Consider the following 121896-nt stretch of genomic DNA (forward strand, 5'->3'; position numbering starts at 1 on the left):
GTGGTTAGCAATTGTCTCCTTCCCTACCAGCCCAGGCGAGCTACATGGATCCTTGCTCCCCAAGGCTTCACCACTCTCCAACTCACATCCCCACTAGTACATCTGCAACAGCCCTTCCTTCTGGCAAACACTTGATAATGCTACAAGGTATCTTCCAGGAAGCCTTCCATGACATCTCCCCAACCTCATACCACTGCATGCCCGAAAACCAACAAGAGCCGTTCTTTCTTTCGTTTGCTTAACAAATGATTGTTGAGTCCTACGACGTGCCAGATGCTGTCAGAACAAGATGGGTACAGTCTCTGCCTTCCTGGAGTTTAGTCTGTTGTGGATTAGAGAGATAATACAATATAAATAAATAAGACGGTCACACTTGAAAATGCTTTAAAGGAAATCAACAAGAAACTGAGAGCAAATGATGACGATGAAAGCTGATAAGTTACCATAGATGGGGTGATGAAAGAAGGCCTCTCTGAGGACAGATATTCAGCAGAAGCTCAGATATGAGCAGCCAGTGGTACACAGTTCAAAGGGGACGATGTGTGCAGAGAGATCCCGAGTGAGAGGACAGAGAGGTTCATGCATTTGGAGCGCGGTCAGGCTCAGATCACTCTGGGCCAGCAGCCATGGGAAGGAGCTGGGTGGCAATCCACACTCATGATCCTTCAATCATTGGGTATTTTACCTTATTCTGGCAGGCATTCTGTTACACTGTTCCCACTGATTTACTTCCCTACCTTCCAAGCAGAGTATGAGCCTTTCAAGGGCAAGGCTGTGTTTTGCTATGACTGCATCTTTGGCGCTAGCCCATACAGAGCATTGTGGATGGATGGGATGGACATTGACCCCTGACCACCTGAGTAGATTTCATACCTGTCTGTTCTCCCCCTTTTCCTCCCTTTCCCAAGGTAAGAAAGAAGCTCTGGCTGGACGAGGGAGTGGCAGAGCCAAGTGGCCAGAGTAACTGACCTAGCCTTTGTCCTGAGATAACCCTGGCACCTGAGACACAAAATCCCCCGGGCTGGAACTGGTGGAGGCTGTGAGCGCTTCTCCAGCTGCTGGCAGCCCCAAGGGTTCTCAGCAAGACCGAGCACCTTTTTGTTTTGAATACATGGCAGAAACTCGTGAGGAATTCCTGCTCATTGTTGAAGAATTGTTTACATATAAAAAATCCGGTAAACATAATTCAGGTAATATATGCTCATGGCATGATTTGATCTGTGGCAAGAAGCACTGATCCTAGGTGAGATTTTGTATTTCATTTTAACACACAATTCTAGGCCGGGCCTGCCTTCAGAGAGCTTACAGTCTGGTTAGAAGTAAAGACTTGTAAACAAGTAAATTCTAGAAAGTATTTCTGTTGCTAGGACATCAGCTCTGTTTACAGATGAGGTGATCAACTGTAGCTGGGGGAAAAGGGAGAACAGGGGACACTGGAAAGGTTTCCATTTGGGAAAGGATGAGTACGGGTTGACCAGACAGATGAGAAAATGTCTTTCGGGTGGAGGCAGCAGAGTAAGCAAGGGGGTGGGGGGAGGGGGCAGGTCAGAAAGGGAATATGGCACGAATTGTTTGTGTATTTGGCAAGGCTCAGTGTCCAATACTGGGGAGAAGTGGGGGGGTGGGGCAGGCTACGGAGATTTGAGGGCTGGGCTGTGGAGCTTAGACTTGATCCTGTGAGTATGCGGAGCCCATGAAGAGCTTTATGTGGGACAGAGAGCAGAGAATAGAGGTCACAGTGGCCAGCCCCCCCAAAGACAGCGGGAGGTGGGGGGCAGGAGCTCAGTCGAGGCACAAGTGAGAGCTGCTGCTGGGTGGAAGCTGGGGGCTGGAAAACAGGGACGATTCTGTGGAGGAGCTGAAGCCCTTAGAAAGCTGCTCTGGGGGTGGAGAAGGGCTTTCACTCTGGGGGTTTCCTTCAGGGTGGATGATGGCAGCAGCCTAGAAGCGAGTAGATTTGGCGGGAAATTCATCCCCTTTTGGAGAGTTAGAGTTTGACATAGTCAATACCAGATGTGTAGCTGGGCAACTGGGTGCCCACCCTGAGCTTGTCAGCTCAGTGACTCCATCTGAGCCCTTCCTGGATCACACTGCTTTCCACGAAACAAGAAGTCCGTGGGACCACCAGGACGAGCCTGCCTACATGCAGGGTCATCTCCTTCTCGACCTTGACCTGGGTGACTAAAACCTGGGACTCCCCTGCCCAAATGGCCCCCATCTGTGGCCTCTTCCCAGACCCGACCATCCACGGGTGGCTGATGGGCACACTTTGGTACCAGGCAGTGGCCCAGTGGTCACTGTTTGGGGCAGTGCAGAGGCCGAGTTTGGTTGGGGCTTCCTTGCCCATGTGCATGCGGTAAGGCTTCTTGGGGTCTGGGACAGGGGAGGGGTTTAGGGGGAAAAAAAAAAGATTCGCCATTTGTCTCTCCCACAGATATTAGGGACAGACCTAGAGGTAACCTGTAGGGTTACTTTCTTGGTGTTCTGAAATCACTCTTATACACTAGTTATAACATCTGCCAGCCTTCCCTACGCCCCCGCTAGTTGGTCTGACTCCTTTCCACACCCCTCATCATCTTGGTCACCTCTTCTGAATTGACCCTGTCTTGTGTAACTAGACATTCAGCTCGCTGCTGCATAAACTCTACAATCAGGGAATTCAGAATTCAGAATCAATTACACAGAACAGCATAAAGTACCCCCTCCCCAGACACTGACGGATGTAGAGGTGACTCAGGAATTAGGTTAGTGGTGGGACAGAGAGTGGCAACCCGGGAAAGGGTTTGGAGCTGTAGGGCCATAATCTGGGGGGAGGAGGGGGGAGAAAGAATGAGCAAAGAACAGAGAGGAAGAGGCGCTGAGGGCACGCATCTCAAAGAGACAAAGCCACACCTACACCTACGTGTCCTACAGGTGCACAAAACACAAAGGGAAGGGAGGGTCCACTTCCCTTTCAAGCCCAAGGTGCTGACCCTCCACAGTCTTCCTTGTGTCTCTTTCCTGAACAAGGCGGGGAGGGGGGGTCCTCCTCTCCCTTCCCCTCTGCCCTGATTCTACAGGCCGCCTTCTCCCCCGGGGGGTGGGGGGACCAGCAACCATCCTGATTATCTTCTCTGCCTGGCCAGCTCTTCAGCTCCTCACCTTTTCATAATCTCATCTGAAAACATCCTTTTTCATTTGTCTCTTCACTTTTCCCTCCTCCACAAATGTCTTTCCCTCCTCCCTCTCTCTCTCTCTCTCTCTTGCTCGCTCGCTCGCTCACCTGGCTGTTGTTGCTTTATAGAGCATTGGGGGGAAGATGACCTGAGAAAACATGCCCATAAAGTAAACCACTCTGTCTGGGTCTCTGCCTTGTCTAGACCTAAGGCAGCTGTGCGCGGTCACAGGCCCCACTGTTCACCTGAGCGCGGCCCAGCGACCCCACGGTGCCGGTGCTGGCTTAAGAGCTACTCCGTTTCTGTCAGGAGTGTCTTGTGCATGGTTGACCTTGGATCACTGGGACCACTCAGCCCGCAGCCCTGGTGGGTTACTCAAATGGAGTTTCCTGGTGGGAGTGGGGGGCACTTCTCCAGCCCTGGGGGGTGCGGGGGGGTGTTGAGGTAGCAATAATTCTAGGAGCCTGACATCGGTGTCCCCAGGGTGTTTCATAAGCCCCGACATCTCCTCAGCACGGCTTTAGGGGGAGCGAAGGCTCCTCTGGCTTCCCCACCCCATTGTTGTCCCTGGAAGGGATCATTCTCCCCACTTGGAGTCTCTTCCCAGACAAAGGAGGGGGAAGTGACTGCGTGAATCAAGAAAGGTCAAGTCTGGCCTGAAAGAAAAGGGACATGGTAGGCCCCATTTCGCAAGAGCCCTTTGGGGTTCTTTGAATTAGCTTGTTTTGTGTTGTGCTAGGTGGGGAGAGCCCAGGATCACTCTGTCAACAGCTCTATCTATAGCGGGAGCCCAGGCAGGCCCGGCCCTCCCCCCAGCCTCTCCACTTGCCGGGTGCTCGCTGACCCTGCGGCTCAGCTGTGGGGATCAATCATCTCCTTCCAGAACTCATCCTTCAGCAGCTGCGTGGCCTTGGCTATTTTTACCACCCCAGGAAGCCAGTGGCCAAGGACGTGCTGGGCCACCTTGGCGGGAGGTGTTGCTGTAGAAGGCTGGTGGGTTGTCAGGGCAGCTGAGCCTCTACCTCAAGGTTAAATCCAAAGTGCCTGACCTGGAACAGGAGAGCACTTGCTCTTCTTCCACTCTGCAACAGTGAAAGCACCCAGAGGCTTAGGCTGGGGAAGCAGGTGGCCAGAGGAGGGACAGAGCCCAGGGACACCATGGTATAGACTGGAGGGTGGGGGGCAGGGAGGAAAGGAGGCAGACAAGAGTGTGCCTGCACCTGGGGTTCTCTTAGCCAAACAGGGAGATCAGAAATCAGAAGGTCTCAGGCAGCTGGTCTCAATCACCTGCAGCTTTGCAGCCAGCCCTGAGACACCCACCCGACTGCCTTCCCATCATCAGCCAACACTTCCAGGGCGCTCTCTCTATGCTTGGACCTGGGGATCCAGGGTCTGCCCTGGAGTTGTCCAGAAACTAGAGAGGCCAAATCAAACCAAACATCACCAAAACCATGAGGGCCCCTTACTCCCCAGTCTGCCCATCACCCCCAGTTCCTTTGCCCAGCCTGAGTGTATAACTAGCTTCCTGCTCGGGTCCCAAAGGGGGAGCCTGTGTAGTGTAAGAGCAGGTGACGCAAAGCATTTCGTGTTTGTAAAGGTTCATCTGATACCCTAAACCAGCTCCTTCAGCACAATCCTCTGAAGTCAGTCAGTATTTTTAGTCTGTTTAAAAATAGTCTGAACAGCCAGAGTCTCAGCTGCTGGTGCACATGTGTGCTCTGCACACAAAGTAGGAAAGGCAGAACTCACTAATGTCCTGACAGAGCAAAGGGTGGCCACCTTGGATTCCTGGGATGTCTTCCATCTCCGAAGAGGCAAGGAGGGGATCTGGGAAGAGAAGCTCTGAGGCTCTGTGTGGGTGCCCTTCTGAGGCCTTTAGGAAGAGAGAAATCAGAGCTCATGAGATGCTTTACTGAAGGGATGAGATCGGGGGAGAGCTGAGGCTCTGATCCCTTTCAGGCTCCAAAGACAGAGACAGAAACAAGTGAGCTGGGACCAGAGCCCCAGCACCTCCTGAATGGAGAAGCAGGCTGGTTCTCCAAACCTACTCTGGTCTGTTGTGGATCAGCTGGGAGGATGGCTGAGGGCAGCCTGTCCAAGGTGGAATAAGAGATACCCTAGGGAATGTTACATCTCTTAGAGCAGGGGGCAGGACGTGAGGACCTGTGTGGATTACACAAGTCCATGGGCATCCATGGGCCAAGAACGCCCTCAGCGCCCTGGGTTCTCTGTGGCTTAATAGACCAGATACTCTCTTGCCCTTGAAATAGTCTTTCCCACAGTCAATGCCAAATTAGCAAATCATTTAAAGAATAAAGTCACTTGACACTCTCATTTACAGCTGTGTGCAAACTGACATAAGCTTTCTGGAGAACAATGCAGCAATTAGTATTGGACCTTAAAAATATTCACACCCCTTAAACTAATCATTTCTGCTTTATAAACATACTAATACTTTATATACATACTAATGCTTTGGGAAAGTGCTAAAAATGTAACACTTGATTTAAAATGGCAGAATGAAGACTATAGAGAGTATGATATCACCTTTTATTATTATTATTATTAAAACAGTAGCTATAAGATTAGAAATGTCCTGGGGCACCTGGGTGGTTCAGTGGGTTAAAGCCTCTGCCTTCAGCTCTGGTCATGATCCCAGGGTCGTGGGATCAAGCCCCACATCGGGATCTCTGCTCGGTGGGGAGCTTGCTTCTCCCTCTCTCTCTCTGCCTGTCTCTCTGCCTACTTGTGATCTATGAAAGTCAAATAAATAAATAAAATCTTTAAAAAAAAAAAAAAAGATTAGGAATGTCTTTGTTTAAGGAGATTCCTTCATAAGGCATGTGTTCTACAAGGGAGACCTTAAGGGTTGGGTACTAATCACCAAAGCCCCCCAGAGTTCTTCTGCTACTTTGCACAGTAGCAGAAGAGATCTGGGGGGGCTATCGTGTTGACCATGGAGAGAAAGAGGCATGGAACTAGAGGAGGAGCAAGGAGCTGGGGGGCATGATTCTAAGACTTCTCAGAGTAAAGTAGCCAGAGATAGTCCACATTAGGGGAGCTGCTTATGAGGCAGAAAGATGTACTCTGTCGCATTTAAAGGTGACTTTGTGGCTCCCATCAACACCTCGAGTCTGTACCCACCTGAAATTTTCAGGAAAGCCCATCTCATTAGTAAATGCCTCATGTAAGTGGATGTTGGGGGAAGAAATCCAGAGAAAGACCTAATATCCATCTAGGTTCATAAACTGCAGAACAACACAATTAAAATGACTATAGAAATAGACGCTTATGGGCAGAGTTAATTAAGAGGACCTAAGACTCCCTGAGATTTCCAGAAACACTGGGAAGGACTTTGGACTTCCACAGTATATGCCACAGGGTTGGACCTCTCCAGGAGTACAAGACACTGGGGATTCTTGCCAATATCCCATATGCCTGTATACACACACACACATACACACGCACACACACACAGGCACACACACAGCACTGAAAGAAGCAATACCAGGATTTCAACAATGGTTACTTTGGCAGTGGGTCTATGACAATATTTACTTTCCTCTTTATACAGCTTAGAAATCTCCAATTCAAATAATAAACAGACTTTGCATAATTTTTCAAAAACAACAAATAAAAATAAAATAAATAAATAAATACAAATAAAAAGCACAGCCATTCCATTTGGCATCTGGAGTGTTTGTGTTTTCCTGTGAGTGGATGAGAAGCCTGGTGGGCCCAGATCCCATCCTCTGTGCTGACTCTGCATGTCAGCTGGGGGAGCACGAGGGGCCAGGGGGCCTGCCCACACATGGACAACTGAAGACCACATTGAAATCCTGAAGCTGGAGGTCTGGGACACTCTGGTCTCTTCTGCAGCCTAGAGGGTTCTCAGCTCACATCGCTGGATCTGTGAAAGGGAACCTATTTGCCAGCAAACTGAGGCGGAATTGCAGTTGGAAGGATATATAATCAACCACTGTCTCCTGGTTTCTCTGCCTTCCTTTGACTTCCGTTTTTGTGTCTTCCAAAACCTTGCAAGTAAAATACCATCCTACACCGATTTTCACCTTCAAATATCTTTCCTCTCTTTATGATAGATCAGAACCCTACACTGCTAGATTTGTTCTCTTCTCTCTCTCATTGAGGAGAAATTCTGCACATAGTCAATAGAGATGAAAAGGCAACCTACCCCCTTCACAGAACTAAAGCAAATAATACTAAAATTTGTATGGAGCCAAAATAAATAAATAAATAAATAGAAACCCGGAACACTCAAATCGATCTTGAGAAAGAACAAAGCTGGTATCACAGTCCCCGATTTCAAGATACACTACAAAGCTACACTATCAAAATAGTATGGTACTAGCACGAAAATACACATACAGATAAATGGATAGAATAGAGAGACAGAAATAAGCCCATGGGTATGGGTTCAATCGACAACAAAGGAGGCAGGCATCTACAAGTGTGAAAAAAAAAAATGGTCTCTTCAATAAGTGGTGTTGGAAAAACTGGAAAGTTATGTGCAAAAGAATGAAACTGGACCAGTTTCTTATATCATACCCAAAAGTAAACTCAAAATAGATTAAGGACCTAAATATGAGATCTGAAGTCATAGAGCTCCGGGAAGAAAGCAGGCAGTAATTTGACATCAGTCTTAGCAACATTTTTCTAGATAATGTCTCCTCAGGCAAGGGAAACCAAAGCAAAGACAAACTACTGGGACCACCAAAACAAAAGGCTTTTGTACAGCAAAGGAAACCATCAACAAAATAGAAAGGCAACCCACTGAATGAGGGAAGATATTTGGAAATGTTGTATTTGATAAATGATTACATCCAAAATACATAAATTACTTACCCAACTCAACACCCCAAAACCCAAACAATCAATCCAATTAAAAAATGGGCAGAGAACACAGACATTATTCTGAAGAAGACACAGGAGATGGCAAACAGACACATAAAAGATTCTCAGCATCTCTTTACAAGAGGGAAATGCAAATCCAAACCACAATGAGGTTTCTGACCTTACAACTGTCAGAATGGCTAGAATTTAAAAAGACAGGAAATATCAAGTGTTGGTGAGGATGTGGAAAGGAATCCTGGTACGCCCTTAGAGGGAATATAAACTGGTGCAGCCACTGTGGAAAATGAATGGAGGCTCCTCAAAATGTTAAAAATAGAAGTATGGACAAAACAAACTGAGGGTTGCTGGGGGGTTGGGAGTTAGGGCTGAGAGGCTGTGTGTGGACTCTGGGGAGGGTATGTGCTATGGTGAGAGCTGTGAAGTGTGTGATCCTGATGATTCACAGGCTCCCATATACCCCTGGGGCAAATAATACATTATATGTTAATAAAACATAAATAAAATAAGAGAGAGAATAGAAGTATTGTATGATCCAATAATTCTACCACTTGGTATTTACCCAAAGAAAAGGAAAACACTAATTTGAAAAGATATGTGCACCCCCGTGTTTATTGTAGTGTTATTTATAATAGCCAAGATATGGAAGCAACCCAAGGGTCCACTGATAGATGAATGGATAAAGGTGATGTGTATGTGTGTGTGTGTGTATGGAATATTACTCAATGATAAAAAAAGAATGAGATCATGGGGTGCCTGGGTGGCTCAGCTGGTTAAGCATCTGCCTTCAGCTCAGTCTTGATCCCAGGGTCCTGGGATTGAGTCCCACATCAGGCGCCATGCTCAGCAGGGAGTCTGTTTCTTCCCCTTGGCTGCCATTCCCCCTGCTTGTGCGTGTGCACACGCTGACAAATAAATAAAATCTTAAAAAAAAAAAAAAAAGAGTGTGAAAGCTTGCCATTTGCAACACGGATGGACCTGTAGGGTATTATACTAAGTGAAAATAAGACAGGGAATGACAAATACCATATGATTATATACGGAATCTAAAAACGAAACAAAAAAAATGCATAAACAACTAAAAAGTAGAATCAGACCCACAAATACAGAGAACAAACTGATGGTTACCAGAGGGGAAGGGATGTGGGGGGTGGGCAAAATGAGTGATGGGGAGTGGGAGACACAGATTTGCAAGTTATGGAATGAGTAAGTCACAGGGATGAAAGGTACAACACAAGGAATAAAGTCATTAGATTGTCATTGTGTTGAACAGTCACGGAGGGCAGCTACACTTGTGGAATTACTATGCTGCATGCCTGAAACTAATGTACCATTGTGTGTCAACTCTACTTACATTAAAAAAAAAAAAAAAGACAACCAACCCATATGCCCATTGCACCTTTGGGTGGACAAAGCAAGTATTTCTGTCTTAGATATAAAATATACTATCACACTTGAAACTTTTCTACCATTGCCTTTGTGGAGATCTGAAAATGCTTCACTGCCCAACCATTAATTCTCAAACCATTTTGAGGGAAAAGGAAGGAAACTAGGAAAAATCACTCCCAATGTCCTTTTTCTGGACCGTGCCCTCAAACGTTTTTGACTGTGGCCAACTTAGGCTTGGCAGACGTCCCCACAGCCTATGTCCCTCTGCCTGTTCCCTCCTTCCAGAAGAAAATAAACAAAACCCTGTAGAAAAAAACCCCAGAGGAACAAGAATTTTTTTATTCGCTTTATGAAAACATTATAAGCACATACCCATGATTTTATACTAAACTTCTATTATATATAATACCTATTTCTCATGTGTATATATTTTATACAAACTTAAATCTTTTTATATTGCATTATATTTTAAAACATGAAACGATGTTTTCTTCAAAAGCTTAGTAATGCTTAATGATTCTTAGTAGGCTTCAAATAAATAAACTTCATTTAGGTGCAGGCTAGGCACAGGTATCTCTCCCTGAGTGGGGAAAAAAAAAAAAAATGACCTGTAGGTTGACGTTCAGGGCTGGTTTTATTTGTACTGTAGAAGTATAACTATCAGAAAAATTGGAAGAGGGGCACCTGGGGGGCTCAGTGGGTTAAGCCGCTGCCTTCTGCTCAGGTCATGATCTCAGGGTCCTGGGATCAAGTCCCGCATCGGGCTCTCTGCTCAGCAGGGAGCCTGCTTCCCTCACTCTCTCTCCCTGCCTGACTCTCTGTCTACTGTGATCTCTCTCTGTCAAATAAATAAATAAAATCTTTTTTAAAAAAATTGGAAGATACAAAATTAAATAAAAGCAATGAGCCTTGATGCAACTCAACACACAAGGACACGAATCCTCTCAGTACAAGATCAGCTGATCGTCCCTCCCTGGCATTCCGTCCCCCAAACAGCCCAGTCAGGCTATGCTTAGCTCCCAGCCCTCTCACACATCTCCAGGCTGCTCTGCCCCACACAATGCTGTCCACCCAGGTCCTGCCCCACATTCTCCAGAGGCCTGTCCTGGCTTTTCAGGATGTGCCCTGGCAAGAGAACATAGTCTTTCCTGAGTTAGGTATCATTCTGGACTTTGACGTCTTCCAGTGTAGCTCAGTCTCTCTCTCTCTCTCTCTCTCTCTGTGTGAAATGAAAAGACTGGGTGATTCTCTCCCCACTTTTTATATTCTAAAAGGAGTAGGCATTGTCCTCATGCCCTGGAAATCTCTGCGAACTTGGTCTGGTCCTGCCCGCACGCAAATGGAAATGCCTAGATGGAACGAAGGCCGACGGAAAGGGTTTGGCCAGGCCCCAAAGAAAATAAAATGATTCGGCCCTAAAGAGGCAGACAGTCCTGATTCCGGGCACACGAGGTAAACGCGAATGGAAATCCAACTGTTGTAGGGAGTGATTGCTCAGATGGAGCAAATGTGCTGTGAAATCAGCCCTTGGAAAATCATCTGGAGTTCATCTTCGTGAAATCCAAAAACAATAACGGACTCCCCAGCCGCCCCAGAGGGAGCCTCAGGAGCTCCCCTCGTCAGAAGCCCGGAAAGCCACGGCAGGAGCCAGGCCCAGGGTCTCTGACTCTGCCCTTGTTTATTTACAAACCTGCTTTCCTTTCCCACCTCGGGTCATCCCTCGGCTTGGCCCCCTGGGGAGCCCAGGGCATCCATCATGACCCTCACCGGGCAGGCGCTGAGACACACATGAATAAGAGACCTTTAACTCAGCGGCTGCCTCCCCAACCCCAGGGAAAAGAGATCTTTCTCACGGCAGGAGGCAGGCAGACCAGGGACTTCGCTCTGGGCCAACACAACAGAAGTCAGAGGAAAGGTGAATCCCAAGGCAGTTCCTGAGGTTCCCTAGAAAAGAGAATGCCCCTTTGGGTTGGGCTATGCCTGTTGCAGTGCACATTCAATAAAGTCCGAAAAGCTCTGACCACTGGGGTATTTTACTCCCGAAAAGGGGCCTGAGCTCATCCGCATTCCCAGAGGCACCAGGAATCAGCCCAGAGGAAGTCCACATCCCCACCAGCCAGGAGAGCCAGGAGGTGTCCCAGTGCAAGGACGGCGACTGTTCCCACACAGAAGGTTGGAGCTCTGAGGAATTCAAGGATTCGTTGTCTTGCAATAGCCTGGTTTTGACTACCGCCAAAGATTCAGTGAAATGGGTGAATTTCCGGAAGACTGATGGCTCCTGTCCCCAAACCTCACATCTGCCCTTGACACCCTCCCAGAGCCTGGAGCCAGCCCGCTCTGGGTCTGTGATCTCACTTGGAAAATTCAGATGCTCGGGCTGAAGCAAAGAAGTTGGAGGGAGTCATGGGAAGGACTGGGAGAATGTTTGTAAGCTGCTTAGCAGATGAAAGTGACAACGTGTCAAATTTTCCAAGCTGGTTTCCAAAGCATTCTGTTAATGGGTCTTCCAGAAGCCCATCTCGTAACGACCCGAAAGAGGCTTGGGTCCCAACTTTTTCTGCCACAACATAAGAGATGATGACATTCATACAGGCAACACACTCCCATGGCCCTTCCCATGTGCCCAGTTCCCAGCATGTTAGCCCCCTCCACCCTTCCTCTCCCACACACGACAGCACAGCAGGATGAAAGTGAGTATAAGAGCCTTGCAACGGAGGTCATCTAGAAACCACTCCAGTAACAAAAAATAAATTAGTGAACAAATTATTCACTTACTTTACTAGAAGGGACAAATGACTCTTATCTAAGTGTAGTCTCGTTGGGATGATGGTTGAAAAGGAGAGCTGGAGGGGTGCCTGCGTGACTCAGTGGGTTAAGCGTCCAACTTTTGATTTTGGCTCAGGTCATGATCTCAGGGTCATGAGATCCAGCCCCGAGGTGTGGGGGGCGGGGGGGGGGTCGTCCATGCTCAGGAGGGAGTCTGCTTGACATTCTCTCTCTCCTTCTTCTGACCCTCCCCTCACTTGTGCATTTTTCAGTAAATAAATAAATAAATCTTAAAAACAAAACAAAGTAAAACAAACAAACAAACAAAAAAAACAGAGAGAGAGCAAGAGAGAGAGCTGGAGAGGTATGGAACTCCCAGTGGGTGCTCGAGTCCTGGGCAACAGGCCTGGCTGCCTTAATTTCAGGGTCTAGTGTTGGGGACTGGCCATTGTTCCAGGCTAGGGTCCCCAGCCTTTCAGAAGTGGTGGCCCCAGGGCTGGCGTCACCCACTATGCAAATACTGTAGCATTTTGCACTCCCATTATTGCAGACTTACGACTTCCGTGTCTGGCAGGGGTTAGGGTAACTCAAGTGTAATCACATTGTCAAGATGATCATACTTATCATCTTGTGACCCCAAAAAAGAGGCTAAGCTCCCGGGCCATTGAGGAGACATGAAGCTGAGGAAGGTGGGCTGGCAGGGAGGCCTTAGGAGAAAATGGGTGGGGGGGGATATCTGTGGCAATTCCCAAGCTATGGGACGGAGGATTCTCTCTGCATTTAGAATCTGCTTTCTTTGGGCCACATCTTGGGCCCCCGACAAGCTAATAACTTGTTTCTTTTCCCTTCCTGCCTCTAAGAAAACATGTATTTCAGAATTTCAAATCAAACCAGCAGCTTGCCACCCCGGACAGTACTAAGCGCTGCTCCTCAAGCAGCAGCCAGAGCTCCTCGGAGGAACTAGCCCTTGGGAGGCCCTGCTGGCCTACGGGCCGGTCAGAGTTCTTTCAAGCTAATTGGGTATTTAGATGTGCTTGAAACCAAAATAGAGATTCCACAGAAAGTCTGTGTGTCCCTCTCTTTCAAACGTCCCTCAGGTCCTCCAAGTCATGGCATCTGTGCACCAAATAAACAACTGGGAGCTACAGGCTTCAGCAAGGACCATGAAGTGGCTCGTCCCTTCTCATGCTCGTTGTCCGCTGTCCCTCTGGTTTGACAAGAGATTCTGAGTTGACCATAGCGAGCCAAAGGTTCAGCTTGTCTAATCTGCAGCATCTGGTGCCTGGTCTTCACGTACTGACCTTGGTCAGAAACATCCCTGTTTTGATTGTCATCTCCTTCTCCTTCATTCCACGACACTCAAGCGTCATGCACAGCACGGACCCAGGCACACCTACACAGAGCAGCTCTTCTTCGGGTAGAGACAGACAAACAAACGCAGACACGCCCGGTGAGCTCCAGGACAGTCAGGATTTTCATCTGTTTGTCTCTCCAGACCTTAGAAAAAACACCTGGCACAAAGTAAGTGCTCAATAAATGAGTATGTGAATAACCACAGAAAAGGCGCTTGAGCCCTGAGTGGTATGGCCAGAATGCCCATGTGTGGAGACAGAGCAGTGCCCAAGGCCTGGCCTGCGAGGTGGGGCAGCAGAGAGAACCGGCCCATAATGTCCTGTTCATGCACACCTGACCGACACGTCGGGCATGGAGTCATTTGCTGGAGCTGCTCTAGCACGTGGTGGAGACTGGGTGGTCTAAGCAGCAGAAATTGTGTCTTTCACAGTTCTAGAGACCAGAAGTCACTAGGGTGCTTCCTTTTGAGGGCTGGAACGGAAGATCTGTCCTAGGGCCCTCTCCTTGATGTGCAGACGGGCAGCTGCTCCTAGGTCTCCCTCCCTCCACACGTGTCTGGGTCCCAGTTTCTCCTTACAAGGACACCGGTGATGCCCCCCACTGGACAACGACGTTACTATAACTTGATGGCCTTCGTGAAGATCCTGTCTCCAAATAAGGTCACACTCTGAGGTACTGAGGGTTAGGACTTCAACATACGAATTTTGGAGTGGACACAATTCAACCCCTAGTTAAGTGTTTCATAAACGTTAGCTGTTAACAAACTCATCAACAAGGAAAAAGTAGAAAACAAAACCATTAATAATAAAGTCAAATGTTGGGTGCCTGGATGACTTGGTTGGGCCACTGCCTTTGGCTCAGGTCATGATCCTGGAGTCCCAAGATCGAGTCCCACATTTGGGCTCCCGGCTCCATGGGGCGTCTGCTTCTCCCTCTGAACTTCTCCCCTCTCATACTCTCTCTCTCTCAAATTAATAAATAAAATCTTTTTTTAAAAATCAAATGTTTGTTTAATTAGCTCAAAATCTTCCAATAGCTCCATATGCAACCCAAGAGACAGAGGCCAAGTCCCTCAGCCCTACAGTCAAGGACTCCCACAAACGGCCTTCACTCCCTGTGTCAACGGCCCGTCCCTCGCGTCGCTGCCTGTCTCCCCGGAAAATTCTTCTTCTCTTCCCCACATAGGCAGCTTCAGCCGCTGCTCAGAAGCCCAGCTATAGGCTCTGCTCCTTCCGGTCTATTTCCTAGGACGGTTCACTGGTCCGCCTCCCAGCACGTGCAAGGGAACTCTGAAGAATAAAGGGACTAATTTCAGGGGAAGGGGGAGGCTGAAGGAAATGAAAAAGGGACCCAGGGACCCAGCGGCACCAGGAAGCCACACCATCCTGTGCTCTCCAGGAGCTGTGGCTTGAAAAACCCCAGCCAAACCAGCATCATTGGTAACAAGACAGGAAAGAAGCAGCAGGGAAACACTGCAGGCCCCCCTCCTTTCCGCCTGCCCTCGGGTCTCCTGCCTGTGGCTCCACCGGCAAAGCCCACCTAGAAGATGGGGGCAAGGGGCTGGTCGATGTGGTCTACAACGGTCTCTCCCAGGGCACCCAGTGGGAAAAAGAGAGTCTGTATGTGTGAGTCCCAGGCAGACAGAATAATCAGTACACACCCTGCCTCCATCTCTCTTGCCCTTCTTGGATCCCACAGGGCATTTTTGCATCTGGACCATTTCTGTGACCTAGAGCCAAACCGAGCCCCCCTGGTTGGGGACCTCACTTTCCCAGTGTGTGGCTGTGGCTATGGCTGGAGGATAAGCCCCAAAGCAGAGAGCGTGTCCAAGGCTTCCTCTGCGCCCACCCCCTGTGCTGCTGAATACAAAGCTGGGCTTGTAGTACGTGCTTAGTAAATCAGAGCCGCACACGAGCTGGGTTGTAGAGATGAAGTGTGGGTGGGATCCACACAAACACATATTGAAAAATCACCGGCTCTGGAAGAACAATTGTCAGGCCCATTTCCTGCTGCAGACGGAGCCAGGAGACGCTCGGGGCTTGGCAACCTGACAGCTGAGGAGCAGCCAGGGAACGGAGCAGGAGACAGAGAAAATGAGCCCTGTGGGTCTGGCCTGGCCCCATCAAAAGCAGACTCGGGGCAAAGTCTCTCTTCCCAGATTCAGGGGCCAAGGTGGGGTGGGTGCTGGCTCTGTTTGCTCAGGTCTGCTGCGAGCCAGAGTTGGGGGTGGTTAGGGAGGAGGCAGCAGCATTTTGGAAGCCGATGGCTCAGCCTCAGGCCAGGCAGAGCTTGAAGGCACAGAGACGGTCACCTAAGGGGAGAGCACACACGTGTCTATTATGGCACCTGCCATACCCCAGACCCTCCTCTGGTAGAAACTGTCTGCCCTTGACCGAGGCTGGGCTGGAGCGAGAGGTAGGCACCGAATGGACCCACAGCAAGCACCTGCCTTGATGACAACCTGTCTATAGGCTAGTCATTGACATATCCGACGGACACTTGGTCCTCACTCAAAATCCTCTCTACCCCGAAGACCTGAAGGGTAGAGGACCTGAAGGGGAATGTTCATTTCATTTCCCTTTCCAAGGAATGCACATGAGACTGAGTTCTAGCCAATGTAATTTATAGGAAAGTCTGATAGGAGACTTCTAGGAAAAAGAAAGTGACAAAGACAATCTCCCCTATTCCCTGCACGCCATGTCTCGATGTGACGTTGCCGCCATCTTCTTACTGCCAGAAGTTAAACCAACACCAAAACTTCTAGCATAGGCGTGGCAAGAACTTCAGTCTCTGAGGAGATAACTGAGCCCCTAAAACAGCCGGTCTCCACGTTCACAATCCCAGTACTCCAGTTGTAGGAGGTGGTAAATGCCATTATTTAGGTCTGCTTCCCTGGGGTTTCTGTTACTTACAGCCAAGAACACCCTATTTGATATGACCTGAAAGACAATAAGCTAAGTTGGATAGACAGTCCCCCTCCAGGACGTGAACAGGATAGGTAGCCCACCAGTGGTTCAGGAGAGAACTTCAACTGGCACGCAAACTTTTTTTTTTTTTTTAAAGACTTTATTTATTCATCAGAGAAAGAGAGAGAGGGAGAGAGAGCGAGCATGGGCAGACAGAATGGCAGGCAGAGGCAGAGGGAGAAGCAGGCTCCCTGCAGAGCAAGGAGCCCGATATGGGACTTGATCCCAGGACGCTGGGATCATGACCTGAGCCAAAGGCAGCTGCTTAACCTACTGAGCCACCCAGGCATCCCGGCACGCAAACTTTTAATAGTTACATATTTATCATCTACTCATTTAAACCTATAAGGAGAATATCAAACCTGTGACACCATGGTTCTTTTAAAAATAAAGTTTCTTAGGGCCCCAGGGTGGCTCAGTTGGTTAAGTTTCCAACTCTTGATTTTGGCTCAGGTCATGAGATTGAACCCTTGGGGGGAGGCAGTGCTGGGCAGGGAGCCTGCTTAAGATCTTCTCTCCCCCTCTGCCCCCATCCCTCCCCACCCTCCACTCTCCCCCCTCACACACACACATTCGCTGTTTCTAAAAAAAATAAAGAATAAAATAAATTTGCTTGTACAAAGAAGAGCATAAAACATAAATGGTACAAAGTGAAATATGATACATGGAATGTGAGTCTGAAATGTCAGTAAATTAGATCAGAGGCTACTGAGGAATTAGCCAGTAAAGAGAGAGAGGGGGGCGCAGGAACACTGAGAGGGGGAGACATTCAGCTCCACAACGACCAGCTAAGGACCCTCACGTGCCGTGCCTGGGTGGAGGCTGGGGACGCCGTAGAGAACAAGGCTGTTCCCGGCCCTGCTGCCTGCAGTCCAGCGTGGAGGCAAACATGGACCAGGTAACCTGACAACACGCCATCCAGTTCCCGTACCAGGAAATTCCGTAAGAGACAAAGCGGTGTTGGGAGTGTGTAGAACAGAAACACCTGACTTCACCTGGAGGGAACAGAAAGGCCAGAAAGAGCGAGATGTAGAAAGGAAAAACTCCCCGGAATGGCCGCTCTCATCGGCCCACCTCAGCTCAAGGCGGAGAGCATCCTTAAAATAAACCTTTGCTTAGGAGGCTGTTAGGGGCTAAACTGCATCCCCTCAAATATTCAGGCACTGACCTCCTAAACCCCAGTACTCCAGAATGTGACTGCATTTGCAGAGAAGATGTTTAAGACGTATTATATTAAAATGAGGTCATCCGCACAGGTCCTAGTCCAGTATGACTGGTGTCCTAATGAGGAGGAGAAATTTGGATCCAGAAACACATGAAGAGAGAAGATAGTGTGAAGATAGCCCCCAACAAGCCAGGGAGAGGGGCCTGGGACACATCCTTCCCTCACAGAGCTCAGAAGGAAGCACCCTGCCGACACCTTGATTTTGGACTTTCAGACTCCCAAGCTGTGAGACAATGATTTTCTGTTCCTTGAGCCCCCCTCGTCTGTGGTACTTGGTTTCATCTGCCCTCGAAAACAAACACAGAGGCCTAAGTGGGTTTTTGTCCTTCACAGTTAAAACAGCCCAAAGGACCCTGAGAGCACATAGACCTGAGTTTGGCCAGGGAGAACTTCACAGGGCAGTCCCCTCCGGGTCTGGTAGGCCTCAGGGTCTTCCTCTGTCTCCTCTCTCCCCCAAACGGGAAGTCTGGAGCAGACACCCGTCTTCCCTCCTGGACAGGGAGGGAGCTGGTAAGGAGAACCCCCACTCCTGCCAGGTTATGGGCTCCCCGGCCATAACCTTGGATCACTTCTAACAGTCCTGCAGGGACAACGGGGTTTACTGCCAGGAAGAGAAACCCCAGGAAGCCAGCCTTACTGCTTCTCGGGGTAGTGGGGTGGCGTGAGATTCTCCAGCCATGACTCATGCAAGGTTTCATGGGGAAGGGAATTTAAGAGAGTCATAACGACCATACTGAAAAGCAGTTAAGCCCATTTTCATGGCAGCATTACACGGAATTAAAAACGGGACGATTTGATCCTATTTTGCGACCACAGCTGCCGTGAACTATGCACAAGCAAACTGGACGGGGTGAGCTTCTTGCTGGGACTCAGGCTGGGCACACAGGCTTGTGGGAGGGGGCGTTTGAGCTTCAGCCGAAAACACCCCCACCCCTCCATTCCCTTCCTATTCCTCAGACTCCTCGAAATCACATGGCCATCTACCCCTTGTGGGGGGACACCAGGATAGCCAGCCTGTGCCAGAGGGAGAAAGGTCGAGGCCTCGGCAGACCAGACTTCAGAGACTCACTCCTGTCCTTGTGCGAAGAACCTCCACTCCACCCCCAACCCAGGGCTGCTTGGAAGGTGAAGAATTTGTAGCCATGCCTGCCTAGAGCCAACCAGCTTTTCCTGTCCCAGGGTTTCCTGAGCAACACCTCCCACAGCAGTGAGACTTGGGCAGACAGCACTGAGGAAATCCTGGAGAAGTGAGGGGCTCAGCAGGAAGGAAAATGGGCTCTTTCACAGAGGACAGGAGATTGGCAGGTGCTAAGTGGGGGGAGGTGTGGGGTTTAGCCAGAGTTGTGCCACACACCGAGACTCAGAAGCAGCTCTGGGAGCTGAGCAGTCAGTATGTTCCTACTAGCGGGCTGGCCTCAGTGCTTCCATCTGTCTGACCGCATTTATTGAGTGTCGAGTGTTTACAAAGTGCAATTCTAACAGCAGAGGAAAACTTTAATATTAACTAGGAGATTACACTTGGATGTCCCGGTCTTTGAACTTGGTCTGGTTGAGCAGAGGCATCCTACTCATTCTTTTAATGGAGTAAGCAAGGGGCAGGAATGAGCATGGAAATGAGAAGTATTCATCGGACTACTTCCACTGTCCCTGAGCCCATCCAAGCCTTCTTTATTTTGTACTAACCTGGCTTCCAAAGTCAACCAACGAGCATTTGCTTCGTGACCTGCTGGGGTCCATAAGAGGATTTTTTTCAACCTAACACACTCATCTGTGAGCAACCACTAACAACACAGGCATTGTGAGGAAGGGCCCCGGACTTTTGAGGGCAAGGAGAAGCTGCTCACCCACTTCCTCACATCATCCTTGAAGGTCACCTTCTTGCCCACGTGATGGCAGCAGGAAATGTTCTTAGAAGCAAGAGCAATGAAAGAGACCATATTCTCCCAGCAACCCCCAACCGCACCACTGTCCCAGATAGGGAAGGAAATGCCAAAGCAGCTTCCCCTCAACACATCCTAAAAAGTTATTTCTAGTAACTGCCAGAACTATGTGTCTGGCACTGTACAGTTATTCTGATTTCCACAATTCTGCATGGCCAGTGGTATCTCCCCATTTTATAGACATGAAAGTACAATGAGCAGACCAAATTATGGCCCAAGGCACACAGCAGGATTTAATGCAGAAACAAAGGCCTGCCTCGAAATTGCTCAGTGTTTCCATAATCAGTGATTACAACCAATTCAAGAATAATAAATTTGGAGTGTGTCTGAAAGGGAGTCAGCAGCTATAAATAAACATGCATGGATATTTCTCTTGAGCAAGCTCCAGTAAATTTTAAGGAGTCACAGTTCTACCTGGAATCTGTTTTCCAGCAGCAGGTGGATCTTTCCCTGGGCATCACAATGCAAGAAGAGTGAGGCCATCAGTACTGTTTCCCTGGGTCCTGCTGTGCAGCGACAATTTATTCTAGAAACCACACTGCAGAGCAGGACCAAAAATAGAAATGCAGGTTTTGCATATTTCATTCCTTAATGCTAGCACTTTGACCTTGTCCATAGTGGACCGGAATGGCTGCTGTGATTAATCCAACTTTATTGACACTTGATGTGTCCCTAGTTGGCCTGAAATGCCAGGTGCCTCAAAGGTGACAGTTACCTTCCGAGCAGCATCTACGTCAGAGTCTAATATTTTAAGCACATTTACCTCTCTTGATGCAGTGAAGGTTTCTAAGCTTCAGTGGGCACGGAGAACGAATGTGTTCTCCAAGGCCCAGGTCATGATCGAGCATGGGTTTTAACAACGTTTTGAAATGGGGAGGATGACTAAGGAGATTTGATATGGCCTTCGTTAACAACAGGTCAATTTAGGCCAATTCCTGAACCTGATGGTCTGGGTAGTCAATTCTAGCAACCAAGGCTGGATTCTCATAACAGACACAAACCAGAGGCTGAGAAAGCCCAGCTACGAAGGCACAGGCAGATCTGATGGTGGAAACGGAAGGCACATCAGCAAAGCAAACTGAGAGGCTCTCCGTCTGATCCCACTTGGCTCCTGCAGATGTCTGACTTTCCACTTTTCAGCATTCACCCCCTCTAGTGAGTACAGTGCTTCCCAAATGACCATGACAGTCAGTGGCAAAATAAAGGTAGTTGATTTTTTATAAACCAATTATGCTCCAAGGAAAAGACTACCCTTTCCACTATTGGATGTTGTTAAAGAAGACTTTCTTTTAGGCAGGACTGATGATGCTAGGTAGGAATTTGTTTTCTTTTTTTAATGTTCTCACTTAGCAAAATAAGAAGTTAGCCCTTTGCCAGGGGTTGCCAAAATGTTTCCAGATTTCACTGGTCTGGGGAACCTCTGCATTAGAACATCATCAGAAAGCTTGCCGTGAGAATGCAGATAGTAGGCAAGTCCAGACATGTCCCGTGACAAGGAGCTTGCCAGGTTCCTTTCCCTCCAGAAGGTCGAAGCCTGACTTCCTGAATTCAGTGGGCACAGGGAGGGCGGGCCCTGGGGCCAGGGAACCAGAGGTCATGCTGAGAGGGGAGTTGGGCAAACATTTTGTATTTACTTTGTGATTCTGCCAAGGCTCTTCCTAGGTGCCTCTCCGCGAAAAAAGACGAAAGTGAATTCCCCAAAGAAAAGAAAAGGGCAACGGGGCAGATTACAGTCTGGAAGGCAACTGTTCTCATGGATCATTTACCAGCCTTCAGTGTTCTCTATCTCTCCAAAGCCCTAAATACAAGGAAATTGCCTCAAAATGAAGCAAGAGCAAGCATAGTTAGTACTCGCTGTTCTCCCGACCAGGAAAGTTCTCCCTCAACCTCTTCCAGCTTCCAAGGCCCAAATCAAACTTCTTCCAAAGACGGGTCCCAACTTCCTGAGGTGGCCCCAAACCCCACCTCTCCTGGGCCCCCAGCACTCTCCATTCATACTTCTAGGACAGCCTGGCTCATTCTTACATAGGTCATTTCCTTCTGATTCGGGAAACAAAGTTAGAATGTTGGAACTTTAATAATAACCTAGGCAAGGCCCACCACATGCCTGGCCCTCCTCTCAGCAGCGGTGTCAACACATCCATCCTCTCAATAACCCAGCGGCTCAGCAAACCCGGCATTACCCTACTTTCATAGCTAGAACCAGACCCCAGGATCTTCCTGCCTCTGCTGCCTGACCCAGTGTCGGTCACAGTCAGTGCCTACTGAGAGAAGCGTGAGCTACGAGACAGTTAGATTTGCTATTTGGGGTGTTGCCAAACCAAGGAATATAGGGCTAGTCTAGATAATGTTTAAGAGTTTTCTCCAGGGCACCTGGGTGGCTCAGTGGGTTAAGCCGCTGCCTTCGGCTCAGGTCATGATCTCAGGGTCCTGGGATCGAGTCCCGCATCGGGCTCTCTGCTCAGCAGGGAGCCTGCTTCCTCCTCTCTCTCTCCCTCTGCCTGCCTCTCTTCCTACTTGTGATTTCTCTCTGTCAAATAAATAAATAAAATCTTAAAAAAAAAAAAAAAGAGTTTTCTCCAGCTGTTCAGTTGTGGGAACTTTAATTAACTTGCACACTCCATAATCATATTATTTGTGTAAATATATCAGTACACTCGTAATTTACCAGTTTATTGATCACTGACTGATAGCTAAGGGTGGGTACACAGTTCTCTCACCACCTTGAATCTTGTGAAGTTGTAGGAGTGTGTACAGAATTAGTTATGTGCGTATGAGTCCCAAAAGGATTAGCAAATTAATACATTATGCCTGTGTCAACACTTCTATTTTTAAACTAAACTATTTACTTACTTAACTAACTTTTGGCTTTACGGACAGCTGTTAGTACAGCAAACTGGTGTTTAATGAAGCAAGAAAAATAATAAACCATATTGATGTTATTTCCCAAATAAGTGCTTTTTAAAAACATCTCTTTGCTGGGAAGGCAAAAATGGAGCTGGAGAAGATCCAAAGAAATGCAATAATATGGTCAAGAAAATGGAATAATTTCTATGCAGACAAAAAAATAAAAAGAGGGGGGTCCTTTTTCCTGGAAAGATGAGGGATGAAAGAAAATGTGATAAAAAGCTCTAAAATTGGGGCGCCTGGGTGGCTCAGTGGGTTAAGCCGCTGCCTTCGGCTCAGGTCATGATCGCAGGGTCCTGGGATCGAGTCCCGCATCGGGCTCTCTGCTCGGCGGGGAGCCTGCTTCCCTCTCTCTCTCTGCCTGCCTCTATGCCTACTTGTGATCTCTGTCAAATAAATAAATAAAATCTTTAAAAAAAAATAAAAGCTCTAAAATTGTGAAAGTTACACAAAGAAGATAAACATGAAGAGTTGCTTCCAAATCCCAAAATAACAGCATCACTTTTTTCTTTCTACCTTGGAGATCAACGTAAATACAAGCACCTACCAAGAAATAATACTGTTTACATATTGAGAAAGAAGATAAAAGGTAGTACTAACTTTTTACACAGTGACAACTAGTAAAAGCTAATTGGCTTAGAGGTGGATGGATTAAGGCGACTTGTAAATTATGAAGAGAAAACAGTATGTGGGAGGAGGGGAGGTATTTTCTATGTTGATGAGGCAGACACTGTTGCCAGTAACTGCCCTCTATCTGTCCTTCCTCAAACCAAATATTATGCTGGATGGACCATGAATCAATGTACCAATATTGGTACCAATGTACCAATCAATGTACCAATATTACACTTCCACATTTCCTATTATGTTTCTGTATCAGATGATGAATTTGACTTTTGCTAGAATATATATAAAAGTTGTCCCCCGCTGACCAGTTTCATTGCATTACTATTCCATAAAAACAATCATCTTCTAATGAAAGGGTCTTAATTTAGTGACAAATGATAGTCCTTCTGAACAGAATTACCAGCAGGACATTAATTCATGCAAAGGCCTTTTAGCTGATCTTAGGAACATTAGCCTAAGTTTTGTCTTGGGCCACAACACCTGTCCACCCTTCTCTCCCATGACCCCAGATCACTGAGCTGCCATGTGTTCCCGATGCAAGAGTCCTGTAAATAAATGACCCCTCTGCTCATAAACTCACCTTGGGCTGGGGACAATGAATCCTGGCACCAAAGCCATGAAGGTGCCCACAGGGACACATTCTAACATACACAAGAGGACAATGAAAAGGACTGGAACCCCTTCTTGGGTTCTGGCTCAAAGTGCTGCTGCCTTTCCTCTGGTTTCTCCCGACAGCCTTCTCTTAGCAGATAATCACATCTCACCCTTTAGAACATGTACTTGATATTAACGTTACACCCTCGCCTAGCAGGGCGGCCAGCTTTCCCGTGGTGGCTGGGTGAGGGTGGCCTTGGTCCACAGAGCAGGGACTGTGCCAGCGCCTTCAGGTCCAAATAAAATCTTGGAGATCTTTGCCTTCAGTGGTAATTATTCTGGCAAAGATCCTTTATACATTGCTCTAAATGTTAGCCCTCCAAAGCAGAAAATGACTCTGTGGAAAGTCTTTTGTGTTAAAAAAAAAAAAAAAAAGCAGCAGCAGCTTTAGTAAAGGCATAGCAGCTTTGGAGATAGAAAATGTATATTTTTACAGGCCATAGTGAAACCCACTTGCATAGCTAAGAGCTATTGCACATACCCATTCGCCTTCTTCAGTGACCTTCCAGGATTCAAGCTCTCAAACCAAATACAGTCTTATGTGTTCCCAAATTAGTTTTTCTCAGGGCTAAAGAGAAATTCCCCTAAAGCCCCACTTTTCCAGAATGCAGCACCCTCCTCTGTGCCCAAGAAAAAAATACACTCAAAACTCCATTTCTCGATATTAGGGCATATTATGGATATGAAATCTTGGTTCAAATCCCCATGGTCATATAAAACATGTCACAGAATTGCGTTTGGGGGCATGGAAGAGTGTTACAAAATAACTATTTCCCCATCAGAGCACACTGGGAAATGTTTGCTGACACCTTCACTTGAACCCAGCAGGTTCCCTCGGAAGAGTTTGGCAAAGAACAGGCCCGTCCTTAATGAGGTGCTGGAATTGGTTAAAAATTTAAGATGAATTTACAAAAATGGTACATCCTAAAAATCAGACCTCGGGCCCGCACAGGGGCGTCTTTGCGGGCTGCGTGGCTTCAGCTTTCAGTCTGTGAAATGTCCTGAGTCAACCAAGGATCATCGCCTTGTGTTGGCCACTCCTTCTGTTTCTAAAGCAGTCTGTGGAAAACATCAAGAATTTTTTTTCTTTCTTAAAATTTTTGCCTTTATTCCCCCTCCTGGAAAATTCTTCCTGAAACTGATGGTGATTTGTTTCAGAGGATTCCAAGAGATTCCTATTTGCAAGGGCCTTGGGAGCACAAGTCAATAGGTGTGATCATTGCTGGTTCCTCTTGGAGAACGGTTTCCTCTACACATCGTCTACATACTCTGGGCTGCCCGGTAATGCCCTATTGCTCCAGAACACTCAACTGCCCTGTCTCTGGCTTTCCTCTATGGCCAGATTGAAGAGAGAGGACCACAACGGTGGCCGAGGGGGCTTTCCTCCCCATTGCCCTTCTCCATCAGGTTAGGCATTCTGATTTTCAACCACTCAGGGGCTCTCAGTTCCAGATGTGGTCATTTTCCTTCCAGCTCCCATGTCCTTCACAGAATCTCCTTCCCTTCTCTACACACACATTCACACACTCACTCAAATCACACAAAACTCTGTCTAGTTCCGTGGTCTTAATTTATTAAGTGGAGTGATGGTTGCAAATTAGTTATTATACTCGTCCTTCCAAAGCAGACTGCATGCATTTTAATCCCTTAAGATTCTGGGAGTCTTTCTTTTACTTCTAATGGTAGAATTTCAAGGCACCAGAGCAAAGGGGCAAAGTTTTGAGGCAGGCTGGCCTTTGAGCATTCTTCCAAGCACAACACCTACTTTGGCTGCTATGTTCAGATCATGGGGATGGGAGTTTCAACACATTATGGGACGTAAATTAGTCTACATATTTTAACACCTTTTCAATCAGAAAAGGTTTTTTTTTTTCTTGGAGAGTTTGGGAGATGACAAACTTGATAAAATGATTCTAACATGCATTTAAGAGAATAAATATATGAGAATAGCCAAGAAAAGATTTTTTGAAAGGAAGAGAAAGGAGAAGATACATGCTTGATTAGATATGAAAACATGAGTTCCACTTCTGTCCAGTGTGCCAAAAGCTGAAAATAGTGCCTCTCCCATCTTCACAAGCACAGAAAGTCAGATAAACTACAAAATCATAGATTTTCCTAAACCCATCAGAGAGCTAAGCTCATATAGAATCAAAACACATGAAATCTATAGAAAGACAGCCCCTCCAAGGAGAAATGGGACACAAGCAAGGGCCTTCTTGTGGTTGAGTATATGAAGAAAAGAGACCAGGAACCATACAAGCAGAAGAAGATGAAAGAGAAGAAGAAGAGGGAAAGGGGGGGGGGGGAGAAAAGAAGAAGAATTCAGCTACAAATTGTAATAAATTGTTAAAGGCTAAAAGTGGGCTAGCCTGAAAGTATAGCACCCCTGGGAGTCGGAAATACAAGTGGAATTTACACCCACTTGCAGGCTTTCATCAGAGGCCTCCACCCACTGCTTGAGAAGACTGAAAGGAGGGCAAGAGACCAAAGCAGCTCCCCTCCGTGGTGCAGGTTTGTGGGAGTGTGAAGCAGTGTTGCTGAGGGAAAGGCACAGATTTATACCCAGACTCTTCGCCTTAAGCCACAGGGGAAAGGCAGTGAACTCTGTTGCACTTGGGCATAGATGAAGACCCATTGTAGTTGGGAGAAGGGTAAGAGACAAAAAAATCCTCTATTTTTGGGAAAGGGAAAGGAAAGAGTCCTGGACTCAAGATTCTATAAGAAGTCTCTCACCAACAGGAAAGGGACAGGACACACTCTCCTGCATAAGACAAAAGGCATAGCTCAACTGCCATGGGGAAAAGGGCAGAATTTCTGAGTAAGCCCCACTCCTGAGACCCAGATACACAAGGCCAGTCTGGAACTGCACCGGGATGAAACCCACCCACACATCCCAGCACCCAGTAACAAGTAACGGCAGTCTACCCCACAGGCTGGGTGCAAGAGCATGGAGAAAGAACTCTCTGAGGCAGAGATACAAAGGTTGAAAACTGCAGCTGAAGAACAAACATCGAGAAAAATACCTCTGATATTCCAGCCATGATCAAAAACATAAGGTAATGCTGAAGGAATTTGAATCTGGTCATGCACTGAATATTAACATAACAACAACAAAAATCCAAAAAGCAAACAAACAAACAAAAAAAAAAAAAAACCCAGAACCAAACCCAAGCCCAGCTCAAATCCTGCTATATTCATTCAATCTAACAGAACAAGGTAAATGTCTATTTCCAGGCACAAATTTTATTTACTTTAACTTTCTGGACTACATACAATGTTGCATCAATAAAAAATTAGGAGAAACATAAAAAGGGGGGGGACAACCCACTGTCAAGAGACAAAGTAATCAATGCAACCAGACTGAGACAATCCAGATAGAATTATCAAATAGGGAATTTAAAATAACCAATATATCAATATGTTAGAAGCCTAGTGGAAATGAACACATCAAAATTTTTATCAGAGAAATGAAAACCATAAGAAAGAATCAAGTAGAAGTATCAAAAGTAAAAAAACATAGCAAAGATGAGGAATGCCTTTGACGGGCTCAAAAATAAATTAGACACAGCTGAAGATAGAAACAGTAAACTTGAAGGAAGGTCAATAGAAATAACCAAACTGAAACACAAAAAGGAAAAAAAAAAAAGCCCAGAGAATCCAAGAGCCATGAAACAATACCAAATACTCTAATCGGAATTCTAAAGGCGGGGGAGGGTTGGCAGGGAAGGGAGAGAGAAAAAAAAAAAGAAAGAGAGAAAGAAAAAATGAGACAGAAATATTTGAAAAGATAGTGGTCAAAATTTTCCAAAACTAATGAAAGACATCATGTCGAGAACCCTAGGCAACATAAATACAAATGAATAAAAAAGGCCAACACACCAAGATACATTATTTTCAGAGTTCTGGGTTTGGATTATACATATATATGTTTGAAAATAAAGAAACCTAAAGAAAGATCCAGATGGTTTCGCTGGAAAATTCTATCAAAACTTTAGAAATCACCACCTATTATATGCAACATATTCCAGAAAATAGAAGAGAGCATGACACATCTCATTTTATGAGGCCAGCATTATCCTGACATCAAACCAAAGGTAGTTTAAAAAACTATTAATATCCCATATGAATATTGGTGCAGAAATCCTTTAAAAAACAAGAGCTATATAAAAAGAATACAGGGAATAAAGACCAAATAAATGATAAATGTCTAAAATTGCTCAGGTCAATATTAAAAAAGTGGAAATTTGGGTGGAAAAATAAAGAATAATACATCAGAAAAGAATGGAGTTTATCCTGAGAAAGCAAAACTAATTCAATATTTAAAAATTGTCTTCCACCATATAAACAGCATTTTTAAACACATATGCATTGCTACTTTTTCCTCTTGTCATTTGTCTTTTCAGAACAATTAAAAAATTCGTAATGTATTTTACCTTCAATCATTCAATTCTCAGTGCTCTTCGTGTCTTTGTTCTGGCACCTGTTCCTGCTTGAAGAACTTCAACATTTCTTGCAGACTACATCCCAAGGCAATGAAGTCTTAGTTTTCATTTTCTGAATTTCTTGCCCCTTGGTTAGGGTGGAGGGTTTTGGTTTTTCTGTATTCTTCCCTCAGTTTTATCAGGGCTTTAAGGAAAATGAGATTTTGTCCTATCTCCTGCAGATTAAGGCTTTTGTTCCAGAAGGGGTGAGGAGGGTTGGGGAGGGCTGGTTTCAGGTCCCTCCACAGTGGGTATTTTTCCCCTCCCCGGACTGCCCCACGGAGGGATTCTTTCCCGGGACTTTGGCCAGTCTTTTCTGTGAGTGTCTGATGGGCTTCACGGAGAAAAGCCTGCAAAACAGATGCAAACTCCCCTGTATGTGTGGTCCCAGGGGCTCACACTCCCGCACCAGCCCCCACTCATTCTCTGCTAACTCGCTCCCTACTCCAGGTGACTTCTGTTGGCCACATCAGCCCCCGGGGAGGCAAGGGCTCATGGCCTGCGCTTTTCCACCCGCCCCCACTGACCCTTAGATTTCAACCTAGTTGCTTGCCCTGTAACCTCAGCTCTTGGAGGGGCCCCTTGGAGCTTGTCGGAGTTTGTTTACTTTAATAAGAGTGGAGGTGAGGGTCCTTCTATACGTCTATATCTTGAGCGTTTTATATTCTTCATACCTGGCTAGCCCACACGGCCATTTCATTCCTCAATATGCTTTTCATACTCACAGGAATACCTGTTCCAATCGCACGAGCACGGACGTGCTCCCACCGGCCTGCAGGGAGCCCCCTTCCAGGAGCCAGCCTACCCTGTGGAGAGCCAGAGGTCCAGCTGGGGAGGAAGCCGGGGTCCTCAGTCCCGCACTGGGAAAGGTCAGTAGAGAACACAGCTTGCAGAGCGCGCAGTCAGGATGCAAGTGACCTTCTGGGGCCCTTGGATTTCCAGACTCTGTCTCAGTCTCCCGTGCCTGTTTGTGCCCCCACAGTTGTCCTCTAGGAGCCTGGGCCTGGAGAGCGCCCTCTGCAGCTGGGGGCGTGGAGACTGTTTCAGTTTCGGCAGGTGACGATAATGTGGTTGAGAAGCCACGTTTACTGGCAATAGAAAACGGGATCCAGGAGACACCATGTGTTCCCACTCCACACTGTGTACATTTTTCGGGATCTGAGCTGCTCTGGCTTCCAGCTGGTTCATTTGCCTTCACTCTCTAACAAACAGGAGGGACAGGACAGAGAGAGGCCCGTTGTTGTTTGGATGGGGTCTGTATCAGTGTTGAAAAGGAAGAGTAGATTTCTCTCTTTCCTTTTAGTGAAGAGCAAATAGGGGCAGCTGAGCAGCCAGCAGAGCTCCTCTCCTTTACCACACTCAGGGCTGTGCTTCAAAGTAAAAACCACCATGCTCTTGCTTTCGAAGAGGTCAATGCTCCGTGCATATTTATCAAAGAAATTGCTTACAGAGAGGCTCTAGAAGAGCCCTCTGCTTTTTTGTAGGGTTTGAGACTCAGTGGATTCATACTTGCCTTCCACATTCATCTCAAAATACCCCCCTAAGGAGGTAGACTTCGTGATCTACGCCTCACAGATAGGAAAATCGAAGCTCATAGGAGTAAGGACCACAGTCACTGGGCTCCTAAGGAGGAGACATGTCTTGGAGTAGCCCTAGAGCACTTGATTGCATTCATGCAATGGAGGGAGTTGACATGGGAGCTGCTTTCTGCAACCTACGTCCTCGCCTTTGTCCCTAAGCCCTCTTGTTGGAGTCTAAGCTTGTCTCTCAGTCAGGAAGAAAGAAAACAGGTGATATGTTCAAAAGGAAAGTGTAGTAAAGAAACTTTACACAAGGTAATAAGCAGGATTTAAGGAAATCACTGAAGGACAGTGAAGTATGTTCCTGGCCAATGTATGAGTTTGCTAGGGCAGCTGTAACAAAATAACACAGACTTGTGGCTTCAACGATAGAAATGTATTTGCTCATAATTCTGGAGGCTAGAAATCCAAGATCAAGGCGTTGGCGGGTTTGGTTTCCTCTGAGGCTTCTCTTCTTGACTTGCAGATGGGCGGGTGCCTGCTTGCTGTGTTCTCACATGGTCATTCCTCTGTAAATGAGCATCCCTGGTATCTCTTGGTCTAAGTTCCTTATTCTTGTAAGGATGCCAGTCAGATTGGATAAGGGCCCATTCAAGGTCCCATTTTAACTTAATCACCTTTTCAAACGCCCTATCTCCCAAGTCCAGTTACAGTCTGAAGTATTGGGGGTTAGGGCTTCAATATATGAATTTGGAAGAGGACACTATTTAGCCCATAACAGCTAGTAACAATGAGGGAGAGGTAGTTATTACTACCTTATGACTGAAGGGGCAAAGAAGAAGTCCCCAGCAAGGATGGCTATATGGAGAGGGCCACCTGACAGGAGTTGTGCCTTCAGTAGAGAGGTGCAGCCAACATGGCCTAGCAGAGAGGGGGTGTGGAGGGGTAATTACCCTGACATCACTTTCCTTTCCTCTGGGTGTCTTTCTTTGGCTGAACCCAATGGAAAGCCAGAGGCAAACAAACCCACTGACACAGTCCACAGGGGTCTGCCTCCTTGACTGAGAGCAGCATGCGAAAAGTTGAGGGGCAAGTATGAGATACTCAGCATGGCTTACAAAGTGCACACTAAGGTTTGCTTTGAAGTGATGGTGATTTACAAGAGGGGCATTCAATTGCCTGGTTTTTCAATTATTCCTAGGTGTGTTCAATGGTGAGAGAATACTGGGGAAATAACTATGTCTGTAGGGTCATTCTGAGAAGACATTTCCTAAAAAAACAGTCTTCAGAGATGTCTTCTCTAGGGCTGGGGGCAAGAGCATCATTCATGTTACTTAAGTAGACAGTAGAGAAGGGTCAGGGATGACCTGGGTTTCTACCCTCTCGTCAGAGCCCTTCCAGTCGGAGTCCAGGTGTGTTCATGACTGCTTGTAATCATGCCTCTAGGCCTTTACTTGTGCTACTCCCGCTGCCTGTAGTGCCCTCACACTCCTTTTTACTGGCTAACTCTCACTTACTCTTCAAGAGGGTCATCCACTCCCAGAACGCTTTCTTGGACTCTCCCGCCCACAGTAGGTGCCCCTCAGCATGCTGCCATCATAGCCAATGTTATCCCCATTGTAATGCTTGTTTGCTTGACTAAAACAGACCCATGGCAACAGGCCTTGGCCCAAAATGAAAATCAAGACAGTCAGCAGGACTGTGGGACATACTCTGACTTTCCTGTAAGGTAGGGAGACTCTTACTGAAGATGTAATAGGCAGACCAGTTTTCTTGTTTTAGCTATGTGCCAGGGGACAGTTGCAAGTGATAGTGGTGGTCGCCCAAAGATCTCAACATTTTAATACCTTGAGGACACATGTTAATAGGTAGGACACAGCACAGATGGGGGTGAAGGGGGTTAACTGTCCATCCATCCGAGCATACCCTCAAGGGCCACTGTGCTTGGAGGTCAGCGGGTTCAGAAAAGCACCAGCAGCGGTCCCTGTGCTGTCATTACTGCCAGCCAGGCAACAGAGACGGCGCATGTGCACGTGGGGCCTGACCCAGCTCTACTGCGTGCTCCCTGAGGGGTCTCCCTGAGGCCCAGCTGGTCTCACCCATGCAGAGCTAAGTGGCACAGGCAACATAGCACGGCTCCACGGGTCTGTCACCTGCTTCAGTGCTTCAGAACTGGCCTTTGGAATCAGTCCTCCATCCTGACTCTGACCAGTTCTGACAATGGACACAGTATTTAATCTCTGTGAAGCGATTTCCTCGTCTGTACGACGGAAGCAATAGTGTCTTTGGCATGTGGTTGCTGTGAGAGTAAAACGAACAAGTAGCACACATTAAATACTCAGCAATAGTTAGTTGCCTTATTTTACTGACAGAAGTACTTAGGGGTTCAGGAGAAAGATCGCCATGGGCTGGGTGGTCAGGAAAGGCTTGGCCAAACATGAGAAACTTGAATTGGGCCTGGGAAGGTGGGTTTGGAATGTCTGTGGATGGTGAACAAAAGGGTGGGTCAAGCAATGACCCCAAAACACTGGCCAAAGTAATCCTATGGCCTCTGGGCTCAGACCCTTGTCCAACTTACTTTGGTTTTTATTCCTCAGTCAAGCCTCCCACCTCAGGCAACCGCCCCCTCACAGCTCCTGCTTCCAGGTCTGGCTAATTCCCCTTGTGCTCAAAACCTCCATGATTTGCTACATGCCATGTGGCCCTCTAATTCCATCCCAAGGCTCTAGAGGTGCAGATCTGCAAACCAGCGTGATTAGCCACCACTGCTGGCTTCCCGTTCAGCATATAAATCTACTGCCTGGGATTACCTCATGCCAGAAAACCGAAATCCAAGTCAGATGGTTAAAGCATTAATAGCAGTGAGTGTTGTAAAGACTCAACAATGCGAACCTTCCCAAAATGAACCATCCTGACCTCCCTTGCGCTGACAATGCGTGTGTGACATCATGTGTAAATGAGCCTTAAATTTGAACCAGGTGCAGAGAGCTGTCTGGCGTCTCCCGGCTGCTGTATTAACCACTAACATGCACAGGGGGATTCTGAGGCAGTAAAATGAAGCGAAACTGATGGCAGTGACCAGTGCTGGGGCGCAGCAGCTGTGGCAGTGAATATTCAAATCACGCCCACCCTGTTGGCCCCCAGGCCCTGTAAAGCTTATTTCCGGAGGGCTGGGGAGCCCCGGGAATTTGGCTGGCTTCTCTCAGTGACAAAGCTCCACCATGCAAATCAACCCATTCTGACTTGATTCTCAGGCTTGATTCTGGGCTGTTTGGATTTGCATCCGTGAGGCAGGACTCTGAAGCTCTGTCTAAAGCAGTAGTTGGTGGTGGTCAAAGTTGGTCATGCAGGGACAGGCAGCCTAGGAGAAATTTTTGGAGGGCACAAGTTCCAAAGAAGAGAGCCACAGCTCCAAACCCTCAGGTGCTATGGCTTTCTCTGGCCTGGGACCTGGAGATGAAAGTGTGCCTTTGTCTGTGCGGCATTATGGACTCCCCTGAGCTGGGCCTCTCCTCACAGCAGGTTACATGACAAACAGGCTCTAGAGATCACGAAACAAAATTTGCAGGGCTGGAATGAGGCGTGTATGTGACCTACCAATGCTAGTCATAGGTCCCAGAGAGTGGATGAAGCAGGTAAAAGTGAGTTAGGAGGAAATGAAGCCTGGATACAATTAAGAGGGTTTTTGTTTTTTGTTTTGTTTTAATGTTGTTTATGGTGCCCGATCCCAGGTTATTAAGGGCATGACCATGTTAGCAGCCTGCATTCCTATCATCACTAGAAACTGGAGGCCTGTAGAAACTGAGACACTGAGGATAGAAGGAAGGCTTATGAAATAATTGCTGTCTTCGTGGATACTGTTCTAGAGGCTTTATGCATGCTGGTAAAAAGAATGTGGAGCCCAAGATGGGTGAAAGCCCACACCCCACATATCCTATAGGTCTTCAGCTCTAAAGAAACCCTGTGTTATTGAGGGCAAGCTCTTAAACCACCAACACTCATCAAGTGCACTGCACTGTACTATGAAGTTTGGGGTGGGGAGGCAGGATGGGAGGCAGGTCCCAGACACAGGATATAAAGGGTCTGCTAGACAGAGTATATTTTCTAAAGCCTGTTATAGTGTGGTTAGATATAAATATACAATAATTTGCATATTTCATGATGTAAGGAAATTAGATGTAGTACCAAGATGTTAAAGATGGGTTTCCTGGAAACAAATATGGAGCAAATAATTTCATATTAGAGTCTTAGAAGTCCCTTCAGAAGAGGCAAGTATTGAGTTAGGTTTTGAGGAGGAGGAGGAACTTTGGGGAGGAAAGAGAACATAGCATGTATGGCTTTGTGCAGAATTGTGGAGGCAGAACCATGGCGAGTCCCTTGAGATGCCAAGGGTTATCATAGGATCTGAAGGCATGGGGATTTCCCACAACTCCAGGAACAGTTCCTCATGCCCCCTAAAGCTGAGACTTTAGAACAAATTAAGTGTGGGTTTTTAGATGACCAGCCCTTGAAAGCAGAGCGTGCTTTTTCTCATACAGCTTTTGGAAGATAAGGATGGTGATAGGCAACGCAGAGAAGCAATTAAGATCACTTTTGGAACATGCCTTATTCAAAAGCCTTCAACTAAGATTCTACCTTTTGTTTGATTTAAAGCCCAAACTCAGGGGTGCCTGGGTGGCTCACTTGGTTAAATGTCCAACTCCAACTCTTAATTTTAGTTCAGATCATAATCTAGGGTCATGATATTGAGCCCTACATTGCACCTTGTGTTCTGCATGGAGTCTACTTAACATTCTCTCTCTCCCTCTCCCCCTTCCCTACGGCTCACATGGGTGCATGCTCTCACTCTAAAAAAAAAAAAAAAAAGGGCCAAATTCAGCCTGGCTTCCAGAATTCTCTACAATCAGGATCCTACACCTCGGCTTTCTTTCTCAAACTGTTCATTACATCTTTACTCCTGACAAAATTTTTATTGGTCACTTCTAAAATATACCTTTCATTTTTTTATGCATTTCTTTTTTTTTCCAAGGGGAAATGCATTCCTCCCATTATCATCTCTACTTCGGTTGTCCTACAATTTTACTCAGCTGTTACTTCCTTGGCAAATCTTTCCCATTCATCCAGGCCATAAGCCTCCATTCCTATGAACTTGTCCAGCAGAGGTTTTAATGTTCCTATTACTCACCAAGCTATGTCATTCTTTCAACAAGTGTACACTGATGTCCAGGGCGCACATGGCATGCACTAAGGCCAAACCCCGTCCTTTTGGGTATTATGATCCTAGTTGTACACAGCTTGCCTCTGTTGGACTGTGAGCTCCAGGAGTGATTGGATTGAGCAACTAAAGGTTAACCACTGTGTGTACTGAGCAATGCCACGCACCTCTATGACAAAATCATCCCCTGGCACATGAGGTTGGAAATGGGAGTCTAAGAATTTTCTCTCATCAGAAAATTAAATTAAAATTAAAGTTCAAAACTGCTACAGTATGGCTCTCTGACTTACTGAAAGCAAGTTTCTTTTTGTTTTACTAGAGAAGTGGAAACATTGTGAAATGTTTAAGTAACTGAGTCTGGGAGTGATTAGATATCTTTTGGGGGATTTGATTGAAAAGAAAAAAAATCTGGGAAAACCATTTTTACTTTCACATTAAAATGCATGAATGCAACTCTATTTATTTAGTCTGGTTAGCTAATAAGTTGAGAACTATTCTGGATGAGTGAAAGCAAAGAATTTATTTGAATGCAAATGAATGACAAATCTTTAGACAAAGACATGGGGAGTATCCAAGTATTTGCTTCCCTGTGAAATGTAAATATTATCATGGTATAATCATTACTGATTGACTTGCTAGAACACGTAAACCTATGAAGCTTTATAGTAGAAATGCTACTTTTCCTAAATGCTGAAACGTTGGCCAATTTTTTTGAAATTTGTAAACCATTAATTATTTAGATATTTTTCCCTTCCAAAGTTTAGGATCAGCAATAACTTGGGGGAAAACCCAACTAAAAAGGGGCGGAGGATATGTCGCAAGTTTTTAACAAATACAGGCCTATTGCATTTAAAGGACTGTATTATATTTTTATGCTGTAGTATGACCTTTCTTTTTTATATTAAAGGATAATGATGATAAGATGGCAAGCTTTTTCTTAATACCCTCCATCAATTTGCAAAATAAAAAGCTGGCAATCTTAGGACTGTCCCCAAAATCTATTTTGAAGGTCTAAGGATCCAAAAGAAATCCAAAGTCTGGAAAACAATGAATCAGAATCTTGATGGTCTGAGATATAAATATAGATATAGATATAAAACAAATTTTATTTGTAGAGAGTCATAGAACACAAAATTGGATTTCTAACACTGTTTTTCAAGGGGTCTAAGTTTTTGCAAAGTCTGATTGACAAATACTGGAAAAATATTCCTGCTCTACCAAAAGCCCACATGCCTTTCCTTTGCAGAGAATTTTCCTCTGAAATACTTAACAAAAAAGAAATAATAATGTTGTGGCAATAGACCATGACTCAAAGGACAAAGTGTGGGCCCAGTGCTGTCTGGCTGGCATGGGAGAGCCGACTTAGACTCAGGTGCAATATTTCAATGAATAAAGGAGATTCTATACAGTTGGTGTTAACTATGTATCAACTATGAGCAGATACACTTAGCCATTAGCTGGATATACTTAACCATTAGCAGGACAGTTAAGCACACAAAAACTTGTTTACATTCTGGGTGGGCGACCTTGGGCAAGTCATTTAACTTCCTAACTTCCATAAACTTTAATTTCTAATCTTTTAAAGGGGGGAAATAGCTGTACTTACTTCAGATGACATGTGGTCACGTGCTTGGCCTGATGCCTAGTCCATCCACACATGGGCTGGCTCATGTTTGGGATATTATTTTATGAGACTGATGACCTCCCATTCACTTAAAATATCAAACTTCCTCGGATATAAACAGAAAACTAAGAGAATGAGGGAACTACAAAAATAGTCTTCACTCTTTCCTCATGGGGGTCCCTTTCCCTAGAGACCCTCTCCTTTCGATTCCTACTTTTACCACCCAACTAGAAGTAGAATCAACGGGTTCTGATCCCAAATACAAAACACCTTAGGTTGATAAAAGGCATGTTCTGGGAGACCAGTCTCTGAGCTACCATGTTTGGTTCTGGAACCCATGGAACCCTTCTAAGGGGAAGAGTTAGAAGCACATAGCTGCCCCAACCCTCGAGATCTACTTCTTTGAAGTTTGGTCTTTTGTCTTATAAAAGAGAGGCATTTCCCTACAAGGACAACTGAAGACTAATCACGAGTGATTTTAAGTCAATGAAATGACATTTGGCTGCTCCTGAGATGGCACCCGAAGTGGCCTCGCTTTGAGAGCCAAGCCTAGTTGGTTTAATCACATCTTCACAGGGGGGTGGCCTCATAGCCCTTCTGACATCCCCAGTACTCTGGGAAGAAGCAGCGGCTTACGTTTTTTTCTGGGCGTCACTGGCTTTGAGGTCCACTTTTCTGAGGGTTCTGATCTGGCTAGCACAGATGGTATTATTCTTGTTCTGCCCCATGTGGCTCCAGGGAAGGGTTCTGCACGCACAAGCTGGCTCACACAAGGCATTTCTGTGTATTGCTTTTATTGGTTTCAGGAGACAGAGGCAGGCAAATTAAAGCTGAATATTAGACATTTCTGTTCGTTAAACGCCCTTCAGCCACTTTCACTCACAGGCTCCAGACTCCCACCGCTGGCTCAGCACCCGCGGCCTCTTTCTCTCGACTTTTCCTCAACCCCTAAATCCATGCTCTTTTTATAAAGAGTGCTGTAGCTATTTCTTCAACTTCCTCTTCTGCCAACTCATTCTCATAAGGTCTCAACCTTTTCTTTTTTTTTTTTTAAAGATCTTATTTATTTATTTGACATACAGAGATCACAAGTAGGCAGAGAGACAGAGAGAGAGGAGGAAGCAGGCTCCCTGCTAAGCAGAGAGCCCGATGTGGGGCTCGATCCCAGGACCCTGGGATCATGACTGAGCCAAAGGCAGAGGCTTTAACCCACTGAGCCACCCAGGCACCCCAGTCTCAACCTTTTTTTAAAAAATTTGAGGTAAAATTCACATAACATAAAACTAACCGTTTTACGGGCACCTGGGTGGCTCAGTGGGTTAAGCTGCTACCTTAGGCTCAGGTCATGATCTCGGGGTCCCGGGATCAAGTCCCGCATCCGGCTCTCTGTTCGTCAGGGAGCCTGCTTCCTCCTCTCTCTCTCTCTGCCTGCCTCTCTGCCTACTTGTGATCTCTCTCTGTCAAATAAATAAATAAAATCTTTAAAAAAAAAAAAAAAAAAAACTAACCGTTTTACAATTCATAGGCATTTAGTAGAGGTTGCGTCCCCAATGACTTATCAAGACAGTTTCCTAAATAAAGACATGAAAGATATTTCCTAGTGCTAAGAGGAAAAAAATTTTTTTAAATTTTTAAGTGATCTCTATACCCAATGTGGGGCTTGAACCTACAACCCTGAGATCAAGAGTCGCACTCCACTGACTGAGCCATCCTGGTGCCCCCTGAGGAGAAATTTAGAATGCCAGTTGCTTCCCCTCCCTTAAACCTTGATCTTCCATGGATAGAAGTCTTTTGGCATTTGAGGAAAAGATGCATGAAACAGCTGCTTATCCTTTTGGAGAAAGAGATATAATTTGTGGGGGGAACACGGTTGTGAAACATTTAAAATAGATTTGTTCACAGAGGGTAGTATTTATAAAACTAATTTTCAGCTTTATTTACTACTCAATGGAATATCAGCAACTTACTTGCAAATCATTCATCAAACATATATACATTTATATATTTTTATATATTACATATAAACTTGACATTTGTTCATAGTTGTTTTGGTACCTACATATATATATTTATATATGTAGCAAAACAACTATGAACAAATGTTAAATTTCAGTAGTGGGTATATGGACATATTATTCCAAATCAGATGTATATTTGAAGTTGTTTATAATATAAAGTTGGAAAAACTCATGGAGAATAGATTTTTATTTAGATAATTTGTACTAAATGGTATAAAAATGTGTTATCCATGTTTTTAGGATATGAAATTTTAGGCTATGAAGGGTACTGGGCTCAAGTCTGGTGTCAGCCACAGTCCTCACACTGATCATTGAAACTAAACAAACCTTAGAACAGATCCAAAGATTGGCTGAGCTGAGCAAAGATTATACGGAATCTGGAAGAGCGACAGCAATGGCCAGCCTCTCTCCTCAGAATATCAGTCACACCACCTCCTCTCCCAGGAACAGTTCACATGTAAAGGGCACAACTTTCACATGGTGGTCATTAGAGCCATAAGAAAACTCCCTAAACACACAATGAAATAAGATTTTTAACAAATATTTACTGAGCACCAATTGAGTGAACTTACGGTATTAGGTGTTGTGTACAAGCTAATATTTGCAGGATGTGGCTTCTGTTTTGGGGTTAATCACAGGGAGGGAGAGAAGGTGCTTAAATGTGAAAAGCTAAGTAACACCACAAAATGTAAAGAGTAATTATTACATTGTTGGTGAAAATGTAAGTTAGTAAAACCTTTACTGGAGGACAATTTAGTAATAGGTATACAAATTAGAAATATGTATACCCTTTGACTCAGAATTCCAGTTAAATGGGCAGGAACAAAATACTATGCCACTGTAAATAGAGTTAGGCTGCTTGCCTTCTTATTTTATTTTTTTAAAGTAGGCTCCATATTCAGTATGGAGACCAGCATGGGGCTGTAACACACAACCCTGAGATCAAGACCTGAGCTAAGATCAAGTCCAATGCTTAACTGATTGAGCCATTCAGGTGCCCCTAGGTGGCCTGAAATGTGTTGATACAGAATAATCTCCAAAACAAAAAGTGAAAGGAAAAATACACAAGTGGGATTACATCAAGCTTAAAAGCTTCTGTGCCAGAAAAGAAACAATCAAGAGACTAAAAAGTCAACTGACAAATGGGAGAAAATATTTGCAAACCATATATCTTATCTGATAAGGAGTTAATATCCAAAATATCTAAGAATTCCTACAACTTAATAACAACAACAAAAATAACCCCAAATAACTCTAATTAAAAATGGGCAAAAGACTTGAATACACATTTCTCCAAAGGCATACAAATGGCCACTGGGCATATGAAAAGATGTTCAATGTCCCTGTTAAGGAAATGCAAATCGACACCATAATGAGGTATCACCTCACATCTGTTAGGATGGTCACTATAAAAAAAATCAGAAAATAACAAATGCTAGTGAGAATGTGGAGAAACTGGGACCTTGTACAGTGTTGGTGGGAATGTAAAATGGTGCAGCCACGGTGGAAAACCATATGGAGGCTCCTCAAAAAATTAAAAACAGAATTTACCATATGATCCAAAAATTTGTATTTATCCAAAATAACTGAATGAGGTATTCATACTACCATGTATATTACAGCATTATCCACAAGAGCTAAGAGGTGGAAACAGTCTAAATGGCCACAGCCAGATAAATGGACAAAGAAATTGTGGTATATCTGTACAATGGAGTATTATATAGCCTTAAAAAGGAAAACCTACCATATGCTACAACATGGATGAAACTTGAAGACTTTATGCTAAGTGAAACAGCCAGTTACAAAAGGACAAATACTGCATGATTCCACTAAAGCAGTGAAACAGCCAGTTACAAAAGGACAAATACTGCATGATTCCACTAAAGCAGAAATACTCATATACACAGAAAGTAAAATGATGGTTGCCAGGGCTGGGAGGAGGGGAAAATGAGTTTTTGTTCAATGGACATAGAGTTTCAGTCCTGCAAGATAAAAAAAGTTCTATAGATCTACTGTATGCATAATAATGTGATTATAATTAACAACAGTATTGTACATTTAAAGGTTTATTAAGAGGACAGATTTCCTGCTTTTTTTTTTTTTTTTACAACTGAAATTATGTATCTATACATATCTTTAAATATCTCTAAGTAAAAAGAAGTCAAGATGCAGAGGACTGCAAGTTTGCCAATGTTGTGTGTGTGTGTGTGTGTGTGTGTGTTATATAAACAGATAGTTAGCTCAGCTTAGAATATATTTTGCAAAGATACAGAAAGCTGTAAGAGCAGTTGCTTTCAAGGAGGAAAACTGGATGCTTGGGGCAGATACTGAAGGAGGGAATTTTGTAACTTTTGAATTTGTACCAATTACATTTAAATTTTATCAATAAAAAAATATAACACAAAGCAATTTATAAAAAAATAAGAAATATATTATAAGGTAATAATGACACACACCAAAAGACTTATCTAAAAAATAAGAGATAAGGTGAAATGGAGAATGAAGTATTTACAAGATGGAATTTGAGCCAGGCCCTGAGAAATGGGAAGTGCTTGGGTAGGCAGAGGAGAGGAGTAAGGACAGGCCAGGTGTGTAAGTAGAAGTCAGTGTGGGGAAGGAAGAAGAAGAGGAGAGGGCAGGGTAATGAAAGGCAAATCAAGTGTTGGTGAGATGGTTTCAGTGTATCACAGAATGTAGGTAAGAGAGAAAAGAATGAAATACAATTTAGTAGATGACACAGGGGAAGGTGGGATTAATGTGGCAGGCAGTGGGGAGCCACAGTAGGCTCTTGATGAAAGCTGAATTCCAAGGAGATCAATGAACACAACAGACAAAATGAACTAAAGGACAGCTGTTAGAAGACTGATGCAGCCATCCAGTGAGTGCCCATTACAATCGTCTGGGAAGATTTAAAAATATGTATTGGGGCCCGAGTTTCAGGCAGAGATTCTGATTTCATTGGTTTGAGGTGGAACCTGAATGTTCTCATTTTTTAACGCTTCCCAAGTGATTCTAAAGAGCAGCACAGGCTGAGAACAGCTGTAATAATCAGGCAGAAAGGGATGAAGGCAAAGGTGCCAGGACTGGCAGAAGACTGGGAGGTTGGGGATAGGATAAAAACAAATATAGGAGACATTTCCAAGGAAGAACTGATGTGCAACAGACTGGAGGTAATGAATGAAAAGAGATATATGGTCCATTGGATTTATGCAATCACTCGACAAATACTTACTAAGTCACTCTCAAATACCAGGTACCATTCTAAGCTCTAAGGATATAGTGACGAGAAAGACAAGTCCCAGTTCTTAACAAACCTGTAGTCCAGTGGGCCCCGACAACAGGCGAGCCTGCCACAATGGGCTGTGCTAGAAAGCACGACTGTGCGCTGGGGGCTACTCGTCTAAGCCAAATGGTCAGGGAAGACCTTGCTGGGCCAGTGACACTGGGCTGATGCTTGAATGAGGAGGAGCTGGGCCTGCAATTCTCACTGAAGAGAAAGTTCTAACTCGGAAAAACAGTAAGCCTGTGGGAACAAGCTGGGTGTGTTCAAGGCAAAGAGCAGCTAGAGAAGAGTCAAAGATATGAGACAGGTCAGAGAGAGAAGGCGTAGACCAAGCAGAGCCTTGTGGGCCATGACACAGATTCCATTCTCCATGAGATGGAGGCCCTTGGAGGAAATTAAGCAGAGAAATGACATGACCTGGTTTACATTTTTAAACAACTACTTTGGCCGCAGTGTGAAAACGAACTACAGGTGGTGGAAATGGAAGCAAGAAAACAAGTTGGAAGAACAGATTAGAACATGTTGAGCTTAGTAACTGTGCAGCACCTAGGCAGAAATATCTCAGGACAACTACTGCCTTGGGAGTCACTTCCAGAAGGACTGAAGAAATGCAGATTAGATGACAATACAGGAATACAGGACGATAACTTTACCCAAAGAAGAGATTAATAACATGGAAGAAACATCTCTAGTGGGGGGCTGCAGGCTCTACAGCTGGTCTTGTCTCACTGAGCATCTTTGTGAATGGGATGAAGAAACGTCAGGATCATGAAGGATGTCAAAAAGCAGGATTTGGGGCACCTGGGTGGTTCAGTGGGTTAAAGGCTCTGCGTTTGGCTCAGGTCATGATCCCAGGGTCCTGGGATCGAGCCGCACATCGGGCTCTCTGCTCAGCAGGAAGCCTGCTTCCTCCTCTCTCTCTGTCTCTCTGCCTACTTGTGATCTCTGTATGTCAAATAAATAAATAAAATCTTTAAAAAAAATTTAAAAACCAGGGAATGATGATGCACTAGAATAAAAACTCCAAAAAGATCTCAACTGCTTGAAGGATGAGCTTAAGTTTAGACAAATTTAACATATATGGATAGATAACAGGTGTGTATGAGTAAGTATATGTATATAAATGTGTGTATATATATGTGTATATATACACACACACATATATATGATATATTCCTTCATACTTAAAAAAATTAAAATCAAGTACAAGACCTAGAAATCTGGCAGTTCACTTAAAAGAGAGCTGGAGCTTTTACTGACCACATAGTTTACGAGGCTGAAGCGTCCTAACATTGTGAAAAAGCTGAGGTAAAATCAGACTACGGTGACATTATTGACATTATTACAAAACTATAAAAATTATTTTTCTGGGGAAGAATACATCAGTCATGAAAATAAACTGCATTGATCAGATATTTCTAGAATATTATTTTCTCATCGGACTACTGAAGCAGAGAAGGGAGAAGAGATATGTGATTTTAGGAACAAATAAAACCACCTATATTCAAGTCAATGCTTAATTCAAGCATACTGAAGTTTTCCCCAAACATCATGTCAACTAACTTGAAGAAACAAGGTGCATTTCCCCTGGCTGAGAGAAAACTTAGTCTTCAAACATGAAGGCCTTTAGAGAATTCACAAAATTCAGAAGACTTGTCCAAAATTGGACAAAAAGAGATAGAGCTGGGATTTGGACACAGGTAAATATGACGCCAGAATCATTAAAAAAAAAAAAAAAAAAAAAAAAGAGTCTACCTGTAGGTAAATATATGAAAATATGGATTTTTTTTTTCCTTTGAGTTAAGCAGTCTCATTCATCAAGTCCATCTGAAAAAGGTTCAATGAGAAAATTCCAAGTTTTATCTGAGGTTTTTTCAGGTAAGAAATTCAGGTGTCCTATTTAACCTCACAACTTTAGGACTAGGTACAACTCTAGTGCATACTATGTGCTCAATAAACACTTGTTCAGTAAATTAGCCAGTCCCTTTGCTTGTGTTGTGCATCAGTCCACTAACTGATAAAAGATAAAACACATATACATTTAAACAAATGAGAAACAATTTTCTGCAAGTCTTTTTTCCCTTATACCATTCCATATAACCATGTCTTTTAATCATCTTTTTTTGCCCCCCTGACAACTCAATTTCCCTCTCCACCCCTTTCCTTTGTCCCACAGGCGAACAAACCTTTCACTTCCACCTGTCCATCTGGCCATCAGCCAAGATGAGTCTTCCTGCTTCTCAAAATTGTTCACCTTGATTGACAGCTTCACAAGCTAGGACAGTGGATCATGAGGACCGTAAAAACACAGATCAGACTGTTCACGAAGAGTGAGAAACAGAAACAATTCTGACTGCAACAAGGAAACCACATCTATAATATCTGTACTTATCCTTCACCAAAATTTTGTTTTCCTATTTTCCCCCCTCTTCATTGTGAGACGACTATAGGAGGATAATGGTAGAAAAATGAATAAATGGTGTGTTTAATTAAAAAAATTTTTCTCAGTACTGTAAAAGATTCTGAGAAGTTCTAAGACCAAAAATTATGACACCCAAAATCTAGGCAGAGTTATTGGCAGGAAACAAGGTCTTTTTTTCATTAGGGCTAATTCTAATATAGCCACGGAGTACTGTCAACATGCCAAGAAGAAAATCAGGTTAAAATCAATTGTTTTGAGTTCTTTTGTTTCTCGCATCTACTCCTCATCTCTCCATACGGTACTGGCAATGTCAGCACTAGAAACTAGAAACTCCACACCCCGCTACCCACAGATTATCTAGTAACCTGATCCTGCAAATACAAAGGACAGGAATGGAGAAGAGAAAAATCCATTTATCTTCAAAAGAGATCTTTCAAATTCATTAACATCTCATGTAATGCTTACCATTTCATTTGTGCTCACAGAACCTTATTCTTAGGCTCCAAAAATGAATCATTTCAGGGTCAAATGCCTATAGCACTTCCAGGAAATGGGGGGAATACACATTTCAAATACAAAATAGTACCAGTGCAAAGGTCATGCGGAAAAGGAATGAATCTTTCCCAACTGATCTCTGTTCACTTCAGAGATCACCCCCCAAACTGTTCTTAAAGGTGGATGCCGTATATGTAGGCAAATACAGAACATGAGATTTTACAAAAGTGAAAAAGTTTCTAGAAGCACATGAAGGCCAATGATTAGCTCGTAATCCATTCAAAGGCATGTGTAAAGGTTATCTGAAAATGGATGGTAAGCTTCTGCTTTTCCACTGGTGAATTTACCAGGATACTAAACTTGTATTTGAAAGGTGTCATGGTAGAAGAAACAGGAGCAAATAAAGCCGGAGAGTTTGGGCTGATCTGGTAACTTGCTACCCGCCAAATGCCTATTAGAAATTGCCACAGGGAGGAATCTATGGTAGTTTCTAGACTGCAGCTCTATACCTAGATTGTGCGGCATTTCAATTCTGCTTCTAGATGGAAAGGAAACACACACACACACACACACAATTTCCAGACCTTGGGTGTTTAAAGGGCCCTTCACACAGTAAATCAACTTACTCCTGTCTTGTTTTCTCCGCAGCCAGACTGAAATAATACAGCACCAGCAGAGGTGTGAATTACCCCCATTCATCTTAATGGAGTGTTAACTTCAAAGGCTTGTTTTAACCATTTAAATGCTAAGCTCATGAGTAAACATTCTGTTAAAAAAAGGTACAATTTAAACATTCACCCTCAACATATGAAAGTAATTTATATTCTCAGCACTTCGTCTTTTAATTTAGCAAACAAGCCTCCAAGTGTTAGCAAAGTATGTATTTTGTGCTTTACTTAGTTTTATTTTAAATAGTTCTTACCTAATAAATTATGAACATTAAGCCCATAATGCAAGGGCCTATATTTCCCAGGAAAAATGCAGCGGAGTACTTAAACAAGGTTTTTTGGTAATCCTGGTGAAGGGGGCACTGCTCTTACCTGCCATCTTATTAGTTTCCTCCAAACTCTTGGGGAGCTGTGACTCCAAATAGGCAACTAGATAAGGCAGAATATTAAAGTGAAATAATAATAATAAAAAAACTCTTCCACAAACAATTTCTCTTGATATTAACTAATTTTTACGCAGGGTGTTCAATAGGTTACTTGTCCCTTTGCCAAACCTCTCATGATCCTACCCCATGAGCAGGTGACAAATGTATTAACTGATGCCCAGCTGTCATCACACTTAACATTTGCCCCAGGGGGCATCCTTGCATCTGTTGCAGATTTAGGGTTATTTTGGTATTACTGGAATTAGATTTATGTAAGCAGCTGAACACCTATTTGTATTGGGATCTATAATTTCATAAAGAAAAAGAGGGTACAAGAATTAGCTTATCAGATTGATGGGCTCTGGCTGACCTGAAGCCACATGGTAAGCCACGCCTGGCTAAGCCCCTGGGACCAGGCTAAGTGTCCAGTTTCAGGAAGATATTAGTAAAAGAGTACAGTGGGGGCAGAACTGTGGGGAAACACTACAAAGAGTGCACGTGGGGCCAGTTCCCCTGTGGATGAAGGCTAGAGCAAGATTCTAAACATATTAGCTCTGCAAGATGGAAGATGAAGAAATTCCACATCGCTGATTGAAAGCAAATTTGTTTTACTGGTCCAGATGAGGCTCTCTTAAAAGAGCCTGTCTTGGTCTGCACCTAATTTATACAAGGTCATTTAATCTTCTCAACACAACCCTGTATAATTGGTATTAACTCTATTTAATACGTATGTGAAAGTGGAGGCTTAGAGAGGTTAAGTACTTTGCCTAAACTCACTGAGATTTGAATCTAAGTCTTTGTAACCCCCCAAACCTGGACTTTTCCCATTATATTACGCTGATCCCAAGTTGCCAAAGAATTATCTTAACTCAAAAGAGAAGGTCAGTTGTCAATTTTTCAGCCCATTTCCTCAGTGGGAAGCAAGGGGGCACCTGCAAAAGTGGGTATTTCCATACATGCAAATTGTACTTTGCATGCAATTCCTTACTTTACATGTATGTACACAGGGGTAGAATTACATTTTTACTGATACACCCTGGCTTTGGTAGGCTGCTAACAAGGTGCCCTTTACATAGAACACTCACGGGGAGGAGAGATCTAGCTTCTGGTTTCCAACCAGAAAAAAAAGGCCACATCAATGGGAAACAATGATTTATAACCTCCACAGAAAATATGATATAAATCATCACTATCTGTCTCTGTTTGCCAAGTAGAAAGTCACATGTTTTCGTGACAAATGAGAAAGCTCAGAGAAGTTCCAAATCCACAGCCAATCATCACAGCTCTATCTCACAATGAACAAGAGGAAAATCACAAAAGTTTCTTAGAGAAGATTTGGAGGCAGGGCAAAATACCAAATGAAATAATTTCACTGTTTTGTTATTAGTGATTAATGCTGACAACATTACGCACAGCTAACATTCAATTTTGTATATAAGCTCAATATGCTGATTTCTTAAAAAACAAACAAGCAAATGAAAGACTGACCCAGTATATTTAATAACATTAAAAACTTCTGCTCTGCCATAAACACTGTTGAGAGAATGGAAAAGACAACCCGCAGACTGGGAGAGAGTCTTTGCAAAACACATTATCTGCTAAAGGACTGGTATCTGAAATACACAAAGAATGCATAAAACTCAATAATGAGAAAACAATCCAATTTAAAAAATGGATGAAAGAACTGAACCTCACCAAAGAAAATATACAGATGGCAAATAAGCATATGAAAAGACTCCCAACATCATATGTCATTAGGGAAATGCAAATTGAAACAACAATGAGATACAACTATACAGCCATTAGAATGGCAAAATTCCAAACCACTGACAACACCAAATGCGGGCGAGGATATGGAACAGGAACTTTCATTCATTGCTGTCAGGAATGTAATATATTACAGGCAGTTTGGAAGGCAGTTTGGCAGTTTCTTATAAGACTAAACATATTCTTACCATTTGATGCAGCATTGTGCTCTTTGGTACTGACCCAAATGAGCTGAAATTTACATTCACGCAAAAACCTGCACACACATATTGATAGCAGCTTTATTCAGAACTTTGAAAGCAACCAAGAGGTCCTTCAACAGGTGAATGAGAAAACAAACTGGCACATCTATAAAATGGAGTATTTTCCAATGATAAAAAGAAACGAGTTATATGAAAATGCATGGAGGAAACTTAACTGCATTTTGTTAAGAGAAAGAAGCCAGCCTGAAAGGTTAGATAATAAATAATTCCAACTATATGACACTCTAGAAAAGGCTCACAGCGAAAGGCTCATAGTTTCTATGAAGTCACTCAAGAGATCAGTGATTGCTGATACCTGCATCAATAGTGAACTCTAAGGTAAGCTATGTACTTTAGTTAATAATACTGCATCAATATTGGCTCCTCAAGTGTAACAAATGTATCAGAGAAAGGCAAGATGTCAATAATAGAGGAAACTATGGGTGTACTGGTGGCGAGGGGATATAGAAGAACTCTGTACATTCTGTTCAATAGTTCTGCAAACATTCAATCTACCCTAAAAAACAAAATCTATTAATTAAAAAAAAAACCCAAAGATTGACTTAGTATACTGAAGAACATTTTGTATTTCTTATTTTAATTAAAACTGTTATAAAGCAACTTTCCCCTACATATTCCCACTTTGTTCTGCTTTTCTGATAATAATGTTTACAAAAATGTTTACCCATATAAAAAGGATTTATCCAAGGGGTCTCCAGAATTATTCCTTTTTTGCATACAGAGGTAAATTATTCTTCATAAGAAGAGGAAAATATTTCTTTCATTTATTAATCCAATTAAAAATGATTAGTGCTAAACTAAAATTCCCAACCAAAATTCCAAAGATGAGCAAAACAAAAGCCTGTGGAAATAAAAAGATAAAGAACAATTAAGAGTATTTTAAACCTCTACCTTCTCCAATAAAGTATATTACAGTTCAAAATATATTAACTTCCTTAATGTAAATAAAGTAGTTATAAAATGATGAATTATTTCTCAAAATAGAATTCTTAAAAAAAAATAAATAAAAGCTAACCTACCCCAAGCTTTTTCCTTGAGAGAAAATCCTCTCTGCTAAGTTTAAGATAAAATAGTCCTGGGAATACAAAAATCAGACATGTTGATGTACTGGAACCTTTGAACAGGAGGAAAAAATAAAATAAGTTATTGCCAGATTCAGATGTGAGGCTGGATGACAATGTTATCCAGTCTGTTCCATGGGATTTTTTGAAATAGAAAACTTACCAACTATACCAAATACATTCTTAATGTCAGGAACATATAATGCAAGCAAAACAATGATAATATTGAGTGCTAGAGTGATCAAAGAATGGCGAATCCATGAGAATGGAAAGTTGGAGAACAATATCATCATTAAAGCTTTACGTGCCTGTATAACAGAAAAAGAAACAGATTTAAGCAAAGAAAAAGTGTCAGAGCCAAAATACTTGCTTAGGGAAACACCGGTATAGTACAGTAATCGTGACATTCTTGTTCCCTGCACCACTTAGATTTTAAAAATATAACATAAACTATTATTATAAAGTATTTATGACACATGAACTAAGAAATATAACTGTGTGCGCTTCATAAAAAATATTTTAATTCTTGAAGAAATGTTCATATTCAATTTCTCTAAGTTGCATACTTTTCAAAATGACCAACAACAACATTATGTGATGAAATCTCAGAGAATCATTTTCATTAAATTCACACAGAGAAGAACAAAAGGTTAAAATAGAAAAAGAAATCATGCTATGGGAAAGAAACACCATTTATTACTTTATTTTATATTATCTGTTTTATAGCATATAAATATAAAAACTAGTTCATACTCCCCATTGCCAAAGTGGTCAGCCGACAGTCTCGCATCACACCAATGTTCATTTGCCACCCCAACCCCCACTGAGGCACGCCTGGCAGAGCAGTCCATACAGGTAGTGGGCCAAAGATCTCGAGGGCCCAGTTATTAGGGAGCTCAGTGTTTAGGGGTTCGAGACATTCATGCAGCACCATTCATACCCATTCATACCTAAAGCCTCTGTTTCCATTTTCTCAGAAATTCTTAAGATTCTTACATATGGCAACTAAATGCAGAAGGAAGATCTGTTCTGCCCCTTCATTATAATTCTCAAGTAAATAAAATATTTTGACTAAGATTAAATTAAAATGTCTATGTGAAAACAAATCTGCAATAAACCAGAAGGAGCTTATTTTTGCTGACTTGACTTTTGCCTCTTCATGCACATTCTTTTGAAAACAGAATACAGAATTAAAGAGGGGGGAAAACCTGAAACTTTAGAAGAACCATAGTCTCTAAATTGGAAACAATGCTGTGGGAGAGCGTAAATCTAAACTAAATCTCAAAAAGCACAAATCAGCTTAGTGGTTCACTGTTACTTCTGTGCTTTCATGGGGCCATATGCAAGTATGAGGTCTTTGATCAATTACTTGACAAATGAATAAGATACACAAGAGCTAGATGTGATTCAAACACTCTAGTCTGCAAAGAATTAGTGTTGCCATATTAGAGAGCTGCTACATTAAGCAACAAGCCCTTTAAGGATACTTACAGGGAAGTGGATTAGAGGGACTGTCAAAAGCACAGCAAATAGTATGCATAACTTCACAGTCATGACAACAACATCATGGGGCAAGTATGTGCTATAACCTTGCAGTAATTCTGACGCCACTTTGTCTGTAAAATAAAAAAATAATAAAGACCACATTATAAACCACTAAGATGTCAATTTCAGCAAAATTATTTTTCTTGCACAAACAGATCTTAACAAATGTTGGATTCCCAGTACCAAATCCATCTCTGGCCTTTCTCCTATCCTATCTGAAACACAGAGACATAAGTTAAATATCTTCTTGAAAATTACAATCTTATCTTTCAGTTAAACTAGAAACCAGCATAGGTAGGACCTCTAAAATTATGACGATGAACATATTTTTATATAAATATCTCTTTAGAACTCTTCCGTTATCTGAAGGTTCTGAACATTTAAGTTTGTCTTGTAAGGTGCTTTCACATGTATTACTGAAAGTGTATGATGTGTTCCCTTCCGATAACAATAAGACAGATAGCTAGGCTAAGAAATATTCACTGACTGTCCAAGATCACACCACACAAAGGGGAAGAGCTCTCAGAGCTAGACGCCCCACTTTTTTTTTTTTTTTTTTGGCACAAAAGTCAATACGTTTTCCTCAATACCGCAATGTTTTCTAGAATCTACATTTCTGTGCATGCTGCTGCTCCACCAACATTTCATCTGTAGATTCCTCTTCCCTAAGAAAATGTAGTTGTAGGGGCACCTGGGTGGCTCAGTGGGTTAAAGCCTCTGCTTTCAGCTCAGGTCGTGATCCCAGGGTCCTGGGATCAAGCCCAGCATCTGGCTCTCTGCTCAGCAGGGAGCCTGCTTCCACCTCTCTCTCTCTCTCTCTCTCTCTGCCTACTTGTGATCTCTGCCTGTCAAGTACATAAATAAAATCTTAACAAAAAAAAGAAAAGAAAACATAGTTGTAGGGAAACGGCTTACTCGGAGAGCCAGTGTGGTAATCAGGGAGAGAGTGTGTACACGCTGACCGTGCTTTGCTCTGTGCTGTTCCTCCAGTTTCACAATGTGTTCTGCACCCCCAGGTAGACAAGGGGCATGAAGAGTGAGCACTCTCAAGACCACTCCATATCCTACCTTGCAGGGAAAGATCAGTTTGTACTTAAAATGGAATGGTGCTTTTAAAATTTGAGAGTAATAGATATCAGAAAAGATGCTCTGGAGGAAATAAAAAACAAGGATCTAAAATATAACATCACAATAAGATGGACACACCCATAGAATAGAAAATGGATAAACACAGATGTACACATAAGCGGCAGTAGGCATTCTAAACAAAGAGCTACGGTGATTCTGAATCGGGAAAGGTAACAGTGACTTGGGGATGAGCAAGGAGGCAATCCCGGGAGGCTTGGGGAGAATCTTCATGATTTAGAGAATGGCAGGAAGGCAGAGGGCCCTGAATTCTGGGACTACACAAATTAATGTTCAAATTCCTCTACTTGCTATCACCTTAACTTCTCTGAGTATCTTGGTACTCAGTACATCTGTAAAATGGGGAAAATAATATTTTGACCTGTGGATTACTGAGAGCAGTAAATGAGATAATGTATGTGTGGGGACAGAGATTTTGTCTCAGAGCAAGAAGAGCACAGGCAGAAGCCCTAATGTAGCAAAGAGAATACGTAGCTGAGAAAATGAGTACCCAATGCTACTACAAAGGCTGAAGTAGGACGTGCTGTAGAGCAGACAGTAGTGGGTGATAATGTCCAGAAAAGGCATTTAAGACCCAGAAGCAGAGCTCTTCATAGGTAAACCCTATGAAGTGGGCCACAGAGACGCAATGACTTATAAAGACTGGTGTATTATGATCTGAACTAAGCATGAAGAAAAAGATACCCAAAACAGAAATAACAGTTAGGAGGATACTGTCATAATCACTGGGAGGTAAGGAGAAACTGAACTAGACCAGTGATAAAGAAAATGGGAGAGAAATGAATTGTCTAACATATCAATGAACTCATGATGTGAGACTAGTGGACTAAGAGATTAAGAAAAGCCAAGAAAGCTGGGTTCTTGTTTCCAAATCTGAGATATCTGTGAGCCTTTGAAAAAACACGGTAAACTTTTATTTCCACTTTCTGAATCATGAAAATGAGCTATTAACACAGATTGCTTAACAATTTTGTAGACTTTTAAAACGGTCTGATTATGATGTAACATTTGGGCATTGGCTTGGTTCCCCAGAGGAACACTTCTTCTCCCTCAACTTATAATACCTTAACATCCATAAAGAGCCAGTATTATTAATCTAGATACGTATAGGCCCCTGTAGTCTGACAAAATTGAGATATTAACCAAGCATGGGATAAAAGGATCCTAAGCAGCTTCAGAAGCCTGAAGAACTAGATTTATTATAAATTCAAACTATCTGTTACATATCCACTTTCTACTTTCCCAGGTCTGAGACAGTCAATTCTGTGTTCTTAGCTGAGCCTTAACATATGTAAGGGATAGAGTACAACACACTTCCCTGAATTCAGATAAATCCCTATAAATCTCAGTAAGGATCTGACGGTGATCTCTTCAAGTTATGTATGCCATTAAGTCAGGAGGCTGTCCTGTGTAAGACACATTGTCAAACCATATGAAGTTCATAAAGATTACCAGAGAGTAGCAGAAAGATCACTGGATTCGTATTCAGGAGACATGCTACTAAGTGTGTGACTGACAGGTCACTTCACTTCTTTGGGCTTCAGCTGCTCATTTACGAAATGAGTTGGAAGGCCTCAACTTATGACTACTAGCCCTTTTGATAATTGTTCAATCAACATTTTTTTTCCATAAGACTGATGGCTACTGTTATCTCGATAGAAATATACCATAAAAGATGCTCCTCAAATATAATTAACCCCCCACAAGCTAATGTAAACAGCAAAATCAGTATCTGAATCCTATAAATCTTTTTTTGAAGATTTTATTTATTTATTTATTTATTTGAGAGAGAGAGAGAGAGAGAGCAAGCATGCAAGAGAGCACAAGCAGGGGGAGCAGCAGAGGGAGAGGGAGAAGCAGGCTCTCTGCTCAGCAGCCTGCTGACCAGGGAGCCTGATGTGGAACTCATTCCCAGGATTCTGAGATCATGACCTGAGCTGAAAGCAGATGTTTAACTGACTGAGCCACCCAGGCACCCTAGCTGAATCTTTGTGTGTCTCTGGAGGAGAATTACTTTTATATCATTCTTTTTAATCTATCACCTACTTATGTGTTCACGTAACAACAGGTGGGCAGGTATACAGACAGGCAGGTAGGTATGTAGGTAGGCAGGTAGGTAGGCAGATAAAGATACACAGATATGCCTGTAGCTTAAGTGAGCCAGGTTCTTCAAAAGCTCACTAACTAAAACTTGTTATGAAATGAAGGAATGATGAAGGGATGAAGGAAATCTAGGTTCTACAGTGTAATTCCCTATGAGGCAACATGGTAATAAAAGCACTGACTCTGGAGAAAGGTCAGAACTGGATTCAAATTGCAGCTCGTTATTCATTAGCTGCAGGTATCTGGCCAGCCGAACCACTCACCCTATGTGAACCTCTAAGGGTTCAATTAAGCAATGTATACAATATCCTGGGCACTCATGGAATAAATTTTAGCTCAATAGATGTATTAGTGGCTATCCTTTCTCTACTTTCCCTTCAGTCTAAGCTTTCTTACAATTTAGTACAGCAACTCATGGTCATTCACATAACTATTCCTCAGGAATCCTGGAGAATGGCAGGCCATTTGTGGTTTCTTCCAGAAAGCTATTTATCCATGAGGAGGAGGAGGTCTATTTTTTGGATTTTTTTCTCAATGTCAAAGATCTCTAAATAGAAAAGTATTTGTGCCAGGTGACAGTTTTACCTTAGAAAAATATACAGCTATTCTGTTATATTAAGTTTCTGCTAAGCCCCAACAAGGAACCTGTTACAGTATCCTACTGACATAGAAAAGTACTACTGAGCTCAAGTCTGTGCAAAAGTTTAAAAATCCAACAACCAAAACTAGAGCTTATGTAGTTCAAGAATCCTGTTTCATTAGCAATGATCAAAAAAGCTTAACCATCTGCCTTAAATTTCTTTGTAGTTTATCCAGCAGGGTACCATAGTCATGCTGAAAATAAAGCTTTTCCTGATGGTGTACACAGAGCTTTATTATACTCCTCTTATCTACATGAGTATAAAAAGCAAGAGCAGATTTAAATTAATGAATAGCCTTTATTACCGTTAAAATAGCACAGATAATAAGAAAGGGACTACACAGCAATTACAATTTTCTCATATGCTGAGAACTCCAAGACCATATTTAAACATAGTACTGTAGACTTACCATATTTAACTTAAATTCCATTAAAGATAGTGAGAAGTAAAGGTCTGAAAAACTCAACACCTGAAGTTATAAAATAACTACAATACTAATGATAATAATAGTAGTAACCACCAGTAGTAGCTCTTCTTTGTGGAAGGCTGCTATGTGCCAGATACTATATCAGGCATGTTTAACTCATTTCCTCCTCAATACAACTCTACATAATTATCCCTGTCACAGATTAGGAGATGAAGAGATTACAAGGTGACCTTCCTGTTCAAGGTCACATTAGCTATTTAGGGCAGACTAGTTTTCCGTACCACATTTGTTGGATTTCAAAATCATACTCTTTCCAATGGGATTAGGAAAGGTAGCTGGTTTAGTAAAGGTAGCTGTGGAAGTAAACATTGTCCAAAAACTTGTCAGACTTGGAAAAACTCTGGGAGAGAAGGAAAGTGCCATTAGAAGTAATCATGGCTGTTTAACACCTGCAGCACAGGCACAAGGGTATCAACCATGAAATTAATCAGTCATAACAGCTAAATATCACCAGAGCTTTAACAGCCATTTACTCGGAGAGTTGTTATAAAAGCACTCAGAAGCTGAAAAATGTAATAAAAATTGACAAACTGTGTGCAATCTATTATAAGGGCTTTGTTTGCAAATTAAATATGTTTGCAAATTAAAGAGCCTACAACATTTTCCTTGTTCTAGACTTCTAAGTTTTACTTTTTCTTAAGGTTCTTCTTGGACAGGGAAAAAAACACATACCAAGCAGGCAATTTTCCAAAAATAAATAAAAATTTACTTTTATTGTAAGAATTTAAAAAAATCCTTTACAGAATTTATGGGAAAAGATCATGGTGCATCATGGAATGCACATTGTCAAATTGTGTGAAGCAAGTCTGAAGGCATACGACCATAACCTAAGCGTATAACCATAACCAAGTGTAAACCCTTTCCTTTCTTAACTTGTTCTTCTGAAATTAAGATGATTGATTCTCCCTACCTCCCAAACTGAACTGCAGTGTAACATATTGAATTCTCAAATTAAAAAATAAAATCATTATTGCACATTTTTTTCTTGTGGAAAGACAACAATATCCCTAAGCTTACTTAGGTGTTTAAGAAAATTTTCATATGACATTATTAATCATTTTTTTTAAAGATTTTATTTATTTATTTGACAGAGAGAGACACAGCGAGAGAGGTAACACAAGCAGGGAGCGGCAGAGAGAGAGGGAGAAGTAGGCTTCCTGCCGAGCATGCAGCCCGATGCGGGGCTTGATCCCAGGATCCTGGGATTGTGACCTGAGCTGAAAGCAGACACTTAATGAATGAGTCATCCAGGCGCCCCTGAAGTTATTAATCTTGAACTTGATCCACATGTATTAAAAGGAAGAAAATCAGTTTTTTTAAAGCCCATAAAGCTACTACAGTACTGCACTGAATTTTAGCAGCCTAAACAAATTAACTTATTAATGAAAGGCAGAAACAAAGTCTATATTCAGGTGTGACATCAACTATAGAATGATTTCTTTTGTCATTGGTAATTAAATAAAATACTTACCATAAAAAGTGAGGTACCCAAAGAGTGCAGATACAAAATAAATGAGAAAACTTAAAACAATTGCTGTATGGGTTACATTTTGCATTCTTTTCTTTGAAGGGCTAAAAGACAAAAATGGCAAAAGTAGAAACTATGATCTGAATTATATCTAAAGAAACAAATATCTCCCAAGCTAGTTGTCAAGAGGATTCCTTAATTGCTCAAGACCTACTTTATTAATAACTATATATCAGAATTTCTGATTTGAAATTACTGCGCAAAGATTATGCTTCCAGGAAACATTCTCAAGTTGGATGGAAATAACTCTCAATTGTTTTTATTTTTTTTGTGTCTGTAGATATTTATTTTTTTTTCCAACTTCAGGTTATCTTTATTAATAATATTAATAGGGATCACATTAAATTTATATATTAACTCGGAGAGAATTTGCATATTTAGCATATTGAGTTGTTCTTTTTTTACTTTTTTTTTTTTAATTATGTTCAATAAGCCAGCATATCATTTGTTTTGTTTTAAACTAACACTTAGGGGCACCTGGCTGGCTCGGTTTGTAGGGCATGTTTCAGAGTTGTGAGTTCAAGCCCCACACTGGGTGCAGAATTTACTTAAAGACAAAATCTTCAAAACAAATAAATAAACTAACACTTAGAATCCAGTGATAGGAAAGAATGATTCATAAAGGAGAATGTCATTTGATCTGAAAGACTAAGTAAAAAGAAGTTCTTAATATACTTAAAATATTTCAGGATCCTATGGTACCTTTGAAGTTCACAGTATATTGGCAATATGGAGGTATGGCAGAGAAATGAAAAAGCCATGGTAGGTATGGCATAAACACTCTGGAAAAGAATTTAAAAAGATGAAATTATTAAATGCTGTTCTAGTGAAGCCACTACTTCAATTGATAATAAACTCAGGTCCAAAAAAAAAAAAAAATCAATTTGGTCAAATTTATTTCAGCTTGCACAAATCATCTCTTTATAAAATAAGGTGTTTTGTTTTGTTTTTAAAGAGAGAGACACAAGTATGGTCACCAACAAATGTTTTGCTTGATTGTTTAGACCTCCTGTCCTAGCCACAGTATTTCTTGGCTGGCTTCTATAGCATGTTCATGGTACCACCAACCGAATCTAAGGGAATACCGAAAATACTAATTACATCTTAGCATTTTTAACTAGGATCTGTTTCAATGGGAATGATTATGATATATTCTAGACTGACAAATTCTTAAAGATCCACTGAAATGCACAAACATAAGTGTTTTCTTAATTAAAATACTTAAGAGCCAGAGGAAGTTATAAAGCAAACAAAAATTATCATCTAAGTGAAAATACTGTCTTTATATAATGAATGGTGATGATTTACTTTCTCTTTTTTACCATAAAAAGATTTCCCTCTAACAACTTTAGGCTCTTTGACAAAAACTCCAGATGAGTGAAGACCTGTCTTAAAATATAATGCCTCCTAAAATATCTGAAGGGAGCTGCAAAGGAAAGCTATAGCATTTCCTGAGGCTGGATTAGGGGAATGAGAATTTAATTCACAATTTCTTTTAAATATATTGCTCAATGTCCTGGCTTGTCAATTACTCTACAGAGATCTTTAAGGCAGATAGCCTTTACCATGTAAAGGACGTAGTAATCTCCCTTATGGAACCAGAGAGACATTTCTTATTGAAAAACTGAGGATAAAAAAGGAAAATTCTTCATGGAGGACTTAGCACACTAACATGCTACACTAATTGAGTTGTGCCAGAGTGGAGGGGATTCTAGTATCTGGGACTTAGATTTCAACAGAAGCAAAAAATGTAGAAGTTTCAGAAGAAACTGGTGGCAACGGGAAGACTTTGGGCTCTTCTGGAATAGTAAAGTAGACATCCATCCATATCACAGCTCCTGTCTCCTCTGCCAGTGCTCAGGGGCTCTTAAAGACACTTCCAGGATCCTGGTTCCCAGAGATGGCAAGGAGACTTGGTCTTCTAGTCTCTACTCCAAGCATCATAAATTTCAACTTTGGAATGTCAGCCAGAAGATACATTGGCAACACTCACTTGCTGATCCAATGATGAGGCTGTTTAGCTACAGACTGAGGTTCTACTCACTGGGGAGGAGTTTTTGATATAATTGGCTATTTAGCTTTACAAGTCCAGAGGGCAACAGGAAGTCTGTATCCACAGAGGACCTTATTGGCCAGACCAGACATTTGGTAAATCTGTTCTTTTAGGCAGTGGCCCATTTAAAACAAGCTCCATTTTAAATGCATGCCAAAAAAAAAAAAAAAAAAAAAAAAAAAGGTGGCTGTTTCATAATGGGCCACCCTGTGTTAAATAATATTATTCTTCTGGTAGGCAACCCTATACTTAACACTTTCATGAAAATTAATTAGTTACAGGTACAAAGACCTAAGAGACCCTGTTATACAAATCTCTTAAAACTTGAAATGTGAAAAATCAACCAAAAGTATCTGTTAATAACTTACACACCTCTTTGGAGAAATGAAAGAGCCTTGGTTTACAATCATCTGTAGCATTTGAAATCTGTTTAAGAGAATTGAGGGGAAAAAGAGAAACCAGCAGTCATTAAAAGTCAGAATACATCAACAAAAATGATGTATTTATTATTAGTAGGCTTTCAAATAAAAATATTTCAAAACAAAGTTCCAAATTGCAATATAGTCATTAATTTTTCATTAATTAGGAAAAAATTCATTATTAGTCTGATTCCTTTTTTAGCTTAAAAAAAAGGAAGAAACAAAATATAAACTATTACCTGGAAGTATTGCTCTACATAATTTAATGGCAGAGGACAAGGAATGGACCACTTTTTAATTATTACCTGTAAAAATAAATAGAATCCACACTCAAGATTATTTCTTGTAAAATTCATGACAAGAAATTGATTTCAAACAGGTCAGCATTATTTTGATTAAACTAATACCATATCAAATAATAGCTATTTGATAGCTAAAGATTCTTTGCTCATATTGTTTTTTTCCAGTTAGAATGGGTCATCCTTTAACATGGTTACCTATCTTGAGGGGAGAGGGGATGCTATATATCTGTCTAGCGGGGTTCTCCCCCATTAAAGATGGAGAGTCTTCTCATGTCAACTTTCAAAACCCCAAAAGCATCAAGGCATTAAAAAAAAAGTACACTCAAAGTGGGAACATGATGTTTTTAGTGACAATGGTATATATACTATGGCTATTTGTGGACCTGGCACCAGTAGCAGATAGAGAAAAATTAACAGCAGTTTGGGAAATGGCCACAAGCAGAAAGAAGTAGGGAACTCAAGCAAAGCAGGAATTTAGGGATTTCTGATGGAGAAGTTCTGCACTGCTGACTTTTTTAAGACTTGTATTACTTTTAACAAATGTAGATAAAGCAGGCTAAGAAAAGTGCACATAGCTAGCAAGCTCTAGCTGTTAAAAAGAAATCTTTAAAAAATTCAAAGAAATCCAGAGGGATGAAAATCTCTCGGGATTTTACTCTGGATTGTGGTACCACCCTCCTCGACCTACACTTGTGGTTGTGTGGACATTACCACTGTTGCAGTAGTTTCAGGGCACGTAATTACTCTGCAAATATTTGCTCCAGGCTGGAACCCAGCATCCACAGGGGCAAGGGAGAATAAAGGAAGCATTTGTCCTTAGCAGGAGACCAATAAGTAAATACTAGTCCTATTGCTCTTTGGTATTTATCTAGTTTTTGATTTTAACTAATTCAAACAAAATTTTATATACTGATAAAACAAATCTAAGAAAAACATACACTTCTATAGTTAAGTTAATGAGTGAGCTAAAGAATTACTCTTTATTAAAACCCTCACCAACTAAAAAGAAAAGGAAATAAAAGGATAAACTGAGCAAGTTGCTTGGATATTTCTAGGTAGGTTTTCAATATGAAATAAAACTAAATGGTCAACTTACCAAGACGGGGAAAAAAATCAAAAGCGATAATTTCAAATCTGTTTTCTGATATGTTTTCAAAAAAGTATGAGGAGGGGGCAAGACAGAAGCTAGAGCAGCAGGGTGGTTCCTGGTCTCTCTCTCAGCGCTACTTCAAATTCAGTGTTGCACATCTCCCCCTTAGTAGCAGTGGTGTGGAGGTGGCAGCAACCATGTACTGAGCACCTGTGTACCAAGGACTTTGACAAGGTCGGAATGTGAGTGAGCTCATTTATTTTATTAGCTATTATTATTACTTGGCTTGGCAATCAAAATATTTCAAAACATGCTCCAAAATACAATGTAATGATTCTTTCATTCATTTTTAAATAAATTTCTAATTAATGCAAAGGTCATTAGCAGTTTGGTATTATATTAACATAAAATTCAGTTACCATAGCTAATTTCCCTGCAGACTCCTATCCCAAGCCCAAGCCTGCCCAGTGGGATGGTGAGATGTGCTGTTCTATAAAGTACAGTACAGAATGGGAATAGAAAGACACCCAACAACAAAGTGTGATGGGGAGGGCTTGCTCAGGTTGTAGATAGAACATGGTAAGAAGAGAACTCCAGGGGTTAGAAAGGCAGAGGGAAAAATAATTCACTGGCATCAAAGGCCCTTCTTTCTAAGTTCTTCTCATCTTTCGAGGTGCAGCTCAAGTTTAATTTCCTTCTCTCTGTCAACTGCTATGACTCTTATTCTGAAGCAAGTAAAGCAATAATTATGTATTATCGACATGGTTCTCTGTTGTTTTCCAATCAATTTTTCTCATCTCTCCTATGAGACTGACAGATCCGTAAGTGACCACCAGTCTATCTGAAGCACTGATCATGCCTCACTCAGTGCTCAGAACAAGCAAGGATTCTGACTATGAACCATCCACAAAGTTTTCTATTTTGATTACTGGCTCATTAAAATATTACTTAAAATACTAATCTGCATTCAAGACAGAACTTTTGGAAAGAATGGCAATCCATTTGTTTTCTAAAATGGACTGAAAAAGGTAAGTCCATCTGGTTACTGTCATTCTGAGTCACTGCTAAAATAAAATGGATTTTAAAAATTTTAGATATTTCAGAGGGGGCAAAATTTTATTTTAAAATTTTTAGACAAAATAAAGATCTGGGACAACAGATAAGACTAGGTTTGGGGGCACCTGAGTGGCTCAGTTGGTTGAGCTTCAGACTCTTGATCTCAGCTCAGGTCCTGATCTCAGGGTCATGAGTTTGAGTCCTATGTTGGGCTCCACACTAGACCTGGAGACTGCTTTAAAAAAAAAAATTTTTTTTTAAAGACTTAAGTTTTGCTTTCCATCTGGTAGCAGGCATCTGCTCCAAGGTCAGCCAAGATGGGCGTTTAAAGTACATCCAGGAGCTATGGAGGAAGAAGCAGTCTGGTGTAATGCACTTTCTTCTCAGGGTGCACTGCTGGCAGTACCCACAGCTCTGTAGGGCACCCCCCCACCCCGCAAATTCCCCACCCAAGCCAGCTGATAAAGGCCAAGCAAGGTTATGTAATATATCAGATTCACCACAGTGGCCCCAAATACCATTCCTAACAGTGAGACCTCGAGCAAGCCCGTCCCATCATGGTGCTAACCAGCTAAGGTTTCCCAGAAGCCTTCAGTGGGCTGCAGAGAGCCAACTGGATGCCACTGTGGGTCTCTGAGAGTCCTGAATTCTTACTGGGTTGGCAAAGATTCCAGGTACAAATTCTTCGAGGTTATCCTCATTGATCCATTCCATAAAGCCATGAGAAGAAATCCTGACACCAAATCAGCCCACAAGCACCGGATGACACAAGGCCACCAGAGCCGTGAGAAAGGGTCACGGGTTCCAGCACCCCATGAATGGTTCTTGCATGGGGTAGACACAATACTCTCTGCTAATATAAGGAATGTTTGTAAAATCCTTACCTGATCAACAATTTAGCTCAGTCATGGCTGCTTTAAAGTGTTCTTTGTCAAAATGAGTTCTCTGTAGATTGTTTCATGAATGCATTGTCAAATTATGAAAGTTAAAGTGCAATAATGTTTGAAGACTGTAAGTGATGGTGTGTCTTGTTCCTAATAAGATAAACGCTTTTGTCTTTGCTTTACGTCATTAGGGAGTTTATATGCCAGTGTTTAAAATGCTGTTCAGGGGGCACGTGGGTGGCTCAGTGGGTTAAGCCTCTGCCTTTGGCCCAGGTCATGATCCCAGGGTCCTGGGACCGAGCCCCTCATCGGGCTCTCTGCTCGGCAGAGAGCCTGCTTCCCCCTCTCTCTCTGCCTGCCTCTCTGCCTACTTGTGATCTCTCTCTCTCTGTCAAATAAATAAATAAAATCTTAAAAAAAAATAAATAAAATGCTGTTCAGTATAATAGGTGTAAAATAAATTCCATAAAAGTGGATGGCAGAAGCTAGCCACGTCACTTACGGGCACATGTAATGAAACCTACAGCTTCACTGGGGTGATATAATATTCTGCTGGTTTACTTTCAAATGGTTGTTTTTAGGGGTTTGGTAAGAACAAGCTTTTTAAATTGGATTTTGCTTGAAAATGTGAAGAAAATCCAAATCCCTTATCATGATCATATGCAGAATAATAAAGTTAACTAGGGCCCACATTTTTAGGTTTAATCCAATATTCCACTTAAGTAATTGTTGCTTTTCAAAGAATAGTTTTAAAGAATGCCACCATTTTTAGAAGAACTGAATAAACCTATTGTAAGAGGGTTCTCTTACAAATGAAAATAAATCCTCCTTAACCTAAGCAAAATTGCCTTGATTTCCATAGTACCACCGAGGTTCACATAAAAGGTGGAGGCTCCTGATTCTATCCCATGACTCTGTGGGATCTATAGAATACTGAATTTCATACAAAGCAGCCAGTAATGTATTTACACCAGTGTATATTAAAAACTAGTAGAAATTGAATATTAGGTAAATGAGAAGAATCTACCTTAAGATTTGTAAGCTAGCAACCAATGCTAGGATTGGGAAACTGGCAGCCATCAGATAAGCTTTTAAATATGAGAGTAAAAAATTAAAGTCGTCTTTGATCAGAATTTTAAAAAAAGACTAAGTTATGATTTACATTATTTGGAGAGTGTAATTTAAGAAAGTAAAAGGTTTATTGACTGATTTTTAAAAAAAATTTATCTTAAGAATTTAAAAAAATGTAATATAGATATTATATAGATTTATAAATACATATTGACCAAAACAATAAATAGAGCCATTGACACCATTCCAAAAAGTCTGGGTTGATATACACATGTATCCTTCCCTAACCACTATGTATTTCTAACCTAATTATTTAGAAAATATAAAATAAAAGTCACAATTAAAAGGAGCATTTTTTAAAAAGTGCACAGTGTCTTCACTGTGTCTTCACTGTCCCATTGTAGACCAAATTTAAGCTGTGCTCACCAGTAAAAATTTGAGCAGATGGTTTGTAAAGCATTACAATAAGTACAGAATAAGGGTCTTATTTCCATATGACTGTACAGTAAGAAATCTGCATCAAATTTAAGAGTAGCTGCCAGGACAGAAATGAATATTGTAAAAACTACAAAAGACATGCCATATCAATATATTTCACATGCTTCAAACTACTGGCTATAAAAACCCAATTACTCCTACCTATGCAATGCTTGGATTGCCAATTATCTGTGAGGAAAAAACCGAGTGTTATCTAGACTGATTCTCTTTCACATCCATATGTTCATTTGCATACATAGGTCATCCCTAACCATACAGATGTTTCTCAACCATCAGTTTATGAAACTGGACTACTTTCTAGCACCATATAGAAAAATAAACTCAAAATGGATTAAAGACCTTTAATTAGGAATAAACATGAGACCTAAAACCATAAAATTCCTAGAAGAGAACATAGGTAGTAATTTCTTTGATATCAGCCATGGCAACATTTTTCTAGACATGTCTCCTAAGGCAAGGGAAATGAAAGCAAAAATAAACTATTTGGACTATGTTAAAATAAAAAGCTTTGGCACAGTGAAGGAAAAGCACCAGCACAACAAAAAGGAAACCTACTGAATGGGAAAAGGTATTTGCAAATGATATACCTGATAAAGGGTATTCAAAATACATAAAGAACATATACAACTCAATGTCAAAAAACCAATTCAATTAAAAAATGGGCAGAGGACTTGAATAGACATTTTCCCAAACAGGACATATAGATGGCCAAAGGACACATGAAAAGATGTGTCTTTTTACTAATTATCAGGGAAATGCAAAGCAAAACCATAATGAAATGTTACCTTATACCTAACAGAATGACAAAATAAAAAAGACAAGAAATAACAAGTCCTGGTGAAGATTTAAAAAAATACAACCCTTGGGCACTGTTGAAGGGAATGTAAATTGGTACAGTCACTATAGAAAACAATATGGAGTTACCCAAAAATATTTAAAATAGAAATACCATATGATTCATATGATTCAATATTCCATTACTGGGTATTTACCCAAAGAAAACAAAAACAATAATTCAAAAAGATATATGCACCCCTACGCTTATTGTAGCACTATTTACAATAGCCAAGATATGGGAGAAACCTAAATACCCATCAATAGACAAATAGATAAGAAAGATGGGTGTGTGTGTGTGTGTGTGTGTGTGTGTGTGTGTGTGTGTGTACATACAATGGAATATCACAACGCCACAAAAAAGGGTAAGGTAGTGCCATTTGCAACAACATAGATGGACCTAGAGGGTATTTTGCTAAGTGAAATAAGACTGAAAAAGACAAATACCATATGATTTCACTCACTGTGGAATCTAAAACAAACAAACAAACAAAAAAAAAAACCAAAAAAAAAAACAAAAAAACACCAAATGAATAAAAAACAAAAAGCAGAATCAGACCTATAAAAACAGAGAACAAACCGATAGTGGCCAGAGGAAAGCAGGGAAGAGGGGTGGGCAAAATGGATAAAGGAGAGTAGAAGAAATAGTCCCCCCGTTGTGGAATGAATAAGTCATGGAAATAAAAGGCCCAGCATAAGGAACATAGTTAATGATACTGAAATAGCATTGTATGGTGACAGATGACAGCTATAGTCACGGTGAGCAAAGCATAGTGTATAAACTTATCAAATCACTGTTGTACACCTGAAACTAATGTAACACTGTGTCAACTATACTCAAAAAATAAAGTGCCACTGCGAAAAAGAGTCCATTTATGGTGAGAATAACTATTGTCTCCCTTTTCAATGTGGAACCTAAAAAGTGTATGTCCAGGGGTGCCTGGGTGGCTCAGTGGGTTAAGCCTCTGCCTTCGGCTCGGGTCATGATCCCAGGGTTCTGGGATTGAGCCCTGCATGGGGCTCTCTGCTAGGCGGGGAGCCTGCTTCCCCTCTCTCTCTCTGCCTGCCTCTCTTCCTGCTTGTGATTTCTCTCTGTCAAATAAATAAATAAAATCTTAAAAAAAAAAAAAAGTGTGTGTTCATGCATGTTACCTAAACTTACTGTGGTAATCATTTTGCTATATATATAAGTCAAGTCTTTATGCTGTACACATTTAAGCTTATACAGTGATGTATGTAAATCATATCTAAATTAATTGAAGGGGGAAAAAGTATATGTTCAATTCATTTGTCTCTAAGATAGAAGTCAGACAATTTGAGGTGGGGAGGGCAATGATTTTTAATGCTGATAAATTCAACAAATGATTAAATGTAAACACTGTTAAGTATTTTAGTTTTAAGAGCATCCATTAAAGTATTTCTGAACACTAACACCAGGGTTCCTTCCACCTCATTTAAATGATCTAAAGTTGTTTCACCTCTGCATCCCAACAGATAGTTCAACCTAAATTAAATGCATCCTGGATTGTTATGACAACTTGAAAATCTGGCTCGATAATATGGTTTAACTACTGAGGTGTTGTGTTGCTCCTTTGGGTACCATTTTTCTTTGACTCATTTTCAACAATAAAGAAGCGTTTAATCACATACACACCCAGTATTATACAGAAATAAACGGATACACACATCGACGCAAAGAATTAAACTTCATCTAAGGTTTTAACAGAGTCAGTGTGCTTTCCTTTCTAGTTAACCAAAAGAGATACTGGATTTGAAAGGATGTTCTAGCTAAGCCTCTTCAAAATAGGTACAATAATTTTGTGGAATAAAAGTGCTTTCAGTAACACACTGAAATAAAACTCTGACAGAAAACAGAGTTAAAAGATAAAAAGAAGATATTAACACAATAAGTTCAATTTTAGTGAGGAGATAAGCAATATACTGTATTTTAAACTTACCACGAGAGCAAAGAACACCATAAAGAAAAATGATAAACTACTTGTGTAGCCAAGAAAGCCTGTAAAATAACAGTAAAATAAAAAGCAATTTATAAGGAAAGTGATCCTAACATACAGCTAAAGCTATACATCTTGGGCATGTTTTCTATTACAGTGCTTGGTATCTGGGGCTTAGGGCTGAGAATAACAACATTCCAACTATCTGTCACAGATCATTTATGCAGCTCTGTACAGCAGAATTGGAACTGGCTTACCACTAATGGTACACTGTAAGGAAAGGCTGCTCTTTAATGTTCCACTGTAAAGATTTTATTTTAGTGGGGCAGACAAAATACTACTACAAACCAAGTAATAGGCTAACTAAGCAAGGCTGAAGGCTGAACAACCTAAAATAAGTCCAAGTTCAGAATTATTCACTGTTACCACCCTTCTGCTAAAAATGTGGTACTGTGAAATTTAAAAGCCCCTTAACGTTATCTTCTTTCTTCCTTCTTTCCAAACAAAAACTGTCTTCTTCTCTAAAGACTTACCTATTTTAGGAAGAAGTGCAAGAGGGAACACAATGCCAACACAAATGATTATTAGTAGTGTTTGTCCATCAAGATACCAAGACCTAGTAGAAAAAAAAATAGTCCTATCTTAGGCACAGGAATCCAGTGCTTGTGTTTACACACACACACACACACACACAGTTATAACCATTACAACCACCCATTAGGAAAAGCCTACTGCCTTTCATTAAAATATGTTCTTGAGAAATCCCATTATTCTTATTAATGAATTTCTATTTAAAAAGGTATCAAAACAATGAGATGTCATTTTTCAACTACCAAATTAGCAAGTATTTAAAAGTAAGATAATAGTCAATGTCGGTGAGGAGTGACAAGGTGTACACAAACTGGTGAAGGTAGGGGTGCCTGGATGGTTGAATCTGGCTGTTGTTTTTGGCTGTTGAATCAGTCGGTTGAATCTGGCTGTTGTTTTTGGCTCCTCATGATCTCAGAGTCCTGGGATTGAGCCCCAGGGTCAGCTTCTGCGCTCAGCGGGGAATCTGCTTGAGTATTCTCTCCCTCTTCCTCTGCCCCTCCCCCATGCTCAAGTGCACACACACTCTTTCTCTAAAATAAATATATAAATCTTTAAAAGTGGTGAAGGTAAAAACTGTGTATATTACCTTTCTGGAAAGCAATTTGGCAAAAGATATCAAAAATTTTCAAATATGTAATTCTTATAAAAGATTATTAAAAATAAACAATCAGGGACGCCTGGGTGGCTTAGTCAAGTTAAGTGTCTGACTCTTAATTTTGGCTCAGGTCATGATCTCAGGGTCATGAAATGGAGCCTCCAGATGGCCCTGTGCTGGGTATAGAGCATGCTTAGATTTTCCCCCATCTCCCTCTGCCTGCCCCCACTCCTCCCTGCTCATATGTACCCACTCTCTCTCAAAAAATAAATGAATAAATAATCAGTTGGAGTGCCTGGGAGGCTCAGCCAGTTAAGTGTCTGTCTGACCCTTGATTTCAGAATTTCAGCCCAGTTTTTGATCTCAGGGTCATGAGTTAAAGCCCTGCACTGGGCTCCATGCCAGGTGTGGAGCCTACTTAAAAAGTAAATAAATAAACAATCAACAATAAGAACAAAAATATTTGTAGAAAGATGGTTACTGAAAACATTTAAAATACTGAAAACTGGAAACAAATATCTAAGACTACAACAATTTAAAAACAAATTATGGGACTATGGGACAATCATAAAAAAGAAAATTCTACACATATAATAATGAATAATATAACAATATATTGATATGAAAACATCCTAAATATACATAGCATGATTAGCAATTTTGAGGAAAAGCATAGATTAAAAATGGAAAAGAACTAAGACACTGACAGAATGGGAGAAGATATTTGCAAACAACATATCAGATAAAGGACTAGTGTCCAGAATCTATAAAGAACTTAGCAAACTCAACACCCAAAGAACAAATAATCCAATCGAGAAATGGGCAGAGGACATGAACAGACATTTCTGCAAAGAAGACATCCAGATGGCCAACAGACACATGAAAAAGTGCTCCATATCACTCGGCATCAGGGAAATACAAATCAAAACCACAATGCGATATCACCTCACACCAGTCAGAATGGCTAAAATCAACAAGTCAGGAAATGACAGATGCTGGCGAGGATGCGGAGAAAGGGGAACCCTCCTACACTGTTGGTGGGAATGCAAGCTGGTGCAACCTCTCTGGAAAACAGCATGGAGGTTCCTCAAAATGTTGAAAATAGAACTGCCCTATGATCCAGCAATTGCACTATTGGGTATTTACCCTAAAGATACAAACGTAGTGATCCAAAGGGACACGTGTACTCGAATGTTTATAGCAGAAATGTCCACAATAGCCAAACTATGGAAAGAATCGAGATGTCCATCAACAGATGAATGGATCAAGAAGATGTGGTATATATACACAATGGAATACTATGCAGCCATCAAAAGAAATGAAATCTTGCCATTTACGACAACATGGATGGAACTAGAGCGTATCATGCTTAGCGAAATAAGTCAAGTGGAGAAAGACAACTATCATATGATCTCCCTGATATGAGGAAGTGGTGATGCAACATGGGGGCTTAAGTGTGTAGGAGAAGAATAAATGAAAGAAGATGGGATTGGGAGGGAGACAAACCATAAGTGACTCTGAATCTCACAAAACAAACTGAGGGTTGCTGGGGGGAGGGGGTTTGGGAGAAGGGGGTGGTATTATGGACATTGGGGAGGGTATGTTTTTTGGTGAGTGCTGTGAAGTGTGTAAACCTGGTGATTCACAGACCTGTACCCCTGGGGATAAAAATATATGTGTATAAAAAATAAAAAAAATTATAAAAAAAAAAAATGGAAAAGAACTGCAACATCTTGATAGCCATCATGTTTTGGTGGCATTATGATGGGTAATTTTTCTTCTTCACAGTTTCCATATTTTTCAAGTTTTCTTGAAAGAGCATGAATTACCAGGAAAAAAATATTACATTTTTCATATTAAGACACGAGAATATTAAATGAAAAAAAAAAGGTAACTTAAAAGTATGATGATGTATTTGATTACTAAAAAAAACCTGAATGAACATTAACAAAAGAGCCAGAAGGATATTCTTAAAATACCAGAAGGAGACATTTCTGTGTGGTAGCAATATCAGCAATTTTTATTTTTTTCCTTGTTTGCATATAGATGGTTTCAATTTTCCAATATAAAATACATGTGTGGAAATTTTTTAAAAGTTAGAGTTAATTCCCCAAGAATTTAACAGTAAAGACTTCACTTTAGTATGTAAAGGACAAACAATTCATGAAAGAAGTACAACTAGTAAATACACATGAAGAAAAATCCAATCTCTGGTGCTAATTAAAGAAATAAATATGAGGCTGTTGAAATTAAGCTAGTAAAATTATTCAACAAGTAATATTCAAGGATGTGGCACAACTGGTCCTTCAGGCATTGCTAGTGATCTTGTCAATCAGTACTACTTCTGGGATAATAATGACATTACATAGCAAATGCAATAAAAACATGGTACTCTAAGAAAATAATCTATAATTTAAAGAATTCTATGTGCATGAAGCTATGAATACAACATTACTGTAACATTAAGAAGGTGGAGGGAAGGGCGCCTGGGTGGCTCAGTGGGTTAAGCCGCTGCCTTCGGCTCAGGTCATGATCTCAGGGTCCTGGGATCGAGTCCCACATCGGGCTCTCTGCTCAGCAGGGAGCCTGCTTCCTTCTCTCTCTCTGCCTGCCTCTCAGTGTACTTGTAATTTCTCTCTGTCAAATAAATAAATAAAATCTTAAAAAAAAAAAAAGAAGGTGGAGGGAAGTCACATATATTTAACAAAAGAAAATATTAGGCCAAATTGTCAAAAAGACAATTTAGTAAAATGGAAAATACTAACAATGAAAATATAAAATATATGATTTTTAACTATGTTTTAAAAAGCTTTTTGAGAAAAACTAAAAGGATAAAACAGTGATTAGGTAAGAGATGTTATTATATCTGATTTTTATTTGCTTTCTTTTCTGAATTTTCTATAATCTTTTCACTGAAACATGCACATATACACACATGAAGAGTAGTAACCAAGTATAGTTAATGTCAATATGGCAGCTGGAGCATCAAAGACAACAGGGATTTTTTTTCCCCCAAATCAGTTGGCAGGGTGCCTGGGTGACCCCAGTGGGTTAAAGCCTCTGCCTTCAGCTCAGGTCATGATCCCAGGGTCCTGGGATCGAGCCCCACATCAGGCTCTCTGCTCAGTAGGGAGCCTGCTTCCCCATCTCTCTCGCTGCCTGCCTTTCTGCCTACCTGTGATCTCTCTATCAAATAAATAAATGAAATCAGGGTCAAATCATTTGGCAGATACTCTCAGAACTCCCAGCTGGTGAAAATGCATCCTCTTTTTCTACCAAGTAGCTAAAGTCACCCACTGACATGTTAAGAAAATGGATACATTCCTGGAAACAGATAATATATCAAAATCATGAGAAATAATAAATATGAACAGAGCAATAATGAGTAAAGAAAATGAATCAGTGTCAAGAACTTCCCAACAAAGAAATCCCCAGAACCAGATAGTTTTACTGGTGAATTCTACCAAATATTTAAAGAAGAATTCATGCCAATCCTCAAACTCTTCTAAAAAACTGAAGAGAGGGGAATACTCCCAAACTCACATGACAAGGGTAGCATACTCTTATACAAAAGCCAGATAAGGACACTACAAAAAAAGAGAACTACACATCAATATCCCTGATGAATACAGATGCAAAAATCCTCAACAAAATACTGGCAAAATGAAAACAATGGCGCATTAAAGACATCATACACGATGATTAAGTTGAATTTATCCCCAGAATGCAAGAGTGGCTAAACATATGCAAATCAATAAATATGATACAGCGTATTAACAGGATGAAAGATAAAAATCATACGATCATCTCAACAGATGCAGAAAAAGCATCTGACGAAATACAACAAAACTTTTATAATAAAAGCCTTCAACAAATTGGGTAGAGAAGGAATATCCCTCAATATAATATAGGCCACATACAACAAACCTATAGCTAACATCATATTCAAGAGTGAAAGGTTGAAAGCTTTTTCTCTAAGATCAGGAACAACAGGGTGTCCACTCTCACCACTCTTATTAAACATAGTACTGGGAATCTTAGCTAGAATAAATCAGGCAAGATAAAAATAAATAAATAAATAAATAAATAAATAAATAAAAGGCATCCAAATTGGAAAGGAAATAGTAACTCTGTATTTGCAATCATATGATCTTATAGGGAGACTATCCTAAAGACTCCACCAAAATGGCTATTAGAACTAATGGACACATTCAGTAAAGTTGCAGTTAACAAAATCAACATACAGAAATCGGTTACCTTTCTATACACTAACAACAAAATATCTGAAAAAGAAATAAAACAATCCCATTTACAATAGCATCAAAAAAATTAAAATATGTAGGAATAAATTTAACCAAGCAAGTGGAAGATGGGTACACTGAAAACGACAAGATAGAACTCCAATGACAGAATTTGAAGAAGAAACAAATGGAAAGATAACCTGTCTATGTTCATGAATAGGAAAAATTCATTTGTTAAAATGTCCATGCTACCCAAAGCCATCTATAGATTTAATGCAATCCCTATCAAGATTTGAATGATACTTTTTACAGAAATAGAACAATCCTAAAATTTGTATGGAACCACAAAAGATCCCACAGAGCCAAAGTAACCCTGAGAGGGAAAACAAAACATCATACTTCCTGATCTCAAACTGTATTACAACGCTGCTGTAGTTATCAAAGCAGTATAGTACTGGCAAAAAAATAGACACATAGGCCAATGGAATGAATAAAGAGCTCAGAAATAACTCTGTACCCATATACAGCCAAACTGATACTTTCAAGGGAGCCAAGAGCGCTCAATGTGGGAAAAGTGTCTTCCGTGAACAGTGTTAAGAAAACCAGATAAACACATGCAAAAAGTGAAATTGGTCTCCTCTCTTATACCACTCACAAAAATTAACTTGGAGTGGATTAAACAGATTAAAGACTTAAATGTAGCACCTGAAACCATAAAACACGAAAACATAGGGGGAAAGTTCCTTGACATCAGCCTTGGCAATAATTTTTTGGATATGATACCAAAAGCACAAGCAACAGAAGTAAAAATAAGTAGAATTACATCAAACATGCAAAAAGCTTTTGCACAGCAAAACAAACAATAAACAAAGTGAAGAGGCAATCTATGGAATCAAAGAAAATATTTGCAAACCATATAATTGATAGGTGGTTAATCCAATTGAAAAATGCACAGAGGAAAACAACGGCCATTTTTCCAAAGAAGACATACAAATGGCCAACAAGTACATGAAAAGATGCTCAACATCACTAATCATCACAAAATACAAATTAAAACCACAGTGAGAGACCACCTCACACTTGTTAGCATGGGTATCAAAAAGAAAAGCAATAACAAGTGTTGGTGAGGAAATGGAGATAAAGCAATCCTTGTGCACTGTCAGTGAGAAGGTGAACTGGTTCAGCCACTATGGAAAATAGTATGGAGGTTCCTGAAAAAATTAAAAATAGGGGCATCTGGGTGGCTCAGTCGGTTGAGCGTCTGGCTCTTGATTTCAGCTCAGGTCATGATCTCAGGGTCTTTGGATGGAGCCTAGCAAGCAGGAGTGCTCAGCCAGGAAGCTGCTTGTCAATTTCTCTCCCTCTCCCTACCTCCCCCCTCGTGTACATGCATGAGCTTGCACTCTCTCTCATAAATAAATAAATAAATAAATACATCTTTTTAAAAAATTAAGTGATCCTGCAATGCGCTTCTGAGTGATATATCCAAAGGAAATGAAAACACGATATTGAAAAGATATCTGCTTTTCCATATTTATTGCAGCATTACTCACAGTAGGTAAGATATGGAAACAACCTAAGTGTTTGTCAATGGATGAATGAATAAAGATGTGGAGGTATGTATGTAGGCATTTATTTTTAAATGCCATATATATATATATAATATATGTGAAATAATGGAATATTATTCAGCCATGAGAAAGAAGGAAATCTTGCCATTTGTGACAGCATGGTTGGATTATGAGGGTGTTATGGTAAGAGACAGAAGTCAGGCAGAAAGACATCATTACTGTTTATCACTTACATGTAGAATCAGAAAAAGCCAACCTCGTGGAAACACAGTAGAATGGTGGTTAGCAGGATTGGGGGTAGAGGAGCCAAGGGAACTGCAATGTTGGTCAAATGGTACAAACTTACAGTTATGAGATGAGTAAATTCTGGGGATTGTGATTGTAGTTAACAATAATAATATACCTGAAAGTTGCTTAGAGAGTAGATCTTAAATATAACAGTGATGGTAGGGTTAGCTAACACCACTGTGGTAATCATACTAGAATATAAAAGTGTATCAAAATGTTGTACACCTTAAATTTATACAATGTTACATGTTAATTATATTTCTTTTTTTTTTTAAGATTTTGTTTATTTATTTGACAGACAGAGATATCACAAGTAGGCAGAGAGGCAGGCAGAGAGAGAGAGAGGAAGCAGGCTCCCTGCTGAGCAGAGAGCCCAATGTGGGGCTCAATTCCAGGACCCTGAGATCATGACCTGAGCCGAAGGCAGAGGCTTTAACCCACTGAGCCAACCAGGTGCCCCGTTAATTATATTTCAATTTAAAAAGAATGAAAGAAAAGGTTTTCCCCCACACGGGGTTCAGCCCCTGGCTTCTAACATGGACTTCATGATTCACTGTGTCTCTTTTTTATTCCTGGTTTCAGAGAAAATCCTTTGTAATTTATCTTTAGTGGGTATTGGTGGGTGCCAACAACTTCCTTTTAAACAGAACAAAAGAGGGAGCAGCAGCAGAAATAGCACCATGATCACAACTTTCCCTTTTTCACTCTAATTCATGTCTTTAGGAAATGCCTGTGTCAGATCCTAAAACCTGTGAGTACTAGCACAAGTATCACTAGTACTCACAGACCCGAAGCTGTGCTCCCTGCATTTATATGAGCCTCTCAATCCCTGTATGGAGGAGGACGTAAGGGCACAGATATTAAGAATACAAAATGATACTGCGCAGGTTCATCTTCTAGTCACTCTTGAGTAAGTATCAAAATGGGAACCTCAAAACATCCCTCGTTGAGGAACACTTTGCAACTAAATTTCTGGAGCTGGCAAAAAGCCCAGGGCTCTACACTTAAAATCTTCTTCCTTCAGGGACCCAATACCAGAGCCAGACAATTGCAGTGTCAGGAGGAAAAAGACCCAATGCAGCAGCAGAGCAGATTCCATGTGTTAGCTCTGTTGTCCCTACCATCATGAAGGTAGAGTTGTGCAACGGGCACATTCATCCTTAGGATCCAAAACTCTTCTCTTGCATAAGAATAAACATTTTGAAATCCTGAACTTTACAACTTATACTATTATCACTAGACTATGTCAGACCACAATTAACTCATGCCCAGAAGCCACAAGACTGCCCAGAGCACTGAACTGTGGGACTGAAAACAACGTCACCGCCTCTCAGCAGTCTCTCAGCGTCACCGTTATGGTATGTTAGTGCAAGAAGAGACCTCAGAGATCCTTTGAGTCAACAACTTCATCTTATATGTCTGTAAAAGCAGCAAAAAGATGAGAATAATCTTAGTGACAGGAGAAATGGAAATAATCTCTACCCCCCTCCCCTTTTAAATGATTTATTTGAGAGAGAGAGAGAGAGAGAGAGAGAGAGAGAGTGCGCATGCACACAAGCAAGGGGAGACATAGGAGGAAAGGGATAGAGACAGGCACAAGGCTCCATTTCACAAGCCTGAGATCATGACCTGAGCCGAAACTAAGAGTAGACGCATAACAGACTAAGCCACCCAGGCATTCCTGATCTCTATTATTGAATAGTCACTCTTGAGTTTACGGTATTTTTCAGCTACTGCCTCATTTTTCTCAAGATGGTGCTTTCCTTTACACTCTCCTAGTCACAGGATTGAATTTTAAATTACTAATATCAAAAGAACTTTATTGCAAAATATAATTTCTCTATCCCTGGCTTGGCTTCTGGTTATTATTAATCATTTCTTATACTTATTAAGGTAGATTAATAAAGCCAATTATAAACACAGTGCTTTTCTTTATCATTCAACTATAAGGCAATTCAGTAACATACACTAAAGGTAGTTTAGATTTGATATGCATGTCACAGGCAACTGAATTGTGTTTGGCAATGGATATTTTCCAAAGAACAGAGATGATTAAACTTGGAAAATTAAACCCAGCCCGAGAAATACAAACCAGCAAAAAGTAATCTCCAAAAGCACATATTAAATAAGTATATTTTATAAATCAAGATTTTAGAAGAATATACTACCCTTAAATTTTTTCCTAAGAGGAGAAAAAGAATTATCTAACAGAACCCCTGTTTTCCTACTGTAATCTAAATATGCATTCCTTTAAGCCAAAAGAATTAGAGTAAAAGTTTTATACTTCCTAGAAAACTTGTTTGATCTATGGATTTAATCCTATATGATAAAAATGTTCCAAGTATGAAATATAGAGTATAAATCTTTAGCTGTATTGCAAATGCTTTGGCATGCAGATGCTTTTTTCCATATTTTAATGAAAACCAGATTTATTTATAAGTTGCTTTAATTTCATTCTCGAATGGAATGGAACAAGAGTATCATATGTTCTGAATTAGGATCTTACTCACATCCCATATCAATTATGTAACTCAAATGCAAGACAACTTAATTGTGTCAATCATATTCCACTGACAAGATCATTAAATGTTAACAGAGAGCTTCCAACTTTTAACAGCCATAGATTTTTAAAATATAAATTATTCTCCAAAAAGTACAGATGCCTCATACAAGTTTGGGATAAGTATTATAGCTTCTGACTTCTAACAGTAATTGTTGAAATTAGAATATTATGAACATAAAGTTTCTTTTTGATAATATCTTTATAAAGGCTTATATTTCACAAAGGTACATCAAATCTCACAGAAAATAAGCACACATGAAAGACCTTAAGTGCAATTTATTGTCAATCAAACCCTAAAATAAAAGCATAACAATATCACATTGATCTCAGAAAAAATAATGCTACGTAACTTTATTTAGAAATAAACTGTCCTAGGTAGTTGTCAATTACCATAATATTTGTTTCTTAATTATTTTACAGCATTAAGCTTTGAAGATTGGTGATTTATCTGCATTCTAACCACTTAATACAGTCTCTTATTGGAGTTTTTTACAACTCTGAAATATAAAACAAGCAAATGTACTTCATGTATAAAACAAGATGAGGCTGTTAGAGAGGTGTACAATTTTCAACAAAACACAGATGATGCAAACTGGTCATAGTATTTTGAAGTATACATTAAAAAATTCATTTCTGACATATAAAAATATCATTAGTAGAAAAAAATTTTCTACTAATATGAGTAAGATGGGGGTTAATTTTTATTTTTTTAAACAAATGAGGAAAAAACCCAACAAAATAAATGGTAACTGATTTAAAGTGAAAGCTATGGCAAAAGTATCACATTTAGAGAAAGAAGACCTAAGTTTTAATAGCAGTTCTGTCTCATACTACCTTAATTATTTCTAAAATTTTATAAGCATGTTATCCCTCCTCTTTCCACAAGGCATATAGCAATTAAAAAAATGTAAAAAGAAGTCACCAAATTCAGGAGCAGGGAAAAGGCAAACACGTGACAACTACTGGGATTAACAGTTTATGCAGTATATTCAAATTTGACTCTGACCTCCCTGGCAGAGTAAACAAGGAAAATCAACCTTTAATATAATTATTATTATTGAAATTTCTTTATTTTTAATTGAGGATATATCTGACATTCAACATTCAGGAATTTAATTCTCCACATTTACACTATGCTATCAGCTTATAAGAGCATATATATATATATATATATATATATATAAATAATATCTTATTTGGTCATCTCAACAACTTTCTTAAGAAGGCAATATTGGTATGTCCATTAAGACAGGTGAAGAAACCTAAGGCTCAAAATTAAGTTGTATGGCCAGAAGAAGTAAAATCAATTACCTGAGGTCACTGACATGGATAGAACACGTCTCCTTACTCCTCGTCTAACATTCCTGATTCTACTTCTCATTGCCTTGAGTTCTTAGCCCTATACTATAAATTTGTCACACAGAATTTTTTGAGTAATGGAAATTGTCCTGAATATTTCTACAGCAAATGAAAAAGTGAACTTCACATAGCTCTTTCTTATAGCAATTGTTCATCAAACTAAGGGCATAAAACTTAAATGAATATGGAAACCCTACAAGCAATAAAGTACTACAGAAAGGCACAGTATCTTCTGATGATGAAAAATCATGAAAGACTTCCAGTTCCTATTCAGATCTAAAGTATACCATACTTGCCTTTTATATAAATATGTATTTGCAGTTGTCTAAGTAGAACTTTTTCATGGAAGTCGAGTTGTAAAAGCTAAAAAAGTTAAAAAATTTGCCCTGCAGTCCAGAACAAGTACAAATATTAGAGCAAAACAACCAAATATTTAAGTTCAAAAATCTGATGGGTTTTTGTGTTGTGGTTTAGAAAGTGTGTGAAATAACTTGATGACACTTAAAAAAATTTATTCTCTCTTTTCCAGTGTATTTTTCTAAAAATTTCTTTTCCTATGCAATGAAAGGAAAAGTAAAATAGTTTGCTTTCCCATAGAAAGAGATGAGTCAATAGTCTTTATTTTTTTTTGAGTCAATAGTCTTTAGAACCCAGTATTTTATAAATAATAAAGGAGAAAGGAAGTATAATGTGGTTTAGTATTGTTTATAGTATTGTTAAAAACCAGGAAATGAAATCATTAAGTCCCTGCAAATCATTTATTTTTTCAAACCATGCTTTAGAATAGCAATCTCACAAGTGCGGCTGTAACTTTACCACCACGGTTTGTGGAGAAGTGACAGCAGTGTGATCCCCTCCCTCCCTTTGTTTAAGACATTTATACTCCGTACTTCTCACCATTCCCCATTCCTACCTGAGTCTTTCACAGTCCCAGAAATTTCTCCTTTCCTCTTCTCCAAGAGAGAGTTCCCCCCTGTCCTGCCCATTTTACCATATCATTAATAAATACTTATTGAATTAACAAATGAGTGAATACAACATGAAATATTTTTTCTTACCCAGTATGGTCTCCAGACAAAAATTCTGAAATAGCAGCAGGAAGCTCTGTTTTAATAATTAAAAGATAAGATGACATAGCTGCAAAAAGGATAAAAATAGTTCCTATTAGAATTCTATAATTTTTAGTCATTTAAGAATAATCTATACAGAAACACAGATGTCCATTAGGACTTTGACGACATGTGGAAGATTAACTCATACTGCACTATCCCAAAGGTATAGACACACCAGGAATGGAAATAAGTAACTTTGCAGAGAATAACTGGTAGTTCATTAAGTAGTCTTTGTTTACATTTCAAACCCAATACAAACTGTTTAGGTAAGAGAAATGGTTTAATTACAGGCCATTTACAAATAAAATTTTCTTTGAAGTTTTGCATAAATTTGTGTATGTTTTCAACCCTGTTCAAGGCATCAGAAGTTAGTTTAGCAATAACTGATAAAGAAGCAGGAGTTTAATAAGTACAGCTAATAATTTTGATTACTTGTTTCTTCTTACTAGAGAGAGACAGGCCCCCAGAAGTCTCCCTCTCTCCCACTCCCTCTTCCTTTCACTGCTTGCCCCCAACACACATAACATTATGCATGTTATTATAAAACAGAAATGAAATGTATTATGAATTACATTTTAAATTGTCCCTAAAACTGATTAGAAAAGATTCAATGGAAACCATTATGCATATTAAAGGGACAAAACTTACAACTTTTATTCCATTTTATTAACAGTTGGGATCACCTTTATTATGCAATCACAACCTGAAGCTAACACTGCTTCTTATATTTTAACTGACAGGATCCAAGAAAGAACTAGCTTTTTTAGCATTTTAATAATGATCCTATTTCTGATGTAGCTATTAAAAAAAAACAGATCCTATAAACCTTCTATCATATATTAGGAATTTTTTTAGTATGGTCACAAAATATAGAACTCACTTATAGGTAAATACTTGAGTTTAAGCTTATATGTTTAAGTATATAGTAACCCAGATGACTGGAATCAGAACTCAGTTTAACAGAGTAATAATCTCTCTTTCCCCCAGAGATTAAGGATATATTAAAAAAGGACCAACAAGAATATATCCAAGAAGAATAAAGAGTGTACTCTGTATGCACATTAATTTTATTACTTATTTATATTTCAGGAAACATTTCAGTTTCTCCTTAGACCTACAAAAACTAAGAAAACAAATGAATGCCAAGTCTGAATGGTAAAAACTGATTAAAAGGTTCGAATGTTTAAGAAGAGTGTGTTTTTTTCAAACAACATATGTAAACATAGCTAAATTTCTCCACAATTATTACAGTGCTGTGTGGCTAAGAAAAAAAAGGAAATATACTAGTTGCTATATAAATTTATATGAAGATAGACAATAAGCAGATACACATAATTTTTTAAGTAAAATGACATACCCACGGCAAAATAAAATTTAGAATAGTTAATACTCACTTCTCTGTAATGAGAATACATATATATGCATTTTCCAGTTTATGACTATTTATTCTTCCCCCAAAATGCAGTTGTTGAAGTACAGCTTTTTCCCCAAGAAGTACAGTACCTTTCTTCAAACTCATTTTGTTTGGGGACATTACAATGATTATATATGAAAAGGTGTTCTGTATTGTTCATACTGTCAAAAGGAAAAATGCTATCAATTTGGCACAGAACAGAAGGAAGGTTTCGATTAACCTCCTCCACTCAAGGATTTGGAGGTCTGTGTTTATAATACTTTATCTATTCCAAAGAATCACACACATATGGTATAATGAAAATCATGAGCTGAATTTTCTGAAACTGGCCTAGAGCTGTTTAAATGAATCTTGCAAGGAAAAAAAGAGGAAAAAGTACCTTGAACAAAAGGAATGCAGACTTCCTATACAATGTAATTTATTATCTGACCATCAGTCTTTCTTGCTTGGATTAATCCAACACCACATGCATTTCTAAAGTTTCAGACATTCATCTCTTTCAGTAATTTTCTATTATTTCTTTTAGATCTTTAGTTGTAAAAGCTTCAATGAATATGATATCATATTTCTTTCTAATATACAATCTGTCATTCTTCCCAGAATTTCTATTAGCCCCTGGCTAATCATCTGATCACTTTTATCCTCTGCTGTAGCCTTAACTCTTTGGTTTTCAAATGGGAGTCCTATTTCATTAGATTCCAGTCTGAAGAATCATGTATATTTCAAGAAACATGAACTCACCAAACATATGTTTCTCTCTCAAAAAGAGATCTCAGCATACAAGATATAATAAAACATGTAAAATACTGCTTCTTTCTTACCGAATGCTGGTGTTTGTTTTAAGAGCTACAAAACCACACAACTCCCGATGAGGAAAAGCCCCACTAATTAAGCAGGTAAAACAAAAACACTATCCTTTTTACTGTCTTAATCATTTTTTCTTAACCACAAGTAAACTTCCATTCGAGGACCTAGCACCTTAACATATTATATATAATACAGAGAAGAAATAAAAGAGATTGCCAAACATGCAGTAACTTAGGAAATATATCTTAGATTCACATAAAAAGGATAATTAGCTCAATAAAATAAAATAAGAAAAGTTTTAAAGATATAATATCAATAGTAAGGCTCATATACCCATTGTTTTTAACCAAAAGGTTCACTAGATCAAACAGCTGCCTGCCAGAGCTCTTGTCTCATGTCTTCCATTAATGGCATAAGGAAGTGTTTAAAGACTTATTTTAGAGACAGGTCATAAGCAAGAATTTGTAAATGATTTTTGCTGACATCAATACATAGCATAGACTCCTAATACAAGACATACCACGTTGTTCTCTAAATTAACAGCTGTAACAGGGTCATCCATTTTAGCCTTCATTATGGTTAAGTGATTCTAGCCCACCGACTAGCAAGCCAGAAGACTTGGTGCTAGAGACATACCTTGATGACAGGTATTCAAGCCATTACAAATCATTTACTTTTACCACATAAACTAAATAAGTATTCTTTTCTCCTTCATCTTAAACATAACTAGTAGAACTCATTTAATGGAAACTACCCTGGGAAGGAAATTTTAAAAAATCTGTCAATCTAATCACAACACAGAAATTGAAAGTATTCTTTGAAAACCATGTGGAAAAGCAACTGTTATATTAAGAAATGACTAAAATAGGGCAAAATCTGATTAGGCAATAGCAAGTAGTAAGATATTAATATGGGTTGATCTAATCATAGAAGAGAAACACATGAACTGGGAACATGGATGTTGAAGGGAGAGATGTCAGAAACAACAGAAAAGGGGAAAGCGCCCTGTTGAGAGAAGAATCATAACAGTGAACATCTGGGGGTTCTGAATGCCTATTCCATGCTTCACAGTATTCTAAGTGATTTGCAAGCTATTTTCTTAATTAACCTTTACCACAAAACTGTGAGGTAGATATTTATTCCACAGATACAGAAATGGAAGCACAAAGAAGTAACCTGCCCAATGTAGTGATAGTAGAAACAGCCAGTCTGGCTTGAGAAATGTGCCCTATTAACTATCAGGGAAAAGTGCAGGAGCAAAGCAAAGAAGAAATCACTACTGCAAAGAAAAATAAGGGAGGTCTGTCAAAAGGACCACTCTCTAGAATTATTTTGCGTCTTTTTCATCGGCATTTAAATGACAAATGCTTACAAATACTGATGTCAATGGGTAAGATAAAGGAAATGAATGAGAAGTCTTAAAAATACTACATTCATTTCACTTTGACATATTTTCAATGTAATTTATTTCAGCTTTGTAGCTGGTTTGATAAAAATTATTAATCCAAAAGTCCTCAGATAAGCTAAGGAGTTTCCTGAGGGCCTCTACTGCTCATCTACCACTATGATTCTAATGCATCTGCAACTATTATTGTAATTCAGAGGGAAAAGCTTCCTATTCTCACACATTTGAGATATTAACATCAAACTGAAATGAAACAAACAAAACTCTTCCCCAAACCCCTGAACTCTCATGGACTATTTTTCCCAGGACTCCTTAAAAAAAATTAAAAGCCTCATTTGGAGTCTGGGCCTAAGAAATCATTAGTTTGCAAAAATAATTACCCTTTTTGTTAAACTCTTAAAATACACGTATGAAGATAAGATTACATACAGCTATTTTTAAAACAGAATGAGGTTTTCAGCACTTGGAAGAAGTTCAGCAACTTCTTAAAGGATTAGTCAGCCAGCCCTAAACAGATGTACTATGGGAGGAAATAAGTTTGCCTTTCCATCTGAGAGACTCAGTTTTACTTCAAACATGTTTTTAGTCATGTATAACAACAGGTTTATTCTACTCAACTTGTCTTATTAACCTGGTGTCCCTCTTAAATGTCCAAATGCCACTGAGAGTCTAGCCCCGCTCAAAATAGTACACAAGACAACCTCTCTTTCTAAAACCCCCCAAAATGTCATTTCCTTAATTTGTACATAAATGGAAATCAAAATACATGGAGGAAAATTTTCACCATAACCCCAGGAAAATGTTTATCTTTGTTTTTTATCATTTATCAAGATCTTAAATTTGAACACAAAAGGAGAATATTTACTATTCTGAAATCCTCCAATAAGCTTCAATAAGTCACAGGAATAAACAGTACAGCATAATGAATACAGTGGAGGATAGTGTAATAGCAATGTAACAAGACAGATGGCAGCTAGGCTTGTGGTGAACACAGCATAATGTATAAATATGTCAAATCACTAAGCTGTACACCTGAAATTAATGTAACATTGTGTGTCAACTATAGTCACATAAATAATTTTTAAAAATTATTACTAAGAAATATATTACTTTCAGAAAAAAAATTTTTAATATTTTTGGAAAGATTTTATTTATCTATTTGACACAGAGAGAGAAAGAGAGGGCACAAGCAGGAGGAGCAGCAGGCAGAGGCAGAGGGAGAAGCAGGGACTTCTTCTGAGGACTGAGTAGGGAACCCACATTCCAGGACCCTGGGATCATGACCTGAGCCCAAAGCAGTCGCTTAACTGCTTAACCCACTGAGCCACCCAGGTGTCCCTCAAAACCTTTTTAAAGTGACATGTTGCCGGCAAATTTTATCTGTGAAAATAAATTTTTACTTGTGGGAAAAAAAATCTCCTTCCAAATTTCCTGCATCTTTCCCACTCTGAAGTAGTACTTTCTAGAATTTCTGGACAGTACTGCTCAGGCTCAAAGAAGCTGCAGTATGTTTACAGATGAGCTGACCAGCAGATGGCGTTGAAACAGCACGCCCAATTCCAGTCTCCCAGGGGAGAGTACAAACTAAAACATCTAAAATGACTTCACTATCCCACAAAAAAAAAAAAGGCAGAAAATAAAACCAAATAGTTTCTAATTTATTTAATATTAAATCATGAATTTTAAAAATTCTGAGAATTTGAAATTTTTATAGTTCTCAAATTATTTATACATTTCTGATGATGAGATTTAGAAATTATGCTGCCAGAGTATAAAAAAAGGCTGCAGAGTTTCTCTTAAAACTTAAGATTTCCAGACTGAGGTATTAATCAAGACTGCTGGGATAAGGTTTGTGGGATCTGTGCCAAAATGGAAAATCTAGATCATTCTAGCACTTTCAGGAAGTTCCAGTAATGTTTAGGGTTCTACTTTCAAAATATATAGCAGTGATTCAATCTTTAATCTCCTTTAAGAAATTGGGGCTTTAAAAAATTAATATGCTATTGATAGTGGTCCTTCATATTTTATAAAGAGCAAAGTAAGGATTTAACATACTCAGAGTCACTAACCTTTCCACACTTTGAGATGAGTAGGACATAAAACCAGAAAAAACATCAAGTAACTCCACTTTATCATGCATTTCTAGTTCACAGGACTTTCTCTGGTTTGACTAAAAGCAATTTGGGGTTTATGGTTTGAATACCAGGACTATTTAAGCCTACTAAATGGTCTATCTCAAGAGTTCAGATGAATGTGAAACTAACTACTTACTTAGGTTTTTAGGAAAAGAATCTCATAATGCAACACAGCTAGAGGAACTATGTGGAAACTATGTACACTTACTTGCTACTAGGGTTCTTATTCCTTTTACTAATAGCCCACCAAATCCAAACCCTAAGCCAGAGTTCTTATGCCTATTACAGCATTAAATATTAAAACTTCCAGATGTCTCTTTTCTGACTTTGTGTCCCAGCAGCTCTCAGAGCCTAGGGAAATGGGCAGCTGGGGGCTATTACTAGTACTTCTTTCAGCTCCCTAATTCATTATTGTGGGGGGGGGGGGATCAGGAATCGCTTGAAAGTAATAAAATACTTGCTTGAGGGCTCTCCATATTCCAAAGACAAAAAAGTTTCCATCAGCTTAGAATAAGAGTGCTAAATTTCTTGAGTCACATTTTTTTCTATCACAAAGTTTGGAGATTTTTTTCAAAGACACTATATTTTTCCAAATAATTTGTTAGACTACACCAGTGCTCTGTGATTAATACTTGGTGCCTCATTGATGCTGGGTGAAAAAAAGGTTTCCTGTAAAGTTGTGACAGTAAATTCTTTCCTAAAGAAAATATATACTCACTAATCTATTCCATGGTCTCCTCTTCCCAGCTGATCAATTCTTCTTCCTCCTAAGGAATAACTGAGCCACACGGCTGGCTTTTCCTTCTCACTCTCCTTCTCTTGTTCCTTCTTTTCTTCCTATCATAAATATTACTAAATGCCTACTATGTGCTAGGTAATAAGAACATAAATGAGCAAATTACTTAGATTTCTGTAATAAGGAGATGTAGGGGACAACTGTGTCTTCACTGAAACATCCATGTAACAAGTATTGATCAAGAGCAATCCATGATCATTTTGACTTTAAAGGTCTCTCTGCTCCATTTTCTCATAGATTCATCAAGGACATAAAATCCTAAGAAAACTGAAAAATGTTTAAATGTTACAAAGAACAGAAGAGTTAGGAAGCATTAATCTAAGACATGATTACCTAACCTGAAAACAGATTTCAAAACGTTTTATATTTTATTTTATATAAATAAGATTGAACTCTACTCAATACTTTCAGTCTTTTAATTTTTATATAATTCTAGTCTATAAATCATTCTATGGATTTTCAAGTCTCTTTCCATCATTTATATAGTATATAAGATTATCTCTTTGAGGCAAAATCTTAGACTTTTAAGTAGAAATTTTAGAATTCAACAAATATTATTTATTGAGCTCCTCTACCAAAATTAGGTCAAGTTAGGAAAACAAATAAAAACACATAGTCCCTATATCCAGTGAGTTTTTAAATCCTCAGCATTTAATCTTTTCAGAGATTTTCAAACACTGTATCACAGCAGGAAGGATAAAGGCTTTAGAAGTAGACAGTGAAGTTGAGTCCCAGCTTTATCAAGGGGTTAGTAAAAGTAAGCAAGTTACTCATCCCCTCCATGCACTGACTTCTTCCTCTGTAAAATGAGGATTTCATCTCCCTTGAAGAGTTTTAAGTACAGGGGCACCTGGGTGGCTTAGTAGGTTAAGCACCCGACTTGATTTCATCTCAGGTCATGATCTCAGAGTCATGAGATCGAGCCCTATAGCAGGCTCCATGCAGGCCCTGAAGCCTGCCTAAGACGCTCTCTCTTCCTCTGCCCCTTCCTGCTTGTTCGCTCTCACGCTCTCTCTCTCAAAGGAAGAAGAAGAAGTAGTAGTTTTAAGTACAATTAAAGCGTCTAGTAGAATGTTTGACCTAGAAAGGATCTATGATAACCATTTTTCATTTCTAACCAATCAGGGTAAAAACTCAGACCATTTATACTAATAAGGATCATCCTACATTTCAGAAAATGGTATCAGAACCAGATTACATTCAGATGGGCATGTAATAAGCCTAAAATTTCAATGTGATGCTATATACTTCTATCATCTTATAAATATCCAATATGTTCCTTATTAATAAAGAAAAAAGGCAAAATCCACTGTGAAAAATAACGTCATATGCACGACATAGCCAGGAGCCTCCCAAACCAGTATGTTGTTTCTTCTCAAGCATACATACCTAGTAGGTGTTAAGGACTCCACAGAACCAACTTATATCAATCATAAAACTCCTTAAAACTAGAGTCCCTACACTTTAACCCCAAAGGCTCAGCAGCTGCCACAAAAGGTAGTGAAAAACTGAGACTCCCCTTTTCTGACAAAGAACAGCATCCATGAGAGCTTTCAGAACAATAGTTCCTGATGTGTTAATTACCTAAGAAAAGACCAAATCATCTTTTGAGCAAAGTATAACCCTCCTACTGAACTTAACTGTAGTAAAAATATTTCAATACCCTGAAGGAGTTAACATACCTCTCAAAGTGCCAAATTAGAATTAGAATTTGGGGGCAAGAAAGGACCAGAATGAAGTCCCTGTTACCCATCCTATTTCCACAGCGATTTAGCTAAAAGGAAACTGAAGCCAAGAGGGTAAGGGAGGGATTTCCCCAAGATACATGATTATCTAGTGGCAGAGACAGGGGTAGACAGAATTCAAGGTATTTGACTTCTGGTCCAGTGCTCTGCTCACAAGAGCAAGCTTGCACTTCTACTCTAATAAAGGAATGATTTATGCATATCTGACAAAACAATAGAAGGCAGCTCTGAAAATATTTCAGTTTTTACTTCGTGGGTTCTCAATAAATTACCCTGTAGCCAATATGAAGAAAATCATGAGGACATTTTTCTAAAAACTAAACATTATCAGCTTTTCTGAATTTGAGGGACATTAAAAATTACTGTGACTGGGCGCCTGGGTGGCTCAGTGGGTTAAGCCACTGCCTTCGGCTCAGGTCATGATCTCAGGGTCCTGGGATCGAGTCCCGCATCGGGCTCCCTGCTCGGCAGGGAGCCTGCTTTCTCCTCTCTCTCTCTCTCTGCCTGCCTCTCTGCCTACTTGTAATCTCTCTCTGTCAAATAAATAAATAAAATCTTTGAAAAAAAAAATTACCGTGACTGTTTCTAAGCTAATATTTCTTCTTTTCTCTAAAGATTTGTTTATTTGGGGGGGGGGAGGGAGAATGTGCACACACGTGGGGGTAGGGACAGAAAGAGGGATCCCCCATGGGGTTCAATCTCACAACCCATGAGATCATGACCTAAGCCAAAACCAGGAGTTGGCAACTTAACAATGCCACCACCCAGGGACCTTAAGTCATTTTTTCTTAAAAAAGGTTATAATAATAAAAAGCAAACAAGCAAATCAACATACTTAGGGATGAGAGAATTGCTGATTTATCTGCCATCAGATGCAGGAGTCCTTTCTAGGACTTTCTTTTTTTAGAACTTTTTAAAATTTTTTTAATTTCATGTCAGCTTTTCAAATATTTAAGGCTAATGATCAGTCTAGCCATTCCTTTTTCTTTTTTTTCTTGATAAATATATCTAGAATATTACCAAGTACTTGGACATAGCTCATACAGATCATATTCAGCTCTGTTCAGCTCAACAAAGGTTTATCAAGCCCTTGTGCTAGTTTCTGGAAGTACAAAAAGAAACGAGACCAAGCTCTTGCCTTGGAAGTGCTTACAAGAGAGTAGGGGAGAAGAGCATATACAGAAATAGCTTCATTCTAATAAAAAGTGCTAAAATAGATCACGTACAATAATAGATACAAGATTAGAGAACAAGGAAGGGATGAGAGTGAAAGATACCAAGAATCTAACGGTGGGCATTTTGGCAGGGTCACACATTCGGATCTAAATTCCTGGACTGAAAATACTGTATAAGGGGTATCTAGGTGGCTCAGTCAGTTAAGCGGCTGCCTTCGGCTCAGAGCATGATCTCAGGTCCTGGGATCAGCCCCAAGTTAGGATTCCTGCTCAGTGGAGAGTCTGCTTCTCCCATTGCCCCTCCCACCAGCTCATGTGTACGCTCACACTCTCTTAAATCAGTAAATAAAATCTTAAAAAAAAAAATTCTACATAAAATGCCAAACAATAGTTCAACTTAACCTAAACAAAATGCGATGGTTCTCAGTAATAAGATAGAATAATGAGGGACTGAAAATCTTAAAATATACACTCATATTAGGGATGCCTGGGTGGCTCAGCTGGTCAAGTATCTGCCTTCAGCTGAGATCATGATCCTGGGGTCCTGGGATTGAACCTCCCATCAGGCTCCCTGTTTGTTGGGAGGGGGGGGATGTGTTTCTCCACTCTGCTGCACCCCTGCTTGTGCTCTCTCTCTCTCAAATAAATAAAATCTTTAAAAAACATATATACACTCATATTAGCCATTACAAGTGTACATTTAAGCTATTATATTTGCTAAAATAAGATAAATTTTTCTAAAGCAGATCTTAAATTCAATGGCATTATACAAATTTATAAAGGAAGAGACTAGTTACTGGCTTCTAGTGTGAAGATGAAGTAGTGTGTGTTAGGAGATTATTTGGTATGACACCCAAAAAAGCATTCTTCTCTTTTTTCCATGTGCATTCAAAGAATTAAAACATGTATGTTCAGGATTCCCAAAACAATGGCAGGTATAATTTGTTGTTGGAAGGTTAAGTTTTTCCTTGACCAAGAAACCCATTAAAGACTGAATTTGGTTAAACAATACTTAAAGTAAAATAGCTCAGATCTCTTGAGAATCAGAGTTGAACTTTATTAAAGCTGTCATCTTTAAATTATTTTGAACTGTTACACCTAAGAAATAAGATTAAAATTTCCTTTGACCATACAATCTTGTGTAAGTTCCGAAATGCATGTCAACCTTCTCTGTGTATTTTCCTTTAAACTACTAGCATTTATTTAGCCCTCAGTTAATGGTACAAGAAAATTAAGACCTTGTTCAGCACTATATAGCTTCTTACAAAATATACAAACATGACTCCCATATTAAATATTTAATACATTTAGTTAGTAACTGTCCATAATTAACAGTAATTTTTGTTTCTACATGGTTCTCAATATTGGGATCTTTTTTAATGAAAACAAGATGCAAGATACATGTGAGAACAGTTCTTATTTGTTTCAGGTTTGTTTGTTAATTTTTTTAGAGAGGGAGGGGCAGAGGGAGAGGGAGAGGGAGAATCTTATGCAGGCTCCACACCCAGCACGTAGACCACTGCAGGGCTCAATCTCATGACCTTCGGATCATGACCTGCATGGAAATCTGAAGATGCTTAACCAACTGAGACACCAAGGCGCCCCAGGTTTGTTTATTTTTTAAACTACCCTGTCATTTTAAATTTCTTGGTTATAACAGGATATTACTTATCTATGCCAGATCGCCCACAGCCCAGGAAACATCACTGCCTCTGAAACAGTATATGCCAATGCAGTAATTAGGACAAAAGCAGAGGGGAAATATTTTAGAATAACCTGGAGAATTTTTCTAAACTGTACCTTACAACACTACCACAACTACAGAAAGCCAGTGCTTTAGAGGTATATTCCAGACCTAAGAACAAGATTGAAATAAGATTGAATTTACTTGGAACTAAATTTAGAAGCTACTGTCCTACAAAGGCTGCTAATAAAAAGGATTTAAAAAAAAAAAAAGAGAGAGAGAGAGAAAGAGTGAGAGTAATAAGACCAATACTGAAGGTTTCTGAAGATACCTATGGGTGCAGAGGTCCAGGTTCCCAGCTAGACTGGTAGTAAGACAATAAACAAAAGGAAGAAATTGCTGTCACCCATTTATGCGTAAGCAGTGCACCTTCAGTGGCTTACCTCCAATATTCTGAATCAGGATGGTGCTGGCTACCACCACCTATAAAAGAACAAATGCATTCACAAGATGAAAGAAGAAATAATATAAAAGGACTCGTATTTTATTAAAATCCCACAACCATTACTAAAAAACAGATACAGAAGTGAAGAGAAATTGAAAATACATTGTCAGCCATTTGTAATACATAAAACTAATTATTATCACATAAAAAGCCTTTCTTTAATAGTTCCACAGTTACTATAAAGCATGCTTTGGAAAATTTTCTTGGCAATCATTTTAAACAGTTAAAAGTGTTAAAAAGCTAGTAACTGGTGATTATCAAAGTAGTGGAACATTGAAATTAAATCTATCTGGTCTCATTCTCCCTTTTTCACTGCTTTAGAGGTAGAACGAGACATTGCTTTAGTAGGTCAACTGCTACAGCTTGACGTATACTATGCAGGTACCGTTTTGCATAGAAGAAACTCATATAGTCTTCTGAGTGTGTCAGCACGGCATAGAGCAAGTTTTTGAACATCCTGTCCCAGGAATTAGTAAAGTCTAGAGCAGAAACCTCTACAGCCCACAATTTCTCAAATTTGAAATATTAAGTAAAATATTTCAAACTCAATAATATGAAGTGGGCTTAGGGTTAAGACAAAAAAGAAAGTCATAAAGACTGTAGTCTATTGGAGAACTCCTCCCCTTTCAAACTAGGGTAGCTGCTGCTCAGCTCTGGCCAGTGCTGGCATATGAGAATGTGCATCCAATGTAGCTAGATCTTCTACATTTCATTAATTTTTCAAGAAAAGTCAGAAATGGAATTCTTTCAAAATTTCATAACTCTTAGCTGGCAATCAATTAAAAAAAAAAAAAATGTAAGCCAAACCAGTATGCCTACGGACTAAGTTGAGCTTGTAGGTTGGCTGGCTTGTGATTCAGATAAGCTTCCCAGGAAACTCAAGACACCTTATCCATTCTTGGTAATCAGATGTACTCAAAGGAAATGACTAAACATTCTACTTCCACTTAGGTCTTTCAATTGCAGAAATCTTGGTGGATCTACACCCCCAATGGATATTTGGAATGGCCTAGCTACCTAGGATCATTTAGTTCATGGACTGCAAACAGATCACCTCTCAGACTCACCTCTATTAGGAATTCCATTGGAATTCCATCATTGCCTATGATGGAAACACTGGAGGCCTTGGGGTCTGCAAATCAAGGCTAATGACAGGTGTCTTTGAAGATGGGAGTAGTTGCCACTCTTAACTTTTCCAGAATAAATGTTGCATGTTAACTCATTTAAAGTTTAGTATAAAATGCCACAGTTGGGGTACCTACGTGGCTCAGTGGGTTAAAGCCTCTGTCTTCAGCACAGGTCATGATCCTAGGGTCCTGGGATGGAGTCCCACATCGGGCTCTCTGCTCCGCAGGGAGCCTGCTTCCTCCTCTCTCTCTGCCTGCCTCTCTGCCTACTTGTGATCTCTGTCTGTCAAATAAATAAAATCTTCAAAATGTCACAGTTACTTGTGAAAAGACTATTTTGAACTTTTGCACACTCTTTCATATGCAATTGATAGCTATTGTCAGTCATACATGAAATTTGGATTTCTACTAATATATTGCAAAAAACAGTAAAATCCAATTATTCATGATTATCTTTCCATCTTAAGTGCTGAATATAAGCACTCAAGATCTAGAAAGCCAGTATGTCTATCTACCTATCTATGTGTTCAGAGGCTACTATAGTGCATGGCACATGGTATTAACTCACTTATTTGTTTGATGAGTAAATAAATTGATTTATAGACAATTTTAAAAATCTTTCTTCAAAAGTCAAAAAATTTAAACATATTTCCGAACAATGTTATCTTATCATGTCCTATCCACATCTGCATCATAACTGGAAAGAAGGAAATAGGAAGATTTCAACCCAATTATGGAAGTGGAGAGGAAGTAAAAAAAAAAAAAAAAAAAAAGGCAAGCAAACAGCAACTCCTCATTTAGAGTATCCTCTGTCCACGTACTTGCCTCCTAAGAACTGAGTGCGTACATGAATGATAATGCAACTATTTCAGAGTTTTAGGGAAAGGGTGCTCTTAATTCTTTTAGATTCTACTAGTCAAGGAATGCAGGAAATGCTAGGGTGAAATAACAGTCATGATGCTTAGAGTCATATTTATGGATCATACAAAATTCATTTGAGAGTTCTTTTGTACATATAAATAACATCGTCTTCTTCCTTGGTTAAACTGGATACAGGAAACTGATGATGATTATACCAAACATCCCTGTCTTCAGGAAAGAAAAACTGTTATCAGGATGATTAACGGAACCCTTTACCTGTAAGTAACCTATTCTCCATTTTGTTCAAGGGTAATCTATGCTTCTTTCTTTTCCTGCCTTTATGAGGATTTGCCTAGTTAATAGAATCAAAATTAATTAAAAAAAATTAAAACAGGCCATTGTTACAGTTATAAAATCATTCAAGTCACTGCTCTCCTTCATTAGCGTGAAAAATACTAATAGAGCTAAGTGTCAAATTAAATTTATAGATGCATCTTCCAGAAGGGAGTATAGAGAGATTTCTTCTCTTTGTCTTTCTGTTCCCATCATTCTTTCTTTACTTTAGTTTCCTTTGAGTCTCCTAATTTCTTTCTCTTAGATATATCTATCTCTTCTAACTAGAAATGGAAGGTAAAAAATGTCTCTATGGATTTAGGAGACAATAAAGAGAAAAAAAAAATTTACCTTTCCAGGTAATCCAAATGCAAAGAGTCCAAGATCTTCATAAGATGTCACGGCTGTTAAGAGAGATTATAATTTTTACTTTTACACAAAATGATTCGTGTGTCAAACCTTAAAGGGAGGAACGCTATTCTACTATGACCTTTTAGCTATGGGATGGTCAGATTAAATTTAAAGCAGAAGTAACCACTTCTGGGGGAAACTTTTGGAGACTTATGGGCTGTAAGGATAGAGTCTTCTTAGAATAAGCAGGGCTTAGCAAATCCCAATGTTATCTAATTACCACCCAAGCTACAGTAGCTCAAATGCACTAATTACTCAAGAACAACCCCACTTCTCCCTAAACAGTACTTGCATACTACACTACCCAAAAGCAAGTTTTCACTGGCAATAGTTTCTGAAATCTGCATATATAGTTAAAGTTAGATAAAGTATGAAATTTGTATCATACTTCCAGAGACATTCATTTTTCCTTACCCTCGTAATTAGTAGGACATACACTTTCTTTTTCATAAAAGTATGGAATTACATTTTCACTCCACATATTTAAGAAATACAGGCACAGAAAAGATGAAAATTAAATGGCTCATAAAAGAACCAAATTTGCCCTTAACCCATATAGCTTCATGTTCTAACTAATGACACCACCAGTAAAAATGAGAAGTAAAAACACATATGTAATCCTATAGTTTGGAAAAAATGCTTAACCTTATAGTACTTAAACTAGAAAGAAGCAGACTAGCAGATGCTAAGGCTTGGTACTGCAATACACTTTTCCTATTGAGTCCAAGATATGGCTCATCATTTTTTAAAACAAGTTTTAATACATTCTCTCAAGACATACATGGGATTTCTTTAAAATGTCACTAACTTAACAAAATGCTCCTCTCTACTTTTGTATACAAAGATCACCAAGTTTGTAAAGTTAAGCATTTTAAAAGCCGTATGTAGCCTTTGCATGTTATACCTACAAAGCTGAAAAAAACCCAGAAATGTTGAAAATAAAAAATTATTAAAATACTAATTAAGAACAGAAATTTTAACATTTTTTTCATTGCAAAAGTTAATTTTTTTAAAAGATTTTATTTATTTATTTGACAGATGGAGATCACAAGTAGACAGAGAAGCAGACAGAGAGAGAGGAGAAAGCAGGCTCCCTGCTGAGCAGAAAGGCCGACTCGGGGCTCGATTCCAGGACCCTGGAATCACGACCCAAGCCAAAGGCAAAGGCCTTAACCCACTGAGCCACCCAGGCGCCCCAAAAGTTAAATTTTTAACTTTAATCTATTATCAGAGTTCATGGATGACACAGGTATTTTTTGAAGTCTATTTACATACTGCTAAACACAGTGAACAAAAACAATTTAGCTATGATTTGGGGATATATAATTTGATTATAAGTAGAAATCTTTATATTTTAATAATGAAAGACTTCTACAATAATCTGACAGGGGTAGATTTTGGATATATTTTAGAACATGAAAATTAAAAAGCGGAATTACAAAATCAAGAACTGAAATTTTTTCCTCCTATGTGAAATGCCAAAATTCTTTTTTCCAAATATACATACTCTAAAGTGAATGTCATCACAAAAATTAATAATTATTTTAATCAATAAATCTTTCCTAGTTTGTTTTAATTTTCTAAACATAATCGATAATATTATATAGGGGCACAATTCCTTAAATTTGACATTCCAAAGCCTTGGTATATGTATTAAACCAGAAAAATTATCTAAATGTTAGCTTCTAACTAATTTGCCATTGACAAGGTAAGTTTGCTGAATATTATGTGTATATGAACCAAGTTGCCAGAAGATCTCTGATTTGCCACTGAAGCAGATTAAAGGAACATCATTGTTTAATTTTAGCACCCCTCTTTAATATTACAATGAAAATTATCTGTTCTTTTTTCTTTCTTTTAGATTTTATTTATTTATTTGCCAGAGAGAGAGAGAGAAAGCACAAGCAAGCACAAGCAGGGAAACATGTAGGTTCCCTGCTGAGCAAGGATCCTGATGTGGGACTCAATCCCAGGACCCTGGGATCACGACCTGAGCAGCAGGCAGATGCTTAACTGACTAAGCCACTCAGGCATTCCTTAGGTTCTTTCTTAAGAAAAACTTTCCTTCTGAAAAAATGAAACAAGATGGGATTGGGAGGGAGACAAACCATAAGAGACTCTTAATCTCATAAAATAAACTAAGGGTGGCTTGGGGGGTAGGGGGGTTGGGAGAGGGTGGTTGAGTTATGGACATTGGGGAGGGTATGTGCTATGGTGAGTGCTGTATAGTGTGTAAGCCTGAGGATTCACAGACCTGTACCCCTAGGTCAAATAATACATTATGTGTAAGTAAAAATAATTTTTAAATAAATAAATAAAATGCAGGCTTCCATCAGTCTCTCATAAGAAAAAAAAAAAGGAAGAAAGAAAAACTTTCCTTCCAAGAACTTAAAGTGAGGCGGCTTTTCATTGTCTCAATATACTGAACAAGTTGCTATGTAGAGGTTCTCAGTCAATGAGCAAGTTATTAAGATGATAATGATCCAAAAATTTAACTGAGGTTTATTTTATTTTTGAACAGCAGAAAACAAGTATAGATTGTATATTTAGTAAACATGAAAAGCAAATAAATTTCCCATAAGCAAGTCATAATACTGAAGGATTCCAAAAAAGATTGGCATTTCAATTACCTAAATTAATTAAATGTTTATTAGTTTTAATATTATAACACAACCTTTATTATCACAGAAAATACCATCAAACTAACAGTTTAATAAAGATAAATGTAGTTGCAACTTCTTTTTTAAAAATTTTTATTTATTTATTTGTAAGAGCGACTGAGTGAGAAAGAGAGCATGAGCAGGGGTAGAGGGAGAAGCAGGCTTCCCACTGAGCAGGGAGCCCAGTGTGGGGCTTGATCCCAGGACCCTGGGATCATGACCTGAGCCAGAGGCAGTCGCTTAACCGACTAAGTCACCTAGGCGCCCCTGTACTTGCAACTTCTGACAGTAGTGGCATACATTTTAGCAAGGCCAAACTTGCTCTCTATTACTTTCTAGTTTTATAAAAATACCTCCAAATACAACAAACTCCCATAAGCAGAGTAAAAAACCTTTAGACTTTTAAATGAAGACTGAGTACAATGTTCAAATCTGCACTCTATCTTTCAAACCAGCATGTCTGGCTAGCCATTCAGTTTTGTCACTGTCATCATACTTCTTTTATGTTGCAAAAATTAGAAGCATTTTCCCATGTCTAAGACATCGTGAGTATAAGCAATGGTCTCTAGCTTAACATTGAGGCTTTACTAAAATATGTACCAGTCAGCCAAATGTTTTATCTCTACAAATTCCCTTTTTAATGGTTTTCTGGATCATCTCAACATATAAACCAAAACAATCCTAGAGAAACATTTTTAAAGCTCTGTTCTATCATTTGGGCAGTTAAGATGCTAGTATACAGTGTAAACTGGTATGACATTTGGAATACAGTTTAAACAATGAACCTTTAAAAAAAATCTCATTCGGGTGCACTTGGGTGGCTCAGTCGGTTAGGTGGCCGACTCTTGATTTTGGCTCAGGTCATGATCTTAGGGTTGTGAGATCAGCCCCTTGCCAGGCTCCAAGCTGCCACTCAGCACGGAGTCTGCTTATACTTCTCCCTGCCCCTCCCCCAGCTCACTCATTGCCTCTCTCTCAAATAAATAAAATTTCTAAAAAAATATTTTTTAATTTTCTTTATTTGACAGAGAAAAAGATCACACGTAAGCAGAGAGGCAGGCAGAGAAAGAGGGGGATGCAGGCTCCCCACTGAGCAGAGAGCCCAATGTAGGGCTTGATCCCAGGACCCTGAGATCACGGGCCAAGCCAAAAGCAGAGGCTTAACCCACTGAGCCACCCAGGAGCCCTAAAATATATATTTGTAACATTTTACCCCTAGAAGTTTGTATCTTAGAAAATAAGACTAAAATTATATGCAAAGATTATCATGCATAATTTACACTGAAAAAAAAAAAACCACAAACCACCTAAATGTTCAATAATGATAAAGTGGTTAAGTATATTACAGTAAGTATTCCTGATCCATTTAATATGTAACCATTAAAAACTATGCTTATAACATGAAAAATGTCAATACTGAGTGAAAAAGTTGATTTGAATATGATCCATAAAATAGAAAACCTAAAAAGAGTAGGATTAACTATAAACTGATAATAATGAATGCATAGTCTTCTTTCTTTTGTCTTCCTTTCTTGGGGGGCATTCAAATATTCAACAATGACCATAATAGGCTGGTGGCACTTTAAAAGCCATACCTCTTGAATAGTTCTATTTTTTCCACTAAATATCAGATAGGGTTGATTTAAGCTGCAACTTTAAATTTCTCTGGTGTTTAATAGTTTAAGTATCATTTGGTCTACTAATAAAGGATATTTTTCTGCTCTTTCAAAGATCAATGTTTTAATATCTTATTTATAAAGTGAAAATGTTTTGAGAGATCTCAAAATAAGACGTGGTAATGACCAGTCACATTAGAAGCATATTCCTACAGAATAGGAATAACATTAATTATGAAAATTATAAAATTAATTCAGTCTTTTACAGGAAACCATACAAGCAGTACTTGGCACAATTCTCCTAAAATAAATAACTGAAAGCAGTCGTTAGCAATCTATTTTAGGAAATTATTTTTTGATATTAGAGAAATCAATGTTATGTTTTCAGGAGGCAGAAAGGCTGTAAATCTTAACAAGTAAATTGGGGGAAAATTTCTTCTTTAATGTACCATCAAGGCACACGTTAGTGCTATTTTGGCTAGACCAAGAGTTTGGCCTCCACACGAATCATTTGGAAAGCTGCTTCCCATAAAGTCGTGGAATATTTCCAGCTAGTTACTCCAGTGTTCTGTCTGCTTTGCATTTTTTCCTCAATGAAATAGGACAATTAATAAACTCTGGTTACAGTACAAAGCCCAAGTTTCAGCAGCAGCAATATTATCTTTGGATCCGAATTGAGGTACATGAGTTATTCAAATAACAGTTCAACTCCCAGAAAGCTGGCCATTTGGAATGCACCCTTATTATTTTGAAATTCTTTTCTCTCTTGTGCTTTCCATCATTTTCCTCTCACCTTTTTCTCCCTAAGAGTGTCATGCAGGTCATTCATTTATTGAGAGTCTACTATGTAGCTGTAATCACTACTTCTGATCTTTCTCAACATGCAATTAAATGTCAGTTTACCCACCAAATGTGGCATGATTTTAGAGAATTTGATGCAGGAAAAGAAAATAAGACACTAGAATACTAGAAACATTCTCCTTTCAAGTGATGCAGAGGTTGTGATATTGCATGTGTAGGGAAAGTTCTAGGATCCCAATATACTGCTTGGCTCTACGATTTACATTTACATAGTCTTATCCTATAAATGCTATTCACTAGTTTCCAACTTTAGACTCAACTTACAGAGAAAACGTGAATGACATACATACGATTACAAAACAGAAAGTCAATACTGTCAGTCTTAACAATATAAAAGTGCAGCAGGGAAATACGAGGAATATGGGAAATAGGGAGAGGACACATAAGAGCACTAACATCATACCACACAGCAGAGAGTTAAGGGATGCTGTGTAAAGTCCATGGAACAAAAATAAAAATTTAAGTGCATCGGAGTTACAAAATAATCAGATAGGTTACAATATCTATAGGAATTTCATTTCAGATAGTAAATGGAGCACTTGGAATTTTTTAAAAGAAGGGTATTACAGGGCGCCTGGGTGGCTCAGTGGGTTGGGCCGCTGCCTTCGGCTCAGGTCATGATCTCAGGGTCCTGGGATCGAGTCCCGCATTCGGCTCTCTGCTCAGCAGGGAGCCTGCTTCCCTCTCTCTCTCTCTCTCTCTCTGCCTGCCTCTCCATCTGCTTGTGATTTCTCTCTGTCAAATAAATAAATAAAATCTTTAAAAAAAAAAAAAAACACCATACGAGATTAAAAATGAAAAAAAAAACAGCAATATTATGAGGTCAAACAAGCATTTATAAAAAAAAAAAAAAAAAAAAAAAGAAGGGTATTACAATGGGGGCACCTGGGTGGCTCAGTCAGTTAAGCATCTGGCTTTGGCTCCGGTTATGATCCCAGGGTCCTGGGATGCAGCCCACACCAGCTCCCCACACAGCAGGGAGTCTGCTTCTCCCTCTGCCTCTGCACCTCTCTCAGCTCATGTATATTCTCTCATAAACAAACAAACAAATAAGAAGCGTGCTGCAATGGACAGTATTGAGAATCATTGCTCTAAAGGGCTTATGTAAAAAAAAAAAAAAAAAAAAAAGTGCTTACCCAAGTGGTAAGCACAAAGGAGACATTTTACTTCTCATTTATTTCATCATCATTGCTAACAATTAAAATCCTACTAAAAGAAGTATAACCTTATTTTAGGAAGAGGAAGTTAGGGGACTATGCTCTCTTCATTGGTGGGCTCTAAGAAGGACCAAAATTCTCTTTGGAAGCAACAAGTGGTGAATCCCAGTATCTGCCTTGACTCTTTTCAACCACCTCAGTTGATTTTCACTGGTTCAGCAAAAACACCACAAATGCCTTAAGTGACACTTAGTCTATCTCTTCAGTTTCATTTTCTCTTTTGTAACTCATACACAAACTAAACTATTTTTGATATCTTGAATAACATATGTAGTACCTACCTTTGTATATGCAATATTCTCTCTTGCCTTGTCTCCTACTAGTCAAATTCCCTTTCAGCTCAGTCCTCCAATATTTACTGACCCTCAACCCCCAACCCAGACAAGGCAAATCACTCCCTCCTCTGAGCTATCACTATATCTAGCCCATATTCAAATAGCTACAATTGTCAAACTGCCATTATAATATTTTTTTAACTTACGTATATTTCTCCCCAATTAGACTATGAACGCTTTCAGGGAAGGAAGTCTTATTCATCTCTGTATTCCCAATAGATAAAAAAGAGTACTGAATAAATAAATGAACCTTACCCTGGGCTTTAGTTCTAGAATAGATCCATCTAGATATAGAGTTGACCCTCGAGCAACACAGGGCCTATGGTGCCAACCCCCATGCAATTGAAAATCTGCATGTAACTTTTGACTCCTCAGCAACTTAACTACTAATAGCTTACTGTTGACTAGAACCCTTACTCATAAGTCAATTAACACAAACTTTCTATGTTATGTACATTATATACTGGCTTCTTATAATGAAGGAAACTACAGAAATGAAAATGTTATTAAGAAATCATAAAGAAGACAAAATACGATTTCCATACTGTATTTATTTTTTTAAAAATCCACATATAAGTGGATCTGCATAGTTCAAACCTGTGTTGTTCAAGAGTCAACTGTTCTTCAAAGTCCACCTATCCAAAACTGAACTCATTTTTACTTTGAATCAATGCCTTCTGCTATGTTTTTATGTCCATTTAATGATGCTATCATTAGTCCAGTGTCTCATAACAGAAATCTGGGAGATATCCTTAGACATGTCCTTCTCCCTTACCCTCCACATTCAGACATCAGCTCCTCTCAATTCTAACTCCCTTAACCTCCATATTCCCTAATCGATTTCTTTCTTTTATTTCCCTTGAATACTTTGTTTCAATCTTCCAGTTTTTGATTCTTAGACTTTTGTGACAACTAGGCCTTACTGCTGACTTACTCAGGTACTGTTAGTGCAAAGCAGAGCCTGACAAATGAGAAAGGCATTCTTTTCAGGAAAAAGATAAAGAAATGGTCGTCATGAACACAATCTTGAAGGCAAGCATGGCCTGGAAAGCTGACTGTACCTTTGCGAAAAATAAAACAAAATAAAACAAAACAAAAAACTACTCCAGGGATGGCTGGGTAGCTCAGTCAGTTAAGCATCTCACTCTTGATCTCAGCTCAGGTCTTGATTTTAGGATTTTGAGTTCAAGTCCCGCCATGGAGCCTACCTACTTAAAAAGAAAAAAAAAAAAAAGAAAAAGAAAAGGGAAACCTACTCCAATCTGGAGGTGGCTTTTAGATCAGCTGCTCAATTGTCCTGGGAATTCCCATTCTCCCGTGCTAAATTCCCTATTTCTTTGATAGTACATAACTTGGTAAATGGCATCCTCTAATGCTCATTAAGTAGGAGTGCACAAGAAATAACTTTTTGAGTCTTTGCATGTATGCAATATTATTATTCTACCATCATACTTACTTGATAGTTTTGCTGGGTATAGAATTCTATACTGAAATCATCCCACCCTAATTTTTGAAGGTATTGTTTCATAGTATTCTTATTTAAAGTATTTCCTGGGAAGTTATTTGCTATTATAGTTCTTGATTCATTGTAGGAGAATTCTGTCTGTTTCTCCCCTCTGAAAGCTTTTAGAGCATTCTCTGGGTTTCTGAATTTTCACAATGATGTGTGTTGGTATGAATTATTTTACAATTATCATATTGGATACTAAGAATTCTTTCAATCTGGAAACTAGTTTCCTTCAGTTACACAAACTTTCTTTGTACTATTATGTTGATAATTTTCTACCATTGTATTTTTTCTCTTTTCTCTTTATGGAATTCCAATTATTTGCATGTTGAATCTCCTGCACTCGTCCTCTATTTTTGTATCTTTTCTCTCTCATTCCAAGCTCCTTGCCTTCCCCTAAACCCTCTGCCTAAAAAATGTCCTTAACTCTTTCAAGCCAATTACTAATTCTAAATTTTATTTTTATTTTCTAGGACTCTTGTGTTTCTCTTCTTATAACCTTTTAATCATTTCTTATCTTTGTTTCAAAAATGCAGTTATCTTCTTTTAGTTCTCTGAAGCTATTAAATATAGTATTTTTTAAAAGTTTTCATCTGGTCTCTGTATTATCTCTGTTTCCTCTTTTCCTCTGAGTTTGTTTCTTTCTTAAATTTTTTGGGGGGAGGGGCAAAGGGAGAAGGAGGGAGAGAGCACCTTAAGGAGGCTCCATTCTCAGTGTACAGTCCAACATGAGGCTGTCTCACAACTCTGAGACCATGACCTGAGCCAAAACCAAGAGTCTGATGCTTAACTGGCTAAGCCACCCAGGTGCCCCTTTAATTTTTTTTTTTTTTAATAAACTTTCTTTTTAAGAGCAATTTTAACTACATAGCAAAATTGAGCAGAAAGTAGGGAGAGTTTCCACATACCCCTAACCCCAAACATGCACAGTCTCCACTACTGTCAACATTTCCCCTGCAGCAGTACATTTATTACAATCAGTGAACCTACACTGACACATCATTATTACCCAAAGTCCACAGTTTACATTACAGTTCACTTTTGGTGCTGTACATTCTATGAGTTTTGGCAAATGAATAATGACATGTATCCACTAGTAAGGTATCTCCTGCATTTGTCCTCTATTTTTGTATCTTTTCTCTCTCATTCCAAGCTCCTTGCCTTCCCCTAAACCCTCCGTTTCACTATCCGCAATATCCTCTGTGCTCTACCAGTTCATTTCTCCTTCCCCTCTAGCCCCTGGAATCCACTGGTCTTTTTACTGTCTCCATAGTTTTTTCTTTTCTAAAATGTCATAGAGTCAACCATTTTTTAAAAAGTAGGCTCCACACCTAACATGGGGCTTGAACTCATGAAAGTGAGATCAAGAGCTGCATGCTCTACTGGCTGAGCCAGCCATATGCCCCAAGAATGTCATATAGTTAGAACTGTACAGGATGTAGCCTTTTCAGATTGGATTCTTTCCCTTAGTAATATGCATTTAAGGTTTCACTATGTCTTTTCATTGCTTGATAGCTCATTTCTTTTTAGTGCTGAGTAATATTTCATTGTCTGGATGGACCACCATTTATCCATTCACCTACCAAAGAACAACTTGGTTACTTCCAAGTTCTGGCAATTATGACCAAAGCTGGTTAAATATCCATGTGCAAGTTTTGGTGTCACATAAGTTTTCAACTCATTTAGATACCTAGTAGTATCATCTAGATCTGGTAGTACATCTGGTAGATCAAATGGGAGCCTCTACACCTTTCCATCAGGGTCTTCACGTCTTGTGTCAATGTTCTACCTTCAAAATTATAGAATGGGTGCTTCCTCACATTTGGAGCTTGCATTTGGAGTACAAGGGGAAAAAATGAGTTCACCATAACTCCAGGATCTTTGACCCAAGCAACTAAAAGGAAGATGCTATCATCTACTTAGATGAGAAAAGAGTGGAAGGTATAGATCGGAAGTACAAAACTGGAGAATTCTGTTAACTTGGGATATATATATTAGTATCCAAGTGGAGATGTCATGGAGGTGGTTGGATATGAGACTGAAATTCAGGGGAAGAGATTCAGGCTAAGGACATAAATTTCTGGGTCACCATGAGCCCTAGTGAGTATAAAAGAAACTAGAGGAAGAGTCCTGGGGTACTCCAGTGTTTAGAAGATGGAAAGATGAAGAATATTCAACAGAGAAAAAAGAGGAGTATTCAGAGAAATAGGACAAAAACCAGAAGCGTGTAAATAAGTGTCACACAGAGGAAGGAACAACTAACTACCAAATGCTGCTGAACGATCAACCAAGTTGAAGACTGACAACTGACTGCTGGATTTAGCAACTAAATGTAAGTCACTGGTACAATAATTCCAATGGAATGATGGTGGAAAGCCTAACTGAAGTTGGTTCAAAAGAGAATAAGAGAAGGGAAATCAGACAGAGATAGAATAAGAGAGGGAAACTTTCTGACATAAACAAGTCTTCTGAAGAGTTTTGCTATGAAGGTATGGGGCATATTGAAGGAATGTAGAGTCATTCTTAAAATGGAAGAAATGACAGATTTTCTGTAAGCTGATAGGAAGAAAACAAAGGAACAAAGATGATAAAAAAGAAGTGTGAAGGGAGAGTGTGACTGGAGGGATGTAGGTGAGAGCAGATGTGATCAGAGCAGAAGTAGAGAAGCTGACCTTAGATAAAAACACTAAGAGTTCCTCCAAAGTAAGTGGTGGCAAGAGCTTATAATGTTCATTTATGATTCCTTCTATTTTCTCAGTGAAATAGAAAGTGAGGATATCAGCTAAGATTGTAATCAAGGAGAATGTGTTCAAGGCATCATCTCCTAGACAGAAGACTAAGCACGTGAATGAACTAAGGAAGTTAATGAAGATTGTGTGATAGTGTCATAGGTCCACTAGACACCGAATTATAGTGATAGCAATCTGCGAGATTGTGTGTTTTTCTTCAGGAACATTCAGTTGCACAGGTGCATGTGTGAAGTAGGCAGAGTCACATTTAACCATGGCTGGAGTTTTGCCAGAGGAGTAGGATGATAAAAGAGAGGAGCAAGGGAGTGCTTGTAATAACATACCATGAAATTTCAAATGGAAAAAGGGGGCTATATGGACAAGAGAGTAAGGGAAAGTACAAAGGTGGTAGGACCAATGAACTCCCTCCTGCTGACAGTAATGTGCAGACCAGAGAAGGGGCCCTATGGGTTTATTCCCTAAGTACAGAAGTTTCCCCAAAGAATCACAATAAGCCAACTGTTTCTGAGACAGCAAAGTGTATAACATCTTGCAAACTTCAAGGGTTTTGCATCAGTGAGAACTCATAGTAAAAGCTAGCATTGACCAAAGACTTGGCATTTTATATACGTTACTGTATTTCATTCTCACAACAATCCCAAAAGGAACGATTATTATTACTGTTTAATAGATAACAAACTAAGGCTAGAGAGATTAAGGTACCGTATATGCTACCTCTGTTCCCCGAAACAGTCTTAGGAGAACTCAATTCCTATATAAAATCCAAAACAGCAGAATTTCACAAGAAGAAATCCTTTATTTTTATAAAGATAAACATTCCTCTTGTACTCCAGGCAAATAAATGAAGTTATTTTGTAAAGACTTAGGAAAGCCCTTTCTCTGACCAATCAATTTGATCTAATACTCCTTTATGACAGTCCAATACATTGAAGAAAAATTTTCTCTAGTCTTTTATGTGTGTGCATATGTGTATATATATATACATATATATATATACATTTTTTAAAAGCCTACCTCCATAGAGAACTTTACAACGACTGAAGGAATTCAACAGAATACAGGTGCATCAATGTATATGAAGAACCATGAAGAAGTTAGTTCTTGGACCAAGTAAGCTACAAAAATAAAGGAAAAAGAAAAAAGAGAAAGAAACAGAGGTTTTCAGTTCATACATCCTAAAGTAAAAGAAACCAAGACAGTGTCAGAATTTTAAAGTTAAATATAGATGAACTGAAGGAGAAAAAAAAATTAGCATTACTTGGAAATCTTCCTAAATTGAATATTACTCCCAAATAATTGAAATTAATAAAGCATGTTATAACACTTTTTTAATGAAGACATAATTGCCATATGGTTGACTAAAATATTACTCTTTCAGTAGAATCCATAATAAAATAACCTATTAAGATGTTAAAACTACCACAGTTAGGTAAAAATAATTTTGTCACACAAAGAAGCAGAATTTCAAAACATGTCATTAAAACTCCAGTCAAGTTTCAGGCGGATTCATAGACACCTATTTAATGCTATTATTCCTGAATTTGGAACGTTCTTATGAATACCTTTTACTTTCAGATTAATATCACTGCATTGTTTCCTAGTATGTTCACTGTTTGCACTGTTACCAAAGCTCCTTGAAAACAAAAGCACACATTTGCAGGTTGGATGGCCAAAGGCGCTGGTACAAGATATAGCTGTGAACTGTGGATCCTAAATCAGTTTTGCATAAGAATCACCAGGAGGACTTTTAAAAACATATTTCTTAATTGCACCTCAGATTCCTGGAATGAGAATCCCCATGATTTATAAATCGCTATTTATAAAAAGATCTGCAGGTATGTCTGATACATAGACAGATTAAATAGAGTAGAGCTGAGGATTTAGAACTATGCTCTGGAGAGTCTTAAAATTCTCAAGAAATACCTTTGGGCTTCTCTCACCTGTTCTAGTCAGAATAATCACATTTTTATCTATTTTATGTAACTATTCTGCTTCTTCAAGTCTGAAAACTACAAAACTGATAGAGCAAAGTGAATTCACCCACATAAGAATTAAACTCATAATTCTACCATCAAAACTGACCTAATCCAAACATAAAAGAGACCATATAGATAAAAACATCAGGATTGAGAGACAAAGACCATGTGTTAATGCCATTTGAAAAACTCTATTAAAACAGTTCTGTAATTCATATATTTTTATTCATTGCAACTGAAAAGAACTGAATACATGACTGAATTAAATAATAAAGTTCCAAATGGTAAAACGCATATACACCTCTATATTGTTTTAATTGCATATAATTCTGTCAAAAACTACCTTCTTCTAGACTTGCAATTAAAAATATAAAACTATCTAAATAAATCCAAAGTTTAGTGACCTTGCCTCCTACAGAGCAGGCTTGGAATAAATCTGATAAGGTGTTCTCCTTGGGGGAAATAATCACCCGAGGAGATATATGGTCAGAATAAACACCTGTCTATTGTTTCCCCATAAGATAAAGTTTGGATTCTTTAAACACCTTGCAGGTGCTTCCCCTAATCTAATCTACTGAAATCTAGAAAACTATGCTGTGTGCTGTAGAGAAAGGCAGGTAAGTTTCCTCCTCTCATTCTGTCCTTAAATATTCTCCTAGGATTGGCCTTTTGAAATTCTCCAGTTCAACCACCCTACCTAAGAATAATAATATGCCTGCTGGAAATTAAATTTGACACATCCACCCCTATCTGTGGTTATCATCTCAAGGGGCTGCTTCAACAAATGACCCAGGACAATATTTTTACTCACCTGTCTGAATGCACATACTAAGCAGGAGGTGAACTGAGTAAGAAGCCAGGACAGCAACTATCAACAGCAAAACACTGAAATATAAAAGAGTACATGGTCATGGGGTGCCTGGATGGCTCAGTGGGTTAAGCCTCTGCCTTCAGCTTAGGTTATGATCTCAGGGTCCTGGGACCGAGCCCCGCATCAGGCTCTCTGCTCAGTGAGAAGCCTGCTTCGCCCCCCTTCTCTGCCTGCCTCTCTGCCTACTTGTGATCTCTCTCTGTCAAATACATAAATAAAATCTTTAATAAAAAAAAAAGTACATGGTTAAATCCCCATAAAGTTTCCTTTTTTGAGGTATTTCATTACAAAAACAAGTTTTTTTCACATTCAAATGTTCATAGGGACTATCTTCTGAGTAAGTGAATTATGGTCACTCAAGAAAACACTCTGTATTCACCAACTTTTATTTAAATGAAAATATACTGCTTTTAGATTTAAAAAAAAAAAACAAATTTTACTTAAAACATAAACAATTTTCTCCTTCAGCACTCTTGTCTGCTGACTGCTGGCTCAGCCATTCAGTGATCTTGCAGTATTTCCCTTTTATAACTATTTCTTCCTATTTTAAGTCTAAACAGAAGTTTTAGTTGTGAAATCTCATTCTCTTCTTTTTCCTTCCCTCCATCCCTCCTCTTCTAATGACTGTACCTCCATATCATACCTTCAACTATAATTTTGAATTAAGACAGCATTTCCTAGGGCAACCTGGGAGGCTCAGTTGGTTGAGCATCCAACTCTTGGTTTCAGCTCAGGTCACGATCACAGGGCCGTGGGATGGAGGCCCAGGTATGGCTCCTCACTCAGTGGGGAGTCTGCTGAAGATTCCTTCTCTCTCCCCACCCACTCACATATTCTCACCTTCTCTCTAAAATAAATAAATCTTTTTTAAAAACGGCATTTCCTAGCATTCATTAAACACATATACGCTCGCCAAACCAAACAAAAGCAGTTAACACACATCTATTGACACAATTTCAAAAGGTGCAAATAATGTAATAATTAGGATCCTTGTACCAAAAGTGTAAAAAGAGACAACATGCGTAATTTCCTACTTCTTCTCAGGAGGATACTAACAAGACAAGCTTCTTAGAAAGCTGGCACTAGTGGAGTGCCCCAGAAGTTGAAGAAATTCTTCTAGGTCTACTTAATACCTGTTACGAAGTAGCAAAGCTGAGAGGTACACCTGTCATTTGTATACAAGTACACTAGTCAGTACACTTGAGGCCTCACAAAATAACTGTTTGGTAACACTAAATAGAAAATCTGATATGATTCAATAAGGACATGTTCCGTGGTATACATCTGCACGCAGATTTTAAAAAGGGAATCCAAAAATAAGTCCTATGATTATGTCTTGCCTAAGATATCAAATACACTACTGAAGTTTTAAAATTATGAGAGTTTGTTAAGAAACAAAACAAGCAAAGAGGAGAAAAGAGAGAGAGAGAGAGAAAGACAAATCAAGAAACAGACGCCTAACTATAGAGAACAAACTGAGGGTTACCAGAGGGGAGGTGAGCGGGGAATGGGAGAAATAGGTGATGGGGATTAAGGTGTGTACTGTGATAAGCACTAGATGATGTATGGAATTGCTGAATCACTATACTGTACAACTGAAACCAATATAACACTGTATATTAACAATGGGAATTTAAATTAAAGCTTGTAAAAAATTATGAGGTGCACCTAGCACTCAGAAGAGCGTGAGACTTCATCTCAGGGTTGTGATTTCAAGTCCCATATTAGTGTGGATTCTACTTAAAATTTTTTTTTAATTTTTAAAAATTATGAAAGGTTGTGCACATAACCAATTATAAAAACAAGTCGGGGTGAAGTTGTGCCTGGATGATACAGTTGGTTGAGCATCTCACTTTTGGTTTCAGCTTGGGTCATGATCTCAGGGTCATGGGGTGGAGCCCCAGATCAGGCTTCTGGCTCAGCTTGAGATTCTCTCTCTCTCCCTCTGCCCCTCCTGCTTGCACATGTGCTCTCTCTCAAATAAATAAATCTTTTTGTTTAAGTTGCATTACTTAAAAACCGGTTGCTTATCAAGAAATGCAAAATAAAAGCAGAAAATAAACCTAATGGGCCACAATTTTTATTTTAAATTTCCTGGTAAAATAGATCTGCTTCTACTGATAAAGAAAACAAATGATAAATGCTAAGGATAAGGTCTAGTTCTAAAGGATTTGAGTTTAGCAGGGTAACGAACTTGCAAACAAATCATTATAACACATTATAATAACAGAATAAATACACAAAGTACTACGGAAACACAGAAAAGCCAAGGATTTCTCTTTTGGGCCAACTGAAATGAGTTAAGTCTAGATGAAAAGCAATAGACACAGAACACATGTCTAGACTCAGGGAAACAAGACTACCTAACAGCAGGAAGACAGGAGAAGATGGAGAGAAATGAAAAGATTATGAACTTTACACTCACAAAATTGCTATTTATAGGTAATCTGTATGGCTGATAAACTTTAATTCACTTTGGCCAACTTGGCACAACAAATAGCCACTCCTTGGAGTGCCTGGGTGGTTCAGTCATTAAGCATCTGTCTTCAGCTCAGGGGTCATGATCCCAGGGTCGTGGGATTGGGCCCCACATCAGGCTCCTAGCTCAGTGGGAAGTCTGCTTCTCCCTTTCCTATTCCCCCTGCTTATATTCCCTCCTCCCTCTCTCTTTCTCTGTACGCCAAGTAAATAAACAATATCTTAAAAACAAACAAAAAAACAAACAGCCCCTCCTTAAGGTTTTTATAAGCAAGTGTGGATCAAGTTTCCATTTTTTAAAATTGGCCACACTTCTGGATAAAAAATACAAATTATATCGCATCCCTCCAAGCTACAGACTAGCAACAACATAAGAGAAGCAGGAAAATGCCAAAACCCCAGAAATAATTTAACTAGACACCATGTAACACTAGCTCTGGAGCCTCTTTGCTTCTTGGTGTACTATCAAAACGGGGGAAAAAATAAAAGTAACACTAAAAGAAGAAGAAGGAAAAAAACAAAAACTCACCTAAATCCAAGGATGCCAGTATGAGCCATAACATAAGCTAAGCCAAGGATGCCACTTCCCATGATGGCATTCGTCAGATTAAACACAGAAAAACCAAATGAAACACCTGGGGATCCCTGTCTGTAAATTTCCTGCAAGCACACAAATTTAGTAGTGTTAAATGTTTGGATGGTGAAGTTCCAATTTCATCACGAAATGAATGACAAGTTATGGGTAAAGTTTCCTGCAAACCACAGGCACCGTGGGTTCCTTTCTTCCCTTCCCACCACCCACTAGTGAGGGCCAGGAATCTCGTTTCCTAGAAAAATCATCTCCACGAGTACAGAGCCCAGGCAGACTTCAGGAAAAGCCATGACTAGCCTTGTGACTGCAAAAGATGAAGATAGGATAGGAATGAAGTGGGACAGAGAGAAGGGAGATGGCCTCAGCCCATGTGATTACTGAAGAATTCCTGAGTCAGCTTGAGGCTGCTGTAGACAAGGTTGCTCCCCAATTACTAGGACTGCAAAAGTAATCTCTATATATTTAAGAATTAAGTCAGCTCAAATGCAAGGATGGTCAGGAATACCTTGCAATGACGATATAATAAATAGAAACAATTCACGTTGCTCTACCGAAGATACCCTTGAAAACATCCTCTCCCAAAACAGCATTTGGGAGCAAAGTCTAGAAACTGTTAGAGTGCAGGGGCTTGAGTTAAAAGGCCAAAGACCCATTGCACAGGCTTTAGGGTCAAGGAAGTGCTTATGTGCTTTACACCAGGCCACCTCCGTTCCTTCACCGCTAAGGCTCTCTGTATGAAGATGTTTCTAGGCACCCAATGACTAAGTCTAGAAAAGAAAAATCTCGTGACTCTGGCAAAAACCTCATAAGACTGGTGGACGGAACAGGAAGTCCACAGAGACACTAAGGAACAGCACTGAGTTACATAACGTTAGGGCTGCTCATCCAGTCATCGTTTTCCACCTGTGCCTGCTGCGCCTTCTTTCTGGGCCCTGTTATGCGACTAGCACATCCATGCACTCCGCCCAGTCTCATCGGCGTCTGGATGCTGCCTTAGCGCCCCACGCCCCACGAGTCAGGCTCCAGCTTCTCCCTTCTCCCCGCGCCGCACCCCCACCTCCTTCTTTCCCCGGTCTTCTGTGCCAGGCATTTCAGGGAAGCCCGGACGCCTTCAGCACCGGGAAGCTAGCAGAGGCCACTTACGTTGCTTAGCAACGGGCTCAAGTCTTCCGCCTCCGCCTCTTCAGGCTGCTGGGCAGAGACGTACCAGCTCCGCTCAGCGTTGACGATCCCCCAGGGTGCCTCCATGCTGCTCGCTGGCCGACTACCAGATCCATCTGGGAGATACCACCCCAACCCTCCAGTCGTTAGTCGCGTCGGAGGCGGGGCTGTAGGACCGGCCCTTCCGGGTTTCCGTACCTAATTCAGCGAGGCGAAGAAAGGAGGGAGTAGACGCGACCTGATGACGCTCGTCTCTTGGTGGCGAACGGTGATGATGTCATCGAGGGCCAGCCTTTCCACGAGTGACCCGTTTCCGACCCGCACCAGAGCCTGAGAGGGGTGTAGTCTTGGAGTCAGCCGCGGAGCGACGCCGGGAATTGGGATGGTGACGTTGGTGAGGTGGTGAGCGCAAGGCCCCTGAACGGAGAGGCTGATGGTCGGGTGGCAGTACCCGGCCACCAAGGTCTGCTCTCCGCCGCAAGAACGTTGTGAGGTCACCTATCGCCTGGGTGTTGAGCCTAGGTCCGAGTAGTTGCTAGGAAGGAATGAGTTTAATCTTTTCAAAAGCTTTCTGAAAGAGCCTTTCGTTTTACACGTGGGAAGCCGAGACTAGGGTTAAGAAATTACAAGATCACACAGCTGGCTTACTGCTAGACCGAATTTGAACCCTGACTGTGAAGTTCGAAAATTGCGTTACGGGGTCCGGGACAGGGCCCTTTCCCTACCGGTTGGTTCTTTGGTATTTTAGAAGGTAAAGTGAATAACTGATACTGTTAATGTAGTGGGCATATAAGACTTAGCCAATACTAGTCCTCCGAATACCGAAACCTCAAGTCATCGACTTTGGTAGGAAAGCGTTGAAGACAGACAACCCAGCAATACTAGCAATATATTAAGACCACAGGCTCTGAAGTCAGGCCGACCTGGCTTTTCATCCTTGCTCAGCCCCCTTAAAGCACCGAGACTGGGTGAATTAACCTACTTCTGACCTTTTAGTATGCTCGTTTACTAAATAAGGATGTGATATCACACACCTGGCAAGATTGACAGTGTGTTGTAAAGCATGTAGCACTCCTAAGAATATCCTAGTAAATATTGCCATTGGTAACAGTCATAAAATTAATGACCATTTCATTTAGAGATTATCTTTTAACTTAAATCACAGCCTTCTAATTCCACATGTATAGAAAATTGTGGGTGGAGAGGTTCATTGACTATAGGGAAGCTGATGGATCACTAAGCCTTGTTGTGGCTGCAGGTGATTTGAAGCTGCAAATTTACTACTAATAAAAAACAATGTATCATGGAAAAGATAGTATACTTGTCACACATTACTAAAGTTTTAGTTATCAGCATTTAGCAGGTTGTTTAAAACGGGAGAATTTTAGGGGCACCTGGGTGGCTCAGTGGGTTAAGCCCCTGCCTTCAGCTGGGGTTGTGGTTTTGGGGTGCTGGGGTCCTGGAATCAAGTCTCGCATAGGGCTCTCTGCTCAGCGGGGAGCCTGCTTCCCTCCCTCTCTCTGCCTGCCTCTCTACTTTTGATATCTGTCAAACAAATAAATCTTTTTTTAAAAATGAGAATTTTAGATTTTTTCCAAGATTTTATTTATTTAGGGGGGGGCAGAGGAAGAGAATCTCCAGCAGACCTCCCGCTGACCGAGGGGTCTGATACAGAGCTCAGTTTCATGACCCTGAGATCATGATCTGAGCCTAAATGAAGAGCCCCACACTTAACTAAGCCACCCAGGCACCCCTAGAATTTTATTCTTAACCTATTGCGCACATATAAGTTTGTAATTTTATGGTATTTTTTAAAAATCCATCCTTTTTTAGGATCTTACCGAGGCCATTTGGATTCTCAAGAATACTTTTCAAAGTGGAAAACTGTAGAATATCTGAATCAGAATCACTGACTCCACTATCTTGGACATCACAAATACAGAAGCATAGCAGAGCACCTTTCTTGTTGGATCAAAGAAAAAAATTCTCAACTATGCCTGAAATAGAAACAGACCAGAGAGACTCTGAATTGTTTTCACCACCCTCTAATGTTCGAGGAATGACAAAACTTGATAGAACAGCTTTTAAAAAGACAGTAACCATCCCAGTGCTTAAAGTTAGGAAAGAAATAGTCGATAAATTGATGCGATCCCTTAAAAGGGCAGCACTGCAGCGCCCAGGCATAAAACGTGTGATTGAAGATCCAGAAGATGAAGAAAGTAGACTAATTATGTTGGATCCCTATAAAATATTTACTGATGACTCCTTTGAGAGAGCAGAACTCAGTATTTTAAAGCAGCTTAATGTCAATCCACAGATTTCTAAATACAGTTTGGAACTAACTTATGAAAACTTTAAGTCAGAAGAAATCTTGAAAGCTGTGCTTCCTGAAGGTCAAGATGTGACTTCAGGTTTTAGCAGAGTTGGACATATTGCCCATCTGAACCTTCGAGATCATCAACTACCTTTCAAGCACTTAATTGGTATGTGTCTTAGTAACATTCATGTACTAAGTAGTAATTAGCAAGTTCTAATTTTAGTTCTTAAAATTATTTGATGTCAAATTACAGAAGTAGGACATTTTATCATTTTAATTTTAAACTGGATCTTGGGCTACACACCCTCTCTTTTAAGACCAGTTTTGAAATATTCTTCCCCAAGTGACAGTAAAGCTCTAAGAATCAGTTCAGGCTTTTGTGTATACAACATACAAGCATAGATTAAACTCACATCTTCAGCTTTGGCAGAATTCTTTGGCATCTTGTCATTTTGGTACACAGAACTTATTAGGCCCTCAGAGCTATATTGAATTCTAGGTTTCTTAAATTTGAGTGTTTTACCATCAAAAGTGCAAGACAGTGTTTACTCATGCTTTGATTCAACTGATTGTCTTCTGTATGTTAGGCACCATACTTTTTTAGTGCCCTTAACCTTTTTAGAAATGATGCTTTTGTGTGTTGTACCTCTTTAAGCCTTCACGTTTGAGCCTGGGTCCTTTATCCTTTGGGATAAGAAAGAAGACTAATCACGATTGCAGGTATCCCTTTACAAATATTGATGTCTATGTATTCTCCAGATCAAATTTTTTTAATGTAGAGTAATTGTCAGAATTTATGGGAATTATTTTCACCTTTAAAATATAGTTCTCAGGGGCGCCTGGGTGGCTCAGTGGGTTAAGCCGCTGCCTTCGGCTCGGGTCGTGATCCCAGGGTCCTGGGATCGAGCCCCACATCGGGCTCTCTGCTCAGCAGGGATCCTGCTTCCCTCTCTCTCTCTGCCTGCCTCTCCATCTACTTGTGATTTCTCTCTGTCAAGTAAATAAATAAAATCTTAAAAAAAAAAAAATATATATATATATATATAGTTCTCAGTATTTTGCATGGGTTGAATTTTAGAAATATGCCGTTATGCATTTCATTGGTTCTTATTGATGATAGGGGCTGATAATACATAGTGATAATATAATAAATATCTAAGCAGATCTTTATATGTATAACTGGGCACAAATGTCAGGATAAGCTTTGCTGTGAGTCATTACTTGTCATAAGTCAAACATACCTTTCAGCATCCCTATTTTATAAAGGAGCACTCATAGATTAAAAGTGAAACATTTTCATACAATGGCAATTTTAAAGCAAGACAGTGTTTACTCATAGACTATAGACTTTCAGAATTGGTTTTGGTTTTTTTATTTCATGCCTCATTTCAAGCTACCATACCTTAAAAATTGAGTTCTGATACCTGAAGTGGAACAGGATAAGAACAATGATTGGCTGGAGTTTATTAGTACTATCATATTTAAAATCAGTTATCTAATTATCAGGAAGAAACTGGACAAATTTTTATTATATATCAGGGTATTTGTATTTTTGAGTACTTTTTACTAGCTTACAAATCAAGTTATTTTTGTGCAGTGAGATAGCATGTAGATTCTTATAAATTTCTTAAGTGCTGACAAAAAAAAGGTAGACTTTAATTGAGGGGCATCAATATACCATTTCTGGTGTGTTTTATTATTTTGTAGCTTTTCTGGCTCTGGCAAATATTTGACAAAAACAATTTAAGTAAATGAACACTGAATTTAGATAAGACTCTAAAGATCTATTTTTTTTAATATTTTATTTTTTTATTTGATAGAAAGTGTGCAAGAGAGTAGGTGGGAGGGGTAGAAGGAGAGGAACAAGCAGATTTCCCACTGAGCAGGAACCCTGAGATCATGACCTGAGCTGAAGTCAGATGTTTAACCAACTGAGCTACCTAGGCACCCTAAAAATCTATGTTTCTTTTATTTGAAAACTTATTTTCCTGTCATATATTTCCAAAGCGAAGGCATCTTTCTGTTTCAAGCACACAGTAAAGAAGACATTTGATTTGGGGCCAGTGAGGACAGACTGGTGATTTCTGAGATCTTTGTTGCCCATGGTCCTTACATCTCTTCTTTCTGTGTTTTACCTTATGGTCTCCCTTTTTGATTATTGTTGTGTATTGGTCCATTTGAGATTTAGTAAAAAAAAAAAAAATTTTTTTAAAAAGGAAAAATATTAAGTAGATCCAAACTCCTTGAAAATTTTTTTTTCTTTTTTTTTTCCCCAAATACTTTATTTATTTGCAGAAAGAGAGAGCGCACAACTATGGGGAACAGCAGAGGCAGAGTGAAAAGCAGGCTCCCCGCCTACCTGATCCCCCTGGGATCATGATCTGATCTGAAGGCAGACACTTAACTGACTGAGCCACTCAGATGCCCCTCGAAAATTTTTCTTTAAAAATGTACCCATAAGGGGCTCTTGGGTGGCTCAGTGGGTTAAACCGCTGCCTTCGGCTCAGGTCATGATCTCAGGGTCCTGGGATGATCGAGTCCTGCATCGGGCTCTCTGCTCAGCAGGGAGCCTGCTTCCTCCTCTCTCTCTCTCTCTCTCTCTCTCTCTGCCTGCCTCTCTGCCTACTTGTGATCTCTGTCAAATAAATAAATAAATAATCTTTAAAAAAAAAAAGATTTAAAAAAATGTACCCATAAGGTTTTTTTGTATTTGTATTGGAGGTGACACTAACTTTACTAATCTGTTGAATTTTTAGCATTGTATGCCACTCTATAGGTGCAATTTTTGTCTATAAACCAAAAGAAAATTGTTTATTTCCATTTCATATATTGTTTTATTTTGTGACCAACTGGCAGTATTTATTACGAATTCTTATCTTTCAGGCCAAGTTATGATTGACAAAAATCCAGGAATCACCTCAGCAGTAAATAAAATCAATAATATTGATAATACATACCGAAATTTCCAAATGGAAGTGCTATCTGGAGAGGAGAACATGATGACCAAGGTATGGAGTATTTTATTGTCTCCTAGTTACATATTATATTGATTAATGTTTAGAATCTTAAAAAGATGACAAAGATTAAAAATATTTATAATAATCCAGTATTGATGAGAATGTGAGCATTTATATAGCCTTTTGATGGAAGTGCAAATTTGACAGATACTCAGGAAGAATATATGGTAATATATTGCTGTTTTGAATACGTACGTTCTCTGACCTATCATTGCATTTACAGGAAGTTATCTGAAGGATAAAACTGGACAAAATTGTAATGCTGTATGTACTAGGTTCTTCATCATCATTTTTATAATAACAAAACAGGAATGGAAACAATCTAAATTTTCATCAGCGAATTGATCAAATTTTGGCATATAGAATAGTATATAGAACATCGCTCTATTTTAACTAAGTATTTATGTAAATATGCATGTATATTAGTGGGCATATTTTTATTTGATGTAGTTACTAGTGACCTTTGTTCTCATCTTTATACTTTTCTACTGAGCACATATTTCTTTTATAAGAAAAATCTATTTCAAAGAAAAAATATTTTTAATATGTGGGAACAGATACCTGGTACCCCTAAAATCTCATCCTCTACCCCCAAAATCCTCTGAAGTGCTGGAGAATATAAACTTTTTTTAAGCCAAAAGTCTTAGATGATTATATATTAACATTATACGAAATTTTATACCCAAGCTAGGAAATAGGTTAAACTCTCTCCATAACGTGACAAAAATTTTAGTAACAAAGTCCTCTTAAAATGTAAGATACGTCTTTTTGTTTGTTTCTTTCAAGTTTTTATTTAAATTCTAGTTAGTTCACATATAGTGTAATGTTGGTTTCAGGAGTAGAATTTAGTGATTCATCATTACATATAATACCCAGTGCTTATCACAAGTGCCCTCCTTAATGCCCATCACCCATCTAGCCCCTCCCCTTCCAACCTCCCCTCTAGCAACCCTCAGTTTGTGCTCTATAGTTAACAGTGTCTTAGGTCTACTTCCCTTTTTCCCCCTCCCCCTACATTCATCTTTTTTTTTTCCTTGCATTCTAAATATGACTGAACATTCTCATGGCACTTGTCTTTCTTTGACTGACTTACTTCTTTTAAACAGGATTTTGTAAAACTCAGGAGAGAGTTTATGCAAAATAATTATTTTTTAAAGGTTCTGGGACACATAAGCTTAGGTGAATATTTCAGGTATAATATTATTTCTCCATAATTTAATTGTAGCTGAATATTAAAATACCATTTACTACACACTTACTATTAGGCCTTAGCTAATGTTTTAAATACAACATATTTTAAGAAGCCCACAAGATAATGGTTATTCTTTTTAATATTCTCTTTATGCAGGTAACAAGGTATGACTGAGTAGGGTGTTGGGAGCCAGGCTTCTGACTCCAGAGTAGCCTTTCCCTGTATAAAACCTCCATGGCCTACTGCTTGTATGTAGTACATAGTATTACATACATGTAGTTACATGTGAGATTTGAATGTGAATCCTTTGCTGGTATCACTGCTTATCTCAGCACGCACTGATTGAATACTACATGTTCTTCATTTGCTACCAAGCTTTACGATAGCAGGTGGCATCCTTCTCAGAGCTCTAAAAGTTCTGAGAAACTTATATAATTTTTGAAATGGTTTCTGACTGATTTCTTAAGTCAACTAAAGTTTGTTCTTAGGGTCTATTTAATACTTAACATTTATACCATAAACGTAAAGGCTCACCCAGTATAATTTCTTTGCTCCAAATAGAATCACATTTAAGTTTGACTTTAGGAGCTCATGCAGCATATAAGTACTTTGTGTGTATATTGTGAGTAAAAAGATACCTGAAAGTTAATTGGGCTGAAAGTAATGCTGAGTAGGTGAGTGAGATACCAGAGACAGTGTGAGTAAAATCAGAAGGATACTTAGAATTATTTTTTTTTTCAAACTAGTACTGTGCTTCACATTAAAAAGGGGGAATAGAAAAGATATTTCAGGAAAAGCTTCCCAAGACATATTCAGAACCTTCCAGGTTTTAGTTGGCAGAATAATGAAGGAACATTTCCAATTCTGGAGCCTTAACATGGCCAGAGCATCTGATGTGGTTGGGATGAAAAAATATTTACACAAATTTGAAGGCAGAATATTCCATGAAGGCAGAATATAGAAAATATTTATCTCTACCAGATTTATAGAACTTACAAACTTTTCTTGCCCTTTTATTCTTCATCCATTAAAATAAGGGCTGAACCAATTTAGAAAATACTCAGGTTAATAAAGACTTAATTTTTTACAAAAAAAATAAAATAAAATAAGGGCTGAAGTCAGATTCCATGACTATAATTTTAATTTTGTTTTCTGTCGTGTTTATGATAGCCCCCCCCAAAATGTCATTAAGTCTTAAATGTGTTTCAAGACTTAGCTTCATTGTATAAATTTAGTTTAATCCATGAAAACTCAAATTTGGGAAAAGAGAAAATAGCAGAATGATTTGTTCTATACACTGGCTCTAATATGTAGTCATGAAACTTGCAATGTCCATGTAACTATCTAAAAACATAGCAAAATACCCCCAAATTCACTGGTGCATGACACATCTATCATGCCTCCCTCTTACAAACTGAAAACTAAGGAAGCTTATTTGCTGAGTGGAAGTGCTATCTGCAACTTAGGTAGTCATTGTGAAGATGTGTGTGGTGTGTTGTTTCAAATTATAGGTTTATTCCTCTCTCCATTGGGTGACAAAATAGAGTATGATTAAGCCAGTCAGCTGGCCTGTCTGAAAAATTCCTCATGTGATTTGGGAACCACTTTATGACCCCATTAGAATGAGATGGAGAGCCATTTGGCTTTAAAGAGTTGAATTTTCTCATGTCAAAGTCTAATGTGGGTTGTTAACTGGCCTCAAGGATAGCATAAACACCAGAATTATAATTAAAATGCACTGTTATTTTCTATTAAATGTAAATGTATGTGTGTGGGTATATCCATTCCAGTATTCATGGCTGGAATTTAAGACTAATCAGGTTAATCAAAGTATAATACTTCTTTCAGGTTCGAGAAAACAGCCACACCTATGAATTTGATTTTTCAAAAGTCTATTGGAATCCTCGTCTCTCTACAGAACACAGTCGTATCACAGAACTTCTCAAACCTGGGGATGTACTGTTTGATGTTTTTGCTGGGGTTGGGCCTTTTGCCGTTCCAGCAGCAAAGAAAAACTGCACTGTATTTGCTAATGATCTCAATCCTGAATCCCATAAATGGCTGTTGCACAATTGTAAATTAAATAAAGTGGACCAAAAGGTGAAAGTCTTTAACTTGGATGGGAAAGACTTCCTTCAAGGACCTGTGAGAGAAGAGTTAATGCAGCAGCTGGGACCACTGTCAAAAGAAAGAAAACACTCTGTGCATATTGTCATGAACTTGCCAGCAAAGGCTATCGAGTTTCTCAGTGTTTTCAAGTCACTTTTAGATGGGCCACCATGCAGCACTGAGCTTCTTCCCATAGTGCACTGTTACAGCTTTTCCAAAGATCCTAATCCTGCTAAGGATGTTCAGCAACAAGCTGGGGCTGTGTTAGGCATTTCCTTGGAGGCATGCAGTTCAATTCACCCGGTAAGAAATGTAGCCCCTAACAAGGAAATGTTATGTATCACCTTCCGGATTCCTGCTGCTGTACTCTACAAGAACCAGACCCTAAATCTAGGTGAGCAATTTCTGGGAAATTAAATATAAAGTATAATGCCTTCATGGAGCTTTTTTAGTCTACATATATATTTTATTAATTAAATTTGGAAATATGTGAAACTAATTCTAGTTAGCTATTTCAATTCAGGATTCCTTGCTGCTCAGTTGTGACTACTTTCTCCCAATTTTACAAATTTTAGCATGGCATACACACTGTTCAGTCTAGTAGAAGACAGCTTCATTAAAATAATAAATCCATGGGAATGTTACTATTTCATGTATAAGTTGAATATTAAAAATCTTAAAAGGCCTATATTATTTGGTTTTTGAAAGTATTTTCCAATGTTAAGTATCTTACCTAATACAGGTTTTCTGGATTTGTTACAGAGAATCATGACGATCCACCTCTTAAACGCCAGAGGACAGAAAAATAAAGTCTTTTCAGAAGAAAAAACTCAAATTGCCTCAGTCACTTAATTGGAAAAAGTTTTCTGTTTCCCCACTAGACACTTACGTAATGAAATATAACTTGTATGGTTACATAAAATGTTAGCTATGAACTTTAGAATTGAACACTTCTGTTTTGCTCTTGCTGTCTTACAAGTTGAAGATTATCGAATTAGAATTTAAATGAAATAAATCTACTAAGCATATTTTATGTTACAGTCTTACAATCAATTATATCTAATTCTTTATTACATTTAAATATTGATTATCTCCTGGGAAAATAGGTTTTGAAGGTGGGATAATTGCATGCTAAGAAAGCACTAATACCATTTTGTAGTGATCCTCAGTTGAAGAGTGTGCCTAAATTTTATATAAGTACCCCAACCTATCACTATATAAGTCATAAAAATGAGATCATTAGATCAGGGATGGCAAACTATGCCTGGCAGGCCAAATCTAGCCTACCACTGGTTTTTGTATGGCAAATGACTGGAGATTGGTTCTTATATTAATCTTGAAAAATTAAATCTTGTGACATGAAAATTATATGAAATTTGAATTTCATTGTCCATAAATACAGTTTTATTGGAACACACCATGCTCATTTGTTTATATGCTGTCTGTGGCTGCTTTCATGCTATAACAGCAGCACAGTTACAACACAGACAGAAAGTGATTCTCAGCAGTTCATACTGCTGCTCACAGGGACATGATTCTAACTCAACACCATTTTGAGTGCCATGTAAATCGCCAAGCTATAATATCTTATTGCTAGTGTATATTCATTATTTCAAAACAAGAAAAGTGGACTTATGATGTACTTTTAAAAGCATAGTGGAGTGTGAACTATTTTGATACTGAATTAGGTAACAAAGCATATATACCGGAGCTAAAATACAATACATGTTGACATTACCAATAGCGGTACTCATCACAGATTTCCCTCACAAGCAAGCAACTGTCAGAAAAACTAGAAATTTAATCTGGAAATA

The 121896-nt window shown here is 39.6% G+C and overlaps 2 protein-coding genes across 11 annotated transcripts; one reads left to right on the forward strand and one right to left on the reverse strand.

The window, feature by feature from the left end:
- Nucleotides 1-31510: 31510 nt before the first annotated feature.
- SLC38A6 (solute carrier family 38 member 6) lies at nucleotides 31511-111613 on the reverse strand. 4 transcript variants are annotated; one of them, XM_082734948.1, is made up of 17 exons: nucleotides 111430-111558; nucleotides 110224-110354; nucleotides 107157-107230; nucleotides 93364-93416; nucleotides 90630-90669; nucleotides 78972-79050; nucleotides 67239-67321; nucleotides 66709-66767; nucleotides 59255-59320; nucleotides 58969-59022; nucleotides 57246-57325; nucleotides 56487-56587; nucleotides 50585-50709; nucleotides 49257-49401; nucleotides 49052-49146; nucleotides 45950-46006; nucleotides 31514-32151 (listed from the first exon to the last, which is right to left on the reverse strand). In XM_082734948.1, the coding sequence occupies exons 1-17, from the start codon at nucleotides 111532-111534 to the stop codon at nucleotides 32086-32088; spliced, it is 1413 nt and encodes a 470-aa protein (XP_082591074.1). In that variant the 5' UTR covers nucleotides 111535-111558; the 3' UTR covers nucleotides 31514-32085. The 4 variants fall into 4 exon arrangements, with proteins under 4 accessions (XP_082591077.1, XP_082591074.1, XP_082591076.1 ...); XM_082734950.1 differs by lacking the exon at nucleotides 31514-32151 and adding an exon at nucleotides 38601-39217; XM_082734951.1 differs by lacking the exon at nucleotides 110224-110354 and having other exon boundaries at nucleotides 31511-32151; nucleotides 111430-111613.
- Nucleotides 111614-111736: 123 nt separating this feature from the next.
- Nucleotides 111737-121110, forward strand: TRMT5 (tRNA methyltransferase 5). Of its 7 annotated transcripts, none has more exons than XM_082734946.1 (5): nucleotides 111737-111841; nucleotides 113281-113930; nucleotides 116648-116772; nucleotides 119822-120476; nucleotides 120845-121110. In XM_082734946.1, exons 2-5 carry the CDS (start codon nucleotides 113441-113443, stop codon nucleotides 120889-120891), a joined length of 1317 nt encoding a protein of 438 aa, XP_082591072.1. In that variant the 5' UTR covers nucleotides 111737-111841; nucleotides 113281-113440; the 3' UTR covers nucleotides 120892-121110. The 7 variants fall into 7 exon arrangements, with proteins under 7 accessions (XP_082591072.1, XP_082591073.1, XP_082591067.1 ...); XM_082734947.1 differs by having other exon boundaries at nucleotides 111756-111846; XM_082734941.1 differs by having other exon boundaries at nucleotides 111759-111849.
- The last annotated feature ends 786 nt before the right edge of the window (nucleotides 121111-121896 follow it).

Source organism: Mustela nivalis (genome assembly GCF_964662115.1).
Source record: "Mustela nivalis genome assembly, chromosome: 6".
In the NCBI taxonomy this organism is placed as follows: domain Eukaryota; kingdom Metazoa; phylum Chordata; class Mammalia; order Carnivora; family Mustelidae; genus Mustela; species Mustela nivalis.

Bases quoted from the DNA above. Each gene is read 5' to 3' on its own strand.
- SLC38A6 (XM_082734948.1), bottom strand. From the start codon at position 111,534: ATGGAGGCACCCTGGGGGATCGTCAACGCTGAGCGGAGCTGGTACGTC. The intron at 110,355-111,429 runs GTAAGTGGCCTC...GTGTGCTTGCAG, and splicing joins TGAGCCCGTTGCTAAGCAAC to GAAATTTACAGACAGGGATC. The intron at 32,152-45,949 runs GTAAGAGCAGTG...TTACTCTCACAG, and splicing joins GGAAACTAATAAGATGGCAG to CAACCACATGCCAAAGACAC.
- TRMT5 (XM_082734941.1), top strand. From the start codon at position 111,830: ATGGTGACGTTGGTGAGGTG. The intron at 111,850-113,280 runs GTGAGCGCAAGG...ATCCTTTTTTAG, and splicing joins ATGGTGACGTTGGTGAGGTG to GATCTTACCGAGGCCATTTG. The intron at 113,931-116,647 runs GTATGTGTCTTA...CTTATCTTTCAG, and splicing joins ACCTTTCAAGCACTTAATTG to GCCAAGTTATGATTGACAAA.